Source organism: Equus caballus, chromosome 18 (assembly GCF_041296265.1).
Source record: "Equus caballus isolate H_3958 breed thoroughbred chromosome 18, TB-T2T, whole genome shotgun sequence".
In the NCBI taxonomy this organism is placed as follows: Eukaryota; Metazoa; Chordata; class Mammalia; order Perissodactyla; family Equidae; genus Equus; species Equus caballus.
In genome coordinates, this window is record NC_091701.1 from 47,168,563 (window position 1) to 47,285,232 (window position 116,670).

Consider the following 116,670-nt stretch of genomic DNA (forward strand, 5'->3'; position numbering starts at 1 on the left):
GTGCTCAGTTCATGCATGATAAATACTCAGCACAAAGCTGAGCATAACAGTCTGCGTAATCAATGGTAGCTGTAAACACCATCTGTAAACACCATTTTAAAATGCATTATATTTATTAAAGAAGCAGAAAGAAAATTTTTAAAGGAAGCATATTTTGACATGTAGTAGCATATGAGTAAATTTAATTTCAGCATTATCTTTCATAAAGCGTATTCTAATAATACTCATATATATCTAGTAAGCTTGTAATGATGATTTTGATAAGAGGAGTGATTTTTACATTTTTTTCAACGTGTAGGAGGTCTCTGGTAAGCTTACTAATATTTATTTTACAAAATTAAGTGAATCCAAAGCAGGCGCAAGAGTTTCCAGTTTCGAATTTTGAGCCTGAATGAATAAGCTTTAATGTCAGTCTCATTTTAAAAAGTTCTTATTATACAAAGTTGACAACCTGAGTTATCGAAGAAAAAAAAGCAAAGCTTACTGTGGTTAACAAGTTGTTTTTACTATTTTCTATAGTATCTAAAACGTAGAATATATTGTAAACACTTTGTTAAAAATAATTATTTACATAGTTTTTGGAAAGTTAGTGGCAAACATGGTTTACAAGTAAAAGACACAATTTTCAAACTAAAATCAGTCCGTGGTCTTCACGAAATTTACAGAAGCAAGAGAAGATTTCGTTTAAATATCTGAAGCAGTTTCCACATTAAAGCATTTCCAAGAAATAGAAAGGGGAGAAGCTTAGATAAAGCACCAGCTGTCACCATGTCACCCAGTTAACACTGATTCCTCACTGGTCCCCATTGCTTGATGGAGAACAGGAGGAGAAAGAGAAGGAACACTTAGAGAGAGAAACAGAACCCTGAAATTACATTTGCTTAGGGGATCCCCCAAAGGCATCTTGGTCAGTTGATACAATTCCGAGGAGCAGAAATAGATTACAATAGTTAAGGCTCAAGATCATGCATGCATAACAAAACACAATTACTGAATTTAAGTGATATTGAATGTCATACAACATAGTTAAAACTTGTCATTTAAGTCAACAGTATACATATTTTCTTTATGAACCCCTTAGAACTTTGTAGGCACATTGAAATCAATCTTCTTACAAATGAGATAAATATCAGAATCTCAAACTACATGGGTGTAAGGGACTGCATTTTTATGACTATGTCAGAAAAACACTACTTGTGCCTATCTTTTAAAAATAATTTCAACAGTGAAAATTAATGTTTAGGATTTTAAAGTTTTCAAACATAAAACAATTTACAGAGTAATTATGGATGTGATGAGATTAAAAACAACAAAAATACTTGGAAAGATAAATGAGAAAGTGACAACTAACTTGCATACACAAATGTTGTACACCACCACCAACAACAAACTTACACTTTGATCTCCTAATTCAGAGTCCTCACAGTTTGAGCAATCATTTTCTTTCTCTAAGTTATAAAGAGTCATAAAGTGCAATGAAAAGTACTTCAAAGTGGCCAGTTTCCAACTAGGGATCAAGACACTGTGAAAATCCCTAGACAAAATGGTAGCCCTTGACTTTTCTAGTTCTTATTTATGACATGCCTTTGCCAGCTCTTACATACTCAATGTTACATTATGGATAAATGGTAAAAAATACGCCAGTTTTATGCTAAAGTAAGACTCGAGTCTATTGTAATATTCTCTGTTATATCATTTTAGTAAATGTATGCTTTTTAAAAAAGTGTACATGAAAAAAATTAGGAAAAGGTCGGCAATAACTGTAGTTCCCCTTGTGCTTCTTGTTCTGTGAATGCATTCTGTTAAAGAGCTGGAGATTGGGGGGAACTAACCAGAGAGATGAGAGACCAGGAATCTGAGAACTAGGAAACATTAGCTCCTAGTACCAAAAATAAATGAAAACAAAAACAAAGATGGGGCTACAATCAATCTTTTTCAAACGTGGTTTGAATCAGCCCAAGAGTCTCTGTAATGGATCTCAAAGGCACTCCGAGAATCGCCCTTCCTCTTCCTCCAGTTGGCATCTGTCTAGGCAAGTTTATGATTTAATGGCCTGTAGCATTGTGCTGTTTTTTTTCTAACACGACCCCACATTAAGACAGTGGTCGTTTATTTGTAACTAAGTTGAAGTAGACATAAGCTATATGAAGAAGCCCTTGCAACTAATCTCTACTACCATCTCCCCCATCCTCCAGAAGAAGCACACACCATAGAAGCCGTATAGAGAAAACAAGCGTTGGATTATCAAAAGGGAATTTTAACCCACTTTAACTCTGCAGTGATATTAAGGGGTTGTCTTGGTTAGACTGAATATATAGGGGTAAAAAGTGAATTTGACTTGGAGTCTTGAGAACAAAGCTTAAATTCCCCGGGTTGTAAACAATTGAATATTAAGTGAAATCTTTACTTTCTCTGATCTTTGCTTTTATTTCTGATTTAAACTTCTCATGTTTTGGGGAAATGTGAAGAAGGTGAAAAGGTAGGAAGTGGGATTAGATCTGGCTTTGAATAGCTGACTTTCCCTCAGCCTTGTCAAAATAGGCATCTTCTTTGGTAGCTTGAACTTCCCTGTTACCGTCTATCATATGAATATCTGATGTAGTTTTGTCATTTTGCCTCAAACGGTAACTTTTATAAGCACGCTGAATGATGGTTGCTGAGACTGCCTCTTGTTTTCGTTTCAGAGTAGTTGTAATTGGTTCATATGTGATCTTAAAAGGGTTGGCTAACAGAAACCCTGATTCCATCTCTGAAAGAACTTTCTCCACCCTCTCATCTGTACCCATAACTCGCTTTGCTAAAGCAAGTAAGATGTCAAGGCAATGAATTCTGTCCCCAACAGCCATGGGAAGATCCATGGCAATGAGCTGGCTCTTGTTTGGTTTTGCCATGAAAAGAGGAGGATCAAGAGCAGCTGCCAAATCTGAAAGCTTGCTGGAGTCTATGTACTGGGTCATTTCAGGATCAAACCTCTTCCATACCTGAAAGAATTTCCTAAAATCATCTTCACTCAACGTCTTGGCCTTTTTTTTAGAAGCAATATTTAAAAACTCCATGACAACAACAATGTACATGTTTACAATGATCAGCCACGATATGAGGATGTAACTGACAAAATAAATAATCCCAACAAAGGGGTTACCACAATCTCCTCTAACCTGAGTCCCAGGGTTAATTTTATCAGGATCACAGTCAGACCATTTACTGTTGAAAATTGCATTGAGCATCCCATCCCAACCAGCAAATATCGTAACTTGAAAAAGACAGAGCATACTGCTGCCAAAGGTTTCAAAGTTGGACACATCATTAATTCCAGCTTCCTTTTTAACATAGGCAAAATTGTACATCCCAAAGATGGCATAGATAAACATGACCAGGAAGATGAGAAGACCAATGTTCAACAATGCTGGGAGAGACAGCATCAAAGGAAGCAGCAGATCATTGAACACCTTTGGTCCTTTCCCAGGATGCAGGATGTGGATGATCCTTGAGAGAAGTATCAGTTGCACAAGGGAAGGAGGCACAAGGTAGGGTCCTACCATCAGAGGCAGAAGTAGTCCTTGGTGTAGGAAAAGATAAAGCAGGCAATAAAATTATTCAAATATGATTGTACTCAGCAGAACATAAGTTATTTACATTTCATTTTTTCTATATATTAAGATCATTTATTAATCCTTCTCACATAACAGTTAGCACATATTGAAAGTTTGGGTTACCCAAATACTAACTGTGGAAATGCTCAAAGTATCTAGCCAAATTTGGAAGAGAATTCTTTGTATTATCATCTTAAGAGTACTATAGATCAAGCACTTCTGGAATCACAGATGGCATGAATCCATAATATAAGACAGTAGTCATACCTTTTTCTGATTGCATTTGGACCGAGAAATTTAGTTCAGTCCAACCTTTATTGGATACCTAATAAAGGTGTTATACAAATATGTAAAGATGAATGACATGACTTCTGTCCTTGAAGACTTTATAATCTAGAGAGTAGAGGTAGACATTTAAACTAATTATAATGCAAGGCAGAAAGTCCTACTTGGTAAATATAATTACAAAATATCTGACATTTGGTGATTCACAGATTATAATTTAATTAATTAATTTCATAAATAGTATTTGGGTCCTTAGGAGCTTTACATATGAATTGAGTAAATGAATCTTTGCCTAGAACTTTTTTCTGGTGGTGGTGGGTAGATGAAAGAAGTATGGTAGTGAGAGCTATAACTATAAAACAAGGTGAAATTATACTCCCTTTTTTTTTTTTTGAGGAAGATTAGCCCTGAGCTAACATCTGCTGCCAATCCTCCTCTTTTTGCTGAGGAAGACTGGCCCTGAGCTAACATTTGTGCCCGTCTTTCTCTACTTTATATGTGGGACGCCTGCCACAGCATGGCTTGACCAAGTGGTGCCATGTCCCCACTGTTGAACCCCGGGCTGCCGAAGCAGAACGTGAGCACTTAACAGCTGCGCCACCGGGCTGGCCCCAAGGTGAAATTATAATTACCCTCAAAAGCATAAAGGATGTTCTGTAGAAGTACTGGAGAGAGTGTGGTTCATTTTGAGTTGAGAAGGTGGGGCAGGGGAGAATCCCAGGAAGCTTCTAAATAAGATGGTATGTTTGCTGAATAAGGAAGGCTCATGTCTCATCTGTTAAACTTGGTCACGGCCAATGGCAGCATTTTCTCTGATATTCTATCTTGGCTGTACCCTAATCTCCACAGTGCTTTAGTGAACCTTCTGCTCTTACTCAAATTTTTATTTCTCCTCCTCTTCCAAACTCTTCTGTTATGCAGGATGTATCGCCATTTAATTGTAAGCAAATTTTTCTACATCCTCATCACTAAATTTTCTTCACCTCTTTTCTTATCTAAAATCTAACTCTATCTTGAGGACACTATTTCCTTTGCAACACTCTCGAGTACAGACAGCTTATTCTTCCCCACTCCATATTTCTCAGGGTAGAAGGATGGAATAAGCAAGCATCTGTCTTTCTCTCCAATGTGATTTCAGACACTTTTCCTTCCCATCATTTTTACAAGGAAAGAAAGGAGGTTTCTGACACTGCGGATCATGCCATTCAACGATGCCATCTCCCACCATTCCTTGGTTCTATGATTTATTCATTCCCCCTCATTCATATTCATTGGAGACTTTAGCACTTGGCTCACTGCCACCCTTTCCATCCCAGCATCTACCATCAACCACCCATTCAAAGGCCAGTCTCTCAGTCATTCATCATTTTACTTTGCTTATAGACATCTATGGCCACATTCCAAACACAGGATATCTGACCCTCTGAGTTCTCAAATTCAAACAACTTTCTCTCTGACTGCAATTTCCTCTCCTTCCAGATCTGTGATTCAGCAACTCTTCCTTCAGTCTCATAGGGATCTTTAATTCCATATCCCTCTGCTTTCTTCTCAGGCGGCCTCTTCTGTCTTTCAGTCAAGCTTCTTGTACTTGTCTATAATAGTTGTGCTGCTTCCACTACCAACTGAATGAGTGAATTTTCTGGACGCACATTGGGCAGTTTATCTGCATTTTTCACTACTGACTACATAGAATAGAACTTGACAAGAAACACTTAAATATTGTCCCTACTCTCATAAAGCTTATATACTAGTTTGTGTCTTACGGGAGGCAGACAATAAACAAACCTTTCTCTGCCTAAAATACTTTTATCCTAGATTCTTTCTTGGCTACCTCCTATCTAATAAGTCTCTATTTAGATTTTTGCTTCTTCCATGAAGTTTTCTCTGACCTCGACTTACTGATCAGGTGCTCCTCACTTTGTTGTGCTGCTGTAGCATCTCGTGTTTCTTCTCTTATCATAACCTTAACAGCATCGCATTAAAATATACTATTTAATTATCTGTATCCCTTCATAGATTATATACTGTGTGCATATAGGAATTATGCCTACCTTGTTTACTACTGAATTCTTTGAATGTAGCATAGTATCTATTCACAAAGAGGATAATCAAATACATTTGTTAAATAAAAGACTGAGATCTCCAGAGTAGGAGAATACTAGAGACAAATTCATTAAAGTCTAAAACTCTAGTGTTGTGAAAGTTGTAAAAAGTTTTAGAGATTAGAGGAAAAGGAACAATAGTGACCTTGAAAGAGTATATCAACCTAAGACATAAAGATCCTTCGAGCGTCATCCTAGAAAAATAAAGTATGTGATATACTGAAGGGGTAATTAAGCCTTTACCTGGTGGTCTGTGAAGTAAAGTCTATGTATTAATTCAAGAAGTATTTCTGAATATCTTGTATCTATCAGGCACGTGTACATGGATGTATGCAAAAATGTAAGGTATTCTGTTTGGAAATAAAAAGTCCATACTTGCTTTGCTCATTAAGAGACTATATCTCAGAAGACATTTACTGTAAGGGCTTGCCTGAATTAAAGTTATTACAAATGAAAATCTGACTAAACAAAATCTTACCTGTAATAGAGAAAACAACCACCATAAAATCAAAAATGTTCCATCCGACGGTGAAATAGTTACAGTGGAAAGAGATGAGCTTCAGTATACATTCTCCAGTGTATAGCATAACAAAAACTGCATTAATCCAGTGGAGAGCAGTGTCCATTTTTGGACTCTGTTCGTCACTTTCTATCATAATTGTTATCGCTTGGAAACAGATAAGCACCATAATGATGATATTAAAAACTTGATTTGTCACCAAGTCAAAGATGAATCCTTGGAACTTGTTCTGTGGGTCAATAAAAAAGATGTAATAGTCTTATTAATAGGATATAAATACACACACATAGTGTTTAGCCTTACAACTTCCCTCCCAGCCTAAATAGGAGAATAAGTGAGGGCCTATGTTTTTACCAAACTATAATTATAGCATATAGTCAAAAAAAAACACAAACCAAAAAGAAAATCAAAAGCTTTGTTAGGGAAAGTATTTTAAAAATTTTGTCAAAAGTATTTGTTAAGAATTTTAAAAACACATTTTTATTTTTAAAAGAGGATACATAAAGGAAAGTTTTTTAGAGGCCTCAAAACAGTCTAGATGTTTTCTTACTCCTGGGCGAGGTACTGGTTTTCGCGAGTCCTCAGACATCAGCCTCTTCAGTGCATGGTGTTGTTTCTTCTGTTTTACTGTTATAAAGAGATTTGAGCCTCCCTGGTAAAGAAATGAGAGAAAAAGATATTAAAATCACATTTAATCCAAATTTCATCTAAAATTAATATGTATTTTACAAAGCTTGGCAATTATTGACGATCCTTTTAAAAAGGCTTAACTGCAATGAACTAAATCATGTTTAAACATGTCTGATTTTCTGTACAAAAATCTATATAAAACACATGCAGAATATACCCTGGTAATGGTTGATATGCACTTATCTTTTGGTGCACTTTCCTCTGTGTAGTCAACCCTATTTTCCAGTCTTCTGAGGACTACCTTTTATTAGACAGAGACAAAGGAGAAACAGCAAGGGATATCTGGAAAGGTTTACTAAGAGAGACTGAACTCAAAAGCTAAAGGTAACATTGGTTTGTAACTTTTAACAAGCTGGAAAAAAAGAGTTGGTCATATGTGTGTTTTTATATGTTCACTACTACTTAAGTTTCCAAATACCATCAGAAGATATTTTTTACTATTATTCCAAGAGCCCCTGGGCTTACTTCTTCATAGCACCTTCTAGGGCTTATTCTTCTCTGTGTTTCTAGTGTGAATTTCAGTACCTTACACAAAATATACAAAGTGAATAAGAAGTGAACATTTAATGATGTGTTAATCTAAGAATTAGGACTTGTTACTGCTCTAAATCAGGACTTAGTCACTTAAAATTGACAGGGCTCATCAATTTGAAGCTGAGAAGCAAATCCTGGGATGTTATCCCCTCAGGTTAAAGTCCCAGGAAGCTGAAGCATCCAAGGAAATGCATATTTGATCACTGATCTCTCTAATCTCATCTGATAGTAGAGACTTGATGTGGTTTATCAGATTCTGCACATGGTTAAACTTTGATGACATGGCTAAAGATGGAATTTCAAAGTTAAACTATTTTTTTCTTTGATTTTTTTTAGAAGGCTTTCCTTCTCCTAATAGAAAGTAGGTCTCTATGATTAAAATAAGTGGACTTCTATGACCTTTGAGCCCTTTACATTTGTAGAAGCCCAGAAGGGAGTCTTTGTGTGGAGATGGCACCAAACAGAGGTTGTTCAATTCTGCCTCTGAATTCTCTCCTGTTCCTTCCAAGCACGCCTATTTAGGCCATCCAATTAGGATTTATGGCTCTCTCTACTTCTAGCAGAAAAACCTGCTCCAATTGACCAAGATGTCAATGCTGGTTATGACTCTGAAGGCTTTGAATATATGAAAGAATAAAAAAGTATGGTTTGTTTTTCTTGCACTTCTTCACATACTTGTGCAGATGCATCAAATATTATTTATTTTTCAGCACGTCATTATTTATAAACATAGGCACAGAAATGTTTGTAATTTTTAACTTTTAAATTTGTGTGTATACATTTGAATATAGAAAACAATGTATAGATGAACATTTTAGCAATATTCATCAATAGACAGGAGCATCAATCGTTTTTTTTAGATAAGTACCAAGTAAAAATGACATTAAGCTGAACCCTAAACCAATTATTTGAAGCAGGACGTTTTTATCAACGTGTGTGATTTTCTCAGGCATTGATGAACAAAGATATTTATACTTATCTTTATTTTATGCTTGTTGAAATTAACAATAATAACGCCAATCAGCATACTCAGTGGAAGAAATAATCCGATGATAATGAAGCTGATAAAGTAGGAATACATGTAGATATTGCCTTCAAAATTAGGCTGCATATCTACCTAAAAGTTAAGTTAAAAAATAAACAAAATAAGGCAGAGCATGGAGGATTTTTAGGGCAGTGAAAGTACTCTGTGTGATAATATAATGATGGCTATGTGTTATTATACACTTGTCCAAACCCATAGAACGTACAACACTGAGTGAACCCTAAGGTAAACAAAGGACTTTGGGTGATAATGATGTGTCAATGTAGGTTCATCCTTGATAAAAAATTCTGGCGAGTGATGTTGATAATGGGGTAGGTTATGCATGTGAGGGGGCAGGGGGTATATGGGAAATCTCTGTATTTCCCTCTCAATTTTGTTGTAAACCTAAAACTTGTCTAAAAAAATTGTCTTTAAAAATAAAAATAAATAAAAATGTAAGAAAATAAGCAAAATATTGATTTTTTTTTTAACATAAGATTTATAGAGCTATTTATGACAAGAAAATCCAACAATGCTACTCGAGGTAATGTTTCCTCTTGGCTCTCTGGTGAAGGGGTATCATTGCTTTGTTTATTTGGATTTTAAAGTTTCTTGCATTGGTTTAACTATTGTTATGAGTTGGATAATCCTTCAAATGGGCCTATGGGGCCTCAACTATTGGATATAATCCTGGAAGGATTTCATTGTCCATGAAATACTCAATCTGAAACGTATTTAATTTCTGTCTAGCATAAGCATTTGCTTTTAGTGTGTTAATTATTCAGTGATTGCTGGTGCCCTGCTCCTGAATGGCAAAAATGACTTTGCTTTCACCTTAACAATGGCTCTAAGATTATATTGTACTTACACCCATAGAATCGACTGCTGAGTTCATAATAGTGATCCATCCATTAAATGTTGCCTGCAAAAACGGCACGTATTTAATTTTTATGGAAATCTTATGCTTCATAGCAAATAACTAGTAAAACTCCATCTGTTTTTAATCCAGTAAAACGTTTGATTAGTAAGGCTGACCAGACTTCAATATATTGTGTAATTGAGATCTTTACCCTTTTCATTAATTACATTTGTGTTGTCTGTTAACAATTATTTAAAACTAGTTAGTTTAATTGTAGTTAATAACTTAAAATATTTTAAGATAGTATAAATGGAGAGAGCGATAGATGAATAGATAGATAAATGGTAAATAAATACATACTGCCCAAGTGTCATAGTTACTTGTAACTGCTATCTATGTGCTTTTTCTATGGCAGAAGTGAGACAGAAATGATTCACCTCCTCAGAGCTGCTAGATTTTGGGTGACTGAGAAGCCATTCCTCAAAGCACTAGGTAGAAACAAAACAGTTGAACCAAACCTGAGTTGAACCAAGGATTGTGATCTCAATACCTGATCAGTAATGGTGGAAATAGGTTTGGCCAGTACCTGCCATTTCCTCTGTCAGTCCTACCTGCACCTCCGCTTCCTTCTCCCAACAGAGCAGGGACTGTATTTCACTTTTGTCTCTCCAAATGAGCCTAGTATAGTATGTCTCAGAACATTTTTCTACTAACTAATAATTGCTAAAATAATTTATAACCAACTCTATTAATTGTCCACGTTTGTCCTTTATGTTCACCAACGATATGGATATAATTAAGTAAAATCAAAAGTGTACTTACTACTTGAAGCAGTGAAAGGAAACCATTTCCAACATTATCAAAGTTCAGTTTTGCATTCTCCCATGGCATGGATTCATTAAACACGAGGTTTTCACATTGGCTCTTATTCATGACTTCAGATATAGGAAACCTTTCTCCACTTGTTGGGTCGATGCATTCATAGAACGTGCCAGCAAATAAATGTACTCCTATGATGCTAAAAGCCAGCCAGATCATAAGGCAGACCAGAAACACATTCAAAGCGGGTAAAGTAGTTTTTATCAAAGTTCTCACAACCACCTGGCGTATAAAAAATAAACATGTAAACTTTAGGTAAGAAATGTGAAACTATTTTAATTAAATTGGAAATACTGATTAATGTAATGTCATTTTCAAATAATAAAAAAAGACCATCTCTATAGATTTAATAGGCTACATGCCAGTATTTGAATAACCTAAATAACAAATTTCAATTAAAAAATGCACATTAAAAATCCAGATATTCTTGGGGCTGGCCCAGTGGCATAGTAGTTAAGTTTGTGCACTCTCCTTTGGGGCCCTAGGGTTTGCAGGTTCAGATCCAGGATGTAGACTTAGGCACTCTTTATCAAGCCATGCTGTGGCAGGCATCCTACATAAAAAGTAGAGGAAGATGGGCACAGATGTTAGCTCAAGGCCAATCTTCCTCAGCAAAAAGAGGAGGATTGGCAGCCAATGTTAGCTTAGGGTTAATCTTCCTCAAAAAAAAAAAAAAAAAATCCAGGTATTCTCAAAATTTTTGTACTAAAAAACCATTAAAAGACAACAGAGCTAATTAGTGAAAATAGTAGAATAAATAATTATTTCACTGATTTAACACGTTTATCAACTTCCTATATTGTGCCAGAAATAAGCAAGACAGCTGAACCTGTGGGTCTGTATGAGATTATCTACAAAGCATATAAAATGAGAGCAAAATAGGCCTAGCTCTACATCTTGGGGATTCCAGCTTCAGGGAGGATTAGTCTACAGTGGAGAGAGTGACGAAGCGGTGGGGGAAATAAGAGGAAGACCAAGAGATTGTAGACCAATGAAGTCGAGGCAAGAAACTGTTTCAAGAAACACTGAATGGGCAGCTGCACCTCGTAACATCACAAACCTCCTCATGAACACCTCTGTGTCACTGGTGAGCCACTCCAGAGTGGGAGTTTGGAAAATGAATCTACCACCTAAACTTGAATAACCGCAATAGTCCATAATCACTGTCTCCTTTCCTCAACTCTCGTAACTCTTTAATATTATAAGCAGAATGTTATTCTTATCACTCCAATAAAGCTGTTATGGCAAAGGTAAACCAGTTGCTATATCCAATAGAATATTTTCAATCTTTGATATTTCTTTATCTTTCTCTTAGCATTTACACTTTTGACTCCCTTCCTCCATCCTCACTTCCTCCTCTTTTTTTCCTGAGCTCCCATTGATTCTCTTTCTACCACTCTAATCTTTCCTTCCCTCAGCCATTACTGGATTCACACCCTTTTACCTGTACTTTCTTGCTTATATTCCTTATTTTTATGTCCTTGAATTAATATTTTGACTTTTAATTGTGCTTTCAATAACACTTGATTTTATTTCTAAAACTAGGTCACAGATCCTTTGTTGACATTGTAGATATTTGAGAGAGCCACTCGTGTCTCTGATGAAAAATGCTATGCCTCCTAGAAAATACACCTATGTAAGAATAAAAGCAATAGGTATGGTTGACACAAATACTTCAGCAGTAAGAGCACCCAAGACATGAAGCTTATTAAATACATAAAACATTAATTTTGTAACCATGTAGCTTCGTTATATACTCAATAAGATATCTCCAGGGATCATTCAACTACAGAACTTCCAGAGGGTGAGATGAAGCTTAAGATCTGGATCTGACCTTGACCTAACCATGGCTATCATCCTGTTGCTGTTCTAATGAAAGTATGGCACCAGATGGTACAGCGCTTCATTTCTGACAAACAGAAGCAGCTTCCCTAGCAAATCTCTTCCAACTTTTCTCTAAATTGGAGGCAGACAATTTGCTATTTGGGCAACCCTCCCATGTATATAAATTAAGAAAAAACCCTTAGTATTATCCCATGTTTTTTACAATAAAGAAGAATTTATTTTAGTTACATTCATTATCTAGTTTATACCTGTGTATGTGCATGTGTGTCTCCCAGCTTTATTGAGGTATAAATGACAAAAAAATTGTACATATTTAAGGTGTACAATATGATAATTTGATATATGTATACATTGTGAAATGATTACCACCATCAAGCTAATTAATACATCCATTATCTCACTTAGTTACCTTTTGTTATGGTGGTGGTGAAAACACTTAAGATCTACTGTCTTAGAAAATTTCAAGTATACAATACAGTATCAAAACTACAGTTACTATGCTGTGCATTATTTTCTGAGAACTTATTCATCTTATAAATGAAAGTTCGTACCCTTTGACCAACATCTCCCTATCCCCACCCCCACGCCAGCCCCTGTGCTTTGAGTTAACAGGCCATGTGTAGTTTATATAGCCCTAGAATATTCTATGAAATTTTCCTATCACTAATATGTATTTGTTTTGGAAATTTGGTTGTCTTGTCATTTTAACCTCAATCTTACAGACCTCTTCAACCACTTTCTCCTTTTCAGCTTTTTTACTCCTTATTTTGGTTTAAGATCAAAGCAGTGGGGATATTACCACCTTGTGGACCTCCATGATGTTGTTAATAAAATGTTTCATAAGTTATAATAATTACAATTAATATTTTAGATCTTTGTATTCTGGGTGTATGATAATTGGAATTTTGCTGTATTTGCTACATAATAAAATATTTCTTGCCTAACACCAGCAAATCGAATGCATTTGGAGAATAGGTTAATCAGGCCTAAATCCTGTTATAATGAGTCAATCACAGATTCATATGAATTATACAAACATTATTATTAATCATATGCTTGCATACATATTAAAAGTAATTAATCTACTTAATACATGTTCTTATGTATGTATATATGTATACACATCTATCATATAAAGCTGATACTATTAAAATTCCTGAAATTTGCTTTTGGTTAAATACATATTTTAAATTACTTACATTTCTGTTTGGATTTATAATGATCACTCAAATTTTGAGATAAAAACAAGTGTCCGTTTTTTAACCAAGTGGAAAGAATTTGTGTTATGGTTTCTTAATGAATGGCAGTTTAAATGTAACATATCATGTATAAACTATAAAAATAATACAGTTTAAACACAAATAATTTTTTTATTGGATCCTATCTACATTGAATATGTGATATTCCATGATATATCAAATAGGTAGGCTAATGTTAGATAACCTAGGTAAATTAAAAATGTAAGAAAACATAAGTGGAAGATTATGAAATAAAAGATAAAATTAGACTATTTCTGCATGTAATTGGTAACTGAATATTTTCATACTTACTTGTGGTGGTCATAGACTCTGTTTTTTCTATTAAGTTGAGCCATATGGGATTTCCATTATAGGCCCAAAAGACTAAACATTCACCATTTTATGTGGTTCAACCTGTTGGTTTCCCTCACATTGTTCAGAAGAGGTTTTAACATGGAAGTGAGGGTAAGAATTCATAATTTGTGATGTGTGACTTTAAAAAAAGTAAATTTACTTTAAAATTCAAGCTGTTATTTCATTCGGTGAATAACTACTTAGTATGTACAATGTTCTTATAATTTTAAAAGTTAGCTAACTGATCAAAGTTTCATTTTCTGTCAGTTATATTTTTAGCATTGAGATAATTTCATTAATACTTAGACATATCCAAGTGGGTTAGAATGGTATTACTTTTGGAGACTATATTTTCTCTGTCAACTATTGGGTTATTTTTGCTTATCTTTATTAGTTTTCATATCTTATGAGTAATAAAGACCTAAAATCTTACTAAGTATAGCTAATATACCTTTTGTCTATACTTTTATGTAGTAGAATATAAGGTTTTGTATTTGTTAAAGATACAAATGAGAAGACTACAAAGCTTTTAATTTGTGGAAATTTAGTAATCCGAAATAAAAACCTATAAATTAGTTTAGAAACTTTTCTCTTACCTTCATTCTTTCAAACTGAGATAGAACTCTGAGTGCCCGAAGGAATTTAATGGAAATAAGTGGTTTTAGTTCTTCTCGAGATTTGCCTATTAAGCTAAGACAAAACACCTAGATATATTTAAAAAAAAAAAGAGCAAATAGGATTTAATTTTAACTTTAATCAAAACAATTTGTAAAATGAACTTGGCATTTGTTACACAAAAGATGCACAAAGTCTGCCAAGAATTATGCAAAAAATTTAATATATATTTCAATATATCTTAACAATGACTTACAGAAAGGTATAAGAAAATCAGTTTGTTCTCAAATCACTTAAAAAAGATAAAAATATTTTCTGGTAATACGGATGTATGTTATTGAAATAATCAAAAATTTGTATATTTGACATTATGATAAAGGATTAATATTTATATCCATGTTTTAATTTGATTAGATTAAGAATCAATTTCATGATTATTTGCAATATAGTAATAATACACAGTGTTTTCATTAAAACAAAATTAGAATACATTTATATATTCATTCATCTATAAATACGGTTAAGACAATATACAGAATGGGATTTCAAAAGAGAGGCATCAAGGAGGATATGAATATTGTTAAATTCTAGTACAAATTACATAAAAGTATGGGAAGACACTAAGGTTATTTTTTAAAGCAATCATATATGCATAAAAATGATTCAAGTTTAATGGAGATTGAGCAAGTGGTAGAGTTACGGTTAACTTTTATTGTATCTTCATATTTTCTGTATTTTCAAGGCAACGTCAATATAAAATTTATTCTTGTTACCCTAAAGAGATGCTCTTGAACTGGACTTTGAGTAAGGGTATCAATTATGTCAGCATGGAGGGATGTGGACACATAAGAGCAATGAGCAGGAAACAGGAAAGTGGATTGCAGGTGGAGCATGGTTTGGTTGGAGTAGAAGATTAAATTGCAAGTATTAATTTAGAAGCAGAGGTCAGATACTGTAAGTCATTATTTACAGACTGAGAAGCTTCAATCATTGCTTATTGAATAGGGAGCCATTTGTTCATTTGACAAAAATTATTGAGCACCTACTATGTGACAAAGATTGCTCTAGGCACAGGGCAAAATGAGGGAACCAAGCCAAGAAAAAATTCTGCCGTAATGGAGCTTATCTTTTAGTGGAGAAGACAGACAATAAGCAAAATAAATGGGTAAATTATATAATATTAACAGGTGCAATGGAGATGAGGAAAGCAGAGAAACGAAAAGGGAGTACTGGAGTGGCTGCAGTTTTGAATAGGGTAGTGCAGAAGGACTTAACTTCAACAGTTTCATTTAAACAGACATAAATGAGGTGAGCCAGGCAAAGTTCCAGTTGGAAGGAAGAATACGTGCAAAGGCACTAAGATGGAAGTAATCTTGGTGTGTTTGCCGAGTTTCAAGGTGTCCAGTGCTGGTGGAGCAGTTTATGGACCAGGATGGGGGAAAGGGAGAGCAGTAGGGGATAAGACTGGATCATGTAGAGACTGGTAGGCCTTTGATTGCAAAGACTAGCTTTTACTCCGAGTGAGATGGGGTGTTTATTGGAGGGTTTCAAGAAGAGAAGGGATTGGGCCGACTTCTATTTTACAATAGTAACTCCAGTTGCTCTGAGGAGAACAGAGTGAAGGTGTGCAGTGTTGGAAGCAGGGACATTGGTTTGGAATCTATTGCAATGATCCAAATGAGAATTTTTGGTAGCTTGGCTCAGTGTGGTACTAGTGAAGGTTATGATAAGTAGTCTAACTCTGAATATATGATTTAAAAGTTGAGCCAACAGAATCTATATATTTTAGGATGCTGATACTTTTAAGACATTGTTCAATAAAGCTATTCTGTTAGCAGTGGCTTCATAGGTGACCCTTAGAATAATTCAGAATGAAGTGCTGAACTTTAAAAATTTTAGAATGAGAAGAAAGAGATAAATGTTGAACATTACAAATGAATAAACATGGGATGTTAGTGACTAAAAATGCACAGAGAGAGGAAAAAGGAAGATATAAGTAAACGGAAGAGTGAGAATAAAGAAGGAAGAGCAAACCAAATAGCCTTTAAAATTTTTCTTTCAAATACGTACGATAACAACCACGAAGTCTAGCTTGTACCAGCCACTACTGAAATAGGCTTTAAGACCATATGCCATCCACTTTAGAAGCATTTCCAGAACGAAGACATAAGTGAATATCATGTCAGCATATTCTAATAAGATCCTAATAGTCTTTCTCTGATCGATATATATATCTTCAAAAGCCTGTGGGTAAAAAGTTTAAGGATTAGTTTACATTTAATTTCTAAAAAATCTTTTGGGATAAACGGGAATAAAATGCCATCTCTAGCAAGCAGAGGGTGAGCAAAGTTATAGACTGTAGTCTCAAGGGCTGGTTCACTTTGCCTGGATTTAGCCACATAATCCCCAGCTGACATTTTCTGATCCCATGCCTGTAGCAGACCTCGGTAATTGATCCCAGAACTTCTTATGGAGACTGAACTTGGCCTCATAATTGTTCTGAAGAGTGATCCAAAAGGCTCTCTCAAATTGGTTAATGAAACTTAATACAAGAGATGGAAGCTTTAGTCACATCTGACATGGTTCTTATCTCTGACTCCATGTAGCCAACTCACAGATACAGGCCAATTGCTAATAAAGGAGCAGAGATTGAAAAAACAAATGTGTCTTCAGAAACCCACACTTCTATTACAAGAAAAAGTCACAAGCTTGTTCCGCTGCAGAAATAATCAGGCAAACTAGTGGAAACACATGAATACGAAATAAAACTATAATCGTTTCTTCAAAGCTTCTCAGTTTTAATAAGTCAACCTTAATTTTACTGTGGAGGATACAAGGTATGGTAATGTCATTCGAAGCAATTTCATAGTGCTTTTATTTTATAAGCACTGAAAAAAGGCAAAAAGGACCAGTAACTTCAGGCAGACTTGTACCAAAGTGCATTCAAGGCCAAAAAGTAAACAAAGATTAAAATAATCTTATGTGAAGAATGGTGTGATTCTTGTAAAACTACTGTTAAACAAAAGTAAATATAAAATAACAATAGAGTTACTGACTTTTAATTGAACCAGTTATGGACTAAAAGTATATATGAGCAAAATATATAAATATATAAAAAATATATAAATATATATATAATATAATAAATATATATATTTTATATATAATAATAAATATTATATATAAATATATAAATAATATATATAATAAAATATATATTATATATATAAAATATATAAAATTATAAATAACGTCTGGAGTTATTTTAAAGGACTTTATTTTATTATATGTATTTATTTATGGAATAGGTACATAATGCAAAATAAAACAAAAGATACACAAAAGTCTCCACTTTAGTTAAAGAAATTTTAAAATTGGGCAAAACTAATCTATGGCAGTCGAAGTCCACAGTCTGTTTACCCACATGGAGTGTGGAAGTAACTGTGAGCGGGCAGAGTGTGTTTCTGGAGTCCTGGTAATATTCTATTTCTCGGGCCAAGTGACAGTTACACTGGTGCATTCACCTTGTGAAGATCCTTTATGCGATACACTTACGATTTGTATGGTTTTCAGTATGTGTGCTAAATGTCAACATAAAACTTACTTCAAAAAATATATGCAGTGCAAAGTCTAGCTCCCAACCATGACTCCATCTTCTCTGTTCTGTGCATCTCACAATTAACTATTTCTTGTGTATCCTTCTCTGATCTTCTTCACTCAGAGACAAGCAAATAATATACAACCTGTTTTTCTTCTTTTCCTACATAAAATGTAGCATGCCATACATTTTATTCTAGATCTTTGGTTTTTTCACTAATTACATTTCTTGCAATATCAATATGCTTACAGCTTCTGTATTTTTTAAATAGCTGCTCAATATCCTGTTGGGTGATTGTACCATCAGATATTTAAATAGTCACCTAATGTAGACTATTTTTGCTTTTCAGTCTTGTACTATTCCAAAAAATTCTTCAGTGAATAGCTGTGTAAATGCATTTAATACATGTTCAGATATTTGTGGGATACTTTCCCAGAATAAGATTGTTGGGTCAATGGGTAAATATATTTGTAGTTCAAAAGTCCTTAAAAATATATGCAACACTTCTCTTTCTTATTGAATACCAAAGTATTACACAATACAACAGTTTTGTATGTGCCTATTATTAAACTTTGTTTCATACATGAAACATCATTAAAATAAGAAGAATTAGGTATCTATTAACATTCTTTTTTCCCACTGTCATTCATATATTTTGAAATTGTATTATTTATTTGATAGTGAATGAGGCATATGCAGACTTTTAAGAAACTGTATTATATGTCTTCCAAAACTAAAATCACAGAAATATGGATTTTGGTGTTATAATAAGTATTCTGAAGAAATCTAATTTGGCACAGTGACTTATGAATTAACAGGTTTCGGGTGCATTTTCTCCCATAAAAGTTGCACAGACTCTCACTTACCAGAGCACCTGTGCTGAGCAGAGTGACAAAGCCAATGAAACATTGAAAAAAACTGTTTTCTACTATCTTGCAGCAGGTTTGCCTTATGTTCTGCCAAATTTTCCCTTTCTTGGATTCTCTGCTGATTTGACCAGATGAAGATCTTCGTCCATAACCTGTCAAGAATGAAGCTATTAAGAACAAACATCTTGAAAACTCACAAAGAAGTAAACATCTCAAACTTTCTACCATATGCTTTTGTAATTATTTATTTATAGAATCTAATATAGGTGGTCTCTGACTTATAAACTTTTGACTTTTACCCCTGCTGTAATGACCACTGCCATTACAGAGGAAGAAAAGAAAAACTTAACTAGTGAGTTTGGTAATAGTAGGAGGAAACAAATTGTGAAAGGTAGAGATGACTTAGAACATCCACTAACCCTGTGTCTGAGAGTAGAATTTATGCCCTACTCTTACAAAAAAAATACACACACATACAACATCCTCTGAATATCACATTTTGGTATAATGCCTGAAAACTCATTCTCTGAAGATTCGTATGGCATAATCAGCATTCCCATTTAAATACACAAATATTTATGAAATGTTAAGAGGTTTAATATCAGGTAAGTCAATTAAGTTGATTTCAGTTCTTAGGTGGCATGGGAATGGGAATTTTGACTGAGGCTATTTAAGGAGCTAACCTGGATTCTGGAGCACTTTGTGGGTACAGTACATTTGCATGGGGTTGCACTCTACCTTCTGGTCAAGAGAATTAATATAAGGAAAACCAGAGGCGTGAAAAGAGAGTGACTAACAGGTGAGAAAATGAATAAATGGAGATGGGTGGAGTTTAAAGTCAATACATTTCATTTTAGAATTTTACCTAGTGTCTTTGACCAAATTTATACATCTTTGACCAAAAAAATTAGGAAATATTGCTTCCCTTGCCTTGGATGTTACAAGTCCTAAAACTCAAGCTACTGAGAGCAGATTCTTATTTTGAATACAGGAATTTGAGCATTTAACAATAACCATTTTGATGATTTCCAGTGATTTCAAATGTCTAGAACCTGTAGCCATTTGTTAATCTTGCTTGGAAACTCACTGAATTATGTCATCAAGAGGTATATGTTACATATCCAGTGAGTCAGTCAACTGACTGAAGCCTTATACTTTCTTTTTTCCCAACCATTCAGTTTTATTAGTTAAAATATATTAAGTCACACAGAGTCTAAATAAAGCATTTCAAAATCCACTGTATGATCCTTGGTCAAAACACAGATTATAAACATTCAAGAAGCATTCTTGTTCTTCTGATATAATGATCTGAAAGTTGTCCTTTCTTTGATTTCCAAGGTGGAGCCATTTTATATTCATGTGGAATATAAAAAGAATCACCATTACATGATTTGTTTTCCTATGAAAGTCATAGGATGTTTTCACGTGAGTATTTTAAATATTGACTCCAGTCTATGAGGCCTAAAAATATATACTGGCACACATATACACTAATCTTTTTAAAAATCCTGTGAGGTAAGTTTTATTATCTCCTCATTTTATACATTAGGAAATGAGTCAGAAAGAGAGTAGGTAAAAGCTAGTGAATGCTGGACTGGGATTTGAATTCAGGCTGTGTGAGTCCAGAGCCAACATCCTTACCTACAGCAGTAGACTCACTAATAGGCCTTTTCCCCCTTTTCCAAATGTTGACTTTTTTTCTTGACATTTATTATAAGTTTCTATCAGGATTCATATGGGCATGTGCACGTGTGAACACACTCACATGTTTGTGTGTGTGTATTCCTCAGTCAAGCTAATAAATTCTCTAAAATTAAAAGTATCTCCAATAGCATTATTTAGCTTAAGAGCAATTTAGTCTAGGGTCTGGCCCTGTGGCCGAGTGGTTAAGTTCACACGCTCTGCTGCAGGCGGCCCAGTGTTTCGTTGGTTCGAATCCTGGGTGTGGACATGGCACTGCTCATCAAGCCATGCTGAGGCAGCGTCCCACATGCCACAACTAGAAGGACCCACAACTAAGAATATACAACTATGTACCGGGGGGCTTTGGGGAGAAAAAGGAAAAAAATAAAATCTTTAAAAAAACCCCCAAAAACTGTCCTACTGAATCTCACAGCAAAAAAAAAAAAAAAAGAGAGCAATTTAGTCTAATTTCAATGATCAAAGGAACTTATTATTTTCTTACCATTTTTAAGATGCTTTGGTTTTTCACGTTCATAGACCATTTCTTCTTCTTCAGAGATAGCAATATCAACTGTACTGCATTCAGATGAGCTAGATTGCTTCACCTTCTGAAAAGTCAAGTGCCACCAAAAATATGATGATTAAAGTTTCATTTACTCACTGAAGTTAAAGTTTATTTTACAGAAAGACTATTATCAGGTTTAAAAGACTTTAGGTCAATTTCATGACTGATATTAAAATGCATACATATCTTTGAGTCGGTTTTAGAAATTACTTTTAAAAGTTAATTTAAGCTAAAATAATTTTTATTTTAAAAGTAACATTTAGTTAATAACACTGTTCTCCTAAAAGATGTGTAGGCTAGCTCCACTTTCCAAAGGGATTTGAGCTCCAAAGCTGTCTTGAAGTTATTTACAAGGTTCCCATATATGCTATTTCACTTAGGTGAGTAGCATCAGAATAGATCACCTCTTGTTGCTAAAGATGGACAGACAAGTGTGCACTTAGTTTTCATCTTAAAATTCAGTCTAGGCATTCTTGTGCATGTCATCATTGGACAGGATTGATGTGAGGTTATCCTGAAGTGAAGTGAAGGAATGACACAAGGAATAGGGTCAAGACTAGAACTTGGAAAGTGATACCAGCCCTACAGAAAGAGGCTAGTTCCAGGATTGATGTTCTTTCCCACTCTGCTCTTGACTGAAGTTCAAGACTGGCTAGAACAAGGTACTCATGATTTGCACATGTGATAATACTGAAAGTCACACATTTGACCTTTACTTGAAATGATTTTCTCATAATGCTTTATTTTGCCTTATTTAAAAATGAATATGCAATATATTATCCTTTAAAATGAACAGTATCCTAAAGTTAACAGCATATAAAATTCTTTCTTTTTTTTTCTGAGAAAGATTTGCCCTGAGCTAACATCCATTGCCAATCTTCCTCTTTTTTTGCTTGAGGAAAATTATCCCTGAACTAACATATGTGCCAATCTTCCTCTATTTTGTATGTGGGTCACCGCCACAGCATGGCTTGAAGAGTGGTGAAGGTCCACGCCTGGGATCCAAACCCTCAAACTTGAGCTGCGGAAGCAGAGTGCATGGAACTTTAACCACTCGGCCAGGGGGAGCCCCCTAAAATTATTTTCTAATTTAAAAAATTATGATGTGTATTGTAACATTTAGAAGAAAATCAGTCTTATTCCTTAAAAATTAAGGAAAGATCTAGGTAAAGTAGAGTATATAAAAATGGAAATTATTGAGGCCACCCAGTTGCACACCAGTTAATTGTGCACATTCCACTTCGGTGGCCCGGGGTTCGCTGGTTTGGATCCCAGGTGCAGACATGGCACCACTTGGCACGCCATGCTGTGGTAGGCGTCCCACATATAAAGTAGAGGAAGATGGCATGGATGTTAGCTCTGGGCCAGTCTTCCTCAGAAAAAAGAGGAGGATTGGCAGCAGTTAGCTCAGGGTTAATCTTCCTCAAAAAGAAAAAGGAAATTATAAATATTTTGTCATACCTCTTGGTCTTATGCACAACAAGTGTCAAGGAAATGTAATTAGGAAGCTTTGTTTGCTTTAGACCTTCCACAGTCAATTGTCAGTAAGACGTTATGGTGCTCAATTGAAAAAATATATATCCAGCAGGTTATTACTCTTAAATAAATGAATCATTTTTATTATTTCAATCCTCTTATATTTTCTTTATTTCTGATGAAATAAGGGCTATAGTGATGCACTGATTTGGGAGTAGACAATAAATAAGTGAATATTATATAATACTTGGGCATTCAATAATTGAAAATTATAGACCTTATAGTCATATGCCTTTTTAGAGTTTTTAAAATCCCTTCACATAAACTCTTTGATGTGAGTTTTTCAAGCCCCTTTTAGTGTGTATTATTGTAAATTTGCAAATAAATCAACTAAGATTCAAAATTTTAAATAATTTATTTTAGTAGAAGATCACTTAATGGCATGAGAAAGTGACTATGATATATTGCTACATTATGAAAAAAGTTACAAAACCAAACATAAAGTTTGATGTGATTTTTATAAAATTTATATAGTTACAGATTTGTAATAAAAAAAGGGTGAAAGTTTAAATACCAAGAGTACGTATCTCTGAATTATCAGATGACATGTGATTTTTATATTATTTTCTTTGGTTTTGGGCATATCAACATCCTTAGTACTCATGGGCTATGTAATCTGGAAAGTACCTAATTAAATTAAATATGTAACTAAATATACAAATAAGTGAACACATCTTCTGTGAGTAGTCAACCAATCAACAGGACCAAATAATTATGCAGCAAGCATAAATTACAACTTCTAAAACCTCAACATTTACAATTATATTTAGTTCTATTTTTCCTATATATTTCCATATCTCAGACTTTCTAACGAGATTGGCGAGAAGTTTTCCAGCACATCTCGACATGATGTACTGTGATAAATAACAATTTTATCCAGAAATGGATGGTAGATGGTAGTCAAAGTTTTAGGTGAAAATATAGAAGTGTGCTGGAGAGGAATTTTCCCCTACTTTCTAATAATGGTATTAATGAGAGGAAAACGAACTTGAGAATATTATGCTTGCTAAGGAGTGAAAGTGTTTCTCTAAAACAAAGATGTCTTCACTAGGAGCTAGAAGGACTTTGAACAATTGAAACAACTCCTGTTAGAAGGCCAATTTGAGAAGTTACTGCAGAGAGCAGCTGCCAAGAGGAAAGACATCTGGGAGCCAAGATGGTGCCCGAGACTTTGGGGACCCGGCAAGAGACATTCTCTGTCCCTCCCCAGTGCCTGAGAGAGATCTGAGATGATTCCTAGTGAGGTCCCATTCAAGAAGCCCACGGTGCAGATGTGATCCCTGTAGATGTAGCCTTCTATTAAATTACACCTTTGACTAAGACATTATGCTGCTTGCAAATGAAGGCAATAAGACTGTATCCAGTAGGGAGCACATTTTAGAAGCTAAGTGAATAGCAGTATCTACCCTTCTTTGAATGTGTCCTTTTTTTTCGTCCAAGAGTTTATAAAGCTACAAACTATTCACAGCTCAAACTGGTGGTTTTCCTTTATTATTTTAGTCCAACTTAATTATGTAGGTTATAACATATGTTGCAGAAATGAACTGACAAGAATCTTAGAATTTTAGCAAGCAAGAAAGTATCTTAGCATTCTTCTAGCCCAATCTCACATATTAAAGGTGATAAAGCCCAGAAAAGTTTAGTGATTTCTCCAATAATACACATTAATTTTGAAATCTTGGGTTTCTTCAGTATGTTTTCCATCATCCCACACTGCCTACTTCTTAATTTATAAAATTTTATAATTATATTATCTAATGTTTACTAAGTGTTCACTGTATTCTAGGCATTGCTCAATGCACTATTGAACTATTTTTTTTAATCCTTCCATCCTCCCTAAGAAATAGATACAATTTTATGTATAGACAAGGAAACTGAAGCTTAGAAAGTTTAAGTAACTTGATCAGGAGCATAGAATCAGGAGCAAGGAGTGCTATAGCTAGGATTGAATGAGTAATCTTACCTGGAACTTTAGCACCAAGTCACTTTCTTATCAACAATGCCGTAAATAACAATAAGCAATCAGGATATTGAAACATCTTACCTCTTTGCTGCTTCCATCACCTGACTTGCTCTGTATCTCCTTATTATCCAGATTTTCTATATCAGATTCTCCTGAAGCAATTGGTACAGTTTCTGAGACAGTAGGACTGGGGATAAGTGACTGACTCTCATTTTCCATCAGTGTGTTTTTCTCTGTGCCACTGCTTTTTTCCTTATCCTTGAGGAAATCTTGGGTGTTGCTCAATTCAGAAAGAGTATGGTCAGAAATATTCTCTTTAACATATATATCATTTACATTGTCCACAGTCTCCTTTAGAACATTCTGTTTTTTGCATAGTATTCTAGAAAGCAAATAGTTTATTCCTTTCTTAATCCTTGCCACTGCATGCTGGAGATTTTTTGCTTCATTGTTCTCTTCAGTTGTTGCAGCCTTGTATGAACTAAATGAGCTCACCAATGCCAGAAACAGGTAAAGTATCTAAACGAGGATGCAAATGAGGTTAAATGTATTTCATTTTTTGTTTCCTTTTAAACAATTAAAAAACCTTTTAAAAAAGCTGACCTGAGATTTGAAAGCAGCATATGAACTACAATATTATTTAGGCCATTCAGTTTCTACTCATCTACAATGGGTCAGATGCTGAGCTAGGAGTTTGTATAGCCAGAACTCATCTTAAGGTCACAACATTCTATACAATATCATTTGTTTCTCTTTTACAGATGAAAAAGGCAAGGCTTACAGATGCCAAAGATTAAAGGTCACACAGGTTGAACTCGTCTGTCTTATTCCAAAGCTTTTTTTTCCCCACTGAGTCAGGCTGCCTCTGCCAAGGTGAGAAAATGAATTGCTCGTCCAGGTGGCTAACTTTACTTTAGCCCTACCCTAGGAAGATGCGTGATGACTGGCATCTCCATGGGTTCTGCAAAGCCATGAGGAATCTCATGGGGAGAGAGCCATGCCTGGCTCTGAAGCTCACATCTAATTTGCTTTATGACACACAAGGACAGGGGTTGGGTAGGTTAATTGATTCTCTGTGGTAATAAATTTGGTCAACTAAGAAAGAGATAAGTGATGGAAGAATCATTCCTAACATTTTCAAGTTACTTTGAACTCAAAGAGAGTGTATATTTTGACCTTTACTATCACTGAGAAATATGATCAAGGCACGTTCAGTTTCAGAGAATCAGATTTTTATCTTGTTGGTAATTATAAGGTATAGATTTTAATTTTGGACTCTAGTGTAGAAGATTCATGTGGATTACTCTCTTAGACTTAAAATAATAATTTGAGCATTTTGCCTAGTCTGGCAGGTTTTCCCCTCTCTTCAGATATTTGGGCTTTCTTTTTTTTGAAGAAGAAGATTAGCCCTGAGCTAACATTGGCCACCAATCCTCCTCTTTTTGCTGAGGAAGATTGGCTCTGAGCTAACATCCATGCCCATCTTCCTCTACTTTATATGTGAGACACCTGCCACAGCAAGGCTTGACAAGCAGTGCCTAGGTCCACATCTGGGATATGAACCAGTAAACTTTGGGCCGCTGAAGCGGAGTGCGTGAGCTTAACCAGTATGCCACCGGGCCGACCCCCAGCTATTTGAGTTCTCAAAGATCTAATTTACTTTATGCTTTACATATTGGCTCAAAGAGAAAAATTCAAATGGCATACATTATGTTTAAGAATATGTATATAACTTCCATAACTAACATTTTCCTGCCTATGTTTCTGATTTCTTCACATATTAAGATCTACTCTTAAAAATCATTATACTGACAATGTATATGCACATAAAATAAAATAAGTATATGAAGATCTCTAAACACTCATTTCTTAAAATTTCTTTCAGAATTTTGGGTCTATGTGAAGAGATTAAGTTCTCAAACTCTCTGATAATCACTGTCTTTCTCATGCACATAAACACCTAAAATAATATGAAGTGCCACCAAATAATGTTCAATTCTAATGGAGTACTTTTACTTGTCTATACTTAGGTCTTTATATCTCTTAGGAATAGATAAAACTCAAATAAGACTTAATCATATGGAAAAATCAAAATTATTGCAGATAATGAAGTCATCGAATAGATAATCATAACCATATTTTTGCTGTAGCAATAAAATGCAGGGTTCAAGATGGCTCAACACTGGAAATTTCTACAAGTGAGATTATCTGAACAACTGACATATATTTTTCATAACCTACAATGACAGCATCTCAAAGGATAAAAAATAAAAACTGAAAAGACAATGATCAGGTGCCAAGACCCTCAGAGATTAGTTTGATTATTCTTTTACTAGTGTCTCATTTTAACAATAAGGTTTACTTACAGATAATCTAGGCAGGGGCTCCACAGCCCTTGTGAGAACTACACTATCAGCATCTCTATCATTATCAAAGGACAATGAGTTCAAGATGTAAAAGGGCAAGACCAGATATAATTTAAGGTAGTTGGTTGTTTCTTTTCCCTCCTTTGTTTGGTTAAGTATTAGGCATGGTGAGAAATAAGAAAAGGTGTTAGTTAAGAATTTCATGACTATGAGCTTCATATGAGCAGGAACCATGTTTTCTCTTAAGTGGATAACTAGCACAGTGCTAGGCACAAAGTAGGTGATAAATAAGTATTTGTTGAAAAAATTAATTGTAGAATGAATGGAAGAATAGGTTTTGTGTCAGGATTTGGACAATGAAAATTTATGGTAAACAATTGTAGTTTTAAGAGCTTACAATCTAAGATTTCTTATATCTTAGATATATGTACACCCCTTCCTCACACACATATACATGCATACATACCTATAGAGTAAGAATATATACTATGAATGCTATATAGTAAGAATATATATTATATATACAAATATATGTATATTTATATAATGAGAATGTTAAAAGGCTGAAAATAAAGTGCTAAATGCTCTGGAAATGTGATATAAAGAAAGAACTTTATAACACTATAAAATGCTACTGCTTTGTTCAAGTGTGCTCTGAATTAAAAATAGCGACCAAATAATGCCAGGATGTGAAAGAACAAAACTCCCACTAGCAATATCAAACACTATATTAAATCTCCAGACCAGAGAGAAAATGACAAGTACCCAGAAATCAGTCCTGAGGAGACAGAAATATGTAATCTAAATGACAAAGAATTCAAAATAGCTATCTAAATGACAAAGAATTCAAAAAACTCAACAAGTTAAAAGAGAATGTAGAGAAACAATTCAATGAGTTGAGGAGCTACTTCACAAAAGAGACTGAACTATAAAGAGGAATCAATCAGAAATATTAGAGATGAAAGACACAATGGAAGAAATAAAATATGGATTCCCTGAATGCTTGAGTGGACACATCATGGAGGAGTGTATCAGCATAATTGAAGACAGACAAGTTGAAATGCTCCAGATAGAGAAGAGAGAACTAAGACTAAAAAGAAATGAAGAAAGCCTCCAAGAAATATCCGACTCAATTAAGAAACGCAACATAAGAATTATAGGTATTCAAGAAGGAGAAGAGGAGAAAGGAGCAGAAAGCCTGTTCAAAGAATTAACAGCAGAGAACTTTCCAAACCTAGGGAAGGAGATGGAAATCCATGTGGAAGAGACTATCAAATCTCCTAAATATGTCAATGTGAAAAGACCTAAGGCAAGGCATATAGTAGTGAAACTGGTAAAAGTGAATGACAAAGAGAGAATACTAAGGGCAGCAAGGCCAGAGAAAATAACCTACAAAGGAACCCCTATCAGGTTTTCAGTGGATTTCTCTGCACAAACCCTAGAGGCTAGGAATGGAATGACATATTCAAATCTTTGGCGAACAAAAACTTTCAGCCAAGAATACTCTATCCAGCGAAAATACCCTTCAGATATGATGGAGAAATAAAATCTTTCCCAGACAAACAAAAGATAAGGGAGTTCATAGCCACGAGACCCAACCCCCCACAAGAAATCCTCATGCAGGCCCTCATACCTGAAAAAAAAAGGGAAGAAAGGGGTTACAAAGCATGGAGTAAGGAGTTAAATACGTAGATAGAATCAGAACAGGTTAGCAAATACTCAAGTATAACATTAAAGATAAAGGAAAGGAAAACACAAAAACCAAAGATAATCTTGTCATTTTAACCACAAACTCATAACATAAGATGGAATAAGATGTGACAAAAATAACTTAGGAGGGGAAGAGGAAAGGGACTGAATCAATTTAGACTAAGGAAATCAGAGGCCATCAGAAAATGGACTACCTTATCCACGAGATTTTGAATACAAATCTCTTGGTAACCACTGAACAAAAGATCAGAACAGAGAACAAAATAATAAATAAGGAAAAAACAAAGAACACATCACAAAAAATTACATAATCCAACTGGTAGACCAAAATACACAGGCCAAGAAACAAAGTAAATGTGGGAGAACCAGAAAACGAATGATAAAATGGCAGCATCAAGCCCTCATATATCAATAATCACCCTAAATGTAAATGGATTGAATTCTCCAATAAAAAGACATGGAGTGACGAGATGGATTAAAGAATACTCAACAATATGCTGCCTCCAGGAAACACATCTCAGCTCCAATGACAAACAGAGGCTCAGAGTGAAGGGATGGAAGATGATACTCCAAGCTAATGGCAAACAAAAGAAAGCAGGTTTTGCAACACTTATATCAGATAAAGTAGACTTCAAGATAAGACAGGTAAAGAGAGACAAAGAGGGGCAGTATATAATGATCAAAGGGAAACTCCATCAAGAAGAAATAACACATAAATATCTATGCACCAAACACAGGAGCACCAAAATACATAAAGCAACTATTAACAAACCTAAAAGGAGATATCAATGACAACACAATAATAGTCAGGGACCTCAACACCCAACTTAAATCAATGGATAGATCATCCAGACAAAATGTTAACAAGGAGATAGTGGACTTAAATGAAAACCTAGACCAGTTGAACTTAATGGATATATATAGAGCACTCCATCCCAAAACAGCAGAATACACATTTTTCTCAAGTGTGCATGGAACATTCTCAAGGATAGACTATATGTTGGGAAACAAGGCAAGCCTCAATAAATTTAAGAAGATTGGCATAATAACAAGCATCTTTTCTGATCACAATGCTATAAAGCTAGAAATTAGTTACAAGAAAAAAGCTGAGAAAGGAACAAACACGTGGAGACTAAACAACATGCTATTGAACAAACAATGGATAATTGAAGGCATTAAAGGAGAAATAAAAAAATCTGGAGAAAAATGAAAATGAAAACATACCATACCAACTCATATGGAATGCAGCAAAAGTCATATTAAGAGGGAAATTCATCACAATGCAGGGTTACCTTAACAAACAAGAAAGATCCCAAATAAGTAATCTCAAACTAAGAGAATTAGAAAAAGAAGAACAAACAAAGCCCAAAGTCAGCAGAAGGAGAGAAATAACAAAAATCTGAGGAGAAATAAATGCTATCGAAATAAAAAAGGCAGTAGAAAGGATCAATGAAACAGAGTTGGTTCTTTGAGGAGATAAATAAAATTGACAAACCCCTAGCCAGACTTACAAAGAACAAAACAGAGAAAGCTCAGATAAATAAAATTAGAAATGAAAGAGGGGAAATAGCAAGGGATACCACAGAAATACAACAGATTACAAGAGAATACTATGAAAACTATATGCCAACAAAATGGACAATCTAGAGGAAATGGATAAATTCTTAGACTCTTACAACCTCCCAAAACTGAGTCAAGAAGAAACAGATAATCTGAATAGACCAATCACAAGTAAAGAGATTGAAACAGTAATCAAAAACATCCCAAAGAATAAAAGCCCAGGACCAGATGGCTTCCCAGGGGAATTCTACCAAACTTTCATAGAGGACTTAATACTATCCTTCTCAAGCTATTCCAAAAAATTAGAAAAGATGGAATGTTCCTAACACATTTTATGAGGTCAACGTCACTCTGATACCAAAGCCTGACAAGGCAATACAAAAAAGGAAAACTACAGGCCAATATCACTGATGAACATAGATGCAAACATCCTCAACAAAATATTGGCAACCTGAAAAAAGCAATACATCAAAAAGATCATATGTCATGATCAAGCGAGATTTATCCCAGGGACACAGGGATGGTTCAACATCCGCAAATCAATCAATGCAATGCACCACATTAACAAAATGAGGAATAAAAACCACATGATCATCTCAGTAGATGCAGAGAAAGCATTTGACAAGATCCAACAGCCATTTATGATAAAAACTCTTAAGAAAATTGGGATAGAAGGAAATTACCTCAACACAAAAAAGGCCATTGATGACAAACCCATAGCCAACATCATACTCAAAGGGGAAAAACTGAATGCCATCCCTCCGAGAACAGGAACAAGACAAGGAGGCCAATTACCACCACTCTTAATCAACATAATACTGGAGGTTTTGGCCAGAGCAATTAGGCAAGAGAAAGGAATAAAAGGAATCCAAATAGGGAGCGAAGAAGTGAAACTCTTGCTGTTTGCAGATGACATGATCTTATATATAGAAAACCCTAAAAAATCCATCAGAAAATGATTAGAAATAATTAACAACTACAGTAAAGTTGCAGGGTACAGAATCAACTTACAAAAATCAGTTGCATTTCTATACTCTAATAACAAACTTACAGAAAGAGAACTCAAGAATATGATTCCACTTACAATCACAAAAAAAGGATAATACAATGAAAACTATAAGACATTATTGAAAGAAATAGGTAATGACATGAAGAGATGGAAGGTGATTCCATGCACATGGATTGGAAGAATAAACACAGTTAAAATTCCATACTACCCAAAGCAATCTACAGATTCAATGCAATCCCAATCAGAATTCCAATGACATTCTTCATGGATATAGAACAAAGAATCCTAAAATTCATATGGGCCAATCAAAGACCTCAAATTCCTAAAGCAACACTGAAAAAAAAGAACAAAGTTGGAGGGAGGCATCACAATCCCTGACTTCTAAATGTACTACAAAGCCATAGTGATCAAAACAGCATGGTACTGGTACAAAAACAGACACAAAGATCAATGTAACAGAACTGAAAGCCCAGAAATAAAACCACACATCTACGGACAGCTAATCTTTGACAAAGGTGCCAAGAACATACAAGGGAGAAAAGACAGTCTCTTCAATAAATGGTGTTGGAAAAACTGAACAGCCACACGCAAAGAATGAAAATAAACCATTATCACATGCCATATACAAAAATAAACTCAAAATTGATCAAAGACTTGAAGATAAGTCCTGAAACCATAAAACACCTGGAAGATAATATAGGTAGTACACTCTGACATTGAAATTAAAATGATCTTTTCAAATATCATGTCTTCTCAGACAAGGGAAACAAAAGAAAAAATAAACAAGTGGGACTCCATCAGACTAAAGAGCTTCTGCAAGGCAAAAGAAACTAGGATCAAAACAAAAAGACAACCCACCAACTGGGAGAAAATAATTGCAAATCATATATCTGATACGGGGTGGTTAACCTCCATAATATATAAGGAACTCACATAACTGAATAACAAAAAAACAAACAGCCCAGCAGAAAATGGGCAGAGGATATGAACATTTTTGCAAAAAAGATATACAGATGCCTATAAACACATGAAAAGATGTGCGACATCACTACTCATCAGGAAACTGAAAATCAAAACTACACTAAGATATCACCTTATGCCTATTAAAACGGCTATTATCACTAAGACTAAAAATAACAAATGTTGGAGAGGGTGTGCAGAAAGGGAACCCTCATACACTGCTGGTGGGAATGCAAACTGGTGCAGCCACTATGGAAAACAGGATGGAGATTCCTCAAAAAACTAAAAATAGAACTACCATATGACCCAGCTATCCCGCTGCTGGGTATCTACCCAAACAACTTAAAATCATCAACAATCCAAAGTAACATATGTACCCTTATGTTCATTGCATCACTATTCACAATAGCTAAGACACGGAAACAATCCAAGTGCCCATCAACTGATGATTGGATAAAGGAGATGTGGTACATATATACAATGGAATACTACTCAGCCATAAAAAAAGAAAAATCATCCTACTTGCAACAACATGGATGGACCTAGAGGGAATTATACTAAGTGAAATAAGCTAGACTAAGAAAGACAAACACCACATGATTTCACTCATATGTGGAATATAAACAAACACACGGACAAAGAGAACAGTTCAGTGGTTACCAGGGGAAGGGGGGTAGGGGATGAGCACAAGGGGTGAAGAGGAGCACTTACGTGGTGACAGAGAAGAAATAATGTACCACTGAAATTTCACAATGATGTAAACTATTATGAACTCAATTAGAAAAATAAAATAAGAAAAAATGTGGAATACCTTCCTTTTACACCAATGCTGTAGTTTTGGTGTGAAATTACAATGCTGTATGCAACGAGTTGGAAGTATGAGGGGAAAAAGATCTGGAATTTGTGAGGGAAAAATCCCTCACAAATTCTCTCCTTGCATTTTTTCCCTGGTACTTACTCCAGTGTTATTATCATGATGCCCTGCAGCTGGATGACTGTTGAGGGGAATAAAGCTTAAAATATTTGGTAAACCAAGCAATATGATGGCAAATCAATTGGAAATGGAGGTTCATGTAACTCCATTTTATCCTGAAATCTCTCTGCCCATTGACTCAAAGTTTCTGATATTCTGAAATAATAAAAATGAGAAATAGATTGGAGTCCAAAAACAAAGAAAGAGAAATGCAATTATGTAATTGCCTAAGCATATCTGTTTCTTTGCTTTTGACCTGTGTGTGTATGTATGTGGGTGTGTTGTTTACCTCAATAGCCATCAGCCATGGCGCTTCTTTTTGGGAAGAGAAACCTACATTTCATTTGGGAAATCACCCTTATCCCATCATTAGTCATATGATTTGGGTTTGGATTGATGCCATCTGCATCTCCAAGGGAGTGCTCTGAGTGGCTTAACATAATAATATATGTTAAAATATTCCACACCCTGGGTAATAAGTAATAAATATGTTCCACACTCTGGGAAATAGACATTGGTTCAGAAATGGACACATGACTCAGAGCTAATGTAATAATAGGAGAAATTTGCTGTGGCTCTTAGGAAAGAAACAGGAATTTTCTCTTCTATTGGACTTGATGTGATATGAAAATGAGAAGGTTTAGACTGCAGCAGCTATCTTGATAAAACAGAGGCTACTAGCCAGTAAGGGACATAGAGAAAGACAGATCTGAGATATATAAAGACTTGTCTGTAATGATCCTGCTTGAACATCACTGCCACACCACACTGAAGTGAAATCTCTCTGATATTTTGGAGTTATGTACGCCGATACATATGCTCATTTTTGTGTCAGCCAGTTAGAATAATGTTTCATGTCACTGGGAATTGAAAGTGTACTAATAGCTAAAAAGGAGGAGTGTATTGAAATATTTTCACTGGGAGCTGAAAGCATACCAATAGTTACAAAGGCAGAGGATATTGAAGTATTTTTACACGTCGAGCACTGTCGTAGGCTTTGATGATATAGAGGGGTCATGATCCCTTCCTTCATGGAGCTTACAGTTTAACAAGGAAAATAGACAAGTACATCAACAATTAAACATAATGCCAATGGAGCTTACAGTTTAATAAGGAAAACAGACAAGTACATCAACAATTAAACATAATGCCAATGTGCTAAGTGTAAGATAGGGCTATGCCTCAGGTAAATAGAAGTAATGAGGCAGGGCACTGATACAATGGAGCCTAACCTGTGATTTTTTTTTTCAGTCTTTGGGAAATGTGCTTGATCTCTACGACTTATGAGTGAAAAGCAAATATTGAGTATCTTTTTTTTCCCGTAAGAACAATTTTCTTTTATAAGCAATTCTTTTTCCTTAGAAGAAGTGAAAGCTTTTTACTCAATTCATGTAACACCACTTCAATTACTGAAAATTTAAAAGTGAAAGCTTTCCCTCTTAGTTAATGCATAATAGTTTTATAGATAAGTGGTTTTCAAATTTTGCTGCATAATTTAATCAAATTAGGATTTTTAAAAAATCCTGATGATCAAGCTATGTCCAGATACCAATAAAATCATAATTTCTGGGAATGGATCCAAGGCATTAGTATATTTTTATGAATTCTCCAGGTAATTGCAATGTGCAGCCAAGTTTGACAACCAATATTACACCTAAGTGCTTCTTAAAATTTGATGTGCATACAAATCACCTGGGGATATTGTTAAAATGTAAATTCTGCTTCCATTGGTCTGGGATGGGGTCTGAGAGCCCGCACTGATAACTATCTCACACATGATGCCAGTGCTACTTTGAGTAGCAAGGTTATAAACCAGTGCTATCCAAAGAAATACAAGGCATGTCACATGTGCAATTTTCCAGTAGCCACATTAAAAGCATAAAACAAAACAGTTGAAATTAATTTTACTAATGTATTTTATTTAACTAAATTTATCAACAATATTATCATTTTATAATGCATTCAATATAAAATTATTAATGAAATAATTTACATTCTTTTTTTGGGTAAGACTTCAAATCCAGTGGTTATTTTACACTTATAACATATCTCAAATTTGACCACTCATGTTTCAACTGATCGATAGCCACATGTGGCCAGAGGCCACCATATTGGACAGCAGAGTTATAGGCCACTGGATTCCATAAATCTACATCGTGAAAATACCAGACTACATTACACCAATTTTTCAAGGAAAATTTGAAAGCATGTATTACTTACCAATAAGTTTCCAATTAATATGACCATCATGTAAAAAGGAATACAGCTGAATTGGCCTGCTACCTTAAAACAATCCCATAAAGTCTCTATCCACTCTCCACAGAGAATTCGGAACACATTCAAGAAGGAGTGGAAGAAGTCATGCATGTGCCATCGTGGGAGTTGACAGTCTTTGTCTATTTTGCAGACACATTCTTTGTAGCTTAAACCAAACAGCTCCAGGCCAACCACAGCAGAAAAGAACATAAATGTGAACAACAGCAGGACCAAGTCTTTCAGGGCCTCCAGTGAGTTACTAAGAGTCAACATCAGAATGTTAAATGTCGTCCAATATTTCCCCAATTTGAAAATTCGCAACTAATAGAGCAATGTAAAAAACAAGAATAAGAAACAAACAAGAAAAAACCTGGTCACTATTTATCATGATGCACATTTAAAATTTTTATCAGCATTATACAGATACACATATATAGTCTTTTACGTAGTATTCAGTTTTTAGCATTATTAATAGTAACCTCTGAAAATTCATTTTAGGTACAAAAAAATTCTTAATACATCATGCATATTCTATAGCATTTTATACTAAATCCATACATAGCCTCTTCTATTGATCTGTCAATTTCCATTCAATATTATACTATTATAATTACTCTAGTTTTATGTTTTAACATCTTGTAGGGCAACTATCCATTCTTTCCTTTGCTTGTCACAATACATGGGCTGTTCTCCCACATTCTGACATAGAGATGATATTGAAAAATTGTGTGAGGTTCCACTGAATTCCATTGAAGGTCCTATTGTGTATTTCCCTTTTAAAGTAACATATTAAAGACCAAACACAACATTCTAGGTGTAGTCTGAATATTTCCCTTCTTTTCATTAGATTTTTTATTTCTATTGACATAGCATAAGATTACCTTAACATATTTGGCTACCATATCTCAGTGAACTTAGTCATTTAAAACCCATACATTGTTTTTATATGTGCTATACCTTTCCCAGTTTTTTATAATACTTAGTTGGCTTTCTGGACTCATGAGTAGGACCTTACATTTAGTCAGGTAAAACTTAATCATCTTAGACTCAGGCCATTACTAGCTTTTCAAATATTCTTTTATACTCTCTTTTATCACACTTTCTGTATTTCCCAGTCTGTTTCATTCATAAATTTGATAACTACATCTTGCATATATTTCTCTTACTCATTAAAAATGTTTATGGATGAGGATTTAAGACAGGGTTCTGAAGGATTATTTACATAAGATCAAATCTACTTAACTGTTCTTGATTCCTGCTACATTCCTTCAACTTGTTACTAGAATGTGGCAATATATTATATATCAAATGTTTAACATTTCCATAAATACCATTCTAATAACAATATTTCTTTGCCTAGTTTTCTGATATTTATCATCACCCTACATTGCAGATATATACTGATTCTGACAATAATTTTCATAATAATATTCTGATGGCCTGATTATTCTTTTACAAAGTTTTCTACCCTACATGTAGAAATACTCGCCTGATTCCAGTTCCTCAGTTACACACTGGTATTCAGCTTCTGACACTCTCCATTATCCTGCCTCTCAAAACTTACCCAGTAACCCTGGCCCTGCTTCCTAGAACTATATCTCAAGGGTGCTGCATATATGGCCATTTCCTTTAATGCTTGGGTCAAATAACAGCACTGGTGACTGCTTACTCTTTGCTGGGGGCACTTTCTAAGCTCTCTATATACAAATTAATTCATTTAATACTCCCAATGTCCCATAGGGGTAGGTATTACTATTCTTTCCATTTTATGTCTGAAGAAACTAAGATAAAATTTCATCAAATAAAATTTAGGTCTTGGATTCTACTTACCACCCTGAATGATCGCAAAAGAGCCATTCCATGAATATTCGTTAGATAAAGTTCTGCTAAACCATGAAACACAATTAGGCAATCATAAATGTTCCAACCTACTTGGAAAAACCCATATGGATGCATGGCAATTATTTTAAAAATCATTTCTGCTGTGAAAATTCCAAGAAAAACCTAAATAAAAACAAAACATGTGGATGAGAATATGATTCCAGTAGCTCCTTCAGAACCTCATACACAGAAACTGAAACTTCTCACTGCCACATTCTTCACAGTTCTTCTGTCAAGATCGGATTAGTTCTGGCGTCTGTATTACAAGGAAAGACTCATACACGTTATATAACAATCCAATGTCAAACTCTCTACACAGAATCTTCAATTATTTTAATCAAAGCCATCCTGGAAGAAAACGAAAGAATATTGGAGGGTGAAAATCTTTCCATTTTGAAGTTCCTTTTGGGATATGGAGTACATGTTACAACATTTAATTTTTTTAACTATAAAAAAATTTTTTAAGTACTTATAAGATCCGGAAAAAAAAAGCAAAGTAAACCTATGAAAACTGTCTTTTAAAAACCGTAAAATTATCAGAAATAACTAAATTACTGTTTTGGTATCAAGTAAATGTATAATTCAAAACTGGTTAGCAGTTTGGCTGTTTATATTCATACTAAGCAACCAAACAACAACAACAATAAAAGCAAATAAAGTTAAACAATATAGATTTGCTTGAATGTGACTTATTTTTAAGCTCCAGAAATCTGTTCTGTCTTCTGCACTGTACATGAAAAAAGGATAGGCAACTCTCAAAAATACCTTGCCAAAATGATAAACTCCAATCTAAGGCAAAGACACGTGGTTAGAGAGATGGGGTCAGGTGCAGCTGTAGTTGGGATTCAGAATTCAGGTGTCAGTGAAGAACTTATGTCTCTTATTTCACCTCTGCCCTACTCTGATCCAGGGGCTGTGGTACCAAGAGAGGGTAGATTTGGGAAGGGAGAGGAAATAAATAATTCCACTTAAACTGACTGCCAAGAAACCTGAGGAATCCCAAATTTAAATAGCAGAATTTTAAACTCTAGCTATAAACCTATTCAGTCATAAGAAGGTTTACAAGCAGGGCTGGGGGCAGTGGAGCGGGGAAGCATGAACACAATACTTCATTCAATACTCTCACAATGCATTTGAAACATCCTGGAGTTACAAAGTAAAATAATGCAGATGTGACAACTAAAGAAAAGTTGAAATTGAAAATGAACATAATGTACAATAATAGCCTTACCAGGTTTCCAATGCTGAGAACACTGATGGTTTCTTCACTCATTGGATAATGTTCCAAGGCCAAAAAATACATGTTTAGAATTATGCATATGGTAAGGATAAGATCAGTAAATGGGTCCATTATAATCATATGGACAAACTCTTTCAATTTTAACCAACAGGGAGAACAATTCCAGATCAAAAAAGTTTGAGCAAATCTATACCAACACAATGAACATCCTTTCCTGGATTTTTTAAGTTCTGAAACAAAAGAATAGAAAAGTTAAACATTAGCAAATTGGTTAAGTTCTACCTAACAGACAACTCTGACTTTTGCATGCAAAGAGAGGTTTGAAATCAGACTTACGATTTGGAATTAGCAAACTGAAATATTTCATACTAATAAAAATGAGAGCAAAGTACATTTTCTCTATTTTTTTCACGCTTGCTGAGTAAGACAAATGAAAATGAGAAGAACTGTATATTAGAACCGGTTCTGTGTGTTAGAATTGTGTTCAAGAAAACAATTATGGAATATAGTTGAGAGTACTATGATTTATAATTTATAGATTTCTATGCTTTACAAAATAATGCCCTTCAATATTGTCCATATAATGAGTTACTAGTTATAAGTAGAAAAAGCAGAGACAAATATAGAAAGGGCATTAATATATTAATGCTATATACTTCAACCTCTTTTTTAGCCATGTTAATACTTCTATGTCATTTTCAATGTTAAAGAAAATTCCTTGGCACTCTTTGGTGACCCTTTCCAATGTTTAAAACACTACACTTACGGAATTTTTATGCATTGTTCATCCTAATATTCTCAGATTGTTCCTTAAATTTTAGTTATTATCACCTAAAATTCTGAAGAAATTGCAATGATTTCTTTACAAGTGAATCTTATGAATAGTACCTTCCATAGTGTCTAAATACTTTTTACCTTACCTTCTTTACGTCTGATGGCAGCATCATCCAACATATCCAAAGAAGTGATCATAGAAGTTGGTGATCTTTTCTTCATTTCTATTTGAGTGGTGTTGGTCTAAAAAGAAAATTGATGAATCTAATAATGGCTTCTCCCTTTTGTAGATCCAAGATTATAGCTAGAGGAAGGTTTATAGCCTTATTAAAAATGCTGAGTCTTACCTCCAGGAGCCTCTCTGTTTTCTACCATTTGCTACTCTACACTATAGGCAGTATTAAACTGATTTGAGATTATTTGGAAAACAAATGTGTGTAACTCACAACTCAACAAAATAATTTTATACTATGAAGTCAACTAAAAAGTAGCATAAGATGGGAATATTAGTGGTATTACCCATATCTGACAAAGAATTCAATGTATAGTTTAGGATTATTGTAAATATCCAGTTGTCAAACATGCACTGAATAATAAAAGCATTTATCTAACACCTTAAATTTTTTTCCTTGAGGATATCTTAACTTTGTAAACTCTTGGTAAAGTCAAAATGATTTAGTGTTGTGATGATGAAATAAGTTTTGACGAATATCAGACAATAGAATGGATTTAAAAGGATTGCTTTTGTTAGAACATATATGATAATTCCATAAAAGAATCTCGCCTTTCCGTCTCTCATGTCTTTCGGGTAATGGTTTTAAGATACCCTCTGTTTCGCTGATGTGCTTACATAGAGTTAAAGAACCCTTGCATTGGAAAGGCACTCAAACTCCTAGGCTTTGATGTAGATGCTACAAGTTCTAAACATTCATAATTATTACAAGTATAGCCCCAGATGTTTCTAGTGACCATGTGTGAAATGCGTATTTGAATTTACACTCTAAGAAACTGACAATGGGCAGGTGATATTACACCATAGAGTTTCCAATAGTTTTTACATTTGGCACACACAAAGAATGATAATATTTGTATGTTTGTTAACTTGTTAAGTAGGTGAAGCTAAAGAGGTGAAATAAATAGTAAATAAGTTTAAATAGATGAAGCTGCTCTTGAGTAGAGTTAACTGGCAGGGGCTGCCGCTGCCCTAACACTGAGGGAACTCGTGGTTGAGGCTCACCCATAAGCCCTACTTGGCGCTCTCTGGGTGGCAAGTTCTGCTGCGGTCTATCTGAAGTGGCACGATAGATATTAAGGGAATTATGTTCATCTCACTCAGAGTCAGTCAAGTCGTCTCTAATTTCACAAATACTGGGGCTAGAGGAGGTGAAAACCAACTGTACTACGCACTGCGTTCCATCAGGAAAATGATGGATTCTGCGGGTCTACAGATTTCCGTCCTCTCACCTTTCTTTTTTTGATTGAAAAAGTAGGCTAAAAACTCAGGACCTGAGGTTAATTTATTTACTTAAGCCATGCTTATTCCAGAAAGTACTTTTTAGCTGACCTGCAAAGTTACAGAAAATATGTTATAATTTATATAATCCCAAATTTCCATGACTTAACCAACAGAAATATAATTTTTCTGTTATTAAGATCTGACAGGGATTTCCTAGGTGTATCTTCACAAAGATGATACTTTGTGATATAGTGGCTAATACCCTCCACTGTACTCAACACAGAAGAACTACTTCTCATAGATCTATTTCTGATAGTGACAGTGTTTGATGGAATCATCAAGGAGCAATTCAGTAAAGATAATTGTCCGTGTTGGGAGGACTGAGCGGGGAGGAATGGGAGAGTAACAATGTTACTGTTGATATAGTCAATGCTCAATTCTCTGTTAATATGGCTTGAACTATGGGTGTATTTTAGAATATAAAATGAACGAACCATGTATCGGTCTAGTAATATATTTACCTTGACTGCGCTTCTCAAAAATATTGAATGAATGCTCACAGGTTGGCCAATGACAAAGAACATAGCTATCTTACCATGCAAATTGGGAGGATCATAACTCAATAACTCTTCTTTTCTGAAGTTTAAGAGCTAATAAGGGCATATGCCTCAATTTTAGACAATCCAGTTAAAATTTGACTGAAAAACGGGGCTGGGATTCTTCTTCTCCCGACTGGTTAAATTTTCCCTGGAGAGGAGGTGTGAAGAAGGAAGAAGCCAGTCCTATTTCTAGCATTTAGCAGTGAATGCCTGAAGAGTTCGTCTCGGACTCAGACTTGCTCTCTCTACTGCAGCCACTCTGGCCTTTTTAATCCTCTGACTCACTCTGTTCCTTCTCCCTATATAGCATGAACTCATTCTTCAGACACGAGCTCAAGTGTCACTTCCTCATGAAAACCTTTTCTCACTCAGAGAAATCCTTTATTATAGGCTCTCAAAGCAGCATGTTTCTCTCTTTTACAGCACTTGCACAGTTTCATTTAATTTTTTTTAGTAGAGAATAACACAGTGAACCCAATATCCCATAATACAGATACTCAACATCTAGCTTCAACAATTAATAACTTTATACTCTTCATTTTTCACGTACTACTCACCCTACTTTTTTCTGAAACATTTTAAATCAAATTTAAGATATTAAATAATTACCAGAATAAGCTTTTAAAAAATCATTACCACAGTCAGTAAAATTAGTAATTCCTTACTATTATTCAATATCCAGACCATGCTCAATTTTCTCTCATTGATCACAAACATTCTATTATAGTTGATTTGCTTCAATCAAAATACAAAAGAGATCCACATATTATATTTAGTTTACTTTTTTCTATGTGATTTATTTGTTGAAGATATCGGGTTGCCTATACTGTAGAATTTACTTCTTTCTTGATTTGGAAGATTGTGTCCTATTAGTGTAATTTAATGCATTCTTTTCTCTCCTATACAGTAGTCTGTGGAAAAAGATAGTTAGATCTAGAGGTTTATTAGACTTAGCTCATATTTTGGCAAGAATATATGGTACATGGTGTTTTATGTTTCCTATTTCATAACATCAGGAAATAGGTAATGTCTGGTGGTCCTAGATTTATAATTTTGTGTTTGTGATAATTTTACAGTCTATCTCCCCATTAGACCATTAGTTTCATGAAGATAGCCACTATATTTGTATTTATTAATTGTTTTAGCTCTAATGCTTAGTACAATGCCTAGCATATAGCAGATAATCAATAATGTTTTATTTAATTAGATAGATGAGCTTTAAGGATGTCAGTTTAGATGGGCAAATATTTTTGAAAATATTTGTATTCCTACAGTTTACATATCTGATTCTCTTCCTGAGGTTTTACCAGTAACTGGCAAATCATAGGAAAGTTTCACCTGCAAACTGTGTAATTGATGTAATAATATTGTTTCAGCCTTGCGCCTCCAGAACAACAAAGTGGTGAAAAATGGGTTCTCTTCCTCAGTGTTGAGAAATTAGATAATCAATAAATATAGATCAAACTCTGCAACTGGAATTCCTCAATTAGGATTAAATTTGAGAATTCATGAAGACACCTTTCATACTTCTGGTACATAGCTGACACTCAATAAATATTGCACATTATTATTATTATTTTAATTATCATTAAACGGGGATATAGTCAAAGACTTAAGAATTTTGTGTTGATGGAATATTCTCCATATGGAGTGCCGTGCCTTCTGTGTTTGTCTTCTGTGTTCCCTATAATTAGCCATTAACATTTTTTCAGTTGCTTAGTATATTCTAAGCATGGACAAGTGCTTTACAGCATTTATTTCATTTGAATCTCACAATAACCTATGAAACAGTTACTATAATTATATACATCTTACAGATGTAAGCTGAAGTTTAGAAAGGTTAACAGATTTGGCAATATCATACATCTATTAGGTGACTAAAATGGACCGAAATCTATATTTATCTGACCATAAAACTGCTTTTAGCTAATACGATCCACCGCCTTCCTATGAGCATTTAAGCAATCTCCTGGTAATTCCAACATTGGAATTAGAATCTGCATAGTTTTAAATCAGATCAGTCACCTAAAGGGTCCTCAGTATGTTCCATTTTAAATTCTTCTCTCTCCAGCGTTTTCTTATGTATCAATAAAAAAGGAAAAGAAAATAAATTTTGTGAAAATGACTTTCACTCTGACTTCCCAGAAAACTTCTGCGTGACAAACTGTTCTAGTACTCTTCCAGGAAAAGAAATCCTTTATAATTGAAAGATTTTAATTAAAATCAGAAAGGCTTTATGTGACCCAGAGCAGTCAAATGAATGGAGATATTGGGAAATTGGGAAATAATCCAAGTTCTTCGTAAGCATAGTTAATAGGGCGTCTCATCTTAGGATAAGAGAAGTATTATGCTCTTGGATACATTTGTGTGTAGCCATTGACATTTGAAATGCCACTTCAAAACAAATTACACATTCAACATATCATTCAGGCTGTAATCATTCAATCTGAAGGACCCCAGACTCATTTCTAGGGACAGAAAGCTTTTGTAATTTATTTTTCTGTGACTTCCTCATGGGTAGAATAACGGCTATACTCAATAGCCTCGTTTTATACATGTTTTCTTCATATGGTCTATAATTGCTCCTTTTTCAACAGTATGTAGATTATGGATCTCAGACACAAGTATCTATCAATAACTTGCCATTTATTATGACCCTACATGATGTCATTCAGGCCCCACTTTTTAGTAGAATGACTTTTCTAGAGCTTGTTCGTTGATGATGACTTTTAAAGAGTTACCTATGTAGGAGAGTTAACATTTTCCCCCTTTTGACCCAGAAGGTACCCTTGGTATTAATGAACCTCCTAGCCAGGCTTACTACACATTCTACTTAGTGCCAGAGTGTATCTTGGCCCTTTACTTTTCCCCATCTCTTTTTATCCTCTTTAAAGGAGAGAGTCCTGGGTATAGCTCCTTTCTATTCTTTGTGTGCTCCCTCAATCTACACTTGTTCCATCTAGCAGAAAATGTATTTCTAGTTTTTTCTTTTTCCAGGGTAGGCAATCTTTATTAGCAGGTGTTAAGAGTACAGAATTGTAACAAATCCAGAGGGATGAAAAAAGAGGCAGGGCATGGCTCCCCTCCCCAAAGTGAGGGCCCTGTAACTAGACCAGTGGAGTAGGACCGCTTTGACTTGACTGTGGACACTTTGGGCCCAGCACCCTCCAAAGAACAAGCTCCCAGGCAGGAAGGCTCCACCCAACATGGGGAGTGGGGGAAGTAACACCCCCTGGAAGAGTCATGAGCCAGGTGGCTTGGCTTCTGTCCACTGCATACCTTAACAGCTCCAGGTAGGGGTGTTAGAAGACAGGGCTAAACCTATCCCTCTCCAAACCAAGGAAGAGGTTTGAGGTTGCCAGGTCCTACGGAATACAAGAAAGCTACTTCTGGTTGCTTCCTGGGTCCTGTTCTTACTTTTAGCACACTTACATCACAATTTAGATTTTTAAAGATAATTTTCTACAACTTCTTTAATGCTACTTCTGTCATGGAAACTTTTAGAGTCATAGAACAAATCTTTTACTATGAGGCTAAAAGTCTGAAAATATATTCAAACATAACACTAAAGCTATTGAAAATTAGGTTAAAACCTTATCAAGTTTTACTAACCACGGATTTAATTATTCCATGGATAAAATAATACCCTATGTCATGATGCATGGTGCATTTCTTCTTGAAGGAGCTAGAAAGCCAAAAAATGACTTTTTTCTCTTTCTACAACTTCAGTACTGTCCTTTTCTGCATGCTTTTAGTATTTCATGATTGCTGAATTGTGGAAGGCACTACCCCTTTTGAGTTGAATGCTGCAATTTTCCAAGTTAATTCTGATGTGCTGTCTGAAGCAAGTTTGAATTAATAAACTATATCTACATTAAGAAAAGTCAGATTTGAAAAAGCTATAATATACTTATAGTTTATCAGCAGCAGTAATACACGTTTGGGAACAAAAAATTTGTGTATATTAAAGAAATCTTTAAAGATGTTGGTCACTATTGCCACAGTGCAGCCAGGAAAGAACGTTATATAGCAAAAGTGTTCTTATCAAAATCACTTTTGATCTTCTTATCAAGAACCACACACAGATTTTGACCATCTGGTAGAAGGCAATCTACCCCAAGACCTTGAGAAGATAACTCAAACTCTGTGATTCTACGAAACATTGAAAAAAATTTTTACCTCAGCTGCTTCATTTCCTTCTTGAAATTCTTTTAGAGTCTGCTGAAATTCTGGTTCAATCTTCTTAGCTTTCTCAGCAGCTGTCTGCTTTTCTTCTTCATAGGACATAGCAAGTATGCCCAAGAATAAACTCGCCATATAAAAAGCAAACCAAAAACTTATCACAACAAAAAATATCATGTAGACTTTCCCAGAAGCATAGAGGATCTAAGAAGAGGTGGACAATAAGACAAAGACGTTATTTGTCTTCCTGTAATCACCTATTTTAAAATGAGAAATGTAATTTTGTTATGAAAATAATTTAGCTATAAGTAGAAAGTAATCACAGAACAGTTTAAGTTCCGGCTCTACCTGAAAAATTAAGCAAAAAGCTCTTCAACTTGAAGGTATAGATGTAAGATACAAAATACATGGTAATACCTAAGGAATAATTTAGTAATTTATTTAACTTAGAGTATTTGACTTTTATATCTTCATTAATAGAGAAAACATACTGAAAGTAAAAAATTTTCATCTCTCAATAAAGAAAGCTGGGCAGTCTGAATATGGAAGATTGTTTCCTTAGCAGTAGAATCTTTAAATATATAAAATTCAATGAAGTCAGAGAATGAATGTTTGGAGATTATTTTCTTCTGACCATTACTCTATGGAAACACCATAACAAGGTACAAGGTCAGGTCTACTCAAAGTGTGGGGAACAGGAATATTTCTGTCAGAATAACTGCTTTGGTGAAGAACCTTTAGGCAAACTACATGCGAAAGTCATATAATTCACTTATATGAAGTCAACTAATGAATAGAAAAATACAAGATTTTAGATTTCCAAACTGAGCATGGACTAGATTTTATTTCATAATAATTAACTAAGAGATCAAAAAATTTAAAAATTTAGAAAATTATGAGTAGACACTACAAATCCAAAATACAGTCCACTGCTTTATCCTCATTGACTAAATTGAACAAAATTCAAGAAAACAAATGAGAATAGTTTTAATTTTTAAGCATCCATTTGAATTAATAGATAAGTATTATTTACAGAAAATATTGTGTTGATATAACAGTTACTAATGTTTACAGATTAGTAGGAGTTCTAACATTCAACCAGAAATAATTTCTGATTAATCCATAGTATATTTGTCTTTAAAAGTATTTTTAACAAACCCTATTATCCCAGTGAGTCAGCTATTTATGATTTGGTTAAATATTTTTCCCATTGAACTAGCTGTCATATACATTGGTACATTCAAGAGTCAGTAATAGATACTATGGAGTATATCCCAGGCCACGAACATTAATAAACATTTATGTTTATTACCTCATTAATTCTGTGCAGTACCTTTGTGTGGTATTTACTGTACTATTATTTCCAATATGCAGAAGAGAGATGAAAATGAGATAGGCAAAATGACTTGCCAAAGATCTCACAGCTATGGGGGAATGCCCAAATCTACAACTTTTTTTCTTTCCACCATATGAAGCTGGCAGAGGATAAAAGTATACACTCTTATTAGGATGGAGAAGAAGACAAATTCTAGTTCTATTATATTTTACTATAAAATCGGAGCTAATTATAGCCCCCATATAATAGATTTGTTAAAAAATCAAATGAAATGATACATGCAAAGATCGTAGCCCATGGTAAGGATTCAATACACATTAACTATTGTTAAGCTTAACTCCATTCCATGAAGACTGATACTTGGTTTTGTTCCTTTCTGTACCCATGGTGCACCAAACAGTACTTGGGTCAAATAAATATTTGTTGAATGAATGAAGAATGATATTCTCCAAAACATGAGCTGTACTCTTTGGGGATAATTCCTGAATTTCCCTAGCCATAATCAGTTTAGTTTAGGGCAATGCTTACAGTATAAATTCAGTCCAAATCAAAGCAAGCCTTATCTACTCTAGTTAATAAAAACTTAGAGTGTGGGGCCGGCCCCATGGTTGAGTGGTTAAGTTCGTGCGCTCCACTTCAGTGGCCCAGGGTTTCCCTGGTTCGGATCCCGGGCGCGGACATGGCACTGCTCATCAGGCCACGTTGAGGTGGCATCCCACATGCCACAACTAGAGGGACCCACAACTAGAATATACAACTATGTAGTGGGAGGATTTAGGGAGAAAAAGCAGGGAAAAAAAAGAAGATTGGCAACGGTTGTTAGCTCAGGTGCCAATCTTAAAAATAACAAAAAGAAACCTTAGAGCGCAATAATGATGAAGGTCCTGAATGGACTCCAGCACCAGGGCACTTCCAGACTGACTGCTCATTTCACTGGTAGTGAAAAAGCATCTCCCTTAAACCAATGCTAAGAAGAAAAGTAGCTAACATACTTTGAGGGCAGTAAAGAAAAAAAAAGCAAGACATTTACTATTGTATAAAGTGGCACAATCCATAAATATTCATTTATGTTTTTGTTTATTAAAATTTCATTAGGCATTTCTATGTGTTAGATGCTGAGAACACAAAACTTTAAAGAAGACAAAATATTCCTTCTTAGGTAGTTCATCTCCTAGTGGGAGGAAGAGCTGAACAGGCAATTAAAATAACTGCTATCAGAGGCAATTATAGGGTACTGTGGAATTCTGGTGTAGGATATGCCTAACTCTGAGAGAAGGGCTTGGGGAAAAGCTCAGAGAAGAAACCTGGCTTTGAGGCATGAATTTGAGGCATGAGACTGAAGACAGAAAGAAATGTGAATTTAGGCAGAGGGTACAACATACTCTGAAACAAGAAATTATGGGAAAAGCTCATTTAGGAAATCAAATAAAGCAGAGAGTTTATATTGGGACATTGGTAAGAAATAAATCTGGAGAGCATCTCTCAGTTCCTATGGGAACCTCATCCCATAGGAATCTGGAAACCACTGAAGGATTTTTAGAAGGAGGATAACAAGATAAGATTATTTTAGAAATAAGTTCCTAGTGTTGTGGAGGAGGCAAACAGTTTGGGAAATAGTATAAATGTTAATCTTACAAAACTAGAAAAATATAGTTTGCATAAAGAAAAATGCAACTTGTAATATTTTCATATACTTCTTTTACTAGAAATATACTTGTGCTACATGTATGTTTAGTTTACTTGATTTTAATTTAATAATATATCATGAACCTTTGTGCCAAAAATATATCACATAAACCTATCATTTTTACTGGCCTGTACACACACCCACACACACCATAATTTATGTACCCAATTATAAAAAGTATGGTGTGTGTGTTTAAAAAAAGAATGTTCTCCTTCAACTACAAATATTTTTGGAATTTAAAGTAATTTATTTATTTTATCCAATATCCTTTGATAGTAACTACACTGCTAAAATAACACTGCATAGTCTACTGTGATAAAACTCTTAAAGGAAAACTGGATCTCCATTTTAACGAGTATTATTATCTTTCTGAGAAACTACGGCACACAAATAATGAGTTATGAAGAAAGACACTCAGAATTTGGATTTCAAGTCTCAACAGCAAGTCTGTTATAACTGGAGCACGGTTGAATATATTTATTTTTTTTAGCAACTGTTTGTTATATATGTTTTTTTCTTTTTCTTTTCTTTTTTTTTTTGGCAGAGAAGGATTTGCCCTGAGCTAATGTCTGTTGCCAATACTCCTCTTTTTTTCTCCCCAAAGTCCTAGTGCATGGTTGCATATCCCAGTTTAAGTCCTTCTAGCTCTTCTGTGTGAGCCGCCACCACGGCATGGCAACTGACAGACAGGTGGTGTGGTTCCGTGACCAATAAGTGAACCTGCGCAGGCAAAGTGGTGAAAATGCTGAACTTTAACCACTAGACCCTAAAGGCTGGCTCTGAATTTTAAAGGGGAATAAGAAGAAATAGAAGAATTGAGGAGAAAGAATACATTGTAGGCATTCAATAAATAATTGCTTAATACATGGTAATCTCATAGGTTCAAAATTTTTGACTAAAGAATTAGTACCTAGAAATGCTCTTTACTTAGTTAATATCGAATGTATGATATTACAGAGCATAACAGTGATCTCTGGCAGATATTAGTGTTGTAACTTTGGGGAGGTTATTCAACCACTCTGATCTTACTGTCTTCATGTATATATACAGATATATATATATATACATATATACATACATATATATATACTGATCTTGCAGTATATATCATATATATATATACTGATATATATACATACATATATATATATACACACTGATCTTGTAGGATTACTTCAAAGATTAAATGAGATATCATACATAAGGGCACAGACTTGGGCACAGTGTTAACATATAGCTGGACATTCAACAACTCCAGTTCTCTTTTCTTCTATCCTCAACTTCTTTTCCACATAAAAATTTAATAAACTCCATTACACTTGACCATTATTTTAGAAGGGAAGAGCATGGCACCATTCTTACATGCAGTGCGGATTCTCTCTGTTCTTACCTGGTGATAAAGTGCTTCAGGGTAATCCTGTGTCATTAGCCGAAATAGGGCAAGTAAGGCCCAGCCAAAACTGTCAAAATTTGTGTAGCCATCATCGGGGTTTATGCCAGCTTTTACACACACATATCCTTCAGGACACTGACTAAGAAGACAAAGAAAGGAAAAACTGTTTACTCTTACGGGACTTTTAGATTATGGCCAAATCCTAAATATAGAAACCTGCCCATGAATCATAGAGGGCTCCCTTTTCCACAGGGAGTAACTGGTCTTCTCCCAAACAATTCCCAGCAAAAAGGCTGCAAATGAGTTAGATTTTAAATTGATATAAGTGAGCAGTTGTTAATTAAGCTAACAGAAAAAAGGGCCTCACGAACAGTTTTTGCCAAGCCTTTGTTAAAGATTTCTTTACAACCCAATATCAAAGAGAAAGAATAATTGATGGAAAATAACACTGATAAAAATACAACCGCAGTAGGGGAGGGCTTAATTTTCAAATGATCTCACCTCACTCCCTGAGATCCCATTATTTAAAGGTGAGAAAACATTTATCACATCAATAATTCGGGAGCAGTACTTGCATTTCAGTAGAAAGATCAGATTAAACATTTATTTCATTTCCTTTCATGGAGTCTTCATACTTTTTTCTACTGGGGGCTTGGGTGTTGTGGTCAATTATTACAGCAGTGGCCTCGTATTATCATACTTTCCCCTATCCACACCCTTGTATAGCTAGCTTCCACATTATTCTGGCTTTGGCCATGAGACTTGTTTTGGACATTTGTTAGCAGTTAACAAATGTGATGTAAACATAGGTTTAAAAAGTATTTGTGCATTGAGGTTGCTAAATTGCTGACCCACAGAATCTGAACAAATGAATTTTTGTTCTTGTCTTAAAGCATGAGCTTTTGGGATATTTTACCACACAGTAAAGTATGATGGGTACAGGTGCAACATTGCATGACTTTCTCTTCTGGCCTTAAAATGCATCATTGCGATTCTGACTATCCATGACCAGATAATTTCAACAAGCATTTCAGGTCATATTTGAGTTTGGGATGTCCATAAAAACAGGTAGCTAGAGTGAGACTGGGTAGACATCATGTGATGGAGGCGAAATTTAGACTTGAGAATAGAATGGAATCCCAGCGGTAGCTGGGCAAAAAGAGTTGAGCAAGTGACAAAATGGCTAAATCATCTGAATAAAAGTAAACTACATAACTCATGCTCCCCTCCCACCATGTGCCTTTCGTCAATCTGGGCCCCAGGGCCTATGAAAGAGCTGAGCCTACAAATGGGTGTCAAGTCATCCCAGCTGAGAAAGTAACATAAGAAATTACATGAGTCATAGTACTGCTGAGAAGCACTTTACATAATTTTCTTATCTCTTCATCTGAAATTATAAGACAATAATACTTAAGAACTTTGTCATCTCACTGAAGAATTATTTATAAGCACCATTTTTAAGAACAATAGGCTCTTTGTTAATGTATATTATAATCATAAAAGATATACAAGCCATAAATAAGTGAAATAACAGCATATCTTCACTATTTCTTTTCTTCAAAGGTTTCTGGCCAAAGAAAAGATTATATTGTTTTTCTTGATAATTGTCACTAGCTCTCAGGAACACTGAATGCAGAAAATCAGATCCTTGTTTAGGTCCCAGCTCTGCCATTTACTAACTTCTTGACCTCGAATAAATCATTTAGCTAGTCTGCCTATTGCGTTTTCCTGTGAAATTGGATTAACAGTATTCCATATTGTACACTTCTCAGCATAGTTTTGATGATAAAATGAGATAATGCAATCAAATAGGAATCACTAGTAAAGCAATAATCATTCAATAAATACTACTGATTGGTGATACTGACTTGATAGAAGAAAATTTTAACACCACTTACCCAGCATCTGTTCCGTTGCCACAAAGGAGAGCATACCTTTCTCCTTCCAAATAGTAAAAGTTTTCTGTTTCTGAAAAATAAGAAAGAAATGATATTCTATATCTAATATTGAGTAAATAACATATCTGAAAGCTATTTAAATCTGCACAGATGAACAGTGCTCTCTAGTGTGAGAAGGAAGGAGCATATAGCCCAGCCTTTTTTATCTAGGAGGCTATCCTAGCATCTGATGCACGGGCCAGAAGACCTCAGGCAATTCACCTGTTTCACTGCACTGAAAGGGACAAAGCTCAGCACAGAAGGAGGAGAATCTCTTTCAAAATCAGAATTCAGAAAAATGAATATAACCAGCCAGGTATGACTAGACACTGGAAGGAAAAATTCCCAAGACTAATCTGTTTGAAAGCTGAGGTCCTCTTCTTCCAGGGCTTACTCCTGATGACCTTCCTGAGCAGAAGACCAGATTTTTCTGTCTGTAGGCTTAATTTCCATTCTCTTCCCATATTGAAGCTTATTTTTCTCCATGGAGCATCCCGTGCCAATTACTTTCCCTGATGTCATCTAATGTCCAACACAACCCAAGCTAATCTGAGTGATAGCCGTAGAATTTATCCAGGTATCCTTATCTGTTGTCAATCAAAATGTAAGTTGTGTATTTATAGATATCAGTCACCAGAGTTGGGAACATACATGCAAAAACATTGGTTTTTTCAGGTTTTGAATTCAAATCACAGAGATCAAACCCATCAGTCCTGAGGGTGTGTATGTGTATATATACACATATACATAGCATACATATATATATATACACACACATACAAATATATATATGCAACAATGTATAATCATATACACAAAATTGAAGTGTTCTAATCTTAAATAAAGTCACTTTAATTTGTCACCTAAAGTAATTTTAGAAAAATTTTTAAATCATAAATAGGAACCATTGATCAAACCTTTAAAATGGCAGTAAAAAAAAAAACGAAATTTGACATTAGTAGAACTGGGCAGTCTGAAGCACTTTCTAAATCCAAGGACTATGACATGGTAATTAGGTTAAATAATGTTTTACAAATCTAATATTTTCAGCAATTTCTAGCATGTTCTTTGAGGAAATGGAATGACTAGAACTGGAAAAATTTTAAAGTGTCAATCTTTAAAAAGCTATTTCTTTATAATATAATATTGTACTTTAACAAAGATGAAAAGAACCTGGATTCTATTTTCTTAGCAATAATCAGTGAAGTAGCAAAATTCATTTATTTTTTAGATAACTAGCATATTTTGTTACAACATCAAAGAAACCAAAGGGAATCTAAGATCTAACGGGCCTCTCCTGGTGTCCTCATCACCAGAACTAGGACCATGAAATAGATACATATAATAAGGAAACATTTCACATACTCATATACTAATAGTTTTGTGTTACTTGCATTATAATCATATTACGAGTAAACCAATGAGCAAAATTAATCAAGATTTGTTTTAGAACTTATTAAATCCAAAGTATAAATAAAATTAATGTAGAAGGACTATATAAGATTTATCAATACTTTATTTTTATTAGTTGAAAAATATGCTTTTATGCTCAATATCACTAGTCATTAGAGAAATGCAAATTAAAACCACAATGAGGTATTGCCTCATGCCTGTTAGAACAGCTATCATCAAAAAGACAAGAGATAACAAATGCTGGTGTGGATGTGGAGAAAAGGGAGCTCTTATGCACTACTGGTGGGATGGTAAACTGGTACAGCCACTATGGAAAAGAGTATAGAGGATCCTCAAAAAATTAAAAAAATAGAACTACTACATGATCCATGATTCCACTTCTGGGAATATATCCAAAGGTAACAGAAACACTAACTCAAAAAAAAAAATCTGCACTCTCATGTTTATAGCAGCATTATCTACAATAGCCAAAACATGAAAACAACCTAAGCGTCCACTGATGGATGAGTGGATAAAGAAATTGTGGTATATGTATACAATGGAATATTATTCAGCCATAAGAAATGAAGAAATCCTACCATTTCTGACAACATGGATGGACCTTGAAGGCATTATGCTAAGTGAAATGAGTCAGACAAAGATAAATAGTATTTGATCTCACTTATATGTATAATCTTAAAAAAAAAGCAAACTCATAGAAAAAGAGATCAGACTTGTGGTTAGCAGAGGTAGGGGTTAGGAGGATGGGGAATTGGAGGAAGGTGGTCAAAAGGTACAAACTTCCAGTTATAAGATAAATAAGACTAGGGGTGTAATGTACAAAGTGAGGACTATAGCTAACAGTCCTGTAGATACACAGGAAAGTTAAAGCAAATCTTAAAAGTTCTCATCACAAGGAGAAAATTTTTTTCTTTTATTCTTTTCTCCTTTCTTTTCTTTTTATTGTATCTATATGAGAAGATGGATGTTAGCTGAACCTACTGTGGTAATCATTTCACGATATTTGTAAATCAAACTATCATGCTGTACACCTTAAAAGAATATAAATGCATTTACTTTTTCTAAATACTGTCAGAAAGGACCTGATAATTTTAATATGAGAGAAAAATCCAACAGGAGAGTATGGCCTGGTGAGAAGGGAATAGGTGTTTTTGTGTGTATGTGTGTATGTATGAGGAAGATTGGCCCTGAGCTAACATCTGTGCTAATCTTCCTCTATTTTACGTGGGGTGGCACCACAGTGTGGCTTGACGAGCAGTGCTAGGTCTGCGCCCAGCATGCGAACCTGCAAATGTGCTGCTGCCAGAGCAGAGCGTGCAAACTTAACCACTATGCCACCTGGCTGACCCTGGGAATAGGTTTTAAAACCACACTGAGCTTAGTCAGAATCCTAGTTTTACCACAGAGCAGTTACAGTACATTGGAAGATTCACTGAATTTCTCTGAACTTCCGTTTCCTTGTTTGTAACGGGGGTTGTTTATATCTCCTCTGCAGGATTATGGTGAGGATATGTGGTCAGGCATGTGAATTACTTATGCATAAGAGATAAGCAATACAGATCTGGCATTATTTCTATTAGCCTAAATATTTTCAGTATTTACCAAAGTATAACTCAAAGCATTTAAAATTAACAGCAGTAATTGAAATCCAACAATAGTAAGAATTTCTATGACGTAGGCCATTTTTTGATTTATAAGGTCACCTCAAAATTTCTAACGAGTAAACTTACATTTATATTTTAAATAACTTTATGAAAGAAAGGTAGTATTATGAGGATTCTACTCTGATGAAATAGCAAATAAGACTTTGGTTATATTTAATTATTTTTTAAAGGAAAAATTTGCAAAATTTAGCAATTCCAAACTTAAGTTTTCCTGATTTAACTATCTGAAGATTGGAACTTTGTGATCCTGATAAATGAAACTGATCCAAATTAGTATTTGACCATCATTACAGCATTGACAGGAATGTATTTTGAAGTTGAATTTGTTCTGAAGTTGAGTGTTCAACATTTCTGTGAAGATTACTCTGCCATTAAGAAAAATGCTATTTTTTTGACATAGATGGCAAGTGATTCTTACCTCGAATATAATATGGGTTTCCAGTTCTGTTGTGCAGGGTTTCAGTTTCATTTTCTTGGGGCCATCGCAAACATTTATGCTTCAGGTTGCCCATGAAAAGCCCCATCCCAATTAAAGAAAATATGCTCAGAAAAAACAGAGTTAGGATAATGACACCAGTAAGTTTCTTCAAGCAACAGATCAGGATCCCTACAGAAGACTTCAGACCTGAAAAGAGAAAGTTTTGTTTTTGATAAAATAAAATATCTGAGTAAAGCAGCATTCGCAAACTTCTCCCATGGCAAATATGTACTCCATTGAAATCAATAGCTTTGTGTTTTATAATCTAATTCATCATTATCTAGGTCTAATAAGTAAAATAAATAAAAATCCAAATGTTGAGGTTTCTGTACTATGCTAATTTATTACACCTGACAAAATAATTCAGACGCAATATTTTAAAATTAGCTATTTATCTATTTCTCTTTTCTACATAAAGAATAGGCTTTCTTTCTTAGTTACTGCTTTTTGCATAAATCACCATCATGTCTAATCGTAAAGGTATAGATAAATCAAAATGAGTTGAAATGTTGTAAAAACAAGATTAGCTTGAAATAGAAGTATTCTACACTATTCTTTCACTAACTTTTTAAGAATTTAATTTTTGGACCTGATTAAGTAAAACATGAAAAAGTTTTAATTATTAGAAATGAGAATAACACACAACCATGATATATGGGCTGTATTTATATCAGAATACTTACTAATTGGGAATTCAACCTTAAAGCTGGCTTTATTTAAGAACATTCATTTTTCTAATTATTAAATAATACCTGCTCAATTCTGAACACATAGAAAGCAAGAAGAAACAAAAAACAGAAATAACATAATTGTACGTCATAGATGAAACTAACTTTGCTGCCCTCCCTCCCCTCCTTCCTTCCTTCCTTCTCCTTTGCCCTGGCTCTCTTCTTATTTGTTGGTCTGTTTGTATTTAGGATCTTAATAACTGCTCAGCTCAACAATGGATGAGAATAAACCAGCTCTGTGACGCTGAGCAAGTTATCAACATTTCTACGCCTCCATTTCATTAGCTTTAAAACGGGGGATAATAACACCTATTTCATATATTATTGTGAGAACTGAAAGTCTATTTTTTTAAAGTCACTTCCTCAGATGATTGGGCCTCTTGAACGTAGCAGAATAGGGCTGGAAAAAAGTCATTCTTATGATTAAAGAAATGTGATATCTAGATGAAGTGTACAATTTTAATTGCTAACATACTGAAATACATGTTTATAGCTTACTTTTGTTGCCACTTGGAATTATATTATTAGTTTAGTTTTCTTTTTTTTTTTTTTTGCCATATGCAGTCTTTTTTAAGTGTTAAATTAGAAATGGAATTTCCACGTCAAAATATATGACCACACTTAAGTAGTGATACAAACGTTCAGATTGTTTTCAAGAGATGTTGAACCAATGTATAAACAAAAGACTATAAACATATAGTTAAGCCTTCACTAAACTGAGACATTTGACAAAACATTATTGCCAATTTATTAGAAGAAAAATGGGATAACTTTACTTTGATGTAATTTCTGTGATTACCATAATGAACTTTTAAAATATGCATATTTGCACTATGTACTTTTTATTTGGTAACTGTCACGAGCCCTTGGTATATTTTTCTACTGAAAAATGCTTTTTCAAATTGTTTTGTTAGAATTATTTTTAAGAATAGCAACTCTTACATAAGAGTATGTGTGTGAAGTTTCCTGTGGAGCTTTAATTTTAGTGGTGACAATTTGTTTGAAAGCAAAACAAGTCACCATCAAGTTTCACAGAATCAAGTTTATTAATAATTTTCACTGTTATCTGCCGCATGCCAATTTTTATTTTGATTTCCTGGTATAACTTTCCCATTCTTTTTTCTTTTAAACTTTCATTTTGTTTTAGTTTAGGTGTAGCTCTTGTGGAGTTTATCTCTAATTTAATATTAAAGTCTCTGAATCTTGACAGAAAAATTTAAGTGAATTGCATTTATTTTCATAAATTGGCATTATTTTTGGATTGGCCTTCACCATTTTGTTTTTTGATTTTTTTATATTCTCTTTATGATTTACTATGTATCCTATCCTTTCTAAGTAAACTTTAAATTTCTTTTTTTCTCTAGTATTTTAGATAAAATATATCCATTTTGAGAACCTGTATCAAACAAGTTCTTATTTTGAACAAACATGTACTCTCTACATCAAAAACAAAACTGCCCACTATAGCCTCACCATATAAGGAAATAACCGTATGTACGTTCTTATATTTCTCCATTCCCACTACTCAGTTTTTAATATAATTTAGGACTTTTGATCTAGTTATAATTGTTGAATTTTATCTATTTTGCACTGTATATTCTCTTTCATGATTTATAGGAAAGGTAACATTCAAATTCTTACACAGGCTTGTCAGGAAACATGAATTCATGCAAATAGGGAGTGGAGGGGACTTAGATGACTACGCCCAGCGTAAAGGGGCAGCTGCTCCTCAGCTACAGCTGGTAGCGGCCAGGCAGGTCTGTGGGTGGATCAATGCTGACAATTCATCCAAGTTAACTTAGATTTTAATGTTAAAATCACCAGATTTTTATAATGTTGGCATCTATTCCAAAGTTTTCTAAAACACAAACAAAATAGGACTCTAGTTCAAAAATGATCCACAGATGTTCATGTTATAACTTCTGATTTGTAATATTTGCATTCTGTTTTGCAACCCACTAACAACATTCATTTGGAATTCATTCTCTGTTGAAATGATTTCAGAGTTCATTGTGATTAGTTTGGGTACTAAATCTTCCCACTGTTGAATATTTTACTTTCATACTTTTGTTTGTCGGTAGACATTCAGGGAAGATACACATGTGAAATTTCAGAACCCTTGCCAGAGCTGAGAATACCTCTCTGCTGACTTCATGCGTGAATGACAGACAGGTATAGAATTCTGGTGGCACAACCTTCCTGCCTACACTTCCCCCCAGCAACTCATGTTTAATATTATCAAGAGCTCTAAGGAGGATCTTTCCAAAGGCTCTTTTCTTTGCTTTTTTGCTTACAGGGTTTTCAAAAGACTTTTATTCTCTAATCTTTTAAATTTACAAAATTTCATATGTCTAAGTGTATATTTTAGTTTTCTTTATCTAGTCTAAGATGAGCCTTTTCCATTTGTGGCTAAGGTCTTTCTCAAGTTAACGGATTTAAAAATTTTTTTCTAGAGTATTTTTGAATAATTTGTCTTTTATATTAGTCTGGTCTCTTTTTTAGGATCACTACTTATTCATAAGATGGAACTTAGTTTTCTCTTTCACGAATCCATCCCATTCATGTTTCTGCTGTAGTGATAGAGAATTTCTCTAGTTTTTCTTTACACATGTGGTTTTGTTTTACTCTGACATAATACTATGCAGATAAAACTATACTTTACTGCTTCTATTACCATCGAATATTCACCATGGGTACTATAATTTTTATCACTTCTTTGTCTTAAAGGTATTTTTATTTGTCTATTTTATTATCTCATTTTCATCTTCTACTTGAGAGAGTCTAGGTTTTCCTCTATTGGGACTACAAAACAGATGATTTCTAATGTTTGCTTCTCTTTCTTAGAACACATTACTTTTAAAGAAAAAGAGAGGGTTATTTTCATTCTCTTAAATAACATGTTTCTCTTTCTGTCCTGTAAAATATTGTCATACACTTTATATTGCTGGTATGTGCCTTATTTTCTTCCTTGAAAAAAAGAGGAGTTCCAACGAGCCTGTGTGCTCTCTATTCTAGTGAGTGTAATTTTCTTGTATTAACTGGGATTTCCTGATTTCCTGATTTATAGAAATAATCCTTACCTTTGATGCTGAGATGAAGATGCAGGTGATGCAATTTTATGTTCTAGTAATTTGTGGAGAGTAGTAAGGGAGTTAGGACTGTGGAAATTCCTACAAGGGCAACTCTCACTGCTGGTTTCTTTACCGGGTTTGGTGAAGCTGCCATGCCACAGACCATTTTTATTAAACAGTTTTATTGAGATATAATTCATAAACCATACAACTCACCCATTTAATGTGTATAATTCAACATTTTTGTATATCCACAAGGTTATGCATCCATCACCACACTCCTCAATCTTTTTGCTGTTTTTCCCAGCCTGGACTCCAGGTACAAAGCATGCGTATGTCTGGCATTCTTCATGGTATGCCAGTGGACAAAACCTGCCTGTAGGTCTTATTGTTGGTATTACTACATTTGCACCTAGGTTTATTGATCCAACTCTTTCATGATACTTCTGACTCATAGCAGCTAAAAAACTCTTGAGTGGAGTTGTTCCTATCTGATTGTTTTTATACATTCTGAACAACAAATTAGAAGTTGCTGGTGGGATTCTCTAGGCTATCTTCAGGAATGGGAGTTGTAAATTAGTCCTCAGCATCTTCGGTCAATGTGGTCACAGCTTTATCTTATATAGGAGAACCTCCATTGTGGCTGCGGATGCACCCTCTCCAAGCACTCAGAGCTAAGGAGAATTTATCTTATATTATTTTCAGTGCAACTGGTGTTTCAACGCAATAAGGAAAAGAAGAAGGTAGACTAGATATCTGTCTAGACTGCTATTTCTCTCAGAAGTCTAAGGACAATTTCGTAAGTTCATATTTAAGAAGTAAGAATAAATAAATAAGAAAAAATAGAAAAATAATTTATTTTGATTGATCTCTACACTTTACGATCTCTACACCCACCTCAAATAATTGACAGTCAAATGTGATATTTTTTCTTACCTTTCCAGGAGTGAAATATATTTAAAAATCAAAAAGTTCATTGATTTCAAAGCTGAAACACTGTCCAATTTAATATTTCTCCAAGGAATAATAGAGGAGTTCGAATGACTATATGGAAGCACGTAAAACAAAATTAAGAAAAGGAACTCAATGTTATTTCTTACCTTGGTTTAAAGGAATGATTTTCAAAATTCTCAAATTTCTTGTAATTCTAAATATTAGAATGAATTTTAGAGGAGAGTATCTTGTTATATGCCTGTGGAATTAGATTAGAGTTATTTAGAAATCATATTGAGTCTAGGCTACTTATCTTCAGCTTTTTAGATGCTTTGAAACTTATTTTAAAACTGGATATCCAAAGTTTCCCTTTTCTCAATATTCCATTTTGCAAATAGTTTCATTATTGATCAGAAGACAAAGATTCCTACAAAGTGCAGGATAGCCAAGTAAATATTAACCCACAAACAAATCAGGAGAGTTCATGAAATTTTGACACTGTGAGTACTCTTAGATCCATATCAAATACTTTATATTATGTTCACAAATATTTTACCTAATTAATGAAAAAATAGTTAAAAATAAGAAAAATCCATAGTTTCTTAAAGGAATGAGCTTCATTTTTAAGCATTTAAACTGATGATGACGATGATGATGATAGTGATGATGATGATAATGATGATGACGATGATAATGGTGATGGTGATGATAGCAGAAGGCAGGGTGTGTAGTGGTTAAGGGCCCAGAATCTGTAGCCAGATTGCCTGTGTAGAAATCCAGATTGTCCCCACTATTTTCTAGCTGTGTGACATGGAAAAATTGCTTAATCCTTTCTTGCCTCAATTTCCTCAAAAGTAAAGAAGGAATAATAATACTTTCCAATTCTGAGGCTTTTTGTGGGGATTAAATAGGTTAATATATGTAAAGCGCATAGAAGGGCCCGTGTCACACACTAAGGACTAAGTGTTAGCTAAGTGTTTGCTAACAGCAACGGCAACAGCAGAAATAATGGTACAATGGTAGTAATAGATAATAATTTCAATGATATTAGCTACTATTTTTGGATTGCTTACAACATGGCAGGCACTGATTATGCTGTTTATAAAGGTTATTTCTTTTTTAAAAAATTGACCCAAAATCTACAATAGAACATTATTTTAAACTATTTTAACAGGAGTTTGATGCCAGTGATTATTTCCTTAGCCATAAAACAGAGTACACAAAATAGAAGCATTAAAAAAAATAAACACACATGTAAATCGTTAGAATTTAATATAACACTCTAGAAAATGTATGTGTTTGTTTAAAACATCTTATTCTGATAGCTGGTATATTTACTGGTCTTAAGCAATGTAGGTAAATAAAATATAGACTGGAGACAGAATCGAATATTCTAGGATCCTCTTCTAAGTCTCCAGCAGGTTTTCCGTTCACTGAAACAATCATTTAAAATGTAAAAATTCAATCTCTATTGTTTTCGCTTCAGATAGTAAACAGAGATAATATCCATTCCTTTCATTTTCATTGCTTATTCTGAGGAGTTTGAGCTGCCTGAGAGAACTCACTGTGATTATGATTTATGAAATATCTTTTATTCACAGAATTTTGCAGGCAGAAAACTTTGTCAACCTCAATGTTTCTTTATGAAAAGCATTTGCTTAACAAGATAGTATTACGATGTTTGCAACTTAAGGAAATACTCACTCAAACAAGGTTACGCTGAAATCCAGCCAGTTCCATGGATCACCAAAGAAATAAAAAGATCCTGCCCAGATGCCTCTTGCAATGAGTTTTACAAGTATTTCAAATGTGTAAATTCCAAGCAAAGTATCCCTGCAGGAAAATTTTCATATACACATTAAAAGTGAGAATAATGCTTTGTCAGCTCTGAAATACACTGTATATGATAAATATCTTACAACCAATCAACCAACCAACAAATCAACCAACCAGACAACAATCAAAAAAGCACGTGTCCCCTGAACCATAAGATAGGCCTTTAGATAAGGCTTCTAGAATGGGCTATGTCTTACTGCATTAACTATGAAATTTGACTATCAATTTTTTCAAGTCCTAGCTCAGGGTTATAGTCTTCATATATATTTAGATAAATGATGAAAATATCAAATACCAAATTTATTCCACATTGGAAACTATACAATAATTAACTAAATTGTAAAGGAGTATGAAAGAACTAATTTTATTGTATGTGTACACAAGGATTTTTATGGTGAATCAGTATTATATTTACCTTCCAAAGACAATTAATTTTAAGAACAGAATTAAAGCTCGAGAGGTAGCATCAACAAAGCCTTCTTCCTAGAAAATGTAATTGGCCTTTCCCACATTGTAGTCTCATGTAAGTCAAACTACTCACATCTCTTAGGAAAGAGAAGAGAAGTAGAACAGAGAGGAAGAAAGAGAAATAACTTTTTTAAAGAATGGAAAGAAATAAACGTTATTTGAGTTTGAAGCAAATCAGATGTGGGAGTGCAATAGTAAGGAAAATCCAAGGCACTGAAATACTGTATTAATTATTAATAATTAACTTTAAAATAAAACCTCACTTGTATGATACCATAGACATAGACACAGCTAACGACTCGCACATTTATGTCATGGTAACAACACGTTGGGAAATAGAGACATTTAAAATCCAATTAAGAATAATGAAGAGGTAGAAAAACATTAAAATTGATTAATTAACATATATGCATATTTGTTTTTACTTGGAAAATTCATTAATTGTGGTATGTGTATAAATATTTTACTATGTACAATGAATATTAAATTATATATGAAATATAAGTATTAAATTGTACAATGTTTTAATATGTAGTATATAAAGTACTGTAATACGTTAAATATAAAATATAATCATATATGAGATTATGTATAATAAAATTATATAACTTACTGTAATGCTGGCCACCATTTTGGCAAATTAATCATGGTCATAAATACGCAGTCAATCAGGACACTAGTTAAAATTAGCAGTCGGAAAAAGGTAGGTTATGGTCAAGGAATAATGGATAATAAATAATATTGGAAATTATGTTTCTATAATCTGTTTACATGTATATACACGTATGAGATAAGATAGTTTCTTAAATGTTGAAAAAGTATATACCATTCACATTGAAAAACAATGAGCATTAAGATTTTTTAATATTTACTACTGCTGTGTGTACTAGAAAATATATTTTAAACATGGAACACTTAGTGCAGTTATAGTCTAGATTTCAATATGACCTAAAAAGAAATATCAATTCAAAAGAGAAAAAGACTGCAGCCATGTTGAATAGAAAAGTTGCCTTTGATATTAGTACAGTCTAAAGTCAATAGAAAAGGATATGGATGTACCAAAATCTTAATAGTTGTTCCTCTAATTGAACTGAAAGGAGACAATGTACACCAGGTGGCATTGAATCTGAAGATTGTTCTCTTTCTATTTAACACCATGAAAGTCTACAAGAGGAAAAAAGAGCATCAAGTGAAATTAGAACTAGAAACTATAATCTCATCAATTATGCAACATATTGCCAATGATCGTTTCAAGCATGAATTCTAACACTTACACTTTTCTTATATTTTGATATTCTTTTACAGACTAAATCAAATGGAATAGTTTTCTTTAAACTTTTTCCATTGCTATTTAGGCTTATTTACTACTTTTTTTCTTTTTTGTGACCAATGTTCTACCTTAAAAAGCCATTTGCCACACACCAATCCTCAAGTCTTCCTGTAGAGCTAACGTAGTAGGAAGAGAACTATATCCTGATGGCTCATGGAGATGCATTTAAACACCAGAGCTCAATGAATGTAAAAATAGTTAATTTTATTTCAAAGCAAATAAGGTGTGGAATTACAATGGTAAAAATCACCCAATGCACTGAAATACTGCATTAATCGTTAGTAATTAGGTATGATATAAAACCCAACTTGTATGTTATCACTGACATAAACAAACCTAAAACAAAAATTTACATCATGTAAAGTGAATATGTTGGGGTATAGAAGCATTAAAAACAAAAACAATGAAAGATCAGAAATATCCTAAAAATGAGTCTATATACGTATATTTGTGTATATGTGAGTATCTATAACATATAGAAATATACACAGCAAAAGTGTGTATGTATGTATGTCTGTGTGTGTGTTACATAAACACATATATACACCTTTACTATATATACATATCCATTTGGAAAATTCATTTATTGTGGTGTGTGCATAAATATATCATATATAGTGAATATTATGTGGATTATAATATAACATAGTGTATGATATATAGTATATAATGCAATGTGATTCATATATTATACTAAAATATGTATTAAATATAATCTATTATATACTGTAGTATTATATATTATATAATATGTAATTATACATATACTGTAGTATTATATATTATATAATATGTAATTATACAGAGGGTATGTAGTTACTATATGTTGTATTTAAATGTACGTACAGTACAAATATATTAATGAATGCAAATATATATTCATCAATATTTTATGAACATCTTTTCTTTTTTTTTTTACTTCTTTTTTTTTTCCTGCTTTTTTCCTCCCCAAATCCCCCCAGTACATAGTTGTATATTTTAGTTGTGGGTCCTTCTAGTTGTGGCATGTATGAACATCTTTCCTAAGTGGAAAACGAACTGTGCTATAATTCTCCTCAATAAAACATTTTTCCAACATACAATTTGCAGACATTTTGGCCTGTACTGTAGTTATTTTCCTTCACTCCATTTTAAATGCAAAGAGAAAATCAAAAGGGCCAAAGAAAATAAATCTGATTATTTAGGATATACTTTCCATATATTTTCTAGAACAATCTCAAACTTCACCCAAGATGTATGTGCAACCAATGAGCTTATACGTCATTGTGAAGAAATGAGTAATACCAGATATAACAATTTTCCAGTTAATGTTTAAGTGCTGAAATTGTTTATTTAATTTTAGAATTGTTTATTTGTATGCCATCTTTAACAGAATAAACTGAATATAATTCAAAATTTTAACATCTTTGTGTCATCATGAATAACTACTTTTTATACTAAGTCATCCTTGCAGTTTGAGGCTTGTTTCATTTTTCAAAATGCTTGGTTTTGTCTAGGTTTGTCTAACAAACCTAGAGTTGCCTACCACGTCTGTATACACTACAGAGAACTCAGAATTCTGCTATAGTAGACTTACCTCTATGCTTACTGTGTTATATCAATTATTATGACAAGCATAGCAAACACTGAAAGCAGAGATAACTGAGATGACGACTAATATTTTCACTACAATGTTCTCAAGATTTTACAAGGGTTTTATAGTTAGTGTCGCATAATGCCCATGGAGGCTACCAGAGATACTGGAGTCTTTTTGTTAATGTACGTATTTACATCGTAAATTGCCATACAAGGCATTCCAAAGAGTTGTGGCTGTACAAAATGATCACTTTGCCTTCCGTCCAGAGACTTTGGTTCAATTTCTTTTCACCCATTTGTTAATACTCTTGAATGCTCCACAAGAACATCAAATTACATTTTTCCACAACAAACCTAATTCTCATCTCCCCCAAACTTGATCTTTTTTTATAGTTATTTCATTTTTGTCAGTACCACCACCATTCTTCCAGGCTGGAAACCTTGGCATTATTAGCCAAGCTTCAAATCCTGTTATTTCTTCTCTGTTTGTTTGTTACCTCTCTCTCTCCTCCAAGATACTCCTACAATCCAGGCCTCTTGACATCAGGTCTGGATTACTGCCTCCTATTGCATTTTTCTGACCCTATCTATTCCATGCAATAATAATTTAGAAATCTACAGATTAAACCTTGCTTAAACATTGCATTTATAGCATCAGTCTTTTGGTCACCACATTAAATCCATGTTGACATCTTCATTACCTCATCTTATTTCCCACAATTTGCAACACAGTTACAAAGGTTCTAGTTCTGTCATCACCCTGTCTCTTCCCTATTCCAGAATTAATCTCTGCTCTTGCCTGTTCATAGAAGATCTTCTCTTTCCCTTGTTAAAATTTGAAGTGTTCTCCAAGCTATAACTCAAATTCTATTTCCTTAATGAAAACTTTTCCAGCTTTGTCAGTCCACACAGATCTATGCCTTTTCTAAAAATAATTATTCTTATTTTTATCATTTTGTGCTTGTTCTAGGATTGTTCAAATATTTATTAGGTTCCTCAAATCATTCTGGGGTTAAGATAGGATGTGAATGTATGAATGAATAAAAATGATAAATAAAATATAGATTGGCTCTATTTTCCTAACCTGAATAAGCTCATCAAGTTAAACATTTTAAATTGTTGTATATATTATATAAATTTTATACTATAGTTATTTTTAAATCAATAACCTTAAGTAGCCAGTACTCATACTCCCACAAAACAAATCGTTTACATTAAGCATTAAGGCATAGCTGTGTAGCCTATTACAAAGCAAAGCAACACCAAACAAACTAACCAACCAGGCAAGCAATGAGTTTTGATAAAAATCTCAAATATGTGTGAAATTTCTTATGCAGTTTTTGATAACTTAAAATTATCTCCTAATTTATTCTTCATTCTCTTTTTTCATTCTATCTCAATTACGTTTTTTGCATGTCCAGAAAATAAAATAATAAAGATGTAGTCACGGTAACTTCAACTAATCCTTACATTTTTATTCCTGTAGTATGGGTCCACATCTTCCAAGGGCTCTGACACCATTCCTCGAGGAAGATTTCCATAAACAAATGGAAGCTCTTTTCCTACTTCCAAGTCAGCGTTTGGCTTTAAATCTTGGTGTTCATCACTGTCCTTTTTAGCAATATGCTGTTTCATAAGTTCAAGAGACTCTCTTGTGAAGGGAACAAGGCTTTTAGGTTCTGGGGAAGCCATTTCCAATTTTGCACCTGTAAGAAATATATTTTCTTCAGTTCGACAAAATTTGGGTATATAAAGAAAAATTTAAAATTACAGAAGATTAGGATAGGAATAAAAAGAGAACAGAAAACTACATGCATTTAAAGATCATTCCTGAGTTTTGCAGAAATTCGAGTTGTTAAACTAGGTTTCGTTATACTTAATGTTAGATATGACTTGTAATTTCATGAGTAACTTATTCTGCTTCATTTACTCATTCATTGAATCCTCTTTCCTTTACTGAAATCTGCTTTTCAGTTTCTTGTAATGAAAGAGTTCTAAAGTCATTAAAGATTTTTGGGGGCCAAATCCAATCATTTCAGTCCAAGCTGTATTTAACCACTGACTAGACTTTTCTTCCCTAAACTTGGTCTTCATTGGCTCTGTGTCCCACTCTTCTGTATCTCTTCTTATAGCTCTCATTACTTCCCTTGACTCAATTCTTCTTCTCAACTTTTGACTTTGATATCCCTTATAGTTCAGCCTTTCTCTGTTATATCCATCTTTTTGGTGAATGCACAGGCAAAAACAGAGTTTCTATTATTGTATATGGATGTTTACCAAGTACATTTCCCTAAACACCCTCTTCCCTCATCATCTATGTGGCATTCCCACTAATGACAGCAATTTAAGAAGTAAAAATAAAACTAATTGTTTTTCCCAGTGACTAGCATCACTTTTTAACCGTCTAGCCATTATAAAAGCAAAAACTCAAGTACAAACTCATTACTTTAAAAATTGTTTATGAAACTTTTCTCTTTCTCATCAATTCCTCTGAACAAAATTATTTTCTTACAATTAATTTCTATTACGTACTAAAATGTTATCCATTGTTCAGGTATCTACATCAACGTAAGTAATCTTCAAAATTCTATATCTGGATTTCTGTAGTAGCCTTTACAAGTTTCTCTCGATTCTAGTCTTTACCTATTTCAAATCATCCTACAAGCCACTCAAATTTGTCTTCATTAAATATAATTTCATTCATCAATTCCCCATTCATGAACCTTATTCTTTCCTCTCACATAAAAATAGATTCTTCTCCTGATTTTCTCCAGCCCAATTCCTGGTAAAACTGACTCTTCAAGTGATTCGACTTATGGACAACTGACGGATTATTCTTTATTCATTTCCCTTAACCCTCTTTGTGATTTTATTATTGTGATTAAGGATAAGACATTTTGTGATTGATATTGTGGCATTCTGAATGTGTATATTTTGTCTGTTATAGTGCTGGCCTTAGCCGAATTCCTTCTCTAATATTTTCCTAAGACAGAAATAACACACTTATATGCACACACATATATTTTACTCAAGAATTTTCCACTGTTGAGTGAAATTGAGTTGTTGAATAGTTTAATCCATTACTTGTCTATTAATGAAAAGTAAGAAAAGATAAGTTAATTAATCTTAATAGAGTACCAATCATTGCAAGAATCACATTCCAACCACTAGCTTAAATAGATGGTGGGTGGAGGATATTTTAAATACACAAATGGCAATCTCATAGACGTTTAAGAGAGGATGCATAGTTTATTTCTGTGTTCTGGGCTAATACATATGGAAAATCAAGTACTGGAATGACTCTTTATGCCTTTCATGGGATCAAAGTTTTTCTGGCTTTTCATTTCTACTGCATTCTATCTGAAGAATGACTTCCTTTGCTTACTTCTATGAATGAACATAAAACAAAATGCCATCCCAGCCTCAACTTTGATTTTTCATTTTAAGTTCTCACCATATACCTATAACCTCTATCTCAAAAATGTAAATAAAAAGATTCTTTAATTGTTCTAGCCAAGCCTATGGATTCATTTCCCCTTGGCTCAGTCCTTTCTGACCAGAGAGAGGGACATTTTCACAACAGCACTGGCTGCTTATGCACAAATCCCTCAAAAAATTTTGCAGAGGTTGGGTGCAAAGCAATTTTAAAGAGAAAAATATGGAATAGGAAGATTAGCACATATCTACTTGGATCTCTCCTTCCAGACTAATGGTACAAAAACTAACAATTGCTCATCTTAAAATTTACTTATTTTCCAAATATCTTGCTCAATATCATGCACAAAACTAACACTTACTAAAAGTTTAAGAATTACTTATATATTCCATATGCACATACAAACACATATACAGTAATACCTCACATATCAAACTTCATTGAGTGGAGTCAAAATGCTTTTAATATGTGCAATTTATAAATATAAGCTACAGATAACTGAAGTTTGCACTTACATATGAAATCTCCTCCTTGTAAAATATTTAGTGAGCTTTCAAAATTGTATTCCTTACATAGGATTCCTTCAATATACATTAAATAGTTTCTTAATGACTCATTATAGGCTAGTGTAAACAAATTAAATCACGAATTATGGAATTAGATAGACTTACATTCAAATTCTAAATTCTGTTACTAATGTTCTGAGAGGTTTCAGTCAAATTACTTAATATTCTTGAAACTCTCATTCATAAAACTGGGATTTTTTCTTCAGGTTAAATAAGGATAAAATAAATAATATGGATAAAAATGCCTGGTACAGTGATTGACACATAATACGTGGGAAATAAATATATTTTTATATCTTAGAGTGATGGGTCAAATCTAATAAAATAATATATAATAGGCGTTCATGTAAGGTTTTGAAATTTGGACCAAAACAACCCAACTGAACAAGTGTGGTAAAAAAGGAGTTATGTTTTTGCAGCAGAGAAAATTGCCAAGGGGTTTTACTTAATAGTAATTGCAATATAAACCAATACTGGTTTGAGACTGCCAAGAAAGCTAATATAACCTTTGTCTGTATTGAAGGAAGATGAAGGAGGCAGTCTTTTCCTGTTCTGCTGTAACTCACGACCATATCCAAAAGACATGTATGTGCATGTATGTAAACTGGAGGGTCTTCAGATAGGAGCAGAATGTTGATTAGACTCAAATCACACCATCTATAGATCAGTTAAAGGAATGGAGGATATATTAGTTGAAGCAGAAAAGATTGAAGTAGAACATTATCGTTTCCAAGTATCTGAACTATTCTCATGTGGAAGAGAAATTAGACTTATATATTATTTATTTAAAAAAAAAGAGGAACTAGGATCAGGGAGCTAAAGCCAGAATAGATTTGGCTCAAGATAATAAGCGACTTTCTAAATAGCTGTCAAAAAATAGAATAAGTTGATTTGGACAGTAATTCTTCCCCGTAACTAGCAACGTGGAAGCATGGACTTGTTGACAGTTGGGTAGAATGATTTATATGGATCCAAACATTGATTGGTTGCAACCCTGTAATTTTAGAACTTTCCCATCTTAAAATCTATGGATTGAATTTTCACAGAGTATCACATGACCTAAAAATTTGGGCTAAATATTAGCTAAACTAAACCTATGCAGCATTGATAACACAACCAAAAGCAATTTACATCTACCTTTTCAGATTGCAATAAAAGTATTTCTTATATCTTGTATTTTTAGGGATTGATTCTAAATACTAACAAACATTATTAAGCTTATGTATGTAAAAAATATTATCCTTAGAAGTAGATACCAAGGGATGTTGCAAACTTATTACAAAAGTGCTGCCATTAATTAAAATATTCCTGGATACTTTCCAGTGAAACCTCAAAATTCAATTTGCCAGCCAGTCTCCTTACTGCATAGTCCAAAAATAATCTTGCTTTTTTTTTTCATCACTCCATAGCACAATGATCTTTGATTCTTCATTTTGCCACCTACTAGCTATGAGACCTAAATAGCATAGCATGAGTCATCTTTCCTCATATGTAAACTTTGGAATCCCTCATGTATCTTTCAAGGTCATAAAGATTAAAACAGATCATACACAAAAAGCCTAGACAATAGTACTGACTTTGTCAGTGCTAATTCTTTCTCCTAACCCATCAGTTATCCCAGAAGACTTCTTTAGTGATAAATCTGATGTTGAATGAAACCACTCTAGGTTGTTGACTAGGTGAATGAATGGATAGTGGGTGTTGTCTTCTATGATATGAAAAAGAAATGCAAGCACTTATCAAATGGAACTGGCTTGCATCAGATTTCTAGATGGCTGAGTGCAGATTGTAAATTATTAATCATTAAATCATAATTCAATAAATGCATTTCTGTGGGGAATTTATATAATATAGTTCAGGCACTATGCTTTCCGGTGAGTGATCTTAATACAGCGCTAAAGACTGAAAAATATAGAAAGATTAATAGTTAATCTGTCCATTAGAATGCCTTTCTAAAAAATCGAATAGCTAAAGTAAGTTTTTGGCAAGAATAGTATCAAAGTCAAAGTCATACTCTAACAAGTTCCAGTTATACTAATATTTTATATTGTTGATTAAAGTCCAAGCCATTTCTCTTGGACATAAGTTGAAAGTAGCAGAACCAGCATCAGTATGGGGAAAAGAGGTGCATTTTTATAGGAAAAATATTTTCTTTAAAACAAATTTCAAGCATTTGAGCACAAGCCGCCAATATTTATCATAATTATGGCAATTATAATTATGGGCACACTTACTGAGTGACTATCATTTGCAAGGCACTGGACTAGATGTTTCTAATTCTATTATCTCATATTCTCACATATCATCCTTGTGATCACCATTTTACAAACCAGGAAACAGAGATTGCTGAGTTTCATGACTTCTCCATCATTGTATACCTAGTTAAGTGGTGAAGATAAATGCTAACCAGGTTTGTCTAAATTTGAGTTCCTTTAAACTACACCACAAAAGTGCTTACAAGCTTTAAATTTTCTACAACTGTAAACAACTGATACCTCAGCATGGCTACTTTAGAGATATTCAAAAACCAACGGGCTTCCTGGGAAAAGTTATCCGCCAGTTTGCATCACTGAGTAGCTGACACGTTGATGTCAGGTGGGGCTGTCTGGAAAATTTCTTTATATCAATGTTGTCAAAGTCAAATATCTTGTAAAATTGAAGGTGAGCAAGCATAGTGGACATTAATTCGGAATGGAGGAAGTGCTGCCTAGCACAGTGATCCTCTATATAGATTCAGGGAATTTGTTATTGTATGAATCATGGTGGGATAACTCCTGCAACAGCAGTGGAAAGGACCAGATAATTCAGATAATGACTTTTCCAGGATCTCATGGATCTAAGAAGTGACCACACAACCTTGGCCAAGCCAATCAAATGCATTAGCTCAAGATTTCCAATTTGGATTTAATGACACAAAATAAGAGGGGCAGTGGCGAATCCATTTTTGCAAGGGAAGCAGAAGCTTCTGCAACAACTTTCAACAGTTTGGGGAGTGATGGTAGCAACAGAGCCAGTAACAGTGTCCAGTGCTATACTTTTGGTGGTTTGAGGAGATATTATTGACATCTGCTGGAGTAATTCAGCCGTGTGATATTGGCTGTGATCTTGGCTGCGACTTAGTTGTCTCTCCTCCTCTTTTTTTCTGTAGATGCCCAGATTTAGGATTATTAAGAGATGAATTTTATCACATGGTTTCATTTCTCTCAGGTTGATTTGTTACCGTCATTAAGCATAATTTGAAGCATTATTATGATATAGAATCTACGTAAAAAATTAGTAGTTTATTTCAAATCAGAGTGGAAAGATAGAAGCTATTCAATAATGGATACAAGGAAGTTTATGGAAAATGCTTGTTTCTTCAGTATTTTCACCATTAGGGTGAGCATTCTTTTTCTGTCCATCATTTTAAATCAAATTTAGGCCCCATTTTCCATAAAGTCTTTGAAGTGCGAGAGAGAGTGCAAAGAGATTTGGTTTTACTTTTCCTTTTCAGGCATTTTGAAGTTTGGGCATTCTCTGCCTTCTAGTTATGGTGATGGTGTGGGTTTTGTGTGGTTTCAATAGTTTTCTTTTTGTACTGTAATGTTTGTAGAGCATATGTGGGAGGTTCAGAATTGGGCAGCTCTTGTTATCCTTGGCTCCATATACTTTCTGTATCCAAATAAATTTTAGATAGCTCAATGACTTATACGCAAAATAAAATTAAAATTAAAGAAACAATAAAACTTATAAAGGAAAGCATAAGTGAATTTATTTATCATAATTTAAAATGAAAGTCCTAGTTTAATGAAGCATATTCCTGGCTAGGAGGTCAGAAAATAAGCATTCATAAACATTTTTGGTAGTATAAACTGGTACAACTATTCTAGATGGAAATCTGGCATTAGTTCTCTAAATGAAAATGTGTATCTCTTACCCTAGCAATTTGAGCAACAAGAACTTACCCCATGGGTACACATCAAAACAATTTATATACACAAGTTTGTTCAGAGCAGTATTTTCATAGCTAAGAATAGAAGCAGTCAACACGTATCTCAGGTGCAGCCGCTGAAAAAATATATATGGCATGTATACAAGGAACGGCTGTTAATTTTTTATGCTTCTGTAATCCTATGGCCTTTTAAAAGTACATGCGTGTAGAATGATTTTAAAATAGAAATAAGTGTTAGCTAGGAAATGATGTGCTTCTCAATATCTTTATAAATTAAGAAAACACCTAGTACTTGATTCCTAACCTTGTACACAGATCACGGGTTCTGTCAGTGACGTCTATAAGATCTGGATTGTATGACTGACTGTTATACCATATAGAGAATATGGAATATGGGAGAAGTGCCAGTTTAGAGATTAGGGGAGGGAAAGATAATGTTTTGTATTTTTCAGGTTTGAGGTGCATCTGAAATAACCAAGAGTAAAAATTCAGAAATTAATTGGAAATATGGATCTGGAGCTTAATAAAGATAATTAAACTCTATATGTATGTGTATATGTTTTATATATACAGAAAGGTATGTGTATATATGAGTGTGTGCGTATATATATGTATATACATATTGTACATGGTTATATAGTTATATGGATATATAAATGGCTGAAACCAAGGGAGTGCAGAAGATCATGTGTATTTGCAAAATGTGCGAAATTCTTTATAGAATGATTTCAAAGACAGTCCACTGAAAGATAGCCCACCTATCATTTAGCATTGGTGATAAAAAAAATAGTTTAGAAAGCAAGAAATTTTACATATAACTACTAATAGATGGTTTAAATCACATAGGTCAAATATTAATAAGGCATACTATAGGCAAAATATTGAAAGCACTTAAAGAAAAATACTATATTATATATTAGGGAACAACAATAAGAATGATCAGTGGCTTCTCATCGCAAAAAAACCCAGAAACCAGAAGACAGTGTAACAATGTCTTTAAAGTGTTGAAAGAAACAAAACAATGTTAAGCTAGAATTCCACATACAGCAAAAGTATACTTCAAGAATGCAGAGAAAATTAAGCTATTTTCAGATGGAAATTTAGATCTTAAAGAAGTAATGAAAGGAAAGAGAAATGATAAACATGTGGGAAAATGTAAAAATCACATAAAGCAAAATTCCCAAAAAACTGGAAGAAGTTCAGGTGCCCATCAAGAAAAGAGATAGCAAAGTAAAAGCTGTGGTATATTTATACAATAGAAGACAATTCAGCAATAAAAGTGAATGAACTACTGATACACATAAAAATGACCGAGTCCAAAAACCTTATGCTAAGTGAAAGAAGCCTTACACGAAACATTACCAACTATCCGATCTACTTTAAATGAAGTGCTTGCTAGAACAGACAAAACTAATCTCTAGCAGCAGAGCAGGAATTGACTGGGAGGGATAATGGAACGTTCTGAACCCCTGGTAGGGGTTTGGATCACACAACTGTGTCCATTTATGAAAACAGATTGGTACCCATGTGGTTTGTGCGTTTTACTTTGTTTTACCTTTAAAAAGCACAAAAACAAAACTGAACTCTAGTTAACTATATGCATTATGAAGTGTTTATGGGTGAGGCTTACTGGTGTGTGCAACTTCTTTTGAAAGGCATCAAAAAATAAGAAAACAATGATGGATGGTTTGAAGAATGCAAAGAGATGTGATAAAGTAAATATTATAAAATGACAATTGAAGGCTCTAGGCGTTGAGTGTATGAGTGTTCATTGTACAGTTCTGTCAACTTTTCTATAATTTGAAATATGTTATAATAAATATTTGACAAAGAGTTTGGTTTTGGAGCTAGACTGTCTGGATTCAAATCCAAGCTTTTGCACTTCCTACAGGTGATGCTGAGCAAGGCACTTACTCTCTCTACACCTCACTTTCTTCAACTATAAAATGGGAATGATAAGAGCACTTATCTCATAGAGTAATATGAGCATTGAGTGAGTTAATATATAGAAAGCCCCTAGAACAGTGTCTCCCAGCTACTACACACTCAAGAAATGCTAGCTGTTACTATGTTTAATCCTTTAAAACATGGTATTATTATGTTTAGCCATCTTTTTAATTGAGATTACTGCCTTATTTCTCAGAATTTACAAAGAGAATATGCAGGATATAATTTAATTTCTCACTGATAAATCAAAGTAATAATATCCAACTACAACAATCAACTGCAAGACTGTGACATCCTTAAATAATTTTTTAAGCTCAGAGTTCTGTTTTTTATTTACATTTTGTTCTGTTTTATTTATTTGTATCTCTTTTATCACCAGACTTTTGGATTTTATTCTTGCTGTTTTTAAGTTGCTTGCTTCTATCTGCTTCCTCTTCTAAAAATTGTGTCTAACTTGCTAGGTGTAAACGCCATAACAAAAGGCCATGAGCGGCAGCCCAAGATCTCCAATGGAAAAAAAAATCCACCATACTATGAAAGCTTTGGCTCTTCGTAAACCTTCTCCCTCCTCCCTCTCCCCAAGTCCCATTATTTTCTTATCCTGAGATAGACTTTGAAGGGTTGAGATCGATGAATGATGACTCCTGGATAAATAAGGCAGAATATACCATTCTTTAGATTCCCAGATTCCAGTCAGGTTTGGAAGACGCTGATGATATTTCTTTTTATTATAAGTATAATTCAAAATATGTCACAATTATTACTTGACGACTTAAAGCCCCAATACGGTAGAACTATTTCTGGATGGGAGGACTGATTGAAAGGCAGCTGCGTGGACAGATCTAACATCAGATAGAAAACAGCCAGGTGCGCCTATGAGCATACAAGCTCTAGTCTCCAAAAGTGGCTCAGGCTTCGCTCTATTTACTGCATAGCTAATTTATATTCCTGGATTCTGCTTTTCTTGCATCTCTTTAGTCTAAGTGCGGCTATCACTTTCTATATTCCAACTCTTTTTCTTGCTCCTGAGTTTGTTTTACTCTTTTTTTTTAAGATTTTATTTTTCTTTTTTCTCCAAAAAGCCCCCTGGTATATAGTTGTGTATTTTTAGTTGTAGGTCCTTCTAGTTGTGGCATGTGGGACGCTGCCTGAGCATGGCTTGATGAGCGGTGCCGTGTCCGCACCCAGGATTCGAACTGGTGAAACCCTGGGCTGCCGAAGCAGAGCTCACGAACTTACCACTCAGCCATGGCGCCGGCCCCCTGTTTTACTCTCTCCTGACTTAAATACTTTTGATTTATGGCTCTTGTCTTTCCATTCTCTGCAATTGTGTTCTGTCCAGAGTTTAGCCAATTTCGGCTAAGGCTCCTCAATATATGTCCCTAACATAGGGTTGACTTAATCTGAGTCCCAGTTCAGGGCTGTTTGGTGGCTTCAGATTATCTGATTGGTCAACTCTGTTCTTCCTTAGTTCCCTTGTCCTAACCACTTCACACACCTAGGAACACATTATTGGAATTGCTATCTGGCAGGAAGAGTTGGAAACAAGTAAGACTCTCCAAAATACATATATAATCATATGTACTTATTTTTATTTATACTTCTATATTTTAACATTTAATTCTGGATATATTTTAAAAAGTGCGCTACAAGTATTTTTCTTAAAAGATCATTCCTGCAGTTTGAATGGCATTTTGGTAATGAGTTTAACCACAGTGTTTACTTTGGGCATTCATCTATTTAGCAATTATTTCTGGAACATAAACTTATTAAGTGCCAAGCACTGTGCCAGGCAGCAGTGCTGGAAATGTTAATAAAATATAGCCACTGAATTTAAGGACAATAGGAGACAGATTTGTAAACAAATAAGAACCAAGACATCTTGGCCCTTTCTGAAAATTATTGTTTCAAGAGCAACAGAGACTGAACTTAAAATCATCTCCAATACTGGTGAACCTGGACTCTACAGAGTGTTTGTCAAATTTGTCAATAACCTGAAAACATTAATGTCTCTCTTCTTAAGGAGAGAGAGCAGTCTAGAACATTAAGCTTCAGAATGACACAGTCAATATATGCAATAGGATTAGAAGTTCACAACCAGTGTCAGATAGCAGTCTCCCTATCCGCCTCTGATTGCAAATTTATGAAGAACAACGAACAGAAGGAAAGCTGAGTGGCAGCTGAAACACGAGGAAGGGATGCAGGTCATTGAGGACAGGAACCCCATGAGGGTCACCTGCCTCACTAACAAATGCCATTATGACAGTGATAAAGCCAACAGAAAGTGACGTTGCCAGGAACACAAAAGTAAAACTGATTCTGCCTTAAATATTCCTACTAGACCTTCTAAGCCAACAAAGGACTTGGTTCCCTACCAGTGAATCTGGGAAAGTGGTCTCACCCAACATTCTAAACCACTCAGTGTCCTCAATTTCTCCAGATGTTCTCAAAACTTCTACTGCTTTGTGAAGTTGGCCTCTAGAATTTCTGAATTACCCCTTGTTACTCCAACAAAATGAGCAAATTGTAAAGGATCCAAGATCTTCCTAGACTTGTATTTCTGGTGAACCCAGTCTGTCAGATCCTTGACCAAAAATTGCTGGCTAGTGGCCATGTTAGGGCTCAACAAGTGAAAGAAAAGTACCCTTGCCCCTTCCCAGGGGAATGCAAGCGGGCTCTGTCAGGCAACCAGACTCTGTAACTTGCCTTCAATTGTGACGTCCCTGATGCAACTGGCTCCCCTGAGAAGCAAGACCTGATCTCAATATATGTTTAAAAACATCCCGAACTGATACTCTCCCTGGAGCTCTCAGGGACCATTCACAACCACCTGACCGCCCTGAGCATCCTCTTAACCAGCAGTGAGACTGTTGGATTTCCTTGGACCCTTCACTGTTGCCCAGCCTCTGAGCAGCAGAACTAAGCTCAAAGATCCGCAAACCAATCCCTAAATCTGTGACCAGTTGACAGAGTGCTGGACCAGTTATCATATTAGGCCAGCTCTAAACCTGTAGCACCTAGTCTGACTCTGGGTTAGCTTGAGCTGGGCACAAGAGCTTCAATAGTGTACCAGACTCTAGGTGGCTGACCAGATATGACAGTGTTAAACGTGCAGTTCATGAATCCTGGGCTTCTGAGAAGATAGAGAAGGTGAGAGGATGGTGGCTTCTGATCAACAACCTGGTACTGAGAGCTGCAGGGAAAGAAAATCCTCTCAGTGCAGCTGATTGGAATTATACCAGCTCTTGACTGCATATTAGGACTCTCCTGGTGCTAATATTGAAAATCTAGGAGCCAGCAGCCCAACCCAGACAGATAATTTTCAGAGTATCTTGAGCCCCTTGAGATGAACCTAATGCAGCCTGCCAGACAGAAAGATTCCTTTGGCTGATAGCCAAGCTTCATCCAACCACCTCTATAAAGCAAGTAGAGAAACCATTATATTTTCTTTGGTTGCTTTTTTTTTTTTTTAAGATTGGCACCTGGGCTAACAACTGATGCTAATCTTTTTTTTTTTTTTTGTGCTTTATCTCCCCAAACCCCCCTGTATATAGTTGTATATCTTAGTTGCAGGCCCTTCTAGTTGTGGGATGTGGGACACCACCTCAACGTGGCCTGATGAGCAGTGCCATGTCAGCGCCCAGGATCTGAACCCTGGGCCACCGCAGCGGAGTGCATGAACTTAACCACTCGGCCACGGAGCCGGCCCCTCTTTGGTTGCTTTTTTCTTGTCCGATATGCTTAGTATGAGAGATGAAGCATATACTGGAATGGCTGAGGCAATATCTGCTTTAGAACATCACTTATCCAGAAGATCCACATTCTTTTCACCTCTTCGGGCACCCTCTCTCTCTCAGCTCCAGAATTTTCCTCATTCTCTGGGTGCCTGTTTGGCAATGACCTTACAGATGTTGCCATTCTGCCACAGAGGCCCTGGTGCAAAACAGCTCTAAAGTTTGAAATCAAAGAAACGCAACTGGGACATGCACCTTATCCTGTTGCTCCCAGTTCCCTCCAAGACAATGAATCTATCTTTTTCCTTCCACTATTTCCTCTTATTTCCAACCCATCCAATATCCTATAAGTAGTATGAGTAGAAGTCACAGGTTCTGAGGACAGTTTGAGTTTATGTTTGTTGTTGAGAACTAATTATTAATAGCATTCTCTTTCCTTTTTCAAAAGCATCCTGCATTGGATGACATAGCCACCCAATCAGCCAGCCAATGCTTGGCCTCTCTGTAGCCTAGCTCCCAGGGAAGAGGTTGTGTGGACAGTATTCTGTATCAGCAACTGCAGCTGCATCTTCTTAGTGATAATGAAGGGCAGGGAAGAAACAGGATGTCAGAAGTCAATGTTTTTCCTCTCTCCTTTTCCCACTCTGTATTGCTTCCCTTGTCCCTCAGTTTGATTCCCAGAGCAGAGCCTGCCAATAATGCAGTCAGGCTGTGGAGACAGATTTTGCACACATAGGAGCCTCCTCACTTTCTTTCTTTCTCTTTTGGTGAGGAAGAGTGGCCCTGAGCTAACATCTGTAGCCAATCTTCCTCTTCTTGCTTGAGGAAGAGTGGTCCTGAGCTAACGCCCATGCCAATCTTCCTTTTCTTGCTTGAGGAAGAGTTGTCCTGAGCTAACATCCGTGCCAATCTGCCTCTATTTTGTATGTGGGATGCCATCTCAGAATGGCTTGATGATCGGTGTGTAGGTCTGTGCTCAGGATCCGAACCCGTGAACCCGGGGTCACCGAAGTGGAGTGCACAAACTTAACCACTATGCCACCAAGCTGGCTCTAGCCTCCCCACTTTCATTTTTTCCCACCTTAGGGAACTGAAACTACAGCATCTAAACAATCAACTTCTCTGCTTTCTGGGAAGCTGGAGTCGATCCTAGGCATGGGAATCAGATGACAGATTTATTTGCCAAAGAGAATTTTGAAATGTTCTACTCTGTATCAGATAATATATATTTATTTGTTCTCCTAATGAATTTACCAAAATATTCAGGGTAGCTTAAAAGACTGCAGATCATAGAGCAAGACAATATCAATTAAGAAAAATGAAGCAAAAAAATATAGGAAAGTGGATCCATAGAATAAGGATATTATCTCAAATGTCAATTTCACTCTGACATGGAATAAGAAATAAGGGGTAAAATGACTTCTCAGTTTCTAAGCTATTTTGAAACAATTATACTGTCTATCATACATGGACAATGCATCAAGCCTATTGCACCAATCATATTCAGATAAAACAAACAAGAAAAGTAGTGATGGTACTGACAAGACTGGTAAACAAGTTAACTTGGGACTAGAAGGTGCTGCACGCATAGATGAAGGAGGAAGAGTTAACATGATCATTAAACGGGACCATGTTGTTGAGAATGTAGGACCCACACCTGCTTTAGTGAAAGGACCAATTTAGACTGACATTTTTGTTTACCGGGGTCCCTTGACTGCACTTCATGGATACATTACGGCTTTAGTTCGTCTTTCCCACATTCTGCGATGACTCACAGCTGAATTCTCTGATGCAGAGCCTTTTCCCCTAGAGCTCTCTGACTATCATCTTTTTTACCTCCAGGGTTTACAACTCAAATATTAGCTGCATTGCTTTTTTTCTTATCAAGGATATGAAAATATAGTCATTGTCTTTCAGGAAGCAGAAGGCTATTAGAAAAGATGACTGAAACTCATGAAATTCTGAGAGATATGGATAAGAGTAAAACAGTCAATAATTTTAATAGTAAAGCTCTAAAGACATAATTCAGATTCTTCTTAATGGATGCCACTTTTGGCAGGCCGGGATATGGAAGCAATGGGAGCCCTCACATAATTCAATTGAGAGTGTAAATAAGCACATTTTTTTTCTGAAGAACTGCTTGGCAATAGTTCCTAAAATAAAGTTGCACGTGCTCTTTGACCCAGCAATTAAACTGCCCTACGAATATTCTTGCTGAAGTTTGAGAAGTCATGTTTGCAAAGATGTTAATCACAACATATTTTCAATTTCAAAGACTGGAAACAATCAGTGTCCACCATACGTACCATAAATTCCAGTATGTTGCTATCATGGAACACTACTTACTAATAATGAGGAAGGAGACAGAGATGTCTGTGTTCATGTGGAAAGATTCCAAAAATAAATTATTTAGTGAAAAATGTAATGGTGAGAATGGCTTGCATTGTTTACCTTTCAATAAAATGTTTTGTAAGCATTATATACATAACGCTATATATGCCAGCGCATGCATAATGATTCCCCTGTGGAAGGAAGTAAACTGCTACATTTATGGCGAGGGACTGAAGAGGAGTCAGGCGATTCTGTCGCTTTCTGGTTAATATTTCTATGCTACTTGACCATAATTTACCATGTACATGTATTACTAAAATCTAGAAATGGAAGCTTTATACACTGAAGTCTTGGGAATGAAGGACATATCAACCAGAATGACACCAATCCACCTGGAATTTTGCAGCTGTCTGTTCCCCTTGACTTCAGCCTACTTGGCTTTCTGCTTTTGGATGATTTTCCCACTTAAGCTGCTCGCCTCCTGTTCAGCTTTGGTTATCTGACTCCCACTCTTTTACTTCTCCCTGGCATACAGTTATCTCGCCTGGCTTAACTGACTTCTTCTCCTTTGTCCCTCTATCTGAATTCTGCCTGTAGCCGTGTTCTGCTCTCAGGTCAGCCTATTTGGGCTTCAATATAGCCACTTAATTTTGGACTTAACTCCCTCACTCTGACAATTTCAGACACCACATTCCTAGTATGGCATCTTGCAGAGGAAAAATGTAAATAAGTAACTTTCTCAAAAACATAAATATGCATTGTTGTTTTGTTTTGATTATATTTCTTAAAATTTTAATCCAGGCCTTCTTCTGGATTCAAAAACTAGAAACACAGCCTTGTAAATAAATGAGCACCAGCAAAAATTCAAAGGGACAGGTACTATCTCTTCTCTTTTGAGAACCGAACTCCTTCCCAAATCTGGTAAACTTGGATTCTGGGGCTGGTTCATCAAAGTAATCAGGAGCTCTGGTCTTTGCAAGTATCTTCTTTCCAGGGAAGAGGGGTGCAGGTCACACACATTCAGAGAGGTACCACTTAAACTGAGGAGAAGAAATCTGGACAAAAATGTCATATGACAAAGCCTTAGCACCTGGCCTCAAATTCATTTACAAGAATGAGCCCAAGGAAAGCCCAGGGGATGTCTGAACACCTTGAGGGGATGCAGGACAGTATGTCTCTGTGGGAGTGGAGTCTCACCAGGGTGACCCACTATGGCTGGTTAGGCAATGATGGCAGGGAAGGGTTCCAGAAAACTGAAGGAAAGCTGCCTCAGTTTTAAGTATGCCTGCTTGAGCTTCTCTATGGCAACCTCAAGGTTCACTAGCAGGGTCCCTTGTTTCTATGGATATAAGAACAACTTCGAAGCTATGCCTGTCCAGCTCACCAAAACAACGATGTTGGGGAAAGGCCACAATCTTTCCAGAACTAACTGTTCTTGTCAGCCTAGTCAGTCAGACCCCTGACCAGAAGAATCTGGCCAGAGGCCATTTAAGAGCTCAAGAGGGAGGAATGTATTCTTGCCCCTGCTACAGAAATACAAAGGCGAGCTTGTTATGCACGAAACTTCTATACTCATCAGCAATTGTGAGACCTTTGGCCCATGGTTTTATATGCCACTGGATCCGTGGAACACAAAATTTTTAAAGAATTCCAGAACTGGCACGTTCACTGGAACCCTGGAGGTCTCTTAGAACTGGCTATTTACCTCTGCTCCTGAGCACTCTTTAAGAGTTGGTCTGCTTTTCCAGGATCTACACCCACCCCGCAAAACTACTCTAGCTTTTCAAACGTGGAACCAACACATAGATACCCAATCCCTTCTCACATTGGAGAGCAACTAGAGAGGAGCCTTGAAACATATTAGGGCGAGACTAGATATGGACCTGAGCCAAAGTTACAGCCTGTGACCAGGTGCTTATACCGTGCAGCCTCTGTAAGAATTCAGAGAATGAGAGGCTGGTGGACTGGGAGCCTCACTCTGGCCTGTAAAGCAGAAGGAAAGGAATATTCTACTCAACACCATATATTCAACCAGGGATTATGGCCTCCAAATCGGCATCCTCTGATGTTCTAGTTTAAAACGAAACGTGTTGCCCTAATCTCAGACTTTAAAAATCAGAATTTCCCTGGGTGGGGGCCCAGCTTCAGCATCTTTGTCAAGCTCTTGTTTGATGCTGATGCAGTCAGTCTGGCACCTGGCTGCTGCCACAATCAAAGGTGTCCACAGAGCAGGTTATCCTCAGCCAACAACAGGCCCAGTCCATCCAGTCACAAATACTGTGTATAGAATTAGAATATCTGTTTGCTGGACCAATGAGGCTCCCCCGCCAGCGTGGAGTATAACCAGAATAAGCCTGGTTTATAAATAGCAGTGATTGAACAAATACATGGAAATCATAATTCCAGGTGAGCCAAGAGATATGGACCAGCTAAAAAACATCCCTTGAAGCCTTCGGATGAGAACTTTCTCTTCAGCCTTAAAAGTTCCATCTTTTTTTTTAAAGATTGGCACCTGGGCTAACAACTGTTGCCAAACTTCTTTTTTTTTCCTTCTTCCCCCCCAAAGCCCCTCAGTACATAGTTGTATATTCTAGTTGTAGGTCCTTCTGGTTGTGCTATGTGGGATGCCGCCTCAGCATGGCCTGATAAGCGATGCCATGTCTGCACCCAGGATCTGAATTGGCAAAACCCTGGGCTGCCAACATGGAGCGTGCGAACCTAACCACTCAGGCACCGGGCCAGCCCTAAAAGCTGCATCTTTTAGTGTTGCAGAGGTGAGACCTTGCTTGTCTGGTCTAGGTTAGCCCACGCTAAAAGAAGAGAAGGAGACCAACTCAGGGAAAAATGAGATCTGTCTGTCCAAGTTGGTGTCATAGGACAGTGGGTGACTGTGCATTGCTAACAGCTAGTCAGGGTGGGCAGGGTTTACAGATGTCCTCTCACAACTGTTGAATCCTGATACTGGTTAGCAGGAATAATGGAACCAGACTTCCAGAAATCAAGAATATCTCTTTTATGCTAATGCTCCCATGATAAGATTTCAAGAAAGAGTCTTTGGTGGTAGGTATAGGGTTGTGGTTCAGTCTCTGACTCTCCCAGCTGTGGCACAGATCCTGTCGGAATGAGATCTAGGGCTGGGGTGTATTAGGGTTCTTCTTCCCTAAGTGAAGGATGGAGCAAAATCCTGTTATTTCCATTTCCAGGGTGCTTTAGATCTGTATTCATCCTACCTGGACAAAATTAGTGGGAGCCTACAGCACTACCCTCCCGGAGCCTCTCACAAGAGGCTAGAGACAGAATGCCCAGTTCCGAAGTGCCTGGCTCTACCTCCCGCTCTCCAGGGGAGACTGATATGTGGCAGCAGGTCCTGGGGCCTACCCATGATATCTGGGATCCATTGGTCTCTTTTCTTGAGCCTGCGTCCAATTTCAGGTTTTTCTCCTATTGTTTTAAATACATCAATGGGAAAGAAGGAGCTCACAGTACCTCTCGCCCAGTGCTGGATTTTAATGAATCCCAGCAGTCAAGAGTAGAGTATTTATGCCTAAATTTTGATTTCTCCTTTATTAATTAATGGACCAAATAAATTCAGCAATGTCCAATATATTTGATGGTTCCAGCCCAAGGAAGTAAGACCACATACCTAAAACAAAATTCAAAGCTAAAAAGAGAAAGAGGGTAAAGCATATTTTGAGAATATTCAAAGGTCTTTAAATATAAATGGTTAGCCAAAGCACACAATTTTTCAAGGATGGAGGCTCACAGGTTAGAATATACTTTAAACTGTACAGGTGGCAAGAGATCATGATCTGGACTTGAATTTCACCTCCTCTAGTGCATTCTAGCGAGGGCTGTCAAAGTCCTTTTATTCTTATATTGAACTAGACTTAAAATAAGAATTAGAATAGTGAAGTGGATAAAAACACAGAACAATTCCTTATACAAGCAACAGTTACACACGATATTACCTTCACAAAACTCTTCAAGTAATCTCCGTCCTTTAGTCCTTACCAGGATACGTAACTTTTTGATGTGTCATTTACAAATAAGAAAAATAAAGCTTCATCAAAAGTTAAATAACTTGCTTCATTTTCACAGAAATGGGAATCAAGTTGTATCATTCTAATCCCAAAATCTTCTCCATTGGACTTCCAGCTCATCATTGATGAGCCAGGTAACCTCATCAAATTACTCCTTATGGGCCTTGCAGCTGGATTATAAAAACTTTAATTAGGGCTGGTCATAGCAGATATCATGCCCAGGACTGTTTATTACAGGGCCCAGCTTCCGTCTATTTTGCCATAAACTACTCTCCTGAATAATAGCCAGGAAGAAAAATATCCACAAAAAGACCACCTAAACTCGTCCACATTTCAAGAGATTTTTCTGGCCAATATCCAACTTGACTCTATCATTTTCATTAATGAAGGGAGCTCATCAGTGCGTCATTCCACATGTATTCATCATTTAGCCTACTTCAAGAGAGATCCTAAGTAACGCAGGCAACACATAACCAGAGTCACAATGAACACATCACCGCGTCTAAAAGAAAACCTCCAGAAGGTATGCACTTAACAGAGCTAAACAATGCAAAACAAACACAAAAACAAAAAACTTCTTGATCCAAACAATCCCTAAGTGTCCATACATTTAAACTGGGCACACCATTGCCCATCACATCTATGCCTCTAATTTCATACCATTGATTCTTACATGAAAAGCACCAATTTTCAAATCTCTAAGTTAACTTAGAATAAAAGACAGGATTCCTTAGAAGAAATATACTCCACCCTCCATGAACTTTTATTCCTTTCTAGTCTATCATTGTGTCATGTAACCTAACAGTCATTGCCATATAGGATTTCTAGAAATTTTACACTAACAGGGCATTTAGGTTTCAGAAGCTTACCTGGTGGGATGAGAAAACTGACCACGCGTACAGTGCAGAGCAAACATCCACAAACCACTGCAGCTCTTGAAGCAGCTCTCTTAATTCAGGTCTAGAATCTTAACCTCCTGCTGGACACCCTAAGGGTGCGTATGGAGTGGGGCCAGCGAGGGTGGGTGGGAAAGGCTGGCAGCAGATGGTGCCTATCACCATCCTGGGCTGGGCACACAGCAAGAAAAAGGCACTTACTTGCGACCATGTAACGGGTCTCCACCAGCACCTGAGGGAACTCTGAGAAGCTGGGCTCCCTAGAGCCCCTTTCTCCTCCTGGGCTTCTCTTTCTTCCCGGATCTCTCTGGCTTCCTGAGCTCTGGTTGCTTAGGAGGTGTCGCTAGGCTGGCGTCTGCCCTCACCAACTGATGCCACCCAGGCCACGACAGCGCGCCAGTAAACAGGTCCCACTGAATTGCCAGCTGGAAACTAAGTCTCTGGGGCGGCCTCCCAGCTACTGACCCAGAGACCCCTCCTGCCCAGATGCGCAGTGGAGTCGAGCCGCCTCTGGGAAGCTGGTTTTGTGCCCTTCCCACTCCTCCTTCCACTCTCCCAGCCACGCCACCTTCTCCCCCGCCCTCATGCCCGGCCCAGTGCGCGGCTCGAGCATCCAGACCAGGCGTGGGCGGGGTGATGTTGACAGAGACCTGCAGCCCCGGCTGCAGCCGCAGGAACAGCAGCTGCTGCGGAGCCTCCTCTACCAGCTGCCTGGAAAAGGAGGGGGCGAGAGGAGCAGAATGGTGAGGAGGGGGAGCCGGGAGAGGACTGCGAGGGCCTGAAGGAAGGGAGAGAAGGCGGGGAAGGGCAGGCTGGGAACAGGAGGTAGAAAAGGAGGAGAGGAACGCAGCAAACTCAGGTGTTTACCTCCAGCTGCTTTCTCTCTCCCCTGTCCTAGCTGCCCCAGTGGGAGCTTGTCAGGGCCAATCGTCAGCCTGCAGCGTTCAAATCTGGACACTGCTGTAGCGGGGTATGTGTATGCACGTGTTGGTAGGTGTGCAGCTGTTTAGGAAAGAATGGGTTGGAGCAACTATAATCTTCTCACTCTAGATTTCTTTCCTACTCTGGCGATTTGAGATACAACGGAGAGAGGAAAAATTATGCATATTTTGGCAAACTGGTGCAACAGCGTAGTTTGGGGGTGAATGGAAGAGGTGGTAGACTTTTTTCCCAAAGGGGGTTTGGAAAATTTTGCTGTACCATAGACTATTCATTTTATAACCCTATCTTGTTCAAGAATGGTGAAGTTTCCTTAAAATAAGATTCTTACCACACACCAAGAAAAGATAAAAATGAGGAAAAGGGAAAAGAAATCATGTATATTTATAAGAGGCTCAAATTTTATGTTCCAAGGCATAGGACAGAGGAGTAAAGTGGAACTAAGCTAACATTGGTTCTGTGCAAACCATGTCAAGAACAGCATGTTTCATCCAGGATTCACAGAAAAACATGTATTTTGTTTGTTTGTTACACATTGGTTATGAAAAATTTCAAACATATAGAAAAATACAAAGAAAGTATAATAGACTTCTATGTACTCATCACACAGCCCCAACATGTAGCAGCTCAATTGTCAACACGCAGCCAAGCTTGTTTTATCTATACTCGCCCTCCCATCTTGGATTAATTTAAAAGTAGACATCATATCATTTTCTCCAAAAATATATCACCATATGTCTCTGAATGATGACTTAAAAAAAAACCCAATACCATTATCATATGTAAAAATTAACAATAATTACTTTATAGCATCAAACATCCACTTGACTTCTTTTTAATAGACAATGTATGGATTACCAGCTTCTCTTCCCCACATTTTGTGATGACAATACAAATGAATTTTCTAGTGCATAGAACTTTTCCTTGGAGCAATCCAGTTGATGCTTCCCTTCTCACCCAGTAAAATTCTAGGAATCTTTCAGTATGTTCAAACATAATATAAACTTGACAAACTTAATGACAAATATTTTAAAGCTTAAAGAAGATACTTGACATAAACTGTTTGTTTAATGTGTAATGAACAGGCAACTAATCCCAAAATGTTGTGCAAACCAATAACAGAAACAAGACGCAAATAGAAAGGGAAACCAACGATATTGGCTTTGTCTTCTGAGTTGGACAACCATTTTTTGTTGTTGTTCTGGAGCAAATATTTTGCCATTACTGTTAGATAACTTTACTAAGTTGATCTGACAAATGTGGGCAATTATCATGCTCCTAATAATGAGCTAAGAAGATCCTCTGAGTTGCTCAGCAGGGGGAAGTATGTGTGGTGGGAAGTTCAGTTGCTGTTCGTTTTTCACACTTCTGCATTAAGAACCTTATAATCATGTATTCTAAGCCGTGTTTCCTAAGTACGTATTCAGAAGGTGCAAGCTCTAAATCCACATGCTCTGCCTTGTTCTATCACACTACGCTCGAGCCTGATAGTCCCTTGAGGAAATTATTTCTCTTGCAGCCTGCTTAAATGGGGACTGTTTCTTCTAACCTCAAGGATGTCACTGTCAGGAGTTGGGATGGGCCTGGGGTTTTTATTCTCACTCAACATAACCAGATCCAGGGTTGGTAAAACCTTAAACAATTCTCCCAAAATACAAAGAAATCAAAACCCTTCCTTTGAAGATATGTTCTCTAGCTGTCTCATCCTTTTTTTCTTCTAGTCCAGTGTTCATCTTCTGAGTTTATGGATATTCTGATTTATTAAGGATTTAATTTCTGATTGACAGTCTTCCCTTTTGTTCAGACTCTTACTATTATTCTTATCAACTTTCTCATCCATTTGGATGCCAACAATCTTTTGGATGAAACAGCCAATGGCCTAGCTTCTCATTTCTTCCCTTACAGATGATCTTTTTCTCCACTGCACCTCAGCTATTAATTTCTACACTCACACTTTAAAGCTTGTCATAGCCAGCAACTGGTTTGTTTTTCTCCTTAACACTCATCTGGCATGCTAAATATCAATTGCTTATTTTCTGTCTTGTTCCACCAGACTGCATGCTGCATGACAATAGGGACTTGTTTATCCCCTGCTGTAAGGTAGTGGTTAGAACAGAGAATGTAATATAGTAGACACCCAGTAAATTTCCTAAAGGAATGAACACCAGTCATGCCCCAATCCAGTATGTGCTTCCCAGAAGAATGTGGTGATTCACCATAGAAATAGATCATAGAGCACATGTAGTAAGAAGAACATGAGAATTGTTTGTTGATCTGCTTGCATTCTGCTAAATCTCTGGTACTTAAATACTTTAATGTTTCTGTAATATATAGGTATGAAAATTTCCTATAGCTGCAGAATTTTGATACAAAGCACGGGCCTGCCTGAGAAGAAATGGTAAAAAGAAGGAAGTCCAACTTTGTCTATGGGGAATGCCAAAGCACTCAGAGAAATAAAGCATTCAGCGTCAAAGAGATACTTCCCTTTCCCTTATTCTAGTACAATAAGGAATAAACTTTGATTTGGAAGTATTGTCAAAATCCAGGTCTAGATTTTTTTAGGATGACTATAATATAAATTATATTGTAGAAACATATCTCTCTGAATCATTTGAATTTTATGATTCTAAGACTTCATATTTTGTTTAGCAAATGCCAGTTAACTTTACATCAATCATCTGTAAAATCACAGGCAAATACCTGTACTCCTTTTTGTCTTAGTCTGTTAAGGATGCTGTTGAAGTTGGGTACCTGAGGGTTACTGAAAATATTCAATGAGAGCGTGATTACTCTTCAACCGTCTTCCCAAAACAGACCCAGATGAAAACAAGTTAATCTTATTAATTTGCTCTTTTCTTGTTTAACCTGAGGGGTGACTCAAGGGTCACAAGGATTTATGAGCTTGTTTTACAGAAGAAAAAGAATGCCTTTAAGGAAGTTACCACCACCAGATAACCAGCCCCCAGCTGCTGCTGCTCCTCAGAAGTCTGGTTGCCCAAGGGCTTATCTGGAGTGAAAGGAATATGGGTTTCCCCTTTGTTTCTCAGAAACTCCTCCTCCCAAGCTCCTTAGCTCTATAAACCCCCCCTATTTTCTTCTTTTCTTTTTTTTTGAGGAAGATTAGCCCTGAGCTACTACTGCCAATCTTCCTCTTTTTGCTGAGGAAGACTGGCCCTGAGCTAACATCTATGCCCATCTTCCTCTATTTTATACATGGGACACCTACCACAGCATGGCGTTTGCCAAGCAGTGCCATCTCCGCACCCAGGATCTGAACCGGCAAACCCTGGGCCGGCGAGAAGCAGAACTTTCGCACTTAACCGATGCACCACCAAGCTGGCCCCTATTTTCTTATTTTGTTAAGGTGGATTTGAGAGAATCTATCCTCCTGCCTTCTTGTTTTGGCCAATTCAAATAAAACTTTCTCCTTCTCCAAGCACAGTGCCTCAGTGATCGGCTTATTGCACATTGAGTACATGAACTTGAGTATCACTTAACAGTGTTAACGTATCACTATAACAAAATACAACAACTTGGTGGTTTATAAACAACAAAGATTTATTTTTCACAGTTTTGGAGGCTGAAAGTCTGAGATCAGGGTGCCAGCATAGTCAGGTTCTGGTGAGAGCCCTCTTCTGGGTTGCAGACTGTAAGTTTCTCTTTGTATCCTCATATGGTAAAGAGCTGAGAGAGGAAGCAAGCTATCTTTTGATTCTTAGAAGGGAACCAAACCCACTCATGCGGGCTTCGCCCTTATGATCTCATCTAATCCTAATCACTTCCTAAAGGCCCCATGTCCTAGTACAATCACACTGGGGAGTAGGGTTTCAACATATGAATGTGGTGGGGGAGGGGACACAAACATTCCATCCATAATACTTTCTTTTCAGTTTTTATCATTCTCACTACCTATATAAATACAGTACTGCAAAGCCAGAATCAGTTCCTTATCATTATTTTTATGAGTATAGTATTCTACTTATGATTCTGACTATTTATATGCTTGAGTTCCTTAGAACTGTTCCAAGAAAACCTTGCCACCATCTTCAACTCTATCCCAAGATCCAGAACTATAAGAATTTGGACAGTGAATAAAACAGTAAAGAGTTGTTTAACGGTCACAGAGGAACAAAATAAACAGCTTGCTTCTTAGAGATTCTCAGAAATGAAAGGACAGACTATAGATGATAAGAGCCAGCTGGACTCCTTTACAAAAAGTGGACAAAAACTCCTCGAGAGTATTAATTATCAGTTGATAAATTTCTAAACTCGTTCCAATTTCTCAGATTCCCTGGGGCATATATATAGAGCAAGACAAACACATTACTCCAGTTTGATTCTTTCTAAAAATCTTCCAAAGATAGGCATAGTCAATAAAAAATATCGGCAAAGAGTCAAATTATATATTGGAAATCAGCAGAGAAAAATGTGTCAAACATCTCATTTGGAAAATACACACTCATATAGTTTAAGGTAAACCATTTTGTGCCTATGTTTATCTCATAGTTTGCCTTGGTCCCAAGAATCAGATTACAAAAATCACAGACACATCTGGAGTTTGTGTTCAAAATGTTCCTGATCACAATGCATTCCATTTTGCAATTTTGTATCCAACAATCATCTATCCAATAACTCCTAGCTAGGCTTGGCAGAAGTCCAGAATATTTTCAAGTGAAAACATAAAATAGAAAACAAAGATAATTACAAAAATGCAATTTGTTGTCATTTATCTGGAAGTCCATTATAACTTATGTTCACATATGTGAAATAGTTCAATATATGCATGTAAATGTAAAAGTCAGATTTGACTTCTGTAACAAAAACCTAAAATAACTGTGGCTTAAACATGGCAGAAGTTTATTTCTCTCAAATCTAATAATCAAGGTATAAGCAGTCCAGGGCTACAAAATATCACCAATCAGGCTCTTTCAACTTTGTTGATTTGCCATCTCTGGTGTATTATACCCTCATCTGCATGACTCAGGATGGCTCACCAACACGTTTGTATTCCAGGCAGTAGGAAAAGAGAACAGATGAAATGGAATTCATGCCCATTCCACTAAAGATTACAATCCAAAAGTTCATTTTACACATTCTTGAGTTCATATCATGTTGGCCAGAGCTTAACCCTATAGGCACACTGGTTGGAAGGCAGGCTAGGGAATGTCATATTTATTCTGATGTCTATTCAGTGAGCCAAGAGTTGAGGTTTCTACTAATGTAGAGAAAGGTAAGAATAAATATTGGGAATGACCAGAAACTTCTGCTATGCCATGTCTGCATCTGCAATTGGCATTCTATTTAGATTGGATGCCCCAACCAAACAGCATATTAGAAAAAATGTTGTAACTTCTAAAGATTTAAGAACATACAAAAACATAACCAAATTTATCAATAAACATTTCTCCCTACCTAAATTAGAATTATCAGGCAAGAAATTTGATTGATTGAACTGAATATTGAAAACAACCAATTGGGGCCGGCCCCAAGGCCTAGTGGTTAAGTTGGTGTGCTTCACTTCTGTGGTCCAGGGTCTCACTGGTTCGGATCCTGGGTGCGGACATGGTACTGTTCATCAGGCCATGTTGAAGCAGCGTCCCACATACCACAACTAGAGGGACCCACAACTAAAATACACAACTATGTACTTGGGGGGATTTGAGGAGAAAAAGCAGGAAAAAAAAAAAGAAGACTGGCAACCATTGTTAGCTCAGGTACCAATCTTTAAAAATAAAAAAAGAAAGAAAAACAACCAATTGAACAGTAACAGTGATAGATTCTAGTTTGTTTCCTCAAATGCATTAGGTTTCACAGTTATATTATTTCATTCATTTCTGCCACTTTGTTTTTGTTTTGATAATAAGATGTCAGGTCTAAAAGTTTTCTTACTTTTCCTTTCCCAAATTTTTCAAGACAAGGAGTACAAAACCCAGAAATTGCTAACTACCTCTTCAGTGAAACTATGAAACATTTGTAGCATCAAAACACAATATATGAAGTGGAATGTAGATGGAAAATTTTAAGTAGATGATTTAGTAAAACGAAGCAAAGAAAATCTGACCTAATCACCTATAAGAAGTGATACTGGTGAGAGTCAAGCTACTCCTCTCTGCAGACAGCTAGAAAATCTCAGGAATTGAAGAGACCTGGTCTTCCTGCAACTGGGCAAGTTTGGGTCTGAAAGCAGGAAGTTGTGTGAAAATCTTGAGGCCACCTGAGGTCCAACTCCAGCCCATGTTACTAACTTTCCTCTTCCTCAACTCATGGTGGAAGTACTTCTCTAGAAAATTGGGATCATAGAGGTTTGAAATCTAGAATATCAGACACAGAGGAGAAGGAAGAGAAGTGCTGGACTGAGAAGAGGAACAATAATAACGGTTTGTGTTCTAAATGTTGAGCTCTCCTCTTTGCTCCAGGTTCTTTCATTTAACCAGCACCCAGAATTCTGGTAGTCACATTTTATATTTCAGAAGGAAAATTGTAGGATTTTCCTCTGGTTAAAACCTGACCTGCCACACAGGATAGACTCACTGATATTGGCATTTTGGTGTCTTCAAAAAAGTTAACTGATTATTGGATCATCCCCAGAATAAAGCCTTCTAGTCCACAGGATTTACTTCCCAAAACCTCAAACACATGCATAAATGCATAGAGTATCAAACTGGGTACTTAGTGATTACTAAACAAGAATGACTGGATACTTGAGGAATGCCTTCAGCATACCAGAGAGGAACTGAAACAAATCTATTGAAAGAAGTAACTCTGTGGAGGGAAAGCTAGAGCAAGGCATACAACAAAATTCAAGGACAATATAATCAATGTGGGAAATAAGAGTGATATATCCATGGAACAAGGATAGGATGCCCTATTTTAAAGGGAAAGCACATGAAAGAGCTCTAGGAGTCTTAGTCTATGATAGATTATGGTGATGATGATGACGAAAGAGTTTGGATAATAAAATTATGGAAATCACCAAGAATGTACAAAGAGATGGATAACAGGATATTAAAGATAAAATCAGGGGATAAATACCAAATGTTCAGCCTTCAGTTGACAAGAATTTCAGATAGATAGAACAGAGAACAAGTGAGAGTGAATGGTCAAATAAATAACATAAGAAAATTTCTCAGGATTTAAGGACCAAAGTCTCCCAAGTGAATGGGCCCACAGAGGACCAATCAGTTTAAATGGAAATAGTTCCTTGACCAAATAACCATGAAATAATAGAATCTTTGGATAAAGATAAGATTTTAAAGCTCCCAGACAGATAAAAAAAAAAATTTGAGTTAAAAACAAGGGATGATCAGTGTACCTATTGCCTAAATCTTGGGTCTAATATCATTCTCCAGTAAAATCAACCAGGACTCCTTTGGGAAATGGCTGATTCCAGGAATGCAGTAGGAAATATACAAGGTGAGTCTGGAGCATCTTGTAGTGCCAGAAAATAAGGAAGTGCTCAAAAAAACTCACCTTAATGGGGGTACATCAAAGGAAAGGGACATGGTAGCCAACAGAAAGAGCTACTAATGACCAAAGCTGGAACGATTTGAACAATAAAATAAATAAAGTAGCGTTGGATTATAACCCAAAGTATAAAATATCCATGAGTCCATACTTATATAAATAAATGATTGAATAAATTAATAAATGTGGGAGAAGAGACAAATCTTCCATGCAGAAGAATTCTAAATAATTCATGAAGATACTCCACATTAAAGAAAAGGGAGCATAACTCCTCACTCTCTAAGTGTGGGCCATGAATAGAGATGTCCTTCCAAAATGTACAGTATGGAAATGGGGAAAAAAGAGTAACTTTACAGTGTAGAAACCTGACAAACACTACCTCAGCCAGGTGATCAAGGGTAACATCAACACTCATAAATCGTATTGATAGCATGCATTTTGACGTGACTTGATGAAAATGGCCTTCACGGCTGTGATCTTACTGCCAAAACCCATATCCCCAGACTAGTAGTAAAACATCAGACAATTCCAATACAGGAACAACCAACACTATACTTGACCACTACTCTTGAAAACTGAGGACATCAAAACAAGAAAAAGTCTAAGAAACTGTCACATCCAAAAGGAGACTAAGGATACAACAGCTAAATGTAAACACGGTAAGCTGGATGAGATACTCAAACAGAATAAAGGACATTAGGGTAAAAACTAAAGAAATATGAATTAACTGTGGACTTTAGTCAATAATTATGCCTCAATATTGCTTAATTGTAACAAATGTACCAAAAATGTAGGATGTTAATAATAGGGGAAATTGTGTGTGTGTTCAGGGAGGAGTGGGGTATATGGGAACTCTCTGTATTATCTTCTCAATTTTTTTGGTAAATCTAAAACAGCTTAAAAAAAATGAAGTGTATTATTTAGGACAAAAGTATGATAAGATCAGAATATTCCCATAATTTCAAAGAATCTAGTCACAAAATCGGTGTTAATTACAAAGGGGAAAATAGCAACTTTACCAGTGGAGTACCCTGGCATAGGCCAACATATTGAAGTGATCAAAATTAACATCACTAATAATAGACATGTAGACATTATGTTCCTTTTGATATAATGCACTGAGAAGGCATCAATCCCACTTCTGTAGCATCTTGCCAAATATGCATAAACTTAATTTAATCAGGAAAACACATAAGACAAACCCAAAAAGAGGGATACTCTACAAAATAACCAGTCAATACTCTTCAAAGGTGTCAAATTCATTAAAGGCAAGGAAAGATCAAGGAACTGTCACAGATTGTAGGAGACTAAGGAGACACGACAAGTAGACATAATGTGGAATTCTGTATTAGACTCTGAAGCAGAAAAATGACAGAAGAGGGAAAATTAGTGAATTCTAATAAAGTCTGTTGAGTGAAAACAACAACAAGGGGGGCCAACTTCATGATGTAGTGGTTAAGTTGCTTGCTCCGCTTCAGTGGCCCAAGGTTCGCTGGTTTGGATCCTGGGTGTGGACCTAGCACCACTCATCAAGCCATGCTGAGGCAGCATCCCACCTAGAAGAACTAGAAGGACCTACAACTAGGATCTACAACTATGTACTGGGGCTCTGGGGAGAACAAAAGAGGGACATTGGCAAGAGATGTTAGCTCAGAGGCAATCTTCCTCACCAAAAAAACCCCAAAACCAACAGTAAGAGATTGGCCATGATAGGACACAGTTTATCAGTAGCATCATTGGAATCCAGAAGACAATGGATGCTCAAATTTCTAGAAAAAAATGATCTCCAATCTAGTATTCTATACACAACCAAGCCATCAGTCAATATAGAAGAATATAAATAATTTTCAGACATGGATGTTCTCAAAAATTTATTTTCCATGCACATAATTTCGGGTGCATTCTCACTTAAGAAGTTATTGGAAAATGTGATCGATCCAAGGAGAGAGCAATACAGAAATGTCTCTGATATCCAATAAACAGGATTTCACACATGAGAAATGCAAAGAGGTATTTCCTAACGATGTGAATGGATGTGCCATAATGAGAGATGCACAGCAGGCTCCAAGAGCACCCAGTCTACACTGGCAGTGGAGGTACAGGTGGTATTTTATAGAAATTTTGAAGAGTGTGAGAGTACTTGGCCAACAATTAAAAAAATAAGGAATTTAAAAAGTTATCCAAGTATTAACTCTAGGAAAAACAAAAACACAAATATGTAAGAAACTATGATTACTGTATTCTCCTTGACTTAGCAGAGTCATAATGTGAAAACAACCAATGTGTGTTTAATCAGTGTCATACAGCCCCATTGGCAGGATGTTTACATGGAAAGGTGGTAAAAAAGAAGGAAAATGCTCATTTTCCACAGTAGAAATATGATAATATCTAAAACTGATGAATCAAAAGAAAGCGGTGTCCATATATTATTTGTAAACTTGGTAGAAGATTACTGATGAGACAGCTAAAGTGATTTACAGAGTTGCCTATTGGGAAGAAAAGTCAAGAAGATAAGAGGATTTTGATATGTCTTCTAACACTATTTAACTTTTTAAACTATATTTATGTTTTACCTTAATAAAATATAAAAATAAATTAAAAATAAAGTTAATACACAATTTCCCAGGAAGTTATCACACCAACATGAAGATATGAACAATGTCCCACCTCCCCCCTCCCCCCGATTGCTACTTTGTCTCCTTTTTCCACCTGAAGGAAAAGCAGACTTGGAGCGATAATTTCACAAAACAACTATTCGAGAGATGACTCTTCAAAGAGATGGAATCCCCATCTTTTCACCTCACCAAAAATGAGAGGAATTTCCAGAAAACCACCAAAGTTAAATTGGCTCTTCTCTTGGTAAGTGAATATTGCGTTTATAGCCAGAACCTAAGAAATTCACCTCCACATCATTCCAAACTCCAGGCCCACATTCACTGAAGCCAGTCTGCAGACTCCGTCTTGTAACCTCCTCTCTGTTGGTAACGCTCTCCCAGAAGTAATTTCATCCCTTGCAGAAACAGAATGTAATGGTCTTTCAGGACCCCCACCCGCTACTGCCTCCAACATTACAGTGGATGGAAGTAAGAAATCTTGAATGTACCAGCAGTCAACGTGGAATGAAATGCTCCAGGAGGGTTCATATCCTGCCTACTATGTCTCGGTAAGCACAACAAACATCAGCTAAGGTAAATAGCTGATTGTGTAAATCCAGCTTTCTGAAATGTTTATAAATGGCAAAGAAATCAGGTTTTTTTTTTTTCTTCAGCATGTTATACAAAACAGAAAGAATTAACTATCATTTTATTGTAAGTCAGCTGCTTCTATGACAGTATGTTAAACCATTTTGCCTCCTATTTTATTTTCTCTTCAACTGTTTATCCATCATTTTTAAAATCCTTAGGGAATCCTTTGCTGCCTCCTACCAGAGTTAACTACTCCAGCTATGGGGTTTCACATTCCTTCTGTAATTAAATTATTAATTGTGTCACTATTTGTTAATTTATGTCTTCTTCCCAGGATGTAACACCCAAGGAATCATAGAACGTATTGGCCTTACCACTATGTCTCTGTGTGAGCTCTGGAGATTTAAGAATGGTTGCATATGTTATTTGTAAAACAAGATAATAATGTACCTATGTCCAAAGTCATTGGGATGATTAAATGATGCAATGAATATAAGGCTCTTTGACATAGTAATTACTTAATAAATGTTATATTTTATTGTTATTGGGCTTTTTACTACAGATTACTAAGGAACAATCAGAACAATAACAGAACAACAGTGCAATTTCCAAACATCTACATTAGAATAAAATACAGACAAGTTGAAGGAAATAGTGCCATATTATAAGTAGACAGGTGTCCTAGGAACTGAGTACTTAATGTAAAGTACAACGAAGATTTTGGTCAAGAAGGAGAAAGGTGGAAAATACACTATGCATGATGAGTAGGAAAGAAAAGTAAGACTCCCAAACGTACTAAATGTATTCAAATTATTGAAGTTGTCCTGTGCTGGGTCTCTCTTTGCATAGTTCTGGTCTTGGTGCAAGTAAACATATCTAAGAATATTAAAACATGGTATTGAATATAATCAGCTTATATTAAGTGCTTAATTAGTATTTGCTGATAAATTAGTTTATAATCAGTGTTTTTGGATATTTTCCACAAAATGAAACATATCGTTTAACAGAAAGAATCTTCTATGTAGAGGTCTTATTTGCCAAAATATTTGGAGAAGTCCTGGATGAAACCAGGAAGAAATCTGAAGCTCTGTAAACAGTGTTGCAGCACTTCCTGATCTGATTATTCAAAAACTCTCTCTCTGCCTATCCAGCCCTTCTTCCCTATGGTGACCCAAACTGAGGCTTCTGTACTCTTTCCTAAGATATACTTCTCCTCTGCCTTCTTGATTCCTTTTCTTACCTTCTTCCTCTGGGACCTTGCTCAGTTTTCACCTCTTTTTCTTTGTCTTCATAATTCTCCCAATCAACTAACCTATAGATATGCTACACACTCTATTTACAGAAAAAGATACAAATGCACAAACGTAGAAAGTTCTTCACTTAGTATCACAAGATTCGTGAACCAGTCTGAAGCTCATTTATTGATCTTAAAGCAGACAGGGCAGTGAAACAAGCTCCTGGTCTTCTGTGGGCTACTATCCTCTTTCTTTTCTCTGCCAACTTCTTAAAAGGACAGCTTATACTTATACAATCGTTCTTTCATTCTCCTCTGGAATTTGTTTGAGGCTCTTTCTCTCGCACCAAAATGCTCTTGCCATGGTCACCAATAAGAGCATCTTACGTGAATAAAATACCTTGCAGAAGCCAAAAAGGTAATAGCTGATGTTCTATAAGATGCCATATTAGTTTATCTTTTCTTCAGTTTGTACTTTCACAAATATTTTGCATAGTTTACACTACAAAAATTTAAACTGAACAGGTTTCAATGCTGATTAACTGACACTATATGTTATCATGTCTTATAATTCAGTAATTTCATTTTGTTACAATTATTTTCCCTCTCTGGAAAATTATGATGTTATGTTAGGATACTGGGAAGTGGGCAGGCGCTGCATAAAGATACGGAAAAAGATTTACTAAATGCCAGAATTAATGGATCCTTTTCAGTTTCCATCTGCCTAACACCTCTGTGGTATTATTACTTCCTTCTTGAAACAGTCGTTTTGTTTGTGTTTGCTGACGCCACGCTTTTCTGATTCACTTTCTCTGGTACATCATCTCAAGAGGTCTGGTCTTATTCCAGCTCTTTCTTTAGTCCACTGCTATCCAAAAGAACCTTCTGCAGTGATGGCAATGTTTCATGCCTGCCTGTCTAATACAGTAGTTATTAGCCATATGTAACTTTTGAGCATTTAAATCATAGCTAATGAAATTGAACAACTGCACTGAAAAATTGTATTTTATTGTAATTGATATAAGCTCAAATATGGACATGTGGCTAGGGGCTACCATACTGGACAGGGTAGCATTAGAAAACAGTGTGATCTTGGAGAAGATATTTTTCTTTTCAGTTGTTTTATTTGCAAAAATTAAGGGATCAGAACAGTTGATTTCAATGATTCTTTTTCCCTTCTGGGTCTAAAATCTTGATTGTGTTCCTTCACATGAAAAAAATCATGGTTTCCTGAAAACAAAAACCCCAAATATTTTCCTTTCTATGATTTGAAGCAGTTTGAATACTGGAGAAGAGAATTAGCACTCAGTTGGTTATTGGCATTTATTCAGAGAGCACTTGCACAAAGGAAGTAGAATGCCACTCAAGAAATTATAGTTTAGCTTCTAAGAGAGTAGATCTTAAAAGTTCTCATCAAGGAAAAGAAATTGTAACTATACATAGCGATGAATGTTAACTAGACTTATCATTTTGCCACATATACCTGTATCCAATCATTATGTTGTACACCTGAAATTGATATAATGCTATGTGTCAATTATTTTGCAATAAAAAAATTACAGTTCCATGTTATTAAGAGGCATATGTATTAGCTACTTTGGTTTTAATTAAATTAGGAAGCGTTGATTTAAATAAGGTAACATAGGACCAATGATGGGTTTAAAAATTATTCCATTTTAAATGCCTACGAGCTGAGTACATGGTTTCTTAAGGAATTTCCTCAACATATTTTTCAAGGGTCTGCACACAGTGGGCATTGAGTAAATGTGGCTGATTGAAAAATGTTTCAAATTAAGTTTTTCCTTTAGATACATTATATTTTCAATAAGAAAATACCCTACTGCCCTCTGGTGTTCAAATTAAGCCTTATATGTTACAAAGTCTACCTCCCTCTACCTTACATCCCTATCGTTTTATTCAGCTTTTTCTTCTTGGAGGAGGGTTTCGTGCAAAATTTTGGTTCAGATAGATCTGTTTTCATTTCAGCTGCGCTTTGGTGAGGTTAATAATTGTAACTGATATGTTTGAGTTGATTCAATTAGTATATCTGAAATAATTCCTGTCTAAAATCTAAATTTCAGTCTGTGTGTGTCTTTCTCTCCCATCCTCCTCTCCCTGGCTCCTTTCCTCCTCTCCTTCTCATTAATTACTCAGTTTATGTATACATTTACACACATTTGCAAGGATGCACATTCACTTACCTTGCCTTTTGCCCCTCTGGTTCAAATTAATGGTAAGGAACAGCAAACATCAGGTATTATTAGACATTCAGAGCTGCCAATGATCTCTAGATAGCTCCTAGTTCAACTCTCTCATTGTAGAATTGAAGATGTATCTCAAAAGGGACATTTAAGGCAACAGAGTGTCAATGATAGAGTGGTAGATGTCCTGCCTACAACCCAGGCCTTGTCCTTCTTAGTTCCCAAAAGAAAGCAGAAAGGGAGTTTTCATTGTTAATTTTATACACAAATATGTTTAGGATACCTACTATATGCCAGATACTGTGTTAGGCACAAGGCAGACCCCTTCTTGCCCTCATGAAAATTATAGTCTAATAAAGGATACAGACAAATAAATAGGACTTACAGTACAATGTGATAAATGCATTACAAGAACAAATAGAAGATACTATAGAGGATCAAGAAAAATTGTTTGGATTATCTAGACAGCAGGGATCAAAAAAATTTCCCATCAGAATGACTAAGACCAGTGCAGCAATTTCAACAACTCCATAACAGTCAGCTTGGTTGTAGCTATAAGAATCTTGGCCACAAGGTATAAGAGTAAGGAGGTTATATTTCTAGATGCCATATTTGTCTAGATATAGGGATTGATGTGTAAAGAGAAAACAAAAACAAACTTAGAACCTATTCTCTTCTTGATTCAATATCTGAGCCTCCCATAACGTAAGCATAGGAAAAGGTAAGAAAAGAAGAGAGAAACAAGCAAGCTGGCAGGAAGGACATTAGAAGGTTTCAAAATCACTTCAGTAAAAAATAATAGCACTAAAGTGCTTCAGAGAAAGAACCACCCTTGAAATTCTAGGCAGACCATAGGGAATTTACATGAAATCAGTGCCCAAACCTTACTCTGATAAGATAATTTGTTTCAAGAACTCAGAATGCAAGGACATTTTTGCTACATTGTAGGGGAGGGTAGTTGCAAAAAAGTGACCATTTACTTTGGAATCTAGGAAAAGAGAACAACATTTTGAGGGTCAAAATTAGTGGCAAGTTCCAGATCTTGCTTTAGAGAAACATTTGTTTTAGAAAATTATATTTTGTATTTTAATAATTGAGAATTTGTCAGCTGAAACATCTACAATTGCAGATTTTTAAATTTATACAAATGCTATAATTGCGACTAAAAGAACTTTCTGCAAAAAATCGATTGCAATTGCTTTTTGGCTTCCACCCTCATGGTCATTAAGAATAAATGTCAGTACTTGTAATGGCACAAAAATTAGTCTTGCTGCAATGGTAATGATTTTCAACAGTCCAAGAGCAGGGAGGGAAAACTGAAAATGCTTTTAGAGAGTGAAGATAATGTAAGAAATTTATGACTGCTTTGGTGATTTTCTGAGTCTTGGAGACCTTGAGACTAAAGAAGATTGTGATTGTCTGAGAACTCACAGCTACATCCGAAACATGATGGCTTCATTTTACTTAAAATTAGTTGTTTAAAAAATATTATTTATACTCAAAAATTTTATTGATAACATCACATACAATATACTCTTCAGCTCAAACTCAAACTTGTGGTAGATATTCATTTCAAGGAGAGTTAAGTATTTACTGAAGTCAGAGGCATAATGGAACATATGAATATGCAGTATATTGTACTCTCCACTAATTTGTTTCCTTGAAAATAGCCTAGATTCTCTTTTTAACAGGGCTTCTCACTCCTTATCCAGTTCCTTCACTGTCTGTACAACTAAGATCAAGTTATTCTTTGTTTTGAAACTACGAAGAATCCTGAATTGTTTACCTGGGTCCCAGTTATTTAAGGGCAACTCAGCCTATGTTCCTCTGACATTTAACACAGTTGAACAATGATGCTTCTCCTTAAATAAGTCTAGGCTTTCCCATGTGTAGGAAAGTAACTAGACCATAATAACTAGACCCTGACCCCTCAAAAATGGAGAATACCAATTTTTTTCAATGAAAAAAATGCCTAATTCTGTAGGTTTGAAATCCACTTAAAATGATCATTCAGAATATTCCTAAAGAGGAAATGAATTTATTAAAGGACAGCACACAGGAGCAAAGGCATTGACAATATGGCTCTTTGTCCTTGACAATTGTCATTACAGCCAGACTTCATCGAGCACATAGTACATGTTGAGCTCAAGGCTCATAGGGAAGTAAGATTATCATCTCAACATAAGTACTGAGTCTAGGCAGACTTTTTCTAGGGTCCATGTTCTTAACCCCTAGTGGGTAACCTCTTAATCTTTAAATTCTAACCCAACTCATAGTCCCCATACTTCGTTTTGCATAAAAATAGCTTGAAGAACTTATTGCAAATCTAGTAGATATAGAGTGGAGTCCAGGGATCTACATTTTAACTGCAGCCCAGATCATAAGTGCAGACAGAATAAAGTACTGTGCTATACTGGTATGGCAGTGATCATGAGTATAATAATGAGTTATTTTGTACATCTGAGCATCAGGTGTTTGTTTTCTACCAGTTGGAGGAGCCAGCTTCTTCAGTCAGTACCCTTCATCCCCCAAGAGCTGCCTCCTTGCATCACTGCCCAGCACCAGCCAAGCTCCCTCTTATGACTGCTCTGTTTGCTCAAGATAAGTGGCACGGGCTTCTTCCAAAGATTCACTTTTCCTAATGTAACTGCTTTGGCTAAGCACTGGCATCCTTTTAGCACATTATGCCAAGAGCTGGAGAACATAATACTCCTCACAGGCCCACTGGGACTGCTGAGTGGAGAGCGTTGAAAAGCAACTCTTTCCAAGCTTTACTAAGAGCTGTAAGTGACAAGTTAAATTCTAATCCATCTTCTAAACACGATTAAATGGAAATGCTAAAAGGAATGGAAGGATGGAAGTAGCCATCTCTTATGGTAATAACATAATTTCCACTTTCGTTATGACTTGGATGTAAAAGTGAAGTGTTAAGTAACTTGTAAAACTGATTAGCATATTGGTCATTTTTATTCCTTACTTCCAACCACTCATTCTCCACTTTGATCCTTTCATAAATGTATTTCTAAATTTATTTTACAGTGACTATTATTTATAACCATATAAACAGGGTCCAGTTTTAGTTATCACCCCAAGTCTTATAATGTCTGAGAAGTGCATAGTGCACTCAAGAAATGTTAACACAATGAATGAGTGTACACCAAGAAGCGCTATAAAAATATGAAACAAAAATGTGTTGGAGTAAAATTATTAGTTTTGATAAAGCTTGCTATTAGCATTGGTCTTATTAATATATTCTGAATTTCAGTGTATGATTTATTTTTTGAATGATAAATTACTCGAGGATATTAACCTGGCATGCCCTGCCATGATGTGTGTCCCAGATCTTAAAAATGTAGTAGTACAGAATTTGCAAAAAATCAGAGTGTTAAACCAACAGTGTTCTTGAGTATCAAATTGAAAACTAGAAAATAATTTTATTCATTAAAGAGGCAAAACTAGATGCATGGAATATATTTCTAGAGTCTAACAGGCAGTCTCGGGCTATATAAGTGTATCTGGTAGCACTTACTGTCGCCACAGATCTCGAACTCATCTAGGTTTCCTAGACCAAGTCTTTGGTCTCAGTTGCTGTCAATATACCAACTTTACATGGCCCTAGTCCCAACTATTGCAGCACAACCTAATGCTAAATTTTGTGACGCTTGCTCCTCCCACCACTTCTGACTCAAGGAAAGTTCCACGCAGCAGGTGGAGAGATTTGGCTTCCTGACTGGAGCTGAAAAAGGGAAGACTACTAGAAGGGAAGGCAAATTACTCCTCCCCGGGGAAAACTTTGACCAATGAGGGATAGGAGTTCCGAGGAACCAGAATAAATTCCCTCTCACCACCTTCCTCATTTGGACTGTTTGAGATGCAGCAGTTCTATACCACTTCTATGAAAGCATCCAGCAAGACAAAGCAAAAACTCATCCCTGCTGCAAAGCTGGGGCTGCCTCAATAATGCACTCCCGTATATCTGTTCTCCCTTTTATAGAGATCAGAATCTGAAGCAAAAGCTGTTTGCTTATGCTTTTTTGGTGATTGCTGTCCCTCAGACCTCAGCTCCCATAGGGTTGCAATTAGAAATGAAAATCAGGCACAGAAGTTTTTACTTCATATTCTATTTTCTATGAAATCCTATCTAAGACAATGTAGCTGACTGGGCAATGTTTAAGAACATAATTTCAGTCCTAATTCATGTTTCAACGAGTACAGGAGTTTGTTCAGCTACCACTGGAGAGAACATGGAAAACCATACAGAAATACACTTCCCCAGAGAAACCTAAGTTAGGGACTCAGAAACTTCTCCAACAGGGAAGGCTGTAGGCCCAAACACTGTTCAAGGCTGCCTGAGTATTGCTAGAAGGAGATTTGTAATTGTGGTTGACAGGCACCCCAATGTAAGACTAGGAAGTCTTCTGAAAGGCAAGGGAAAGGACGACATGATAATATAAAAAATGAAGTTGAAAAATCAAGAAGCAAAAGAGGCAAATGGTTCAGAATTATGCAGAGTGAAGGAATCCTGGCTCGGAAAAGGCAGTCTAGAATAAACTGCTTTACCAGTGTCACACCAGCTTTACTTTCTTGCAGATACATCAATTTGATCATGGTATATTATCCTTTTTATGTATTATCAGGTTTGATTTACTAATATTTTGTTTAGGGTTTTTGCATCTATAATCATGAGAGACATGGCATGCAATTTGTCTTTTTTATAATATCCTTGTCAGATACTGGATCTGTGGTTATGCTGACCTCATAAAAGGATTCAAGTAGTTTTTCTATTTTCTGAATTTTGTGTATATCTAGGAAAGTTCACACGTGAAACCATGGGTTTAATGTTTCATTTAATTTCTTAAATAGGTATAGAGCTGTTCACATTTTCCGTTTCTTCCCATGCCAAATTGGGAAAATTACATTTTTAAGAAATTTCTCCATTTCATCTAAATGTTTAACTCATTGGAATAGAGTCGTCTATTACACTCTCTCTTATCTTTGTATACTTGTAGAATACGTAATGATGTTCCAGTTTTAAATTCTTGATTTGGTAATTTCTTTTTTTTCTTGATCAGCTTTGCTAGTTTTTTCCAATTTTCTTAGTCTTTTTAAAGAACTAAATTTGGTTTTATTGAGTCCTCTACTGTTTCTTTGTTTTCCATTTCATTGTTTGTGCATCTTATCTTTTTTATTTTCTTCCTTTTTATTTTGGTTTTATTTGCTGATATTTTCCTCTCTTCTTTAGATGGATTCTTCAATTACTGATATTTGGCTTTCTTCTTTTCCACAATATGCATTTAAATCTACGAATTTCACTTAGCACTGCTTTAGCTGCATTCTATAAGTTTCTGTTTGTTTTGCTTTCATTTTCATTTAGCTTAAAATATTATCTTATCTCCTTGACAATTTGTTTGTCCAATGGGCTATTTAGAAGTGTGTTATTTTAATTGCTAAACAGTTAGAGACTTCGTGTGTGTGTGTGTGTGTTATTTACTACGAGCTTAATTCTACTGTGGTCAGATAAGTATTCTGGATGATTTTTAAACCTTGAGCTTTATGGTCCAAGACACAGTCTATTTTGTTAAATGTTCCATGTGCCGTTGGGGAGAAAAAGTGTATTTTGTTGTTAATGGGTAGGATGTTCTATATGTCGGTTAGTCATTTTTGTTAATGGTGGTGTTCAAATATTTTTTATGCTTCTGATTTTTCATTGCCTTCTTTTATCAGCTACTGAAAGAGATATGGGAAATATCCTACTATGATTGCGGTTTTGCTTTTTATTCACATAATTTAGTCCATACTTTCTCTCTATATTTTAAAACCATATTTTGGGTACACAAAGATGTAATATTGTGATATCTTCCCAGGAAGTTCAACCTTTTATCATTATGAAATATCATTTTTGTTTCTAGTGATTCTTCTTGTTTTAAAATATTTTCGTATGACTTTTAGTAAAGCTACACATTCTTTCTTTTGATTGATATTTCATGACATATCCTTCTGTATCCTTTTAATTTCAACCTTTCTTATATTTAAGGTATGTTTACTGCAATCAGAAAATAGTTAGGTCTATTTTCATCCAGACTGAAAGGCTTCATCTCTTAATGTTATCATTGGTATTTTGGGATCTAGATCTATCAGCTTACTCTTTTTTTCTCCATTTTTCCATTTCGTTCTTGTTTCTTTTTTCTCTTTTCTTAACTTATTATGAATTAATCAAATGCATTTTTTAATATTTCTATTTTCCTTTATATTCACTTAACTATAGATTGTATTGTTATTTTGGCAGAAAGAAGGATGGATTTCCTAGAGAGTACACAATGAATCCTTGATTTATTGAGCCTACCACAAAGTAATTCTTTCCTCTTTCAAGGTAGTTCAAATGGTTGCATAAATTATGGTATACTCAAATTCTGCTACATACAAGAATTTGGATGAATTTCAAAATCATAATATTCAGCTAAAGAAGATACATACAAAAGAGCACATGCTTTAGGATTCTATTTTTACAAAACACTGAAATCAACAAAACTAATTAGGGTGATAAAAGTCAGGATAGTGGTTTCTTTTGGGGAAAGTGGTAGAGAGAGGGCACAGAGGGAATTTCTTGAGTGCTGGATATTTTCTATACTTTTATCTATGTGTTGATTCCATGGTTGTGCTATATCCATGTTATAAAAATTCACTGAGGTGTACACGTACACATGTACTTGTCTATATATGATATATGTGTTATATTAATATATGTCAACCTTTAATATATTTAAAATAAAAATCTAGTTTTAATAATACTCCTCTAGCCTAACTCCTGTAAGTTGTCTAGACTGGTGAATAACTCTCTCTGTGCTCAAAGCACGTTATATCTTTTTGAGCTCTCGTGTAGGTATATTGAAATGTGCCAGTTTACTCAATGGATTCATAATTAAATCACTGATTCTTCAAGGAGGCTTCTGTGAAATGCAAGGGCATGGGTCCCTAAGTGCTCATAGTAATCCATCTTGTAATCAACCTTGATTTCAGAAAAAAAGGAATTGTGAGTACTGTTCTCTTCAGCCCTAGGCTTGCTGTGGCGAGATAGGCATTGGCAACACAGCACACCAGGGACTTGGGGTATCTTTAGTCAAAAAGATGACGCTTACCTGCATGATAACTAGTTCCTCACATCGGTCTGCTTCTTTTTTCTTAGTCTTAGAATCTTGCCACAATTCTCTTTTTCTTCATTCTTCACTGACTTTATCAAGTAATCAAGGTGTGTGCTAGTTGAGCGATTAAGACAGATTTTTTTCTTGAAGATTCTTTCATGTCTTGGTTCAACTTGTATTGATCTTCCAAGACACTGGCTCCTTGACTTCTCACTCAGAAAAGAAGCTTCTTGTCTTTAAACTCATAGGCAGATTATTTCTACCCTTCTTGTTTAAAGAGTCGTTATAAATTCTGCACATGAGTCCGAGTTACTGTACTGCCTCCAGTGTGATGAGGCATTGTCTGCTGAAATGGTGTCTACCAACGCCTGGCCCTGTAGACCTTCACACAACTGGCGGAATTTTTTTTTTTGCTTCTCCAATGGTTTTTCTCTCTCTTCCATAACAAGAGCTTATTTTTCTTTTAACCTAAATTCCTTTTCTCCTCTTTTTTTGCACAGAATTACCTACAAATTTCTCCAGTCTCTGGCAGAAGAGACCTACGATCTTCCATTTTTATAGCAGCAGCCCAGTCTCCAGCCTCAGCCAGCAGGGCAGTGCAATGGCTTTACATTCACCCAGGCATGTCTAATATTGACCATCTCTTCCCAGGAAAGGAAACTCCTACTGCTTCGCATACTGGGTTTCCACGCAGGCTGCGTTGAAAACATTGTCTAGTCTGCAATTATACAGAGAAGTTTCCCTTTCTTTATGTAATGAAAACAAACAAATAAAAAAGAAAGAAATTGCACAGAATATTTTATATCTTCTGTCTTGATACACAAGCTTTTCCCTCAAATCACAACTCAAATCTGGTCAACCTGCATGCCTTTTAACAGTAAATTCTAATGTCATATGCTCATAATTAATCAGTACTCTTGGCATGATGATTTTAATTCTAGATAAACTCTGCTTTCAATTTGAGGACAGATTTTTCAGAGTCAAAAATAAATCAAACACAACTTCTAGCCCTTTCCAGTCTTCCCAGGAATACAGCTGCTATCTATCCAACTAGTTAGTCAAGCCAGAAACTTAGGAGTTATCCATGGCACTTTCTTCTCCTTGATCCTCACGTCTATTCCATCATTATTAGTAGAACCTGTTGCTTCACTCTTAAACAGCTTTTAAATCCATATCATCATCCACATTTATTGTATCATTACCCTACTCCTAGCCACTATGAGCTCTCATCAGTACTAATGCAACCTCCTCCTACTGGTCCATCCACATATCCTCTTCTATTCCAAGCAGTCTCTGTTTGAAGAAAAATCCTTTCACAATATAAAATCGATTATATCAACCCATTTCTCCTCAAGACAAAGACCAAAATCATTATTAAGGCTCCCATGGCCCTACATGGTCTGACAATTTTCTACCTCTCCAGTCTCCTTTCATTCCAAGGACCACCTCACTGAATGCACCCCAGCCACACTCCTTCCTTCAGTTCCTAGAACAGGCTACGCTAGCTCCCTTAATCATCCTTCAGGTCCCAGGGACAGCTTTGTTGACTATCCTGAGCAGATCAAATTCCTCAACTTTTACAATTATAGCAATTGCAACATTAATAATTTAACATTTATATATCTGATTATTCACTCAATGTTTGTCATTCTCCCTAAACAAAAACTAAACGCAGACAGGAACCTAGTTTGTCTTTTTCTTCATGACTACCACAAGCACCTAGCACAGGATATGACACACGGTTTTAGTTTATTAATAATTTGTTGAATGAATGAATGAAAAAATGATCTGGCAACCTTAAAATAAATAAAAGCAATTTTAGTCTCTACTATATTTTCTTAAAAATCCTAAAGGCTAAGTCATGTTCTTAAAAATCATTTCCATATTTTATTTCCACTTTCAATATTTCTTATATCTCTTGGTCATCTCTGTTTCTTTTCTCTCTTTCCTTTATTCTCTCCCAAGAGAAATCCTGTACTCTAGACAAAGCTAATCCCACTAGTCTCTCTTCTTCTCCAGTCTTCCCTTTTATGTACTATCAGGATAAATATGGGCTCTTTGGTTAGAAGACAATCCTTAGAGAAATAAGTGAGGACTGGGAAATAATAACAGTTAACGTCTACTGGGGAATTCTTGATGCGTCAGACACTGGTTTCTGCACTTTACGTGGATTGGCTTATTTACACTCCAAACAAAAATCCATTAGATAAGGGCTAAAACAATTCTAATTTTATTTAGGAAAAATGTGAGGCACAAGATCAGAAGGATGATAAATGGTTGAGCCCCTGTCTGAACCTAGAAAGTCTGAGTCCACTGTCTGTGATCTTCACTAAGCAGTATGCTATTGTCTCCCTAAAGCAACAAAATAATTCTCAGTGGTGGTGAGCCTGGAAAGGCTGTGAAACTACATGCATTTATATTTTTCTGTGCTTGTCACCCTTCCCACCCTCCCCAGTATCCAGCACAAACTCTAGAAAATGGCCAATAAAATATCAGTAGAATGAACAAATGAATGAAAGAATTGATTAACCAATGAATCAGTCCGCCAAGTAGTATAATTTAAGGGGTTGAAGCAATCAAGTGATTGATAAGCAGCATGTGTTAAGAAGAATAATCCACAGGATAGCTTGTGGTGGCAGCCTTGGAAAAACTCTAGTAACTAGACACTTATAATAATTTACATATGAAGTGGGGCTTGGACTAGAATATAATCATGAAGCTGGTCAGATAGATACCTTTAAAAAATTTCCTAAATGTGAAATTCTTTCTGTATTTTTCCTGACTTGCATTTACACATCTGTAGAAGGACAGATAGGCAGATAATGGGAAAGGGAAGGCAATTTACATCTGTAAATTGTTTAAATATCTCATGGTCCAGATTAAAAAATTACTCTCCAAAAAAAGGCTGGCTTCTGCTCTAACAGAACTTATTTCCCTTTTAATATCCCATAGGAATTACATTAACATCTTTCATTGTAGTTTTGGTGATAAGGAAGGAACTTAAACTTTTTGCAAAACTCTTCCTTTTTTCTTCCTTTTTTCTTCTCTATTTCTTTCTTTCTCTTCTTCTCTCTTACTTGCTTTCTTTTCTTTTCTTTTTCTCTATTACTTTCTTTTCTCTTCTCCTCTATTTCTTTCTCCTCCTTAGACCACATTAAATTTAGACTCAAGTTTCTAAATGCTACTGTAGTAGACAGAATAATGTCCTCCCCTTCGTCCTGCTAAAGATGTCCTCATCCCAACCCTCAGAACCTGTCAGTGTGTTACCTTACCTGGCAAAAGGGACTTTGCAGATGTAATTAAGTTAAGGATCTTGTGATGAGGAGACTATCCTGGATTATCTGAGTGGGTCCACTGTAATCAAAAGGGTCCCAAAAAGAGGGAGGCAGGGATGTCAGAGTCAGAGAGAGTTTTCAGGATGCAGGAAGGAGAATACTGGGAGCCCTCTAGAAGCTGGAAAAGGCAAGGAAACGGATTCCTCTGTAGAGTCTCCAGAAAGAATGCACCCCCTCTGACACTTCAATTTTGGGACTTTTGACCTCCATACTATAAGATAATGAATTTGTGTTTTTTTAAACCATTGTGTTCATGGTATCTTGCTAAGACAGAAATAGGAATCTAATACTCCTACGGTATGCCCATAACTTTATTTTTTGTTTTAAGGTTGGCAAAGGAGCAAAGAACTAGTATTGATTCACCTCAGAGTCAATTATTTTGCCATTGCTGGGGACAGAAACAATGAAAGCAATTCTTAGGACATTCTAAAGTTAAAGAAATCCAGTTTCATTTTGTTTTGTTTTCAGAGACGCTTTCATAGGCTTCAATATAGCTTAGTTTTTCCAAATTGGATGACCCCTGGAAGAGAAAGAGACTGATAGTGGGAGAAGGGAGAAGAGGCAATGTTGATGTAAATACATGAAGACATTGATTTAGACATGTGCTTAACTTATAAAGTACCATTGTTTTTATTCCATTGTTTAAGATTATCAGAGGAAAAAGACAATAGCTCCTGAGAGTTAATGATATATCCAAGCATATATCAATTTGATATACAAACTTTACTACATAAAAGGCATTCTGCAATTATATTGTTCAAACTAAACTTTTCCAGAAAATTAGAAGCAATGTTTACATTTTCCTCTGTCTTATTTACTCTCTTCTATCCATATTCTAAACTGTAATTTACATTGCAAAGCGTATATTTTCTGCTACTGTATAGTCTTTCACTTATTTATCCGTAATCTAAAACTTGGTTTCTCTTTGTATCCAATTAATAGATGTTTATCTTTTCCCACTTCTTGTACATCTAATCCATCTATCTACTGGTCAGAACATTTCCAAGGCTGACTGAATATGTATTTAAATAATAGTGGAAAGAATTCATGTCTTGGTATAATCTTATATTTAAATACAACAGCTTGGGGAAAAACCCTGTACTCTTTACATAGAATTACTGATGTCATGTAGATAAACCAGGAATAATTCCAAAGTATCTTCTAATGGTGCTTGTTAAATAATATGTGATTAGCAAGTTTTAGTCCTCAAAGAAATTTAAGAAAAAACCTTCTACCTGCCAGACATCCCTCTCACTTCTGTTGCACTTACTCAGGGAGAATTCTCACAAGCCAAACAAAGTTTTGCTTTCCCAGCAGTTGCAGGGTGCAAACTGACAGGCTGTGATCTCACTAGATGATGCCAAGAGAATCTGTTACTTCTGCCTGATCACATGAAAGCACAGTTTTGATGAGTGTCCTGAGTCTAGGCTTAGGCAAGACTTCTAAAATCTAGAATCTAAAAGAAGGAGCCATTTAAAGTGTTGTAGACGAATGAGTTTTTTCCTCATCTCAGTAACTTATTGACCTGTCACCATTTTTTGAGTTAAAGAATGTATCTTTGTGCCTGAATTAAGTTTTCTGCATAAGGATGAATATTTGAACTCTATGAAAACAGAGAAAAATTGGTAACTATCCCTTCTTTTATGTACTTGTTCTTGCATCAATCATCACTTTGTAGTTGAACTTCATCCTGTGAAACAGTTCCTTTAAGTGGTGACTACCATTCACCTTTTTAATTCATTCCACAGTTTTTTGCAATTTCACATTGTCTCACTAGGTTCAGTTCCAGCCTGTTTCATGATCAGACTGTAATTTTTCAGTCTTCCATTAACTTCATTACAGGCAATCATTTAAGAAGTTCTCTTAAAGAGTTGTCAAATGCAGGGAAGTTCAGCAGATTTTAGAATTATTCTGCCTTTGGGTATACTCTAGGCAGATGATAACATTCAGGAAACAATCTGGACTTGCTCTCAAGTAGTCCCAGGCATGTATTGTAATTTCTGTGGTTCCTATAGAAAGGAGGTTTGAGTGAGCCTCATTAATCACTCTTTCCATCTTTGGGAATTTAACCAATTGAAGCCAGAAAAGGAGCCAGTAAGTATTAAAATAGGCTCAGAATTTTTACTAGTAAAGCTGGATTGAGGCATATAGCAGGGTCTTTCTACCTTTATTTTGAGCCTAGAAGTTGAGACCCTCAAGTCTCTGGCCTGTCTATCACATTGCAGGTGGACCAGCTGGGCCTAAAAGAAGCCCTGTTTCTTCAGCTTATTCCATGGAATTTACAAGACCAAGGGTTTGCCGTGTCTGGGACTCAGTTCTCTCCAAAAGGACAAAAGACAGTTGGGTCCATGCTCCCCAAGTTATAATACTTGGGTTCTAACCTCACAACTATGTGATTCAGAGAATGGCAGAATGCTCACTTCCACCCTGGGGAGAACCCAATGCTGGAGCAAAGCGGCACAGGAGGATGAGATGAAGCGTTCCTTCCTGGGAAATAGGGTGGAAGTTGCTTCATAGAAAAATGGACATGGAGAAACAGCTCCCTGAATGCAGGAAAAAGACCCTCACGTTCCAGGTATGTGACACCCTGACTTCCAAATATTTCTATGTTGCTGTTTAGAACTTGGAATCAGCAGACATGACTTTAAATCCTAAACTGCGACATTTCAATTAGAACACTGGATAAATATTTTAAGTGTCTAGAGCCCAGTTTCTTCATCTGAAAAGGGCAATGATGTCAGTACCTGCTTCACAGGGTTGATGAGGATATTAAATAAGAAATTACATGTAAAATACTATATAAGGTGTTTGACCTATAGAAAGGCCCCACCAAAATGATAGCTATAATGGTAATTATAATTATTGTTATTTTATTATCATTATTATTCTAAAATGAGTATGTTCTTCATTTTGAACTGGACTTGCTTATACATTCACATATAGATCAATGGTGCCTGTTCACTTATTGGAATCAGTATTTAACTCTAACCCAGGGTCAGCAAACATAGCCCATAAGCCAAATTCATGCCCAAGTTCTTTTTTTTTCTTATAAACAAATTCACATTGGAACACAGCTACACTTATTCATTTACATAGTGTTTATGGCTGCTTTTGAGCAACAAGCGGAGAGTTTAGTTGAGGCAGACACCAGACACCATCCAGGTCACAAAGCATAAGATCATTATTTTGTGGCCTTATACGGACAAAGCTTGGCAGTCACTTCTAGCCTCTGTGCAGGAACATGTGAAACACCAAAATGGGCCCAATTTGGGTGGTAAGAAACACTTACAGCAATTCTAAATTAGACGGAGCATTGATACACTTTGAAAAAGGTAATGATTAAAAACGTTATATTGCTTCCGATTTGGATTTATGAGGCAGTCAGGCTTTGAAAACTCTACTGGAATGACTGAAATAATACTGTGTTTGGCTACTCCAACCAGACACAAATAGGTATGCTTCTGTCTTATACTATTGTTTCTTAATAAAATGTTTTTAAGCAAATTAGTCTTTTTCATCTTTATTAATTCTCTTTCTTCATTTGAGATCGTCATTCTTTTTCTAACAGTTTAAGGTAAATACTAACTCCATTATTTTTCATGTTCTTTATTGATAATGAAGTATTGTGAGGGCACATTGTTTTTCTGGATCCTGTTTTATTCTGTATCTCCTAGGTTCTGTTGCATTCTCCTTTTTTAGTTTATAATTTTTATTTTTCTGTTTCCTTTGATTTAAGAGTTGAGTGGCTTCTTAATTCCCAAGTAATTATGATACATTTTAAATTCCCTTTTTCTAGTTTTATGATATTATGAGAATGTGATATATAAACACTTTACTTCTTGGATTTAAGCTATTCATTTTAGCTAAGTACATGGTTAATTTTTGTAAATATTCAATAGATAGACAATAAAGATTATTCTCTTTTTGATGAATTTAAGCCCTCTGCCCCTTGTATAGCCATAGTTATGTAATCAAATATACTGATTGCATTATTCATACCTTCTATGTCTTTACTTGTTTTTGTTTACTATTTCAATCCAATTCCAAAATGGGTGTATTTAAATCTTCCACTTGCCTAAAAGAAAAAAATAAAAGCACAATATGACCCCATTTATGCATAGGTACAACTATCCTTAGAAGTGTGTGAACTTTCTTATTCCCAAGTGTTACAGCCACCCTGACTTCCATCACCATACCATTCTTATTTCCACCCAATCAGAGTTCATATCATCTCAAACCTTCCCGTTTTTAAAGCTGATATATGAATGAGTGCTTCTATTGATTGGCCCTGTAAACATCTGGCAAATTCCTCAGGTCTAAGAACGGTTTCTTTTGCATGCCTGTTTTTTAGGACAGTAACTAAGAAACACATAGCAATATCCCTTTTACTGTACCTGTCAGCATCCAGCCTTATGCTAACTGCCTGATCTACGATCTTGCCCATGATATTTTCATTTCCAAGATGTGATCCCACCACAGGACACTAGGTGGGGCTACGATCTCTCTTAATGCTTCTAGAAAGGACCGCTGATCTGGGTTTTCTTCAAATCAACGCTGATGTAGGTTTTTACTGTACCATTCTTGATCCTCATATACAAACCACAATCCAGAATGTTTTCCTTTTTTTTTGCAGTCTTTAATATATTTTTTTAAATTAGAAAAGAGAAAGAAAAGCACCGCATTTCAGTGTGTTGACTGCATTATAGAATCTGTTCCATATAACCC

At 35.6% G+C, this 116,670-nt stretch overlaps 1 protein-coding gene across 2 annotated transcripts; it reads right to left on the reverse strand.

The window, feature by feature from the left end:
* Window positions 1-484: 484 nt before the first annotated feature.
* SCN7A (sodium voltage-gated channel alpha subunit 7) lies at window positions 485-87,161 on the reverse strand. 2 transcript variants are annotated; one of them, XM_014732516.3, is made up of 25 exons: window positions 86,650-87,161; window positions 67,038-67,273; window positions 63,714-63,826; window positions 63,276-63,365; window positions 62,063-62,191; window positions 60,526-60,617; window positions 55,567-55,773; window positions 52,033-52,102; window positions 50,132-50,273; window positions 45,716-45,922; window positions 39,628-39,724; window positions 38,699-38,937; window positions 37,417-37,590; window positions 35,551-35,907; window positions 24,834-25,271; window positions 21,191-21,296; window positions 19,003-19,157; window positions 16,609-16,782; window positions 14,520-14,627; window positions 10,430-10,708; window positions 9,617-9,670; window positions 8,704-8,841; window positions 7,051-7,155; window positions 6,459-6,729; window positions 485-3,559 (listed from the first exon to the last, which is right to left on the reverse strand). In XM_014732516.3, the coding sequence occupies exons 1-25, from the start codon at window positions 86,657-86,659 to the stop codon at window positions 2,493-2,495; spliced, it is 5,058 nt and encodes a 1,685-aa protein (XP_014588002.2). In that variant the 5' UTR covers window positions 86,660-87,161; the 3' UTR covers window positions 485-2,492. The 2 variants fall into 2 exon arrangements, with proteins under 2 accessions (XP_014588002.2, XP_023478845.2); XM_023623077.2 differs by having other exon boundaries at window positions 86,422-87,153.
* Between the last annotated feature and the right edge of the window lie 29,509 nt (window positions 87,162-116,670).

Coding starts and splice junctions, on each gene's coding strand:
- SCN7A (XM_014732516.3), bottom strand. Junction 63,827..67,037: donor CATACTACAGGAATAAAAAT/GTAAGGATTAGT, acceptor TTCCTCTTGTAG/ACTTTCATGGTGTTAAATAG. Junction 7,156..8,703: donor TCAACAAGCATAAAATAAAG/ATAAGTATAAAT, acceptor TCATTTCTTTAC/CAGGGAGGCTCAAATCTCTT.